Source organism: Polypterus senegalus, chromosome 1, assembly GCF_016835505.1.
Source record: "Polypterus senegalus isolate Bchr_013 chromosome 1, ASM1683550v1, whole genome shotgun sequence".
In the NCBI taxonomy this organism is placed as follows: Eukaryota; Metazoa; Chordata; class Cladistia; order Polypteriformes; family Polypteridae; genus Polypterus; species Polypterus senegalus.
The window spans coordinates 173350595-173494773 of NC_053154.1; the positions used below are offsets into that span (position 1 = coordinate 173350595).

The 144179-nt window shown below is 38.0% G+C and overlaps 2 protein-coding genes and 1 pseudogene across 2 annotated transcripts; 1 reads left to right on the forward strand and 2 right to left on the reverse strand.

The window, feature by feature from the left end:
- Positions 1–30357: 30357 nt before the first annotated feature.
- On the reverse strand, positions 30358–94371 carry anp32e (acidic (leucine-rich) nuclear phosphoprotein 32 family, member E). The gene is made up of 7 exons (XM_039763155.1): positions 94153–94371; positions 76411–76560; positions 53827–53949; positions 41166–41331; positions 38555–38676; positions 35596–35659; positions 30358–31360 (listed from the first exon to the last, which is right to left on the reverse strand). The coding sequence occupies exons 1-7, from the start codon at positions 94204–94206 to the stop codon at positions 31293–31295; spliced, it is 747 nt and encodes a 248-aa protein (XP_039619089.1). The 5' UTR covers positions 94207–94371; the 3' UTR covers positions 30358–31292.
- LOC120517340 lies at positions 62816–63882 on the forward strand (annotated as a pseudogene).
- A 16410-nt stretch (positions 94372–110781) lies between the features above and the next one.
- Positions 110782–112916, reverse strand: LOC120538329 (tigger transposable element-derived protein 1-like). The gene is made up of 2 exons (XM_039767831.1): positions 112585–112916; positions 110782–112093 (listed from the first exon to the last, which is right to left on the reverse strand). Exons 1-2 carry the CDS (start codon positions 112914–112916, stop codon positions 110782–110784), a joined length of 1644 nt encoding a protein of 547 aa, XP_039623765.1.
- Positions 112917–144179: the final 31263 nt, after the last annotated feature.

Below are 144179 nucleotides of genomic sequence, written 5' to 3' on the forward strand. Positions count from 1 at the left end.
GCTCAATTAATTCACCAGTTGGTGCTTCAAGTTCTTTAATCAGCTTTATAGAAGCAGATATCAAGCACCAACTCTCCAAGCTGCTATCCTTGATATAAAGAAGAAAATGGTGGATAAAGTTTTTAGGAAAATGGAAGGTACATTGAGTGGTCTTTGCTGACCTACCCATTCACTGCTTTTCTGGTGTGTCCAGAATATTTGTAGTAACTGCACACAGAAGTGTTTAGTATTTTTTAAAGGTGCATCTCTAAATTTTAAAATCGGTGGTGTCTTGGCATTGGTTAAATATGATAATTATACTATTAGTTGCTCATGTGGCTTTAACTTGACTAACCATGCCACATATTTCTGCTGTTTCACTCAAGCCCACCAAGACTAAACCAAAAAGATCACAGGAGAACAAGATTCACATATGTGTATGTTTCCCTTGCAGTTCCAAAACTACCCTCGTCAAGAAAATCCCCGACCACTCACTGACGTCACCCACCAGTACATCTGTATCATTGCTGGGATCATTTAAAAATAACTCAAGGAGAAATTGTTAATCGTCTCTGACAATGACTGAATGAAGTTTAGCTACTTAAAGCCAACCGGTAATTTCCTGCTCCCCTTTTTAAAGAGGGCTTTCCAGCCAGAGCCCCAACTCTTTGCCAGATTCTTGTGTTCTAGTTTTACATATCCAACTGACCATTGTAAAAGCATGGAGTTATGATTGGAGTAAACCTGGTGTAAATTAGACCATCTCTCAGAAAACACCACCTGTACTGGTGATAATTTTCATCAGGAGGGTCTAATAAACTTCTCAGGAAAATCAGTGGATGAGTGAGGAGTGAACAACATAGTACAGTCTGAGTAAATGCAAGTTTGGCTTGCAGCATGAATATGAATGAGATTTTGTATTTCTCAGTTATTGGTTCTACTCTTGTACAACACAGTAGGTACACTGGTTAACACTGCTCCCTTAAATGAGCCAGTGTTCATATACTAGATCTGGTAACTGACTATGTGAAGTTTGTATATTCTCTCCATGTCTGCATGGGTTTTTCTTAAGGTTCTCTAGATTTTCTCTCACATCCCAAAGGCACAGAGTGCATAATAGACTGATTGGAAACTAAGCTGAACCCACATAAATTAATGTTTGTGTATGTGTATGTGTGCAAGTGTCCAATGTCGGTTCTCACCTTGTGCTGGATGCGGTCAGGATATGCTTTGATACCTGGGAACCTAAACATGTCTCAGCTCGTACATAAATTGAATTTCATTGAAAATCTATGTGGAAGGCTGCTGACCCCTTTTAAACTATACTAAATTTGGGTGCTTGGGTTGTACTGTCAGTCAGTCATTACCCAACCCGCTATATCCTAACACAGGGTCACGGGGGTCTGCTGGAGCCAATCCCAGCCAACACAGGGCACAAGTCAGGAACAAACCCCAGGCAGGGTGCCAGCCCACCGTAGTGGGTTGTACTGCAATCCTTCAAATATACAACCTGAAATCTGTCTAATAAAACATTAAATTCAAAGATACTTTGGAGCTGCAGGATAGGTTTGTTTATTGTATATTGTATATTTCACAAGCATTAAAACTGTGGCACTGACACAGTTTTAGAAAAAAAACAACCTTGTTATTGTAAATCGGCAAATACTGTGTGGGAGTTACAGTACAGTCAACATAAAATGTCAATAGAGCTAGGAGATTATTGACTTACTTGTTGAGTTTTTTTATTTGAGGTTTCCGACTTATCAGGTACTTCTGTGGGCTTCTCAACTCCTGTTTTCGGTTTTTTGTATTTGGGTGCAGCTAAAGAAAGCCAAAGGGTCAATTTAGTGAAATAAAAGTGGCATTTTGCAAACTTTTTAATTAGAAAACAATTATGTATCCTACTTTCAGGCCAGAAGCAAATTTGGCAAATCAGGGATTAAGTTATTGAACTGAGCTGTAGCAGAAATCTAATGGTCACTTTCTGGTGAATTTTACATGTGCACCGTCTTATATGCCCTTTTCTAGTATAAGGTCATATTGTTTTCTTATTGTTATATTTTATAGAAAGAAAAAATAAGAGGCTTGCTGGACCTCAACCTAGTTAATACAATTTAGGGTGGTAATACCCTATCTTGGCTGCAGCAGGTGCAAGAAAGAAACCAAACCTGGACAGCATGCCAGTTTATCATAGGGCATTGCTTTAATGTACTGTAACATGAAACAACAGTGCAATAAAACATTCTCCATTCCATCCTCTGTTCTTTCATGTAATAATATGATTTTTGGAAACCAAAGTCTACCTTGACAGAACTATCATAGTCAGTGTGCCAGTCCAAAGAATTCAATTAATTTTTTATCACTTTTGTAAGAAATCATACAATGAGTACGGACTTTAATAAAATTAATAAATTAATAAAAAAAATGGCAAATATATATATATATATATATATATATATATATATATATATACATGCAAATTATTTTAGACACACAGTAAAACAGAATGGATCTCAATAATTAACATTAACAAACCATGAATATAAAGTCCATTCAAATTTTAATTGACATGTGGCCAGTTGATGAAGGAGAGAAAAGCAAAATCTACAGCAGCATTCCTGAGGAAAATAAATTCCTCCTCTTCTGGGGGCGGTGGGGTGGGCAAGTATACTGTTAATTATAACATTCAAAGCCCCTGCTATGATCGCTTGGGCCAACTGGCCATCCTTCTCCTCTTTGGCATTTAGCAATGGCTTGGACATATAAACTAATGCATTAAACTGGACTACTTACCTTAAACAAACACATCATTGATATGCAGGTAGAAAGTGTAGTGTGAAGAGAACACCCAAACAAACAAATACAGAACAATGCAACTTCCACAGACACATTAACCCAAAGTGAACCAAAAGCTGCACCCAGGTTACTCGTGTATTGGACATGCTGGAAAGCATATGGAGAGTTCTAAATTGTTGAATGGAGTTACCTATCAATAAGTCCACATATAAAACATGGAGGACCTTCCAATGTGAGTTGGTCTATGTAATTAGGAAATTAGTTGGGTGTCATTGGAATAACTCTCCTTGTAATGTCAAGGTTCAATGGAACAGTGAAACATAATGCTGTTGGTTTGATCCCACTTCCTCTCTCTCTCTTTCTCTCTCTCTCTCTTACATATATATATATATATATATATATATATATATATATATATATATATATATATATATATATATATATATATATATATATATTTAATGAAAAACATTATACTATAGCTTGGTGGTGGTAAAATAATGATGTGCATTTTATGCATTTTGAAAATATTCTAAAAAGGAAACTTCCAGGATGCTGCTGTGGTGGGTTGTACTAGCAGAACAACAATTTAGGCCCATGATTTACCACCAGTGATATTCCCATTTACTGTTATGCTCATGAGGCTTTCTTCCAGTCCAAAGTCTTATGATTACTTTAGACTGGTGTGCTACTTTTGGAGACTGTGCACAGTTAAAAACTGGGCAAGTTGTCTAAAGCTATGGTCTCAATTGTGTCAGTTCAGTTTCCCTGCATCCTGGACCAGTGAAAATGGAAATGATGGATATACAATTAGCTACAAAAGGGAATCGTCAGTCCCAACAGGAACAACAGATTAATGTTGGGTATGGTGCAGAAAATCTTTACTCTTAAGTTGGCAGTGCATATAATTTTCATTAATTCTGAAAAAGGTCCAGTCACTTCTCTAGATCAGATTACATGTATAGCTCTTCAGATATATCCATGCTTTTAGATGGCAAACTTAATTCTTGGCCAGCAGCTCAGTGGAAGACTGCTTGAGCTTAACTATTTGGCAATGATTATGGAAAATGGAAGATCAAAGTCAGCCAGGAGTCATCACTCTTTAAGTTGTATCTAATTTCCTTGGTTTTCTGTTAATCCTGGAAAAGCCTCAAAGTTGTCATTCCGAAACAATCATTTATCATTTACATTTAATCAATCATTATAAAACAGGGATTGCCCTTGCAGTTGCATAAAATCCTCCATGAAAAAAAGGAAAAAGAACCCTTGTTCCATTACACATAGAAATGTGGCCAAAATCTGTGCTTAGAAGAGAAAATATGTTACTAAAATTTCCAGCATAGGAAGATTGTTTCTTGATAGACCATCATTAAAGTCTGTGCCTTGGTGTATTGTCATTGTTTTAAACAGTTTGCTTGAATAAATGGACAGGACCAGCAGAAGAAATCAGAAGATGTCCATTAACCTTGGAAGTGATTCTGTGGTGGGATAGTAAGAGCACCATTGGTGATAGTATGAAGCCCAGCAAAAAAAAAAAAAAAGGACTTGCAGGACAGGAAGTAAGTATTGCCATGAAGAAAACTGAGAAAAGATTCAGTACGAAATAGAGGTCAGTGTTCTGCTTCTTTGAAATCATGGCAGAAACTGATCAATATGGGAAACTTACATGAAGTGCTCATAAACATAAACTACACACATGCTTAATGTTACCAGTTAACCTAACCTGCACCTGTGGGATCTGGGAGGATCTAGAATCTTCCACAAACTTTTTATGCATACTACTCATAAATGGGCAGTTAGTCAAATTCAAAGCTCCAGAAATAACCTTGTTAACCCCTGTGCCACCATTGTTGCCCATATGCTGAATATAAAATCTAAAAGCGAGTTATTTTGAGAGTAGAAGTCTCAGTATGTACATTGAATAAATGCTTGGCTTTTACATTTACACTTGCTGTTTTTGAATGTTCCAAACAAATTGCAATTTAGGTTCACATAAACAAATTACTTTGCATTAACACGGGTATAAAAGGTGTATTTCAATATGTTTAATGTACTGTATATGTTGAGATAAAAGACTAGACTAAGGGTGTACGCACACAGGCATGTTTGTTCTGTACTGTGCCCGAGCGTGATTGCCACCCCCCAAACCTCTCCCCACCACTCCCCAACTGAACTACACTCACACTGCGCTTAACATTCTGGGCCAGAGCACGCTTTTGCAACTTTGTGTGAAGCCAAAACAAGATCCAAACACGGAGTGACAACAAGCATGTCAAAATGATTTTATTTATTTTGTGGTTTATTTGAAGTCGTGTAGAGTGGGATAACATTCTACCCTCTTACAGATTTATTGAGGGTGCAGCACAGCATTTTGGTGTTAATTGTGCGGCACTTATGAGATTATTTTTATTATAACAAATGACGTTAACGGAGGAATTTTCAGATTTTCTTGTCAACTATAATTCATGCTCACCAGTAAGGTGAAAATAAAAACCTGTTTTTAACTCAAAATATATTGAATGAAATGAGAATTGCACTATCTGACTTGTTACATCGTTAACATCATGTCTGTTTTCCGTGCTTGGACAAGTTTAGTGATCAAACTGTTCCTGAATGTTACTGAACCATGCTCGGGCCCACCTCTTCCAAGTGAGCCAGGGCACTGTATGTTTGGCCCAGCACAGAGCAATCACACTAGTCAAATGAACTAGAAAAAAAGGGGGGGGGGCTTACATGCGGACAAACATGCTCAGAAACAGCTTTAATGTTTATGTAGAGTTCAATAGAGGATTAATGAAATTCAGGGTCATGATAGCTAAAGTCTACATGAACAGTCCGTGATAGGGTGCCAGTCAAGTGCAGGGCCCACTCATACACACGGAATCACCAATTAATACAGAAATCTTTGACATGATAGGAAACTCCTGAACCTGCAAGAAAATTCCCCACAGACACAGAAGTACATTCTTCGGTTAGTCGATGCACTGAATCTGTGAAGTAGCCTTGTTGACAGCCGAGCTACCAAGCAATGCTGGCAAAGTGAGTCATAGGCTGTCTGGAACGGGACACCTTTTATAACACATATTGTCAGGAATGCTAAATTGGGAAATAAGGGAACAATAACCAGAAATAACTATTCGGAAATAGTAGAATAAAAGAATGACACTCTGGGGCATTCAACAGTAGATAAAAGTCCTTAAGCCGATTGAGAGCAGCAGGAAGGAGTGCTGCTTTACTAATGGCACCTGCCTGCTGTTACAATCTGTAGCAATCAGGTATCTGGAGGGCTGCTTAGTCCTTTTATTATAGGTTGTGGTTTGGAACTTCAGGAGAACCTGGGGCCAGCAGGTGGAGCTCAAACAACACAACTCCAGAAGTTTTAATGGGCATTCCTATCATTGAAAGTGGTCAGGAAAACCAACCTGGAAACAGCACCCAGATAGTGTTCAAAGCCAAACCAAACATGTTCTAACAGACTTGGAGGTGGGAGTGGATGGAGTAGAAAGAGCTAATCTGATGGATGGAAGAGAGGTCAGTGTGATTGCAGAGAAAGCAAGGGAGGTAGGGAGGAGTGTGCTCCTACTGGGGAAGTCGACCAACCACAACAAAACAGAGACCAAAATTGCATCTAAGAAGGTGCAGAGAAGTTTTACTGTTAACCTAATCTTTTTGTTTGTATTTTTGTTAATAAAACACTCTTTAATTGTGAATCTTTCTCTTCAGCATCCACTGCAGTTCACTATAAATTTATATATCATGATTGTTTCCCTTTTACGTGAAAATATACTTAATAAACCGAACTGTGAGAACCTGAAACAGAGATGCTAACAATGATCATGCCATTTAATATTAAGGGCTTTAAATATGTAGATGTACATGGAATGCAAAAGTGTAAATGAATGATAATTTGAAAACAACTGCTAAAAATCAAACAAAGCTGGATTCTCTTAGATTTTCTGCATTTTCAAATGTGTTTATAGTTTGGTTTGGGTTATGATTTTCCCATTAGAATGTAATATTTGTTAGTACAATTGTCAAAATTACAACACTATTGTTTAAACTTCATTTATGTAAATGCTTACTTGTTGTTAATGTGTTTGAGCATTTATTTGACTAAATAAACGGTCAATACCCAGCCTCTGTCCTGCTAGTCCTTTCATGAGACACTGATAAAAAGAAGTATCACTCTTTCCTTTTGAACAACAACATATCAGCTTTAGTGTGCATTTATCTGACATAATGAAGAACTAATTTAAAGACAATCTGCTCTGTTCTTTTGAACTGTGCACAATTAGTGATCAACTTTGGGTTTTTATTACAATGTAGATTCCATTTTGTGCTTACCTTTGGCAGTCGCTGTTAAATCACTCAGCAAAAGAAGGAATGCCAGAGTTCTCCAAGGGATCATTTTTGTTCTGCCAGATGTGTTGCCTGAATCCTTATTCAGACTTAGAGATGGCAACACCGTTTAACTGGTTAGTGTTAAGACGTTAGTGGAAGGAGGAGGAGGAAGATGAAGCTACACAGGGAGGCACATGTATGTGCTGCTACTCCATGTGTTGTATGTGTGCATATGGGGGGTTATTCACAAAACATCAACACTGGAGTTCATGAGTGTTTATCCCCTTAAGAAGTGGGGGAAGAATGGGCAAAAGTTCATTAACAGCAGTCAGTGATGATTCCACTACTGTTTTCAACTAAAGTTTTCTAGGCAGTAGTTGTTCACCATCTCTTGTCAACAATCTACACATGCCTGTCAAAAAAAATCATACAAATGGTTAAGTGTGATTTTCAAAGAAGTATATCATTCAGAATAAAACATTATAATTTATTTATGGACATTAAATAAAATAAAACATGCTCAAGTTAACCACCACTTGGAGCGGTTACAAGTAAATCTAAAATTCCTCTTTCCTCTTTCTTGCTTACATTTCACATTTTCTTTATGAAGATCTTGGTTCTTCCTTTTTTTGAAAAGAGTAAAAGAACACAAATCATTAAAGCTCATGTTTTCACTTTCCATCTAAATGCAAAATGGTCAATAGCAAGGTCTGTTGAAACTTTTTAAACCTAAGGAAGCTACCAAGTGCAATCCCCCCACCGCAACCCAGTCCTCTATAACAGTCTGGAATAAATGGAATTTATTCAACATGAAAGGACTTGAGGACTTTAAATTTAGGACAACATTGTAAATTAATAATAATAAGTAGTAACAAAGCATAAGGCAAATGGAATAGATTTCTAAATTGGTGACAAATAGATAATTTCAACAATTAAATACAAACAGTGCTTAAGTTTGTTTTAAAATGCTTCTCTTGTGGCAAATATATTAAATTTAAAATCAAAATAAAATTTTGGGCATAATAAAGAAAAATTAAAACAATGTAAATTGGTAGAGAAATAATGATGTCTCATTTTTCCAAATGAACTTTTCCATGAGAGCTCATGGGCACAGTGGCCCATACTTATTAGCTCCAGTCTCTGATCTACTAATAATGACCTTGCATCAAAAGTATTTACTTGTGTCCAGAATTTAAAAAAAAAAACAATTTTCCAAGGTGTCATCCAGTACATCATTAAGTATTGAAGAATAACAAATGATCATGAATTAATAACAAGAATCTGTAGTAAACAAAATTAAGTAGCTAAAGTGAAAACCCATACCCAATTTCATCCAAGGACACAATTGTGACATTTTACTATACCAGGAGTAATACCAAAAACACCAAAAGGATAAATATAGTTTGCTAATTATAAAATTAGCTCACTCCGCTAGGAATAGTTAAAGAACAAAGAATCAGACAATACAAAACTGAAGCTGCACCTCTAGGCCTAACTGCTGCAGGTCTTTAACCCATCTATATTAGATGGTGCCCTTTTCTCGCCTCTCCAAAATCACTAAAACATTCTCCTTGATCAATTCTCAATTGTCTCTTTCTTTAAGACCTTGGCCTTTCCTTCTTACTAATGAGTCTTCACCCCAAACTTTCCTCCCAACTCCAGACGCTAATATGTTTTCTACTTGCAGAGATACCAAGCTTGGACTAACTCAAGAAGGACATAAACTTTCTACACTCAAAAACTCCATGGAGCTTTGAGACGACCAACTACTGTATATCTGAAAGCTTCCAATCAATGAAACTGATAACTAATTGCCCAAGATATAATAATTGGCCTCTTGTTAGTCCTCAGACTTAATATGGTCCCACTCTTGCCAGTTGGGTCCTGTGAAATTACATTTTAGATGTCGGCGAGAAATGACTGGCATTTTGTTGGAGCAGAAACGTCTGTCTGTCTGTCTAAAAATGTTGCCATTGCTTATTTTGCTAGAGATATTTACAGCACCAGGAACCAAAGTTCAAATGCCAAACTGATCAGCAGCAATGTAATGTTTGAACATTTTGTCGATAATTGCCTAGGCTTTTCTTAAAGTACTCAAGTTCCCTGTCAGATCTTAAAGAAGTACTCATTGATTCCTGCTTTATAGGTGATCCTTCCTCTGAAGTGGATTGACAAAGTAAATCAAAAGCTACATTCTATATATTTGTAAATATGCTCATGCTTGTGAGGAAAAGGACGCCACATACACACACAGCCACCCATATATTATGGGAGGAAAATAAATGGTGACTTTCTTTTTTTTATGAAAACATTACACATAAAACATAATGCAAAGATACACCCAGAAGAACAATATAATGGTATAATCCATTGTGTCAAAAGATTGAGAACAAAATCAAGTAAAGAACTAGCGAGCTGTTTTTCACTAACAAATTCTTAACCCTATTCTAATTCCTGAACCATTCATTGAACATATTCTAATTTATAATAATATAAAATCAAATTTTTCTATTGAGGTATGGCAGGAGGATTAGAATTCTTCCAGTTAACAAAAAAGACTGTTTGTGCATAAAAATAGCATTGATTTCTTCATAAACAAATGCCCAGTATTACTTCAGAGAGATAGAGGTTGGTGGAAGGTTAGGAAAATTAGACACATTTTTTGTAAAATCTGTAACTTGTATATAGAAAAAAAACATGTTGCTAAGAAACCAACAGGCTTTTCAATATTTTGCCTGATTTCTGCAGAGTTTTTCTTTCTTTCAAGTCTAGATGCTTACGAACTTCTCTCCTGTAATCCACCAGATATTCATTGGGGCTTCAGACAGTCAGAGCCATCAGGCTTACACCATCATTGAGACAATTGGACAATTTGAGCAATTCCATTGAAAAGGACATGAATAAGATAATTATAATCTGTGCATGAATTTAAAGGATTGCTACATATAAAACTGAAGTAGGCGGCATGGTGTTGCAGTGGGTAGTGCTGCTACCTCGCAGTTAGGAGACCTGGGTTCGCTTCCCGGGTCCTCCCTGTGTCTGCATGGGCTTCCTCCCACAGTCCAAAGACATGCAGGTTAGGTGCATTGGTGATCCTAAATTGTCCCTAGTGTATGTGTGTGTGTGCGCCCTGCCTGGGGTTGGTTTCCTGCCTTGTGCCCTGTGTTGGCTGGGATTGGCTCCAGCAGACCCCAGTCCCTGTGACCCAGTGTTTGGATTCAGTGGGTTGGAAAATGGATGGACAGTGATGCTGTTGATGTAGTTAGGATATAATGGATGGATGGAAACCTGAAGTATTTACAGTATCTTATTTAGGGAAAACTATTAAAATGGATGATTATGAGAAAATATCAATGCTTTCATAATGCTGCTGGCAGAAAAGAAAAACACAGGTTAACCGTCAACAATACTGATGCAGAAAACATTTCAAAGCAAGTGGTAACTGTCTATGTAGACATTGCCTCAATGAAAAAGTAAACAAAATTGCATATCTCCTCGGCCAGTCATAACTGGGATTTTGCCTAGTCAGGAAGTTTAGTGAACAGCATAGCAGAGTTCACATAGGAGAAATGTGAATTTTAATTTTGGAGACAATTATATTTATTCTTCTCAAACTCACCCTCATAATGTACTCATGTATTGCAAGTGTAAATCTTCAAACATTCATTAACAGTAATGTCAATATCAAAATGGACAAAATACTAATTTAGGTGTACTCTTGCTTGCCTCACACCCTCACATCAAGACTATGGTGGTGTAATAAACAGTTTAGGATTTTTCTAGTGGTGTGAGACACCACCAATAAAGGTGGGGAGTATCCAGATAATACATGAAAATTCAGGGTGAAAATTGAATAGAGTACAGTTTGTTACATATAAAACAGGGTGGTATCTTAAGGACACTTTATTTAACTTTAATGGTAGTTGTGGTTATTTCCCTTTTTTTTTTTTACTGCCCACTGCAGATTTTTGATGTGGTATGGTCTAAGCAGGTTACAATATACTTAAGTCCAACAGCCATTTAGTGTAGAGTTGGAAGTGCAAGATCTTACAAAGGCCAAACAACTGCTATAGGGACAATATTTACAAGAGAGTGGCCAACTTTTGTTCTAATAATAATAATAATAATAATAGAATTTATTTATATCGCGCTTTATATTTAACAATCTCAAAGTGCTACAAAATAAGAATAAAATTAACAAACAAGAATTCTATAGAAATAATTTAACAAAATCTCTTTCATACCAACAGGTATTTTAACTGTTCTTCTTTCTGATTACTAGAGCCACAGTTATTAAATAACCCAAACAGTTAAGAGCTTCTTTACCAAAGAGCAAAACTGTCCTGCTTATCATCTTTTGCATCACTCCAACATATCAACAATGTATTCTCTCAATCTGTGCTTTTCCAGAGGCACAAAAACAACAGCTTCAGAGTAATTGGAGGTGTCACTGTTATTTTAATTGAGTGTCATGCTTTTTAAATTGTACCTTGACTTATTTATTTTTTTTACCTAAAAATCAGACCATTCACCATATTTGGCCTAGTGAAATATCAAGGCTTCAAAAAATAAAAAAACTGTACATCATTTTGTAAAGCTTTCAGCATCAGCTAGGGAACTTGCCACTCTACATTTTCAGAAAGTGTTAGTGATTAGCACATTGTGATTTTAGATTTAAATTTTGCCAGATCTGTTAAGGAAACCAGTTTATTTGAGCCAAATTAATACTGAACTGAATATATTTAAATTAAATTATTTTAATTTGATAGGTTATTGAACCATCACTGGTTTCAGTCTCTGTAATAAGTTCAAAGGCTACAGGTTTTGTAATGGATTAATGGAGCTGATGAATTAAAAGAAGATTAAATTCAATGATTCTGAGCTGGCAGGTAATCTGTTGCTAATATATGACAGTTTTATTTAATGTAGTTACAGCTAACTGTATCCCTTATAGCAAAATCATATTTTCCACTTCATTGCAATATCTTACACTTAGCTTGTATTGAGAACCATACACCTATCATGTTACTTCAATAGCACTTTGAGAAATATTATTTACTTTTTTTTTAACCTGGGGAAGATTAGAGATTTTGATCTTTGTTTTACAGCTCAGTTATACAGTTAGCAAATAAATATACGAGGGGGAGTCAAGCTAAAGTTAGAAAATGGGATTTATTAGAAAATGGAACAAACCTTAACAAAACTCATAATGTCATTTCTCAGTTTAGTCTCTACCCTTCTTAATGCACTTGCACCACCTGCCTGGATTCCAGCAGAATAAAAGGTTTTGCCTTGTCCACACAACCACTCATCCACCCGAGATATTGTCGAACACTACATGCTGAGGAGTACTACAGCCACTAGTGCAAGTTACTGTGACTTGCTGGAGACCAATGTAAAGTCTGCTATTCGATCCAAGCAGCGGAGACTGCTATCTGAAGGAGTCCTTTTGCTGCAAGGCAATGGCCACCTACACACTGCTAAGAACACCAAGGCTTGTGTGGAGAAACTGAAATTTGAGCTATTACCACATCCTCCTTATTTGCCAGATTTGGTACCGTGTGATTTCCACCTTTTTGGACTGCTAAAAAACATCTGCGTGGTCGTCGATTCAAGACAGATGATGACGTGAAGAAAGCGGAGCACGAGTATTTGTGAGGAGAAGACAAAACCTTTTATTTTGCTGGAATCCAGGCACTTCCAGGTTGGTGAAGGCTGGAGACTGCATTCCATTTTATCATAAATCTCATTTTCTAACTTTAGTTTGACTCCCCCTCGTAAAACCAGATCAGCATGTAAAATGCAAAGCAACATTGGGAAGAAGATGTATACTTCTCTATACTATCATAAACATAGTTCTTTAAGTATAGTTAAACAGATTAAGAAAGGTAAAACACAGTTAAATAGTCACATGCACTCCTAAAACTAAAGGTGCCTAAAATAACAAGAGAGCCTTGTGAAAATGTGTTAAAACCTATCTTTATTTGTGTAAGATACAAAAGTCCAAGCTTATTGATTAGAGTCCATTTGGTATAACAGTTCAGTATCAAGATCTAGAAAGCAGCATATCAATCAATTTTTCTTCATCCACCAGTAGCTCTTTCTCCTTGCAGTGACCAAATCCTCTTTGTCTTATCTTACATTTTGCCTTTGAAGCTGTGTGAACCCATACAACCACAATAATTACATGAAAGAAATCTCCAAGCATTATTGGAAAATATGAAAATAGATAAAAACATTTTTTTATTTTCTTCTTGTTCCGTGATGGGTAAATCTGAAGTACTTTTCTAACAGGTCCATATTCATTACCTGCAATTTTAATTTCATTAATGTTGTAAGGAGTAGTCTGTGGCGCTGTGCTGATTTTAAATAAATAATCATGCTTTAAAAGGTTGTGAGCACGGGTCCGAACACCATCAGACAAACACCACTTCTTTATACAACACACTTTTATTTATAATAATAAAGTCCGCATAACACACAGTTCTCCCAGCGCCAATCACCCTCCACACAGGCCTTTCTCTCACTGTCCGTGGGCCGCCTTTCCTCTCTTCACGGGAGCTTTGTCCTGCTCCCACTCCCGACTCTAGCTCTCCGACTGTAGGAAGGCGGCCCCTTTTATTTCCACCGGGATGTGCTCCAGGTGTTTGATGCCGTTCTTCCGGCAGGACTTCCTGCTGTGGCGGAAGTGCTGCCCTTGCACCCAGAAGCACTCTGGGCGTCCCTGGAAGGTCCTTCCTCCACCTTCCCAGATGTGGCAGAAGTGTCGATCTCCCAGGCTCCGCAACACTCAGGTTGTCCCCTGGTGGTGGCCACGGGCCCCATTGGGTTTGAGCCTCCTTGTTCTGTTCTCATGGTCCCCTCCTCATCCAGGGCAGTTGCCCCCTCGTGGCCCGTGGGACGTATAGACCACCTCCCAATCCTTCCAGGTGTCCCGGCTGTAACAAGGTGCAGGTCTCCAATAGGGTGTGGGTGTATGAGAGTGCATTTCCCTCCATGGTTAAGTGGGGCGCAGGCTGATCATGCTGCACGCACGTGCATAGGAGAGTGGATTGGTTAGGTGCCTCATTGGAGCCATGGAGAGTACAGCTCCTCACATCTGCAGCCAATTAGGTAGTAAAGTTAAAAAGTGACTGCATGGGAACAAAGGGAGAGGGGACAGATGAGAAAAAATCAGAGCTGTGTAGGTGTGGGTGAGTGAGAGAGAGAGAGAGAACCAGGCAGATGGGAACAGAGCCCCAGGGAGTGGTCATCACCCAAGACAGGGCTCAGGATTACTCCTGTTGAGCGATTTAGGAGCAAGAGTGATCATCACACTCAGGAGTGTCCTCTTGCCAATAGGATGGAGTAGTTTCACTAGATGGAGCCTGGAAAGGCAGTGCTGAGTACAGAGCAGAGGAGAGTCTGGTGGCTCCTCATGGAATACCGTGGATCAGGCAGCAGGGACACAGGGACATGGGCCAGGATTGAAGGGTGTCTGTGCCTGTTGGTTGACATCTGTCCATGCTGCGAGGTCCAAGTAGGATAAGCTGGAAAGCACCAGGAAATGAGAGTTTTAAAGAGACTCCTCTGTTATTTCAACGGATTATTTTTTTGATTGTTGTTAACCACCACTAATTCACATTTTATTGGTTTATTTATTTATTGAATTTTCACGCTGCACAATTTTTGGGCCACTGTCTGTTCAGCTGTTTTTAATAAAAGCAGTAGAGCACTTTTTCACCAGTCCCTTGCTTTGTGTGAGTGTCCTCATTTACTCAGCTCATCCTGGTCATGACTATCAACAGTGTCAGGTTCAAGAGGTTCCCAAAATGGGAGTGTGAGCATGGAGCTGACCCACATCGTCAAAGGTAGCAGCGCATCTGTCAAAGAATGTTACGTTAAGTACATCTGTTTTTATGATTTCAAAAACTTCACACAATCATAAAATAGAAAGACAGATCAATGTAATGTTTACAAGGAAATCACATTAGGTTAAAGCAGTCGAAGGTCATTTAAGACCTGGTTGGGTATGAACATTTTCCAAGTTAAAACAAGTTAGAAAATATATGCATGGTGTAACATTCAGGTGTCTTCATTGACTAAGTTAATTGATCTGAAAGTTGAAGCATTTCCCATTTTTTCTAGTTGCTTTGTCCAAGAGTCAGTTATCACATTTTTTGTTAAATATTTTTGTAACAAATAGTCATATTCAAAAATATAGTAGCAAAAGAATTCATTTATGTGTGATAGTAGACTACATTAAATATGTGCTTTTTAACAGCACTTTACAAAATTAGGTAGCTTAAATAAACTTGTGCTGGCTCAACAGCTTTAATACACAGCAGACTTCAATTCAAGTAATTTAAAATTGACATTGATTGATGTAATTTATTGGTGGAGGATCTGTGATTAATTGTTACATTTTCTTAAACATAACATTTTGGAAAGTATACCCAATAATTACATAAAGAAAAAAAAATAACTATTAATACAAAATGACCAATGCTAGCATAAAGTCACTATCAGTATAGCCCTATAAGAGATGAAGAAGAACTAAAATAAGTTCTGCATCTAGCATTTGTTAAAAACCCTGTGATTTATTAAAATAATATTAATAACAAAGAACCTGCAAAGGAAATTATTTATTGTGTAATAGGAGTACCAAAAAGGACAATTGCCTTACAGATATTAATTCCTGTCTGAAGATGCAAGGACGCAAAAACAGCTTGTGTGCACTGAAAAACCCTTAAGCCCAACTCAGTCTGTTGCCTGTTTTGTAACTAACACTTTGTAGTCCTGCCCTATCCTTGCTATCCGTTCACTATAGAAAGTGAATACCACAGGGCAGCCTTTGATGCAGACCCTGCTCTCTGATCTCCTGCACACAGATAAACTACTCAGCAGTTCCCTTTCTAAACTGTGTGTGTTAATATTAATTAATGTGCGCTGCACCTTTCCCATGTAAGTAATTAGTTCAAACATTTAGTTGCAGTTTGATAACATCAGTTCTTTACTGTATAATAATTATCTACAGGTAATATTGGTTGCTTATTCAGTCCTATGTATGATTACATAATTTGCTTTCCTGAAATGCAACTTTTTTGTTGTACTTTTATGGTTAACCTACCTAAAGCAGCAGGAGAAGGGTGCTGTTATGTGAGTTGGTTCCATGTGCCCTCTCCTTAGCATTGTACTGGGGATCCAAGTGGCAGGCAAACAAATAAAAGAGGAAAATCTATAAAATATTCAAGTTTGTCATACAGAATGTTTCTCTGTATTAAGAGTGATGAGTTAGCTGATTTGTCAGTGCTTCTCAATGTTAGATTTTGAAATTTTAGAAATTTACATGGCACATTCTGTTCAAGACATCTCAATGAAAATGCAACTGGTATGAAAAATTTCAACGAAATCTTGACATGGCTATCACAGTAGGGTTCTTCTTGCATTATATGTGATTGCACCTAAAAACTGCCCAGAATTTAATGTTAATCTAAAAGTATTGGGGCTTTAACCTGCATCAGTGTTGCTCTCAATAAGATAATTGTTGATGATATCATATTGACATGGACACGTGATATGAGCCCATTCACTTTTTCTGACCAATAAGAAATGATGATGTTCATTAGGCAGGCAATCATAAAGGTGAAAGAATTCTATTGGTTCTGGAAGTGGATTTATTTTAGTTTTCCTTGTTTTTCTTCCATTGTTCTTAAAGGTTAATTCAATTTAAAATGATTGATCCTAATGTTTTCAAGTTTTGGATAAATAACTTTTCTAAATGTAAATTTTTTACACTATTCCTGGACAAAGTTTTAGCTCATAGAGTGAATAATCATATGTTATTTTAGTATTTCAGTTAACTTACACAGTTTCTGTGTGGTTCTCTGCACTACAAGCCTGCTAGGTAATACATTTGTACACTTACACAAATGTATGCTGATATGCAAAACCATAGAACTGTAAATCCCGGAGTTTAATTATATGAGTGCCAAATGCAGATTGCATGCTCTTAACATCCTGTTGTGTGTTTCACCTTTTTACTTTCTCGTATACTAAGCATAGGGATAGTATTGTAATCGTACAATAATTTGATGTCAAAATTTTGATGAATTTCGATGTTTTAGACCTCCTTGACTTTCTCCTAAAGTATTGGAATCCTCCAAAAATTCCGAGTCTGAAAAAAACATTTTTGGAATTATGTCTGTGTGGCTGTCTGTGTTTGTGTGTGTGTGTATGTAAACACGATAATTTGACTAAAATTTTGCATACAAGTATTAGGTACAAAATATAGATATCTGTTACCTTTTTGAGCTGTTTCCGCTAACGGGAATTGGTACTTTATCTGAACACATACTTTTATTCCTGCAGCTGCAGAGTCTGATTTATTCAACTTTATTTTTATAATAATTGTTCAATATATTATTAATTTGATAAGATTTGTTTTTGATGGTTCTTTAATGTACATAATATAAAAGTATAATCATTGTGGTCTACTCCTTAAATATCCATCCCCATATCTGAATATACGAGAAAGTCTAGGGGAGTCCACTTATGATTTTTTTGGTGTAGCTTTCAAATGCTTACCATGTTGGTGGACTCATATTTCAACAAATGTCTTCATACTGGAAGTTGGAATGAAACATCATGGATTAAAAATTAAAATATACCATCAGTGATCAAATGGCATTAATTCAAACCTTCACTTAATTGAATTACAAAATCAAAATGAATGGCATACAGCTTCTGGTGTATAATACACCTACAGACATCAGGGAGAAAATATGGTAATAGTACTGATAAAAGTATGTAGGCAATCAAATGAGACAGAAGATAAATGCAGTTCAAGCAAAATAATTAGAACGCTCAAAGATCTCACAAAACCAATACAAGCTGTCTCACTTTTTAAAAGAAGAAATTATCACAGATTGGCTGCTTTCTGAAGACTGGCAGTTAAAATCGTCAAAATCAACATACTGTACAGAGGGGGCCTGCTTCTTATGCTATGTTACATTTGAAGTGGGAATTTGGAATTTTCAAGTTCCTAGTTAGAATTTTCAACTGGAATGTCCCTTTAAGCCAACTCGGAAAGTCAGGGCTACTCTGTCAAGTTTGAGTTTGTCTGAATTCAGATTAAGATGTCAATCCAAAATGGTGACATACACTACAAACGTTAGTGAAAGCTGTAGTATTACACTGTTTATTAGCACTTCTGTCAATTTGTGTCTCATTAAATCGGTATTACACACAGTACTCTCCAACTTCTATCTGTGAGCATGTTGCTGTGATGTTTGGATGGCAAAATTCATTGTAATGTGTTGCTATCAACTGCTATTTATTTTGATCTAACAAGTACAACAAACATTTTTTTTGGGCACATCCATACTACTTTTCCAAATATTTTACTGGAAGGCATTCAACTCGGGTGTGTTGTCATTCCCAGCTCTGGCATCCGACCTAAAGTACATGGAACACAGCATTACTCTAGCACTGATATTTGATTGGCCAAGGAAGAGTAACATCCAACTTTAATTAGATTTTCAGTAGTGTTAGAAGTATGTGGTACTTTGTGACCAGCACTGTCAGTCTTAAGCATCAGGCAAGCCAAGTGGTAGACCCAACCATAAGTAGTAATTATTTTAATATCTCCTGCTCAGGATTTAGTTAAAGCCACCTGTACTAACTTTATATTATGTCTACTGGGATATTAACATGTTAGGTTTCTCTCACATAAAATCTTTTGCAGACCACTTATTTACACTATAATATTCATTACATTAAAATTACGTTAAGGGTAAAATGAATCTCTTTCTTGTAGTTGAAAAATTAGGCCAGGATTGTGGACTTTCATTTTTGATTTTCACCATTTTAAATGTATCATTTTTTATCCAAGTGGGCTACTTAATGAGTTACTGCAAGTTGGCCTAAAATGATTCTTCTGTTAACTTCATATTTAAAATTCACCTGTCCTCTATGCTGTTATTGTGTGTGCCACTGACTGCACTTGAGCAGGTTTTGAGGAGATGTGGTAATCACGTCTATACCTAAATGGAGCATAATCAGTCTGTATCATGTTAGACCTTAAATATCTGAAACAAATATTTGGCAATGTTCTTAACAGTTAGGGCAATAATCTCAATGTTGACATTTTTTCCCCAGGATTATCTCCCTTAAGGATAAATGTAACGAAAGCATAAGTGAAAATGAATAAGAAGCATATCAGATGAGCTGATTTGTCTTGTATATAACTTTCATGTATTCTTGGTACAAAAGAGAGATCATGTGTTGCACGTTGGTCAGATATTAAAGTAAGAATTTCACTGTAATCTTTACATAATGTAGTACTACAACACATACCATTTTGTGTGCCGTCGTCTTTCCTAGAAAACTCACAAATGTGGCTCAGGACAAACTGTGACTAGAGATGCAGGGCAGAGTAAAATATAAAATAAATTGCAAAAAAAAAAAAAATCACTTCCTACAAATGTGTAATTAAGAATTGTGTTCAAATTATTCCTTCCAAGCCTGTTAATAATAACAGAAAACTAGAAAATTATAAAGGACTACGTTGATGACTTAAAAAGTACAATTTGATTTCTTGTATCAAACTTTAATATACTACACAATATCACACATACAGGCCAGCTATACTCTAAAAGTGACAATTTTAGACAGTTCATGCCCTCTGATGGTTAAATAATGCAACAACACTTACTTATTTTTTTTTTCTAAATACTGTAGACTGTCCTTTCAGATTACCTACCTACCTATGCCTCAAAATCAGCTGCAAACCACAAAGAAAAAATATTTATAGTCAAGATTTTGCTTTTATAATGTACGGTTTCTGAATCATAAATTTATGTTTTTTTTTTTTTTTTACAAAACATAACACTGCGCGTGAAACCTCCCACCATTCAGTTTAAACACAGGGAGCTACATTTGAAATCCAAGATATGTAAATTCCAACCCCCTTCCTGTCTTGTGTGATCTTCTGCCTGTACCTCTAAAGTAAGTGACAATCTGAATTATTTTATTTTAGCAAATACTTTAATCTGAATTAAGAAAATTATGAATATTTTTCGCAGGTGGCACATTGTAGAATTACACTGTTCCATCCTCACGGCTCCAGGAACAATCATGGCTTGTGTGGTGTCCTCCCATAATCCAAAATTTGAAATTGACTACTGTTATTAAACTGGCCTAGTGTGAATGTGATCTGTGATGAGTTGTGTGAAATCCGGCTCAAATGGGTATGTCAGGAGCTCCTGCTATTTATGTTGAACAAACCTCTGTGTGGTCACAGGTACACCAAGTGCAGTAAAAGGGGAGCCCTGGCATCCCTTACCAGGGAACAAGCTAGCACCTTATCTGAAATCTAGAATTATTTATGACCTGAAACTTAAAAGGGGCTTTATGTGACGTGTCCATTGTATTTGTTGTTGAAAGGATATGTGTTTTACATAGGCCTTAGAGGCACTAGGTTTATTATTCACTTTGTAAGGCTGCTTCTGTTTTTACCTATCCCTGCATTATTAGTTTGTATTAATAAATGGGTTTTGTTCTCATATCTGGGTTCAGGAAAAGCTTGAGAGCTCTTCACAAATGGTGCCCCATTCCAGGCTGGTCCCTCCCTTATACCCAAAATGCTGTCAAGAAAAGCTACAGCTTCCAAAAAAGCCTAGAACTGGAGTGGACAGATGCATGGTTAACTTCCTTAGCATTATCTCCATGAAAAACAAGTCAAAAATGTTGAATTTTTTCAACAAGTAAAAAATATTATTAGAAGCAACAGAAACATGTAAATACATCATCAACCTAAATACAGTCCTAATAGCACTAACAGAATTTTAAAAGATATCTGAACTCAAAATTAATTTGAATAAAAGCTTTTCTTTTTGCAGTGAAATATCTAGCACACAACATTAGATTGAACGCCTTCCCTTTTATCATCGCAAATCAGTTTAAATCACAAGTAAATATAAAGGTCTTTTTCAACACAATTTTGCTGTGCGCATGGAAAAACTTAAATAAGATGTGCATAGATGCTCCATCTCACTTTAGTAGGGAGACTTAGCACTGTCAAGATGAATATCCCTCCTAATATTCTTTTTCTATTTCAAAGCATCCCCATATACATTAGTAAATCATTTCTTAAGAAATTTGATTCAATCATAACCTCATTTTTTTGGAATTTGAAACATCCACACATCCGAAGGGCAATCCTACAATGACCTAAAGCAGAAAGTGGCATAGCTCTACTTAACTTTCAGTTTTATTACTGGGCGGCAAACATACAAGCTATAAAAACTTGGATACTGGCACAAATAGATGAACACACACACAACCTTGTTCCACAATAGAAATAAAATCATGCAGTACTTCTTTAAATGCCTTGCTTTGTATCCCAGTAAATACAAGTTATTGCCAATATACTAACAACCTAATTGTCCTTCATTCACTCAGAATATGGAACCAATGTAGGAAGCACATCAAGACAGAGAAGCTTTTATCTGTGGCACCTCTACTTAATAATCACCTTTTTCCACACTCTGAAACTTACACTTTTTAATTTTTGGAAAACATGGCATTAAATCATTAAGAGATTTTTTTTTAATATGTCTTTAAATCCTACAAGCAATTACATTCCAAATTTAGCACATTATTTCCACTATTTCCAAATTATAAACTTTGCTAAACGAAATCTGTCCAGTTTTCCTCACCTCCCACCTATTTCTATTCCAGAAGTGATATTGATTAGTCTTGAAGACTCAGACAGCTTTTCAATAATATATAAAAGTATTTTAAAGTCCCATCTTTTCAAAGATCCCAATGTACTGAGAGAAAAGGATCTCTTACTCAACTCAAAAATGAATTAAATCTCAACTCCATATCCACAAAGCAAACAATTATTCATATTAAAATCTTATAACTGAGCACATCTATCTCATTTAAAATTGTCCAAAATGTTTCCAGTGCTGTATCATGCATCAGATTCACAATATCTGATGACTAATTCATACTGTCATCGCTATCACTCAATTCAAACAATGGTTCAGTTTCATTTCAATCTAAAACTGCTTTTATGGCTTTTTATAAAGCAAGAAACTGATAAAAAGTGTAGTCAATAGAGTGCAGGAGGTATTGGTCTTGGCAGTGAGTCAATGTCACATCTGTGCAGAAGGGGCTACTGAACTCAAAGACCCCACTGCAAGACAATTGCACTGTTCTAATGGCTTCTCTTTGTAATATATACACTTACAAAAACAGTCAAAGTAAATTAGGAGCAAAAGCTGCATCTTAAAGCAAGTTAAATATATTCTTTCTTTTGTACCATATTTCTCTTGTCTTAATATTGCTCCTTTGTTTATAGAAGGGGTATACGTATAGATAGGTTCAAACTATGAGCTGCATTTCTAAAAATAACACGTTACCAGGGAACATGTCCTCCCGATTGATACAACTGCCGTTGAAGATGGAATGCAGCCTCGTACTGAGCTGCTTGCTTTAATGTTAGTGAAGAAGGGACTAACCAAAATATGGAGTTGTTGTGCACTAGTCCATGGATCCCTATGGCTCAATAAATTGACAATCCGGCTACAACTAATAGGGGAGCTGGCTCCTCTGAGGTGGAAAGTTGGTGGAATTGAAGCTTGGTTTGCAGGAGAAATAATGCTTGTGACAGCATCTTGCCACAGTCCAAGGGATTAGAAAAAAGTGGGAAATTCAAAAGAAATGCAAGTAATGTGTTAAAAAAAGTTACCTTTTGAGAATTAGCATTTCATTATAGAGAATTGGCTAAAGGTAAAATTCTGTCATGTGACATCCATAATAATACAGATATGAATATAGGAACACTGCTGGCACGGTTAGCTGAACTGAGCAGGATTTGATAAAGGTGGAGGGTAGCAAAAGAAGACACTTATTCAAAATATTGATGTTTTAAAGCTCGCTAGAATTAAGATACATTTGATAAAATGTATATATGGCAAAAACATGCAAAGCAATTTAAAGGAAAAACAGAAAATACGAGTACCTAAAAAGTGCCTTTAAGCCTTGAGTAAACTATTCATGAATGGAGTACAAAAAAGAAATAAAAAAAGAAATGGTCATAGATATCTTTAAAGTATTATTCAATTAACATGTTTAAAGCATTCGCTGAAAAGGAAAACACATATTGTATACACAAAAATGACGAAATAAATGAGATTTTTTATCTGGGAGAGATAAACAGCAGTTTAGTATAATTTAAGAGATTTTGTTCTGGAGAAATGAAATGAATGCACCTAACTGAAGCAGAGTAGAATGAAACACATTACACCTTTTCATAAAAATATTTGGTGAACAACTGATGTATGTATTTTGCTCAAGTATTTTGTCAAACTGAATGAAAATGTTCATTCAACTGTTTAAAATGACAGATCTTACTAGATCAGTTATCTATTTTACTTCACTGGAGTGGCCATCTACGGTATATAATTTGAGACTGGGAACAGAGGGGATTGGATTTCCATCATTAGTGTTCTGTATCATATTATATACATATTCTATTACAATTTTAAGTGACTATGCCAATGACTTTTGGTTTGCTACACATACTTAATGATAGAGCTGGTGAAGAAAAATGTTAATTGATCCTGGGTGGGACAGCTGCAGTGTAAAAAATATTTTGAAAGAATACTGTAACTTGGCTAGTAGCAAGCAAAGCAAACCTCATGGCACATGAAATATCTGTGCAGAGATCAGTGGAAGGAGTTATTGGAGTTGAAAAAAAAAACAATCTGAAATGCCCATTGAGGTGATAAATGAGAGTACAAAGACTCTCATGGGTGACAGTTGCACAGGTCATAGAATGTAAAGTGTTCTTCTGCTGTTTATTTTTTTTTTAAGTCATCATGTACGTTGATACATCTCTGTAACTGAAATCAGACTGTTCATAGGCTGCGACGCATCTCTTTTCACTTCACCTAATGAACAATCATAGAAATCTACTGTGTAAGAATATGAAGCCATGAAAAATGTCATAAGTAAAGAAAAACTGTATCTACAAACCACTGGATTATACAAGGAATGCATAAAATAATCAGGCATAATTATTTAAAATTGTTAAAAGAGGGACTCAAGGGTGAGAGAACAACTGATTGCCCACAACAACAACATAAGTTTAACTGTAAACCAAAGAGTAATGGAACATCCTATAGGGAATCTGAGGGGGACAGAAAATATCTTTTTTTTCACAAACTGGAAATTATCTACTTAATGGAATATTAGGAGATGGGACTGAGGGGATCATCAGACAGTTCACAAACCACAAATATCAAGGGGCTGAATGTAACCAGAACTGAAAAATAGTTAATCAATATTGTGATTTGTGAGAGTAATTATGTTTATCATACATGTATGCAGCTGAACCAAGGACAATTCTTTCAGGTGGAAACCTTAAGTTATTAGTACAGGTGTATTGCTCTCAGATAGTGAAAAGAATGTGCTGCATTGGGATCTTAGAAGAGCACAGTGTAAATACAGCATATTCAAACAGCCCTGTTCTTAACTACCCACTCCTAGCATTTGTCACAAATAGCTCAGTAAGAATGCTAAACGAGTGGGTATTTAAGGCTTGTCAGGGAACCTCTAGCCAGGAGCCCATCTGCACAGTTGTGACATTGACTTTTTGCCAAGAACGATGCCTCCTCTACCAAATGGAACTTCATTTGTCAAAGACTACATTGCAAGACAATTACTCTATTCAAATGGCTGTTTTCATAGGTATAAAGATTATACTGCAATGTATATTAGGAGCAAAAGCTGCATTTCAGAGCAAGATAAAAAAAAAATATCTTTTCCTTTGTACCATATTTCTCATGCCTTAATATTTCCTCCATGGTTACTATAGAAATATAGATATATACACATACGTACACACACATTGTATATGTATATATATATACACATTCACCTAAAGGATTATTAGGAACACCATACTAATACGGTGTTTGACCCCCTTTCGCCTTCAGAACTGCCTTAATTCTACGTGGCATTGATTCAACAAGGTGCTGAAAGCATTCTTTAGAAATGTTGGCCCATATTGATAGGATAGCATCTTGCAGTTGATGGAGATTTGTGGGATGCACATCCAGGGCACGAAGCTCCCGTTCCACCACTTCCCAAAGATGCTCTATTGGGTTGAGATCTGGTGACTGTGGGGGCCATTTTAGTACAGTGAACTCATTGTCATGTTCAAGAAACTAGTTTGAAATGATTTGAGCTTTGTGACATGGTGCATTATCTTGCTGGAAGTAGCCATCAGAGGATGGGCACATGGTGGTCATTAAGGGATGGACATGGCCAGAAACAATGCTCAGGTAGCCTGTGGCAATTAAACGATGCCCAACTGGCACTAAGGGGCCTAAAGTGTGCCAAGAAAACATCCCCCACACCATTACACCACCACCAGCAGCCTGCACAGTGGTAACAAGGCATGATGGATCCATGTTCTCATTCTGTTTACGCCAAATTCTGACTCTACCATTTGAATGTCTCAACAGAAATCGAGACTCATCAGACCAGGCAACATTTTTCCAGTCTTCAACTGTCCAATTTTGGTGAGCTCGTGCAAATTGTAGCCTCTTTTTCCTATTTGTAGTGGAGATGAGTGGTGCCCGGTGGGGTCTTCTGCTGTTGTAGCCCATCCGCCTCAAGGTTGTGCGTGTTGTGGCTTCACAAATGCTTTGCTGCATACCTCGGTTGTAACGAGTGGTTATTTCAGTCAAAGTTGCTTTTCTATCAGCTTGAATCAGTCGGCCCATTCTCCTCTGACCTCTAGCATCAACAAGGCATTTTCGCCCACAGGACTGCCGCATACTGGATGTTTTTCCCTTTTCACACCATTCTTTGTAAACCCTAGAAATAGTTGTGCGTGAAAATCCCAGTAACTGAGCAGATTGTGAAATACTCAGACCGGCCCATCTGGCACCAACAACCATGCCACGCTCAAAATTGCTTAAATCACCTTTCTGTCCCATTCTGACATTCAGTTTGGAGTTCAAGAGATTGTCTTGACCAGGACCACACCCCTAAATGCACTGAAGCAACTGCCATGTGATTGGTTGATTAGATAATTGCATTAATGAGAAATTGAACAGGTGTTCCTAATAATCCTTTAGTGTATATATGTGTGTGTGTGTATATATATATATATACATACTAGGGGGTTTGGCCCCTGCTCACTTTGCTTGCCAATATCCCGGCCTGTGCTACGCGCCAGCCATTTTGCATCTCTGCTGCTTGTGTTGTGAAGAGGAGGGCTGATCGCACCCCAAAGAGATGCAGTCACTCCTCCAAAACCCCCTCTTAAACAGTGATACAATGGGAGACAAACAGTTTTTTTTTTTTTTTTAACCTCCTCTTTACTCGATCTGCATTTAAAAGCCTATACAGCAGCTGCTCTACTCTTTGTCATTTATTTCCGGCTCCAGGTGTGGTTAAATCTCTTGTCACAAGTCTTGTCTTCGCAAGTTCTTCATACTTTTTGGTTTATAATTTAAAAACGGAATAAGAATCTGAAAATCTAACAACATCACATTAAAGCTTGATATATGTTGAAAAGAATGATACCAAATATATATACGCAGGTTTTAAAATAAGCCTGATTTATAGTGTGACAAAAGAATGACACAAAAAGTCACATAAAATCGTTGCAGTTTTAGGTTTAGGATTTTATACATACAGTGGTGTGAAAAACTATTTGCCCCCTTCCTGATTTCTTATTCTTTTGCATGTTTGTCACACAAAATGTTTCTGATCATCAAACTCATTTAACCATTAGTCAAATATAACACAAGTAAACACAAAATGCAGTTTTTATTATTTAGGGAGAAAAAAAATCCAAACCTACATGGCCCTGTGTGAAAAAGTAATTGCCCCCTGAACCTAATAACTGGTTGGGCCTCCCTTAGCAGCAATAACTGCAATCAAGCATTTGCGATAACTTGCAATGAGTCTTTTACAGCGCTCTGGAGGAATTTTGGCCCACTCATCTTTGCAGAATTGTTGTAATTCAGCTTTATTTGAGGGTTTTCTAGCATGAACCGCCTTTTTAAGGTCATGCCATAGCATCTCAATTGGATTCAGGTCAGGACTTTGACTAGGCCACTCCAAAGTCTTCATTTTGTTTTTCTTCAGCCATTCAGAGGTGGATTTGCTGGTGTGTTTTGGGTCATTGTCCTGTTGCAGCACCCAAGATCGCTTCAGCTTGAGTTGACGAACAGATGGCCGGACATTCTCCTTCAGGATTTTTTTGGTAGACAGCAGAATTCATGGTTCCATCTATCACAGCAAGCCTTCCAGGTCCTGAAGCAGCAAAACAACCCCAGACCATCACACTACCACCACCATATTTTACTGTTGGTATGAGGTTCTTTTTCTGAAATGCTATGTTCCTTTTCCGCCAGATGTAACGGGACATTTGCCTTCCAAAAAGTTCAACTTTTGTCTCATCAGTCCACAAGGTATTTTCCCAAAAGTCTTGGCAATCATTGAGATGTTTCTTAGCAAAATTGAGACGAGCCCTAATGTTCTTTTTGCTTAACAGTGGTTTGCGTCTTGGAAATCTGCCATGCAGGCCGTTTTTGCCCAGTCTCTTTCTTATGGTGGAGTCGTGAACACTGACCTTAATTGAGGCAAGTGAGGCCTGCAGTTCTTTAGACGTTGTCCTGGGGTCTTTTGTGACCTCTCGGATGAGTCGGCTCTGCTCTTGGGGTAATTTTGGTCGGCCAGCCACTCCTGGGAAGGTTCACCACTGTTCCATGTTTTTGCCATTTGTGGATAATGGCTCTCACTTGGTTCGCTGGAGTCCCAAAGCTTTAGAAATGGCTTTATAACCTTTACCAGACTGATAGATCTCAATTACTTCTGTTCTCATTTGTTCCTGAATTTCTTTGGATCTTGGCATGATGTCTAGCTTTTGAGGTGCTTTTGGTCTACTTCTCTGTGTCAGGCAGCTCCTATTTAAGTGATTTCTTGATTGAAACAGGTGTGGCAGTAATCAGGCCTTTTTTAACAAGGGGGCAATTACTTTTTCACACAGGGCCATGTAGGTTTGGATTTTTTTTCTCCCTAAATAATAAAAACCATCATTTAAAAACTGCATTTTGTGTTTACTTGTGTTATATTTGACTAATGGTTAAATGTGTTTGATGATCAGAAACATTTTGTGTGACAAACATGCAAAAGACTAAGAAATCAGAAAGGGGGCAAATAGTTTTTCACACCACTGTATATTCATTGCATTCGTAGTCTGAGTCCTGACCTGATTGTATGGGTGGTTACCTACCAGGTAACGCATGTGGTTGGTCTGTCATTCGGTGAATATAATTATTCCAATTTACAGGCTGTCAAATAAACTAAACCAGACGTTGTGGCACAGCGTAAAGGGACTTCGTCTCTGACGCTGACATCCGATCCCCTCAAGAGGAACAGTGAAGTGTGTATGACTGATCAGCCCAAATAAGGGCGAAACACGTGTCACATACTCTTTGCATTATTTGACAGTAAACTATGCTATATATATACACATATATATATATATATCTCACTGTTTGATGAAGAACCGTATTTTTACACTGAAAAAATGAAAAACATCTGACTTTTAATTGAAACAAGTATATTCAAAGAACAACGAAGCCCAAATCAAGAAAAAAATATTTTTTAACAAAAACACATTTGCCACAATTGTTTGCACCCCTGCATGTAATACTTTGTACAACCTCCCTTTACCAATATAACAGCACCGAGACTTCTCATGTACCCTTTTATAAGGTTGGAGAACACAGAGCATGGCATCTGAGACAAATCTTCTTTACATAATCCTTCCAGATCATCCCTAACTGAAGAAATGGCATTTTCAGGCGAGTAGCTATTTTTGTTAACCCAGCCACAGGGGATGCACAAACCAGTGTTTCTTCGCCCGGACCCAAGCCCTGATAAATGGGGAGGGTTATGTCAGGAAGGGAATCCGGTGTAAACTTTTACCAAATAAATATGCGGACAATACAAATTTCCATACCGGATCGGTCAAGCCCTTGGTTAACAACGACCGCCACCAGTACTGTTAGCCAACAGGGTGCTGGTGGAAGTTGGGCTACTGTTGGCCGAAGGAGAAGAAGAGGGGGTGGGGGAACGTGTCCGGAGGCAGGAGGAGAGGATGGATGTGGTGAGACAGGACATGCAGGTAATGGGTGTAACAGAACAAGATGCAGAAGACAGAAAGATATGGAAGAAGATGATCCGCTGTGGCAACCCCGAACAGGAGCAGCCGAAAGAAGAAGAAAAAGCTATTTTGTTATAACTATTCCCTTCCGAGTTATGAAAGACAACACACTTCTCCCTCATTTGGACTGAGTGTTCTCTTTTCTTTGCCATGATGATGGTTGGCTAAGGAAATTTAGTTCTGTGTTTCCTCACATTTGTATCCCAGTTAATCAGGAAGTCACTTGATTTCAGATGGAAAGTTCCTATACACTCCAATAAACTTAACAATGTCAAATCTAAATGGGAAACATGCTTCAGTTACATTATTTCACATTAATTTACAAGGGTGCCAACAATTGTGGCACGTATTTTTGTTAAAAATTATTTATTTCTTAATGAGGGTTTTGTTTTTCTTTGAATTAAATTTAAATATACACATAAATATATGGACATGGACAGCAACAATACTGTTTATGATCTCAGTGTACCCATCTTTCGATGGCTCCTTCCAGCAGGAAAATGTGCCATGTCACAAAGTTCAAATCATCTTAAACTGATTTCTTGAACATGGCAATGAGTTCACTGTACTCACATTGTCTCCACAGTTGCTAGATCTCAATCCAATACAGCACCTTTAGGATGTGGTGGAATGGGAGATTTACATCATGGATATGCATCTGACAAATCTGCCGCAACTGTGTGATTCTAACATGTCAATATGGACCACAGCAATGCTTCCAGCACCTTGCTGAATCTATTCCACAAAGAACTGCAGCAGTTCTGAAGGGAAAAGAGGGTCCAAGCCGGTACTAGCAAGGTATACCTAATAAAGTGGCCAGTGAGTGAGTGTGCTATATATATATATATATATATATATATATATAGCCTATTATTTTAGATGCTGTTTCTGGGCAAAAGTATCATAACCTTAACTCTCCACAACCCTGAATTAGATTATGCAGTTTCAGAAAATGGAATGATACCAGATGAAAGTAACATTTTCTTTTTTGCAAGATACCCCAAACACAATATTTATTAAAGCCCCAACATTTATTTAAACTTTTCTTAGAAGCTTTCAAGAAATATAAATCACAAATTGTAAGAAACACACATATAATCACTAAATAAAAATTAAATCAAGTGGCAAACATTAACAATCTTCTGACCTATGTTTTTATTAAAAACTTCTAAAGAATAACAAAACCAAAAGCTCCAAATTTTTCAAAAAATACTGAAAGCAAAACTATATACATACATACTGCAATACAAACAATGAACTATACATGTTTCATTTCTTTTTAAAAATCCTATTAACTGCAATTTATTTTAAACACTTCCCATTAAAAAAGGGTCAACTACTCTGCCCATCTCATCCAAAAATGAAATAAAAGCACATTCTGGCTATAGTAACTATATGGTAGAAGGAAACACACTGGTTGACAATGATATGATCACAAATAAAATCCAAACAAGAACACTGTAGCCTGATTACCTCAAACATAAATAAGTGAATGATCTTTAATAAACAGAGGGCCACAGGCTGGGATGGCTTCGTGGGGTGGGGGAGGGATGAAAACAAACATGACACATTGAAACTTAAAACACTTTTTTTCTTTTACCAGTTAAGTAGAAATTTATAGCTGCTTAGTGGTGAAGGATGAGATGAGATATGTGGATATTTTGGACAACCAAGACAACGCCTGCCTTTTTTCTCAATAAAACACAATCCACAAAGTTATTATAAAATAACTTAAACAGGAAAACAAGATTGACTTGGAATGATTTTAAACTAGCCATTAATAGAAAAGATTATGCAGTGTTTGTCTGCAAATATGTACCAACACAAAAACAGTCATATATATGAAAAAGTTGAAAAAATGAGTTGTTCTATAATTCCTGTATATGGGGAATGAGGAACATTGTACACTTTTCTACTGATTAATCTGTAAGAGTTAATCATCTTCATCTCCATCATCTTCTGGATCTCGTTTCCTCTTTTCTCCATGAACTATGTCATCATCTAAACAAAGAAAAAAACAATAACATTAAATCACACAAAAATTATATTATATTATAAATGACATCAAAATTATCTGTTTTTCTCAGACAAATTATCTGGTTTGGAATTTAGTTTGTTCAGTATGCTTCAATGTATAATAGGAAAGATGGTTGAGGGTGGTAAAAGAATTAGAAGAAACTTTAAAAGTACAGTACTAGAATCAGAAGAACAGTTTAGAAGCTCACTGCTATACTCGCCACTTTATTTAAGTATAGTGCCTACCAAATGTAAACGTCTGTATTTTGCTTAAGACAACTGTTACTTGAATTGAAGCTAAATGTTACATTCAGATGAAAGAAAAATTAAACTATAGGGCCGTGAAAGCTAGGATTTTCATTGACAGAATGATACATATGCACAAAGGTACTTCAAACATACTGTAAAATACTGTGATAGATGTAAATTCATTTGTTTTTTTCAGTTCCTGCTATGTCCTCTATACTCATACTGTCCAGTGCTATTTCTCTATAATCTGTATTACCACACAATGTTTCACTGAACCCTCTGATCAATAACTAATTAGTTCTGCATCAGTCCTTATCTCTGCACCATCCAAGAATATGTATCAAATTTCTGTTGACTGACATTTCAGCTTGAGTTTTTAACTCATTGACAGCAACATGTAAACTGAATGATTTTTTTTTTTTGGTTATATTCTTGAATAAAAGGACACGTTTATTTGGACAAAAGTCTTCACACATTATACACTTCACGTCATTATTAGTTTAACATAAAAAAAGTTTCTCTTTTAGGTATGTGCTCAGCAGGTCTTGCTTCGCAATTCCTTTCATCCTACACTTTCACAGATTGTTGTAGACATGGAACACACATGAAATGTATGCATTCCAAATAACGATATCTCATTTACCCTATACAAATCCAGGCACCTCACCCAGATAAAAACACTTGCTCTCCGAGAATTTTGTGATGGACTCGGCTCCCTCACTGGGAGGATGGGATAGCAGGCTGCTAGCTGCTAGTGCAGATTGACACATTTGCAAAACAAAAGGCGCTGATTACAAGTTTTTTTTTGTAGGCTTTAGGGATTCTAGTGTTAACTGAAATATTCTGTATTATCTTGGAATACGCTAATTCAACAGTACCTATATAATGTTTGATATTTTTTTTTTTTATTGTTAGTATTGATGTTAATCAGAATTTTTAGTTACTGGAAAGAAAATATCAAAGAATAAATTTAGAATGTGCGCATGGTAAGATAAATAAGGTTATTCTTGACAATACCATCCTCAGCTAGGCCAATCAAGGGCATAAGAAAGAAGCTACAGTGAGTCACACCTGGTTGAAGTTTTAAGGTAGCAGACTATAGTCCTGGGGCAACTGAATTGCAATGCTGAACTGTATATCCCTAAAAGCTGGCAATGTACAAACAGACACAAGAGTAGCCGCATACGTGTAAAATGTGACTATTTTATACAGGAAAAGAACCCATGTTAAAAAAGATGTGCCCAAAAGTCTTCCCACAATAAAACAGATGGCAACGGCCATGCTGAGTAGAGAAAAAAAGATGTGGGGCCAACCGATGTGGTAACACCCAGAAAATAGTTAAACTGGTGATGAAAATAATGATGAGAGATGCTTCCTTGATAGCAGAGGGTAGGCAACAATAAAAATTTAAATCATGCATGATCACCAGGAATACTCCAAGCAGTTTTTTTTTTTTTAGCATAACCAGACGTGGGTAATCCTTATTTTCTATATTAAAAACTGTTACCTTTGGTATTTGAACAATTAAACTCTGTAGTCTTATTGTTCAGTAAACAAAAATGCTAAAATAAACAATATCCCCTTAATATGCATACTTTAACTAATAACATATGTAGAGAAAATATTTGTACATAATACACAAGGCATTAGAGAAAATAAAATATATTAATATATTATTTAATTTCTTCTATAATGTACTCATCTGAAACAAAGCTTATAAAAATATATATTCTCACAAATTACTTGAGTTAATTGTTACTGGCAGTTAAACACTGCTTAAATGTAAATATAAATATACACACAGGTTTTAATACTACTACTACAGATTTTTTTTTCCCCATTAATACATGTACTAATTTATGCAAGTTGTTTTCCCCTTCCCAGTGTAGCAGATAGACCAAGGGTACTCAATTACAGTCCTCGAGGTCCGTAGTGGCTACAGGTTTTTACTTTAACCAGTTTGTAATTAAAATCTAATTATTTGGTAATAAAGTAATATTTTTGGGCTGTTTTGGTTAACCTGCTTGTTACAATTCAGAACCATTAATTGCCTATTTTACTTTTAAACTGTTGTATTTAGGTTGTCATTGTTCTCAGTTTTCTTAACCAGTCATCAGTTAAAATAATGAGATACAAATGATAAAGTGACCATCATCTCTTCAGCTGACTTGCTTCCATTTAAAAATGTGCTCATGCACCATGAAGTATCTGTGTTAATTGAATGTTTTGAAATAAATGAGAGAGAGAGAGAGAGAGAGAGAGAGAAAGGAAGGACCACAAAACATATGGATAATATTTACAAAAAACATAACAGTTTTTGTCTTGGAAGAATGAAAGCACAAAAAGGCCAATTACAAAACTTGTTGCAATAAAAACCCGTAGTTGTCACAGACCTTCAAGAACTGTAACGGATTAAACATGACCAAGACATTCATAATTCTTGACATGCAATAATAAATATGGATTACCATTTAAGTCATGCAGTACTTGTTTCTTACCAGAATGTATACTGTATGACACACAAAAACAATAAACACAGTACAAACTTTAAAATAGGCCACAAATCTATCAAATGTTAAGATGTTTATCATGAAGATACAATGCTAAAATGCTTAACAAATGTACAAATAAAAAAGAGATTTTGCTGTTAAGCTAATAAGTCTATTGTTTTCTAAGCAGTAATTTCAATTTTTTTTTATCTCTTATTTTCTAATTAATAATGTAAGCTGATGTACTTAACACAAGCTTGCTTACCATTCAAACTATCTGTTAATAGGAATTTAACAGCCCAAAAAGAAAAAAAAGGTAGCTCAAGTACCATAATAACTCGTACAAGGAATTACCATTAAGTATAAAAAAAGGAGATTCCAAGAGATTTGATTTTTGTGATCTGACAGTTTACCATTCAACAATTGAGTCTTTTGTTGTAAAAATGGGCAGATTTAGATCAGAGGCTTATAGTGGGGCCACATAGGGGGTTTTATTTGTGTGTACATGTGTCCTGTTGAGTGATTGTTAAATGTAATTAACAACACTGGACATGCAGATTCCCATTTGGAAATTGTGGTCTGTATGGATGGAGGGGGACTTATGGGATTTGTAATTTGTTTTTGTAGATACTGTACAGTTAAAACCAGAAGAGAAGGATGTGGTGGGACTTTTCGATTGTTCTATTTTCCAGTGGACTCCACCAATAGCAGTAACTAAACTTTTTATTAACTGGGTTTTCATAGCAGAGAAGGATGGTGCACGGCTACCTAATTTAAGGTCTCCCAATCCAGTCCACCGATGCTTTTGAGAAGTGGTTCGCCTTCGAAAACTATTCTTCTGGACTCTGGTGGTAGGGCTGTGTTCACTATCCAAGTTCTGGGAAAGCAGTTTATTAAAAGTATTCTGCCACATCTTTCTCATTTATGTTCCCCAATCCAGTTTCATCACCTAAAGTAAAGACTTTTTCAGAACTGTAAATATCGTTGTATGGGGTTTGTTTGTGGTGTATGTTTGGTTCTTTTGACATTACTTTTGTTTACCACATTTATAAACATTTATTCTAGTTAATAAGGAATATTCATATTTGTTTATAGCATGTGTTTAATACATATGGGCATTTTCCTGGAATGTCGTTAATATTCAGGTGCCAGGGTGGAAATAATGTAGGGCTTAGGTGTTGGTTTGATTCTGTCCCTCATTTTAAAAGCGTAGTGGCTTCTTTGCTACGTAAATCTGGTGGCAACCTCCATGTTTTCTAGAAGTCTGGGGTTCGGTACAGGCTGATCAATTGGAGCATTACTAAATCACTATATAAAGGAAAAGAACCTCATCCCAAAGAAAATTTTAAAATCACATTAACTATTGCTGAACCCTGAAAATGGTTTAATCTTATGAGGTCATCAAATACTACTTAGGATTTGCTCTTGCAATAACTTCCACATTACCAATACTTTTTAAAGCTAAAGATTGGACTGATGTACCTTCATCTACATCCTCATCATCTTCCTCGTCCTCTTCAACATAGTCTTCATCATCTTCTTCATCCTAAACAAACCAAAAAAAAAAGTATTTTTCTGATAGAGTAAATAATTACAACAATATATTCTTATGATAAAATATATAAATTACATAAGTTTGTTATACCACATCTTTATCTGAAAACAGCATCAGATCGGGGGTTTGGGGGAGCATGAAGCTGACTGAGAGAATAAAACTGGAAAAAAAAATCAAAAAAAAAAAAAAACACGCTAACTTTTACAAGTACTATAAATTTACACTGGCTGTTACAGATGCAAATCAAATATACGTTTTATTGTAAACTATTAACAATAAGAGCAGCTCACTACTCAAAAAGGTAAATTTGGGAGGCAGCCTGTATTGAAACGGCGACCTCTTGATTAGGAGTCAGTTGTTCTTACTGCTGCACCACGCAAGCTGTCGTATCAATAGCCTACCCTAACCTGCTTTATTTTTCTTTTGTTATATTCCTGAATAAAAGCGCACTTGTTGTGTTATACTTGTACCTTTTGTGGAAGCGTTTATTTGATATTTGGACTTATACACTTCATGTCTACATTTTGTCAATTATTACTAAAACATGAAAAATGTTTCTGTTTTAGTGATGTGTTTACATAGATTATTGTAAACATGGAACACACAGGAAATGTATGTATTCCAAATGACAATATCATTTACCCTTTACAACTCCAGGCACTTCACTCCAACATAAACACTGAGCACTGAGAACCTTCTTTGCGAATTGAGCTGCAGTGGTGGGTGGGGAATGGGATAGCAGGCTCCTTGCGCTGATCGGCACATTTACAACACAAAAGATGCTGACAGAGGGGTGCGAAGTGTCAAAGGGGGAAGCTACGTATATTCATTCTTCCAAACTAAACCTGTCCCCCCAATTTTAGCTCAACTGGAAGCTTGGCCGAAATGTCACATATTGATTCATTACTCAACATTGTCTCCTAAGCGGGGTTAGGGTGGGGGTAGGGTGTTGTTGGTTAGGCAAGCATCAAATCTTATCAGTAAAGTATGCGCACTGAAACGCTAATACAAACAAACCTGTTCTTAAGACATAATACATACACTTATAGCAATGCTAGATATGAAAAATACACAACAGCAAAAAAAAAAACATTAAGTGCCCTGGGTAAGGTATTTGTTATGTGCACAAAATCTAAAGGAAATATTTAATAGAATAGTTTGGTAAAATAATGTACATTTCAAAATGAGAAGGTTGGGTGTAATTCAATACAGAAGAAAGGAAAATATTACGATTGGTAAACTTCATGATGTCAGGAGCATAGTGGGTATCTTAAGGACATTTCATAAGGAGAAGTTCATCATCACTTTCACCTAGTAACATTGCAGATAATAACAGGGAGCTTGTTAGCTATCTAAATTAACCTTTTCTTAAACAATCATCAACGTTAACTATTGCTCAGTGTAAGCAGATGTGAGGTTTGCTTGATTGGCATTTCACAAAATGACCAGGCATTCACAGGCAACTGGAATTCAGCAAAAAGGCAACCTTTCACATAAGCTGAAATGTCTTCTGGAGTAGTGATAGCATGAACAAGGCACTCCCAAAAAATGTCTGTCATGCATACATTTATCGGCCATAAAAATGTCTAGTAGATTAATTATAACAAAAGAGAAAAGCTATGAAACACTATTAAAACTGAAGGTATGTAACTGACACTGCAATTTCAAAATGTGGCATGACACGTGGCACTGGGGAAGAACACTGCACGCTAGCACAAAGGAGAGCTGTTCAAATGTGTATAAGTAGCAACGTACTGCACTGTAATATTAGAAGAGTAATAGGTAGGCGGTGACATACACAATTTGAGGTTTTACTGAATAAATGATTGGAAAACATATTGTAAAGATTAGCAACCATGTCCTAGAAGAGGCATCTTTTGCTAAAGTTTTAGCGGTTTACATCGTAAAGCCTCTTTAAAAACTCTTAAAGGGCTACAGAAACTTTATTCAGAGTACTTTTTGTTTTTCTGGTCACCATTCTTCAAAAAACACACAAAAGCAGTAGACAATGTGAAGAGAAGAGCGGCCAAGTGAGATCACTCATCAAAACATCTTCTTTAATCAAGGGTATATAGGAAATTTGTTCCTAAATTCTCAATGTTGATTCAGTAAGTTACAATGCTCTTTCATCCAGTAAGTTACAATGCTCTTTCATCCAGTTATATAATTATGTACCTGGGGACATGGTAAGAAATTATTCAAGGTTTCCTCATTCAATATTCCCCACACCCCCCTAAGGAACAGAAGGCTTTGAATCAGAAATTAACCATTGTGGGTATAATGCCAGCAATGACAGAGTATTAAGATAATGTACCATATTGGGGAGACTAACCTACTGTGACACTAACAGAACAGACAGGACATAGCTACCTGAAATGAAAGTGAGCCTTAATTGAATAAAACCCTTGTTTTTTCTGAAAATGTCTTGCGTTTTTACCATGCGATAATGGCATAACAGACCTGACTTTATGACACATCCAAGTCATCAACAACAGATGGCTACATCTGAACTGATAAATTGCTACTTATAAAGTAAATATGTTGCATTTAAAATTTGGTTACTATGTCTGCTTTTATTTTAGCATGAGAAAGAGAAAAGTTGGGAGCATGTGTTGAAAGTGTGTTGCTACACCCACCACACAATGAACCACCGGGAATGGGACCAGAGTGCAGTGGGTAACACCTTAGCACCACACTGGAGCAGTTTTTAACATTTTAAAACATGGTTATATATTATCTCAAAATAGATTTATTCAGTAAACAAAGGTAAAAAGTGTCCTATTCCCGATAAAGTAATGCAAGTTAAATAAAAAAAAATAAATAAAATAAAAAATAATTAAAAATATAATAACTCTCACAAGCTGTGATTTTTTTTGTGAGTTTTACCTGAAGTATTTCTGATTTCATGAGGTAAGAGAGACCAATTTCTTCTTCACCATCAGAAACATCCTCTTCCTCCTCTTCATCTTCTTCATAATCTCCAGTAGGGCCAGCACTACCATCTTCATCTGTATAGAAGAGCAGTAACAGTAACAGAAGTGTTTCCAAAATCCTAGTTAATGCCCCACAAAACTATTCACCACACTCAAATATGTAATAGCATTCTTACTCAAATGTGGACCACATATGCTCCTCTTTGATTATGGACTGCTAACAATCAACTATGTATCAAAAGGGTGGTTTGGTAAAATAGAGGGATCCCAAGAAACTGTCCTTGCTCCTCTATTATTCAACTTTATACTCACGTATAATGCAAATACAATACAGAGCAGGAAGAACTCTCTGTAGTAAAACATTAGTGAAACCAATGACATGGAGGTGAAATTCAAGGAGAACAAGGTTTCCCTGACTTCAATCTCTATCTAAGAAGTACAAGTTTAAAGTAGTCTAGGTGTAAGTAACAAGAGTATCTAGACAGAAATCTAGACAGGTTTCTTTTATTCTTCATTGCTTGCATACCAAAGGTTGAATGCATTTCAGGTTTCTTCAGTGTATTCTGAATACTTCTGCATATCTTCTTTTATGAAGTAGTATGCTGGTAGAGTAGCATGAGAACAGGGCATGTCAAAGAATTACCAATTAGTAAGACTGAGCTCTTGAGAGAAAATAGTTGAAAGAAGAATGTTTGTTAAGCTTTGGGCCATTATGAACCATCATATACCACCCACATGATACCTTTGTCAACCAGAGAAGCATCTTCAGTCAGTCATCATCCAACCCGCAATATCATAACACAGGGTCTGCTGAAGCCAATCCCAGCCAACACAGGACGCAAGGCAGGAACAAATCCCTGGGCAGGGTGCCAGCTCACCGCAGGGCAAACACCTTCAGTACAAAGCTAATTCAACCACAGTGCCTCAAGGAGCAATTCTGGCCTTTTTTAAGCAAATGTAATAAGATTTTGCAACATATACATGTATGCACTTCTATAAAAACAGCAACATAAATACTGTATGTGTTATACATTTGTTTTATTTTTATTTGGTATTTTGTAATATATTCCATATATTTCAACTTTCCTTTAGTGTGGTGAGAGAGAAAATATACAGTAGGATTTTAGAATTAGCCTATTTTCATTTTTACTTCGATTTAAAGGATAGCAACAAAATCATTACACAAATTTGTTTGCAACCTCATCACTCGTCTGAAATTTAGGTTTCACCATAACACTACCTGTACTTTCTATATTAGATTGTAAAAATTAAATAATTCTTAAATTAAGTTTTTGCCAGTGCAATTAACAGTATGTTAAGGAAACCGTTGCTATTTATTCTTTCAGTGTTGTGTGTTAATTAAGATCAAAGGCAAGAATTTTAACTCAGGATATTAAAACAGTTTTCACTACTAGCTAGCTATCCGATCTTCATTTTCTTCATTCAAGTAATATGTATAGATCAACCAGAAGGACTGTTAACATGCTCAAATCCATGATTACCAAGTCCTCATATTGATAGATTCCCATATCAATGGAGAAAAGAATTTGTATAACAAAAACATAGGAAGCAGTACCACTTTTCAGCAAATAATCACTTAAATATGTCTGGGAAGCTTTGTAATACTGGGTGCAAATATTATTTCTGGAATACCATATAAAATGGCCCTTCATCCCTTTTCATAATAAAGACCCAATGTAATCATCCCCCTTTCTATTTCAGAAAAGTCCTGAAACTTGTATAAATGGAAAGCAGAAACAGCTTATATATTACTGGACATTATTTTAGTTGGACTTATGTGAAAAATAAGACAATAACCACTCCAAGAAAGCAAGATATGCTAACAAATGAAATTAAATTCTGAATATAGAATGCACTAGAAATTAATTAATTAAAACTGTAGCTGACATGGAAGAGGCTATTACCAGCTATTACATAATATAGAGATTGCTCTCTTATAAACAACCTCTCTTCTTTGCATTTTTGTTAGTGTGATCATTGGCTTCTTGGTCTTTTCTGCACATTCTTTCCTAGTTGGGAATGTATTGAAAACACAGTCCGGGTAGATCTTGTAATTTCTTCATGATGAACTCAACAGTTCTCCTGCATTTTTTCAGGAAGAAAAATGTGATTTGAATGATGGACTGATTGTGGAATTGGCTAGAATAAAAACGTGCAGCCGTGGAAGATCCCAGGATTGAACATGAAAAAATACTTATCAATGGATTTTCTGAACCCATCTTTTCAATTGTCCACATTCTGAGTCAGTCATTATAACAACTAAGCAAGGAATAACCGAGACTGCCTGATGAAAACGTAAATTAAAATGGGAAGAATGTGCAAAACTCAAGAAAAAAAAAAAAATGCACAAAAACATGCTATTCCAATGACACCAAAAGGTATTTCTACAATGTTTCACAGACAGTTGGTCTGTAAAGGTCTTTCATGCATTCAAGTTTTAATTAAAATTAATAACTTAAAAGTTGTATATAATAATAAATAATTACTGTATTTAAAAAATACACAAAAGTAGGGCAAGAGAGTAAATATTTGAAATCACTCACTGCAATCAGCTTCTGCTTCAGAATCTGGTGCTTCATTATCTTCTTGGTCGAAACCATCCAAGTATATAATTTGAGGCAGCAATTTAAAGATAACTTCTCTGTAATCTGCAAGGTTTGCAATCTCACAATTGAAAAGGTCCAGGCTCTTGAGGTTGTTAAGATTTTTCTGAAAACATAAAATGACCTTGTTGAGATAATTAATTTAATTCATCCTGTATTCCTTTAGAAGCCCAAAATAATTTTTACTGAACTATCAACAAAAAAGGTCTAAAAATACAGTGGCTGAGGTTCTACATAACATTTAATCTGCTGAATCTGTTTTATACAATCAAATAAACTGTAAATATGGTGTTTTCTTAATATACTGTATGAATTCCATTAAAATATACAACTAAATTAAAATACAAATACAGTGTCTTATATATTTTCCATGTAACTTTGAGCTTGTTGAAATGCAGATGATGAAAAGTTCTTTTGCCCATTTTTCATGAACAGCTTCTTAGGAATTGCAAAAGCAGGTCTGCAGTTAGATAGATTTGGGTCTCCACAACCACAGCAATTTTATTTCTGGACAAATTAGCATTTTAAATGTGATGTTGTTTCTACTGGGTGTGCTCAATTTTGAGTTTGCCCAGAAACACACTTCTTTTTGAAGAAAGATGAAAACTGCATTACTACAATACTGGTTTTGCTTAGGAAGGACAAGGATAAATAAAAACTTTTCACAGTTTTAACACTAGAATTACCAGAGCCTACGAAAAAACTCGTAATTCCGTTCCACCTTAAATTGCTTCTTAAATCACTTCACACCTCTCCGCCAGCGTCCTTTGTCCTCTAAATGTGCTGATAAAGAGAAGCTAGGAGCAGCCGGCTATTCCATCCCCCCACCAGTTTAGAACGTGCACGAACTTCTCTCAGCTCATGCCTTGATTGAGTATCTGGGAGTGAAGTGGAGTTTTAGAGTGGAAATAATAGATCGTTATTTGGAACACACGCATTTCATGTCTGTACCGTTTCTACAGTAATCTGTGTAAACACATTGTTAAAACAGAAACGTTTTTTATATTCTACTAGTAGATGACAAAATGTTTGCATAAACTATATAATGTATGAAGCCTGAAGTCCAAATATCAAAGAAACATTTTCACAAAAGATACAAATATAACACAATTGCGCTTTTATTCAAAAATATAACTGCAGAAACAATATGTGAAAACAGCCGTGTCAGATGGGGTTGTATGGATTGATTCTGAACGTGACTGAGAAAATGAAAAGTGAATTAAAAAAAAAAAAGCTAACCTTTACAAGGATCATAAATTGCACCGGCTGTTACAGACTGAAATCAAATGTATGCTTTTACTCAAAAATAGTAAGACTAAGAGCAGTTTACTTCTCAAATCAGGCTGGCGCAGGATCGAAGTCGCGACCTTTTGATTCCCAGGCGGGAACTGATTCTATTGCACCACGGAGGCAGTTACAATAAAAGGGTGTCAATGTCGCATGTTAAGGCGGCTTTTTGTTTCTGCAGTTATATTTTTGAATAAAAGAGCAATTGTTGTGTTATATTTGTATCTTTTGTGAAAATGTTTCTTTGATATTTGGACTTCAGGCTTCATACATTATATAGTTTATGCCTACATTTTGTCATCTACTAGTAGAATATAAAAAACGTTTCTGTTTTAACAATGTGTTTACACAGATTACTGTAGAAACGGAACAGACATGAAATGCGTGTGTTCCAAATAACGATCTATTATTTCCACTCTAAAACTCCACTTCACTCCCAGATACTCAATCAAGGCATGAGCTGAGAGAAGTTCGTGCATGTTCTAAATTGGTGGGGGGATGGAATAGCCGGCTGCTCCTAGCTTCTCTTTATCAGCAAATTTAGAGGACAAAGGACACTGGCGGAGAGGTGTGAAGGATTTAAGCGATTTAAGGTGGGACGGAATTACGAGTTTTTTCGTAGGCTCTGGTAATTCTAGTGTTAACAGAATCTAACACAAAAATTAAAACAAAAATGCTTCATGTCTCATGTTAACTAGGATATTAAGCACTGAAATCTACATATATCATGTTAAACATTGCCTCCAAATGCTTAAGGAAATGCTATAGTTCGGCAGCATCTTAATCTACTTTTCTATATTATGTTAATAGATTTTCAGCAGATAAAAGTAATGAAATATAAAATAAATACCTACAGAGTTAAGTACCTTACTGAATACTAGTCTCCCTCAAGACAGACATATAACATGTATGTCTGTAGACAACCATGAGTGAATTTTGTTTAAAACTGGATGGGAACAATCGGCTCACTGAGTGCCACATTTCTAACTCAATCCAACACCTCATGAAGGCAGCACTTAAAAGTATTTGGTGATGATAGTTATATTCATGAAAATATTAACTACAAAACATGCAACTGAAGTAAACGATGTGTTACACTCTGTCAAAATGAATCCTGCTAGGAGACCTGATAATCAAGATTCACAAGAGATGCAGATTTTAATACCATTAGAAGATACGAACATGATGAGGCTACACAACATTCACTTTCTGACTGCACATCTAAACGAATAACTAAAGAAATGTATCATTACTGTCAAAGCACACAGAAACTCTCCCTGGTTTAAAGAAAACACTGGAGCTCTTAATTTTGAGTGTCGAAAACTGGACCGCAGATGGAGAGCAAGAAAGCTACATGTCTTTCAAATTGCATGGACAGAGAATGTTAAAAGATATAAAAAAAGCTCTCTTTAAAGCTTGCTCAGAATACTATTCTACAATAATATATAGCAATAATAAAATCCTCTGTAATGTACTGTTTAGAACAGTGGCTAAATTAACAAATGGAAATTCAGATTTACAGTGCAAAATACCAACAGATATTAGAAGTACAGACTTTACTAGCCAACCCGCGGCGTACCATATGCCGCATAATCAGGCCGGTTTTTTAATGGAGAAAATTAACATTTGAAAAATCGGTAATGTAATAAATCAGCAAGAAAAGCAACATTGTAACAATGCACGGGATGAACCAACACACAATCGTCCGTGACTGAAAACTGGCGGACCGCCCCAGATGTACCTGTGACTGACGTAGACGTTTCATTGCTCTATGTGGTCTTGGCTGTGTTTCTATATATAATCCACCAAGACACCAGACCACGGTAGTAGCGAGGTGGGAGGGGAGTGTGTACAATAATCAGGCCGGTTTTTTAATAATTTTTAAGCACAGGGAGAAAATTAACATTTGCAAAATCGGTAATGTAATAAATCAGCAAGAAAACCAACATTGTAACAATGTATGGAACGAACCAACACACAATTGTCCGTGCGGCGCTCAGCTGCGGAGGGTGAAACGGAAGGACAGAAGGACATGCACTTGCTCCCTCAGTTATGCTAGTCTGCCGATTTCTCGTCCAGTATGCACTGCCTGCTCATGTGCCCACCTCCAACTCGTCACTTGAGTCGTTGTCGTCTTTGTACAGTACAGATGCAGCTGTGACTCACGTAGACTTTTCATTGCTCTGTGCGGTTTTGCCTACCTTTCCATATATAATCCACCAAGACACCCGACCACGGTAGTAGCGAGGTGTGTACAAAGTGCAGGAGCATCCAAGAAGACGCATGTTTGTCGCGGATGCGAATTGTTGTATGTAGCGTGTAAAACAGTTTGCTATGGTGCACACGGTCGTGCGTCGTAACCGAAAACTCATTTTTTAAAGACTGCTAACTTCATTGTGTTTTAACACACGTTTACACGCTGCATATGGCGATTCACTTCCACGAGAAACGTGCCTCTATTAACAGTCAACGTGTGGGAGGGGTGTGTGTACAAAGGGTAGGGACGAAAACAGTGGGAGCATATGAATCGCACTTAGTGGGAATTCCATGGTTTGCAGCCCAAATGGGGTTCAACGGCTTACCCACGCCTAGACACACGCTCAATCTCATGCATAATTATTTATTGAATGCTAAACACTTCTGGAAAGACACGGTTGTCTAAAATGGGTTGGTGTGAGAATACAACAGTAAGTGAATGAAAAGATGGAACTCTGGAGAGAGCAAAATACAACACAATAGTGAACCCGCGGCATAACAAACGCCGCATAATTATTTATTGATGGTTGAACACTTCTGGAAAGACAAAGTTGTCTAAAAAGGGAGGGTTTGAGGATACAACAGAAAGTGAATGAAAAGATGTATCGCTAGAGAGAGCAACATATAATTGTCCGTGAGTGAAGAAGATGCTTGTTTGTCGCGGATGCGAATTGCTGTATGTAGCGTGTAAAACAGTTTGCCATGGTGCACAAGGTCATGCGTCGTAACCGAAAAGTCGGTTTTTAAAGACTGCTTACTTCATTGTGTTTTAACCTCAGTTGTAAAGGATTGTTTTAAGGATTCCATGGAATACCCCTCGCAAACTGTTTCACACGCTGCATATGGCGACTCACCTCCGTGAGAAACATGCCTCTGTGAACAGTCAAGGTGGCACGGAAGTACATGAGGCCTCCACGACAGATGAATATAAATGACGCTGTCCTTTCTGTGTCGTCACGTCTGAATTCGTGGGTGTGGCTCTGCGAGTTGTCGTCGTATCCAATGGTCTTGGAGTTGGTGGGTGTGGCTTCTCCCTGCGTGTGCCATAGGTGTCTTACTTGTTGGTGGCTTAGTGAATCACGTTTTCCATGGGTGTCTTGCCTTTCCATGGGTGTCTTGCCTTAGTGAATTATGAGAAAATTAAAAATATAAGATCCTAGATCTCAGCATCACAGTACAAATCAAATACTAGCTTAGCAGACCCTGTCTCACATTGCATTCAGCACTTTGGTAATTTTAATCCTAGTCTTAACTTTAATTTCTAAAATGAAGCCCACTACTTGTTCCCTAGATCCAGTGCCAACAAAACAAGTAAAAAGTGCAATGGATGTTCTTGCAGCGCCTATTCTAACCATTATCAATAGTTCATTACTGCATTGCACAGTACCTGATGCACTAAAAGTGTTAGTCATTAAACCATTACTTAAAAAGTCAGACCTAGACCCACACAAAATAAATAATTATAGGCCTATTTCAAATTTACCCTTTCTCTCTAAAATACTATAAAAAGTACAAGTAGTCCCCGGGTTACGGACATCCGACCTACAACTTCCGAACGGGGCCGCAGCTGCGACGCATGCGCCTCAGTAACTGTCGCTCCTTCATCTTCGGCCTGGGGACGCTGGAAGCAGTGGCTGGACGGAGGCTGGAGGAGGGGCGATTTTCGCTACTCCCACAGTGTAATGTCCCTTAGGCGGCTCCAGGTTTCACTGCCTGCCCACAGAGAACAAACAAGGTGCAGTGTAGTGTAGTGACCCTCAGACGGCAAATGGTTTCACTAAAACACAGCAGCTTCACTGCCTGCCCACCACACACAGCTGCCCAATTCGTTCTCGGTGGGCAGCAGGTAATGCTGCAAGTGGTGACCTGGTTGTAGCTGATCGGAGGCCAATGAAGATGAACGGGATGGCGAGGGGTAGTACTGTGGTGTGCTTCGGCTGGCTGTCTATTGAATGGGGGCGATTCACTACCCGCACCGTGTTTGTTCTCGGTGGGTGGACGCTGCAGGCAGCATACTGTAGTAGAGGTGACTGTGAGGTGGGCTGGAGATGAACCGCCCGTCGATGCCCCCATTCATTCTCAATAGCAAGCCTGCTTGTACTGTTACGCACATAGCAGGAAGTTGTCTATTGTCAGTACATCAGACGTGTTGACAACTGGTGCCTACCTGCTGTGATAGCGTGTACAGTGCTGTGCAGAAGAGCTCATCTTAATCTTTTGTCTTCACCCTTCAACAACGTCTCTGAAACACAAATCTGATGCAAGTGCTGGTGATACAGTAAAGAAGAGAAAAACCATCACCATTGAAAATAAAGTAGAAATAACAGAAAGGTCAGAGAGAGGTGAAACTCCATCATTCATTGGCAGAGCACTTGGTTACAGTTGGTCAACAATAGCATTTATTAAATTTATGTACCTGTTCCGACATACAAATTCAACTTAAGTACAAACCTACAGTCCCTATCTTGTACGTAACCCTGGGACTGCCTGTAGTAACCAATCAGCTTCAGTCACACCTTACACATTACAATTTATTTGAGAAATTCCAGTCTGGATTCCGCACTGGTCATAGTACAGAAACTGCACTAACATGGGTTGTAAACGACTTTCAAATATCCTCTGTTGAAAGAAACTCCACTTATTATTATGTTGTTAGACTTAAGTGCAGCATTTGACACTACTGACCATTCTATTTTGCTGCACAGGCTAGAAAATGATGCTGGGCTTACAGGCAATGTGCTCGCTTGGTTTAGTTCTTATTTATCAAATCGATTCCAATATGTACAGAAATGTGCTGACAGTACTCCATCATTATACACAGAAGTGAGATATTGCGTCCCGCTGGGCTCAGTAGTGGGACCTTTACTATTTTCAATTTACATGCTTCCACTGGGATCTATCATTAGGAAACATAACATTAATATTCACTCGTATGCAGATGACACCCAGTTATACCTTTCATTTAGATCAAATGAAGTTTCTTCGATGTTGTCTTTAATTAGTTGTGTTAGTGAATTAAAGGAATGGATGGATGAGAATTACTTGTCTTTAAACGCAGATAAAACAGATGTTAATTGTTGGAGGGAATGACGCTGATTACAACAATATTCTGTCATCATTTAACTCAGTTGGAATCCCCATTAATTTTACTGAATCAGCACGCAATCTAGGAGTTATGTTTGACTCCAGCATGTTATTTAAAGCGCATATTACAAAGTTGTCCAAATCATTTTTCTTCCATCTTAAAAATGTTGGGAAATTAAGGAGCTATCTAAATAAAAAGGATTCTGAGAAATTAATTCATGCATTTATTTCTAGTAGGATTGACTACTGCAATGTGGTGTTCATTGGATGTTCAAACTGTTCTTTATACAGTCTCCGGTTAATCCAAAATGCTGCGGCAAGAATTATTACAAGAACAAGAAAATACGAATACATAACTCCAGTTCTTAAATCCTTACTCTGGCTCCCGGTTAAGTTTAGGGCAGATTTCAAAATCTTCCTTTTAACATATAAAGCATTAAATGGCCAAGGTCCGGCTTATTTGTCTGAACTTATCATGACTTACAAACCAGAGCGCACATTAACATCTCAAGATGCTTAGGATTCCAAAGATTAATAAAACAACAGTGGGAGGTCGAGCTTTTAGTTACAGGGCCCCTAAACTGTGGAATGGTCTGCCTGCTACTATAAGAGGTGCCCTTTCGGTCTCAGCTTTTAAATTCCGGCTGAAGACTCACTACTTCAGTTTAGCATATCCTGACTAGAGCTGCTGATTAACTGTACAGACTGCATCTCTGTTGTTAGTCATTAGCACTAAAACATAAGCAACTTGATAGTTATAATTGGATACTAACCCTCACCCATTCTGTTTCTCTTCTCGATACTCAAATGTGGCACTTGGTGCCACGGCACACCTGCCAAGTTGTTTTGCCAGCCTAAGGTAAAGTCATCCCTGATGGAGGATCGCAGGAATCATGGGAAAGAGGGGTCCTTTCATCGGTTTAGCGCTATTTCAGCTATGGAATGGCCAAATGGAGGAGGCCGCTTGATGGATGTGATATCATCTACTGTTAAATTCTACTCCATAGTTCTAAATTATTTTTATACTGTATTTAGGATTTGTTCTGTTCTGTGTATTATACTGTATTATATTGACACCCTTCTTTTTGACAACCACTGCACGCCCAACCTACCTGGAAAGGGGTCTCTCTTTGAACTGCCTTTCCCAAGGTTTCTTCCATTTTTTCCCTACAAGGGTTTTTTGGGAGTTTTTTTTGTCTTCTTAGAGAGTCAAGGCTGGGGGGCTGTCAAGAGGCAGGGCCTGTTAAAGCCCATTGCGGCACTTCTTGTGCGATTTTGGGCTATACAAAAAATAAATTGTATTGTATTGTAATTAATATGCAAATATGCCATGACAAAATAACCACAGCATTTTAACAAGCTTTATTCACAAAGCAGCACTGACTTCCACCGTGAAGAAGTGCTTTGAGAAGCTGGTCAAAAGACCAAGCTTTCTGGACCCACTCCAGTATGCTTACCATCCGAATCACTCCACTGATGATGCCATCTCCTATACCTTGCACGCTTTACTGTTTCACCTGAACATTAGGGATATGTATGTCGGAATGCTGTTTGTTGATTTCAGCTCAGTATTCAACATAATCATTCCTCATCAGTTGGTGAGAAAACTCTCTCTGCTGGGCCTTGACACTCCTCTGTGTAATTGGATTCTTTACTTTTTGATATAGAGGTCAGTGTCACTGTGCATTGTTAGAACAACATCTAATACCATCAGGCTGAGCACAGAAACCTCCTCAAGGCTGCATGCTAAGCCCAATATTGTTCACTCTGCTCACACACGACTGCACCGCCAAGTCCAAGACCAAAGTCATTGTCAAGTTTGCGGATGATACAACCACGGTGTGTCTCATCAGCAATGATGATGACATATCCTATAGAGAGAAGGTGGAACATCTGGAGAGGTGGTGTGTTGAAAATAATATCTCTCTAAATATCAGTAAGACAAAAGAGATGCTTGTTGATTTCAGAAGAACATTGGCTGACTATTCACCACTGCTCATCAATGACTCTGCACTGGAAGTAGCAGAGTCAGTAGCAACAAGCTTCTTGAGGTGTATATTTCTGATGACCTCAAACCAGAACTGTTGTCAAGAAGGGACAATAACGCCTCTTTTTCTTTTTTAAACTTTTATTGACTTTATTTTAAGGCATGTAAAACATTCCATATATTCAAGTCAAACTTAACAAAATTAAATTCAATTCATCCCCCACCAATGAGAAAGAGAAAGGCCAACAGCCAGAGTAAAAATTTTGAGAGTAGTATAGAGGGAAAGGAGTCTTATTCCCTAATGTAAGTGTTTAATCTAAAACATTATCGATTAGATCCTGCCAGGTTTTAAAAAACGTTTTGAGCAGATCCTCCAAGAGAGAATTCCCCCCCCAATTTCAAATAGTATACAACAATAGTTACCCACTGACTTAACAGAGGTGGGTTAGGATTCCTCCAGATGATCAAGATAAGTCCATGTGCCAATAGTGAAATAAAGGCAATTACAGCTCATTTGTCCTTCTCCACTTTAAGTCCATCTGGGAGTACGCTATTAATTAATTAGGAGTGATCATGACACCAAGGCATTTAAAATTTTTGTCCAGAATGATGCTAATTTGGTACATGCCCAAAACATGTGGCCCAGTGAAGCTGGAGCTTGACTGCAAAGTTTGCAGGTTGCATCTTGCCCTGGAAGCATTTTGGATAATTTTAAATGAGATAGATGTGTGCTTGTATTGTTGCTCTGGTTTTGGTAATGTTATGTTGTTTATTAAATATATAGTATATTGTATTGCCAATGCACTGGAGACTGTAAAGAACAAAATATCGTTCAATCATGTATGTTAATGAATGACAATAAAATTGAGTTGAGTTGACAATGTTTATCATAGTACATTGTGCTGCGCAATTGTGGCATTACTTCATTCAGTTGTGAACACCTTTGGGAAAAAAAGCAGACAGTAAGCATGTGCCAGAAAAGACGGTGCGACCTATGACTTTCAGACTCTGGTAGCACTTTATTCTGAATGCAGAAAAAAAAATAAACCAATAAAAAGGTTTTGATTTGCAAAATGTGTAGGTCTGACCTCATATGGTATGAGAGCACAAAGGAGATGCACAAACATTTCAATAGGAAACATACTTTTAAAGGCTCTGTGGAGGACGACTTTGCCATCATCCCAGTAAGGTAAATTTTATTTCAGCGTTATGTGATACAGATATATGAATGAAATGTTTGCTAGGCATAATGTCATGACTTTTAGTTTGAGGTGAGGAATAATTCGAGTCATAGTCCAGTCCTCTTCAATACCAAAAAATACTAGCATATGTAAAAGAATTTCATGATAGGCAACTAAAAAAAAATTTCTAACCATTAAAAAGTAAGCATTCAGATTTTCATTTGCCATACTTGGGAGATTTTAAATTATGGTGCTGCATTACATGATTGCAAACACATGCAACGTTATTATGTGTGTGTGTGTGTGTGTGTGTGTGTGCGAGTTTACCAAAAAAAAAAAAAAAACACAAGAGTCTGTCTCCTTTCTTGATCTAGGAGTAACCGCAGCTAAAGCATTTTAAACTGTGCTCTGTGATTTTTCATGAAAAGCCAGCAGCACATTACATAACTGGTTTTAGAGCACAGTCAACTTGATTACTGTAATTGCTGCATTTCGTCACCTGGAAACTGAAGGGGATGGCACATTACATGAGTTCAGAACTTTTCCACACAGTTTGAAATTTTGAAATACTGCAAGCTTGTCAGATTCTGACAGCGAATTAACATGCTGATTGACAGGACCAGTGGCTATATGAATGCTTTCCAGGTAAGCTGAATTCATCTGTAATCACTGCCTTTTCCTTTTTTCATTCTGTTTTATGACAGAAAAAACAAGAGTCTCTCTTCTGTTTATGCAGTGGAAAAGACCTAATCTTTTTTATCAACTAATAGTATTAAATATAAGAGAAACTGAATAACTTATTAAAAGTGACATATTTGTTATCATCATCATTTTCTTTTCATTATTCCTGATGAAGTTTGGGGTAGCAACTTGCCAAGTTGGGTTGTCCAGGCCTCCCTTTACCTAGATACTTTCTCCAAATCTCTCTTACGAATATTCAAAACACTCTTAGGACAACTGAGTGATGTAATTCTTCCAGTATGTTCTGGGTCTCCCCCAAATGGGCTGTCTATTACATCTCCCATAGTAGATATCAACATGGTATCTTAACTACATTCCAAAATCACCTCAGCTGGCTCCTGCTTGTACATGGTGTGTTCTGGTGTTTCTTTTCTTTTTTAACTCACTACTAGTATTCAATGTAGCAAGATTTTCTGTTTTCTCCTAAGAGGTTTGTACTTTAACACATATTTTAAACTATATAAAAACTTTGCTATCCATTAATAAAAAGTGAGCTTTTCAGTCTCAATGCAGACCTTAAATCATATAGAATATTAGGGGTGTTTTCTTAGCTATTTTGGAGCATATAGGAGGTTAATAATCTATGTTAAAACTTCTTTTGACACTGTCAGCAGGTAAGCTCCAAAGGATAAATCTAAGGTACAGGTCAAATTCAGTTACAACGAAATATTTTACAGTCCAGACAGTTTCCCCATAAGACAGTCTATACAAAATTGTTACTACAAAATACATTCAGCAGATACTTTCATTACAACGAAGTGCCCAAAAGACCTTGAAATGCCTGAATGAATCATCCATAGAGCTCTGTTCTGTGGTCGCAGCTCAGTTGTACACAGCGATCCCCGATTAGAAACATTACAATTTTTTCTCTTTCTTTGAACTTTCCTTGTATTGTTGTCACCCTTCTATAGAAATGACAGACATGAAAAAATGACAACGGTTCACATTAGAAAGAAAAAAAACTTGACATTTTTCGGCTCTTGATTCCGGCAAAAAGAAAAAAAAAAAAAAAAAAAGACGTTACCAGTGAATTTAGAATTTCGCCATTGACATTGTCAACTTTCTTGAAAGACGGAGCAAAAACAGGAGAAAAATATTGGGTTGCAAACCTTGGGCCTCAGTGCAAATGTATGCGAACTGCCGCATTTTAAGACATCAAAAAATCAGTTATTCCTCTCATTATTCCCTGCGAGGATAAAGCAAACCAGCGAGCGGGGATGACTCAAGACATTTTGGGAAACTGGCTGCGAAAACTTGACAAGGATATTGTGATGCGTGAGTCACTGTCTTGCACCCTAAAACATGAGTCTGAGTCTCAGTACTTAGCAATACCAGCTTTATTCAGCTTGAAACAGGAACAGCATGGTTATTTACTGTAGCGGGATCTACCACTCTCCTACACACAGACACAGTAGTCAGGCAGGGTCATGGCCAGGTTAGTGGCCAAGTCATACAATTCCCTGCATTTATAATGTTCCTTACATCACCCATCGATGAGACCGCAACCACGAACGGCTCGGATTTGCCACTGCGGCGCTCCCATAAGAATTCTGAAACATCACAATATGAAGAAGAAGAAAAGGAAGATTCTGCTTCTGATTTATAACTGTGCTGCTCACAGCATGCTTCTACATTTCGATAATGTTCGAGTTGAGTTCCTCCCACCCAGTTACATGGCAGTGCTTCAGCCATTTGATTTGGGCATCATCTGCACCCTGAAAATGTATTATCGAAAAGGAAAAGCAGAGAAAAATTCTCATCTGCATAACTTGTAGAAAGGAGGAGATGAAAATTAACATAAAAAAAGCTATTGAAATGATTACAAAATGCCTGGATGCAAGTTAAAGAAAGAATTATAGCAACAAATACAGAATCTCATTACTACGAAATTTTCATTACAACAAAATATTTTTTAAGTCCCTGGGACTTCATTGGAACGGAATTTGACCTGTATTTGAATCTCATCCTGTGTTCATAGGTAAATGCAAAAATAATGCTTACATGACTACTCTGACATCTTCACCAAACCATATACCATAAAGGGGAAAAAAAGCACTCAGCTCACCAAAGCTTCCACTGTACTCAAATCCTTGATCTTGTTTCCACTTAGATTCAATTCAGTCAAGTTAGGACACTTTTCGGCTAGAGTCTCCAATCCTCCTGAAATGTTATTGTCACTCAGCTCCAACTGATAAAAAGAAATCAAGAAATGTTTACATTAATATGTAAATATTTTACTTAAAGCTTCAAATGGAAAACAGAAAATATCTACAAAACAATTACCAAAAAGACCGTTACTGATTAGGCCAACAGAATGCCACATACGATGAGAAAGATATGAATAAAATATATGCATCAGTTTTATTTTTTTTTTAAACTAATTTTTCTGTACATATTGTCAATTGCAGGTTTATAAAATTAGCTGACCATCATACTTGTGTTTTAAAGTACTCAAATTCTTATCTCGTCTTTCAAGGATAATTCTCTAATTTACATATTTGCACTATTTAATGGTCATGATCATGGTCTTAGCTGAGAGCTTTACTCCAACTATAAAGACAAAACCTGATCAGATATAAATTGTGTTGGGTTGCATGATTTGGTCCAAATATGTCAAACGAGATGTGAACTGCAATTGATAAGACATTTAAACATACATCTTATTGTGTGGTTTAGTTACCAAGGCAAATGCAGAAAAAGGCAAAATAAATCACATAAAAAGGACACTAAATATTTTTCAACTTGATTTAAAAAATGTAAAAATCAGTAAATTACAAAAAAGGTACTTTCAATAAATTCTTTTCAAAATTTACATAATATGGTAAAAAAAGGGATAAAAAAGGTTTATTGATATTAAAGATATCTTGTGCAGGTTCAGCTTTGGTTCAAATTTAAAACATACTCTTCTCAAATTCAAAACAATAGTTTTTTCCATCAAACATGAGATTTGTTTGAATGAAAAGAAAAGAGTAATTGATAACACAACTGAAAATGATATAGATGATTGAAAATAATGCAATTATTGTACCAAGATCTGCACGTTAAAGTTAACGATAAAAAAGAAAGACATGGAAGGGATTATACATAATGATGTAAAGTAAAATAAAATTAAAAACAACAGATTATTAAAAAGTACACAACTGATGTTGAATGTGTGAGAGGCTTTATGCCTACTGTTGCTTCCCACAATAGATCAACACTGATCCACTTAGTTATTGACGAAGCTCCACAAGGAATAATTAAAACTATGTACAGAAGAAGACAAGATGTTTTTCAAATTCTGCTCATCACTTCTCTTCCTATTAAACTCACAATGCAGTCAACCTTACCAGCATAAGATACCCTTTTCTTACCTGAACACACATACAGTATTTAATTACACTGCATACTGACAAGACCAGTGAGTAAACGAGGAGTTGTTTGTTTTTAGTATATTTTTTGTAGAGCTTCTCTAGAATTTTAATTTCACCTTGAGATGACATTAAAGTATATCTCTTTGTTCACCATATTAAATATATACAGTAAATGTGAAAAAAAAAAAAAAAAAAGTAATCTGTTAAAATCATGTTATCTGAACAGTTGGGGATTTTTGTTTAAGACTGAATAGAACATAAGATTGGTAAGATTGGTTTGAACAGAAGACAAATAAATGATGTGACTGGCGATTAAAAAAGTATTGCACCTGGGTAGTGTCTTAAACTGCTGAAACTCAGGAAAGCATCGATCTACATAAAGACACCTGCAGGTTTCCAGTACCAATACATTCTGTGTGTTCTTCCCCTTCTGCTGCTGAGCTCTGACCAAGGTTGCTTTTGAAAATTGTTGATCTAAGACATAAAAACATCACCATAAAAACACTAAATGTACAAGTTCCAGTTTCATACCTAATTTTTACCATGTAACTAGCTTCATTATAGTATTTCTACTTCAGATTTACTAAAAATACAAAGCAGTTTTTACTATGATATTCCTGGGTTAAAGTAGAAATTAAATTTTTACACCAGTATAACACACATACACACACACAGTGCTCTCTGTATAATTTTGCCTAAAAGTTTCTTTATTGCATAAAGGTAATCATGGTCCACACAGAGCAAACAAAGCATTTATGGGATGAATGGACTTGCATACTTTGCTCCACTTGAGAATCTAAATGCTCATGTGCACAAAGTTGTGACTGCACATCAACTATATGTGGCCAAAAAAAAGACTATTTCTATAAAGTCGTCATCATCAGAAACCTGCATCTTCAGTGTCTGCTGTAAATGTGGCATTTGATAACCTAAGGATCATCCAGCATACTGAGGATTCACCAATTAAAACAAAGCACTCATTAGATCCTACCCTGTCAGCTTTGACATGTGAAAGTGACAATTTTAAAATCAAGTCATATACAATGTTGCATTTGGAGAAATATTTCAGACAAATGAAATAAATAAATAGCAAAAACATATTCAGTGACACAATTATTTCTTATTTAATAATAAACTTGAAAATCTGTCATTCAGACTTAAAAGGAGATTGTAGAATAAATACCAGAAACACATAATCAACACAACACTATGCCACTCTGTAAACTGATTAACTGTACTGTAGGCATATACAGTGGAACCTCAAATTTTTTGAATGACTCTCACCTTAAACAAATCGGTGCCAGAACCACTTGCTCTGCAGGCTGAAACGTACAGCGGGAGATGCGAGTTATGCCGAAGTCTCTGCTCAGTGCGGACTCCTATTTGAATTTACAGTGCCTTTTCTCGATTTTCTTTGCGTTTTGTTGTTTTTTTACATAATTATTAATTAAGCCACCATGTGGCTGAAGAAGAATAGTAATAGCAGAAACGTGAAAAGCAAAGTTGTTAGAACCACGATAGATGTGAAAAAAGATATATCCAATCATGAAAATGACATTTGTGTCTTGGAATTACTATGTAGCTCTGTATGACGAAATCAATGATCTATACTACACTTCAAAAAAAGAGACAGTCGAGGGAGCAAATGTTGCACAAGGAGTGAAAGTTCTTACTAAACAAATATCAAAGATGATTGAAGAAGTGGAAAAACAGCTGGTGATGCTTTTTCACAAATTTTAGTCTTGGAAAAACTGAGGTGGATACTTGATGACATGTTAAAGAAAAGCCCTGGTATGAGTGCGGATACGATGTGTTCAAAGCTAGTGCAGGGTGGTTTAAGAAATGTAAGTGTAGAAGTGGCATACATAGCGTAGTTAGGCATGGGGAGGCTGTGAGCTCGAAACAAGAAGCTGCTGAGAAATGTGGAAGAATTTAGTGACAATTGTCACACGTGTGCATGGGAGGCAGCTAAAGGGCTTGAATAAGGACAGTTCCGAGACATACCGGGATGTGGCAGAGTGCATCAACTCTTTTTCTCCCTTGCCTGCAGACCATTCACGGGAGATTCCACCTGGTCCTCTTGACATCACTTCCAGGACCGAGCCAATGGAAGGAGACTTTGCCGGCTCCAGCCCCTATGATGTCACGTCTGGGCTTGCACCAATGGCAGAAGACCTACATGACCTCGACCACTCTGACTTCACTTCCTGTCTCCCCCTTTAGAAGCCTCCACCTTTTCCCTTTTCCCTCAGTTCTGTTTTGGACTTGGTTTTGTACATATCAGTGCTGTATTAATTGAAAGCAACTTTGCAGCCAGGAAACCAAATTATACGGGTGGCTACCCCAAACCTTTATATGACCGTGTCTCGACTTTGTAACACAATGCAAAGGCCGAGGCTTTTTCTTCCCCAACAAGTGCTCAACTGTGATGAAGCTGGCCAATTCTGGAATAAAATTCCAAGGAGGCCCTAAACCACTCGGAAGAAAAAAGCTTTGCCAAGACACAAGCCAATGAAGGACAGGTGGACTCTTTTGCTATGTGGAAATGCAACTGGGGACTTCAAGGTCAAGGCAGTGCTTGTGTACCACCTGAGGTAACCTGAGGGTGTTTAATAAAAATGACGTGAGGAAAAGTAAATTGTCTGTTATGTGGAGGGATAATAGTAAAGCTTAGGTAACCAGGACTTATTATTAGTGGATCCATGAAGTCTTTGCCCTAAGTGTGATAAAATATTTTCAAGAAAAAAAAAATGCCTATAAAATGCCTTATTGTGATGGACAATGCTCCTGCTCATCCTCCAGGCTTGAAGGACGAGTTGGTGGAGGACTTTGATTTAATCACAGTGAAGTTCCCCTAACATGACGTCTCTACAGGTATTTCAGCCCATGGACCAGCAGGTTACTGCTAAGTTTAAGATACTCTACACCAAAGCACTGTTTCAAAGGTATTTTGAAGAGAGTATGAAACAGAATTAAACACTCTGAGAATTCTGGAAAAATCACTTAAAAATCCTCCTTTACTTGAGTATCACTGTCAAAGCCTGGGGGCAAGTGACTTACAGGATCATGAACTCAGCCTGGAGGAAAGTATGGCCAGATTGTTCAGCAGACAGAGACATTGGGGGGCTTTGTGGCTGAGTCTGTTGCTGTTGTCGATGATATTGTGCCTCTGGACAAAAGCATGGGCTTGGAAGTTGACAATGTTGATATGGAAGAGTTACTGGGAGGACCACAAGAATAAGCTCACCATAGAGGAACTGGAACAACTTCATAAAGGAGGAGAAAAAAGACAGTGGTGAAAGAACTGTCTTCAGAGACAGAGTAAGTTCCTATTTCTTTGATTAACAAAATGTGTGTGAAATGGGGTAAGGTGGCAAGTTTTGTGGAAAGATATCACTCTGACAAAACTGTAGCAAACCACAACATAAACCTTTTCCGTGACAATGTCATGTCTCATTTCAGAAACATTTTAAATGCAGGAAAAAACAAATCTTATTGGACAGGGCATAAGTAAGACAGGGGCCCAGTGAGTCTCAAGCAGATTCAAGTAGTGCTAAGGGAGAGAAAAGCAAAAGAGGGAAAAAAAAAAAAAACACACAACTGGGGGATGGTTGCCAGATGTTTTTATGGAAAAGTTAAGTAAAGTTTTTGTCCATATTTTATCTTTTTGTTGTGTTTATTCTTTTTGAGTAAGATCTTACACATTTTCATTGTTTTTGTATATGATTTTATGCATGAAATACTGTTATAAAGGTTTAAATAAGCAATCTCCTGGAGTTAAGGTATGGATTAATCCATTTTACATTCATTCTTTTGGGAAAATGGTTTCTTCTGAATAGCCTTAAGGAACGAATTATGTTTGACAACTGACGTTCCACTGATGTATGTTTTGGCATCTTTGATAACTACACCATAATCCTGTGCTATTGACCGATTCTGAAAATGTTTGTGTCCCCCTGGTGTAGTTTCTTCTAAACAGATCCTATATTCAACTTGAGCTCAGTGTATACCTTGAGCAAACTTCACACACAGTCACACACTACTTCTGTGATATCAGAGTGCTTTAGAAGTTATCCCAGAAGCTCTTACCTTTTAATTACCATTAGGTTTTATTGCAATATTTGTTTGTTCACAAGAATTAAACGCTTTGAAATCACTTCAAATATTTTTTTCTGGCATCTCCTAACTCACAGTATGATAAAACCCCATATATGACACCATTTGACAAGTTTTCATGTCTAGTTAGGCAAAACATTGAGCTTTTTGGGGCTTCCTATATTTTTGGCCCATTACACTTGAACAACCCTTGTTTTGAGGCAATTTTTGGACGATATTCTGTACAGGAAATTACACCATTATCATAAAGAGTAAATCAATAAGTATCTTTAACAAAAATGATCAGAAAAGAAGGACAGGATCATATATTTACATGTCCTTACATTTACTCCATTTCACAAAACATCGAAAAAAAGGGGATCGATAATATACAGTGCATCTGGAAAGTATTCACAGCGCATCACTTTTTCCACATTTTGTTATGTTTTGTTATGTTATAGACTTATTCCACCACATTGCTGCAGTAATCCAGGCCAAAGGAGCCCCAACTAAATATTGCGTGCTGTACATGCTCATAGTTTTCATGCTCATACCTTTCAGTTGGCCAACATTTCTAAAAATCCTTTTTTTGCATTGGTCTTAATTGATATTCTAATTTTCCGAGATACTGAATTTGGGACTTTCATTAGTTGTCAGTTATAATCATGAAAATTAAAAGAAAAACACATTTGAAATACATCAGTCAGTTCACTTTTTGAATGAAATTACTGAAATAAATCAACTTTGTCATGATATTCTAATTTTATGACCAGCACCTGTATGTTTGGTATCATTCTTTTCAGAATTTATTGGACTTTAATGTGATGTTGTTATATATTCAGATTCTTATTCCGTTTTTACATTATAAACTAAAAAATATCAAGAACTCACGTCCCGCAAGACAAGACTTTGTGCCAAGTGATTTAACCACGCCCGGGGCCAGAAGTAAAAGACAAAGAGTAGATGACAAAGACGGCTGCTGTACAGGCTTTTAAATGTTCGAAGTGCTGCATGAGATGCAGATCACGCGGCACAGCAGCAAGCCAGCAGCTGACCGAGCAAAGAAAAAAAAAAAAAAAAACACTATTTGTTTACCATTGTATCACCGTTTAAGAGAGGGATTCGGAGGAGCGTCCGTGTCTCCTTGGGGTGCATTCAGCCCCCCTCTTCACAACACGAGCATGAGAGACGCAAAGTGGCTGGCGTGTAGCACAGGCCAGGGGGGTTGGCAAGCGAAGCAAGCAGGGGGTAAGCCCCCTAGTATTAAATAAAATGGCACCCTGTCCAAAAATTGTTCCTGCCTTGTGTCAGTTTTTTGCTTAAATAGTCGCCAGTTTCCCTGTGACCCTACCCTGAATTAGTGAGTTAAATAAATGAATGGAAAATTGCAAAGGTTTGTGGATTTGTTAAAATGCATTACATATTAAGATTAAGCTTTTACTTACATAGTTAAAGGGATTTGCTCTTAACACAAATCTTGTGTAAATACTCATATTTTCTCTTTAAATAAGATCAAAGTAAATAAAATAGGTAAAGGTTATTTTAAGGACAAAAAAATGTTAGATGTTTGGGCCAAGTTTTCATGTTTGAGTTGAAAAAAATAATCTTTAATGTTTTTAATTTTTCACCATTTCAATAAATGGGAAATTGCATTCATCACATCACCTACTGGTTTGTGTGAAGAAGTTTAAACTGTGAACTGGTGTGTTAAACTGTTCTTTACACATTATTGTTGAACTGATCAACTGATTTCTGTAGAAAGATAGCACTTATATTACACGAATATTTGGAAGAGCCGACTAGTTAGACACACTCAGACATTAATACAGATATAGAATTAACAGACTAAAGTATTTGCCAACATCACTGCATCCATCCATTACTTTTATATTAAACAGTAATAAATTAAAAAAAAAACTGGTTAAAATCAAAGAAATTTCTAGAAAAGTTTTAAAAAAGAATAAGCAGTCTGCTCCCTATTATGTTCATATTATTTGAGAAAAATCTTAATTATAACCCTTTGAAGACTGACCAGGGCCTATTAAATGTTTAGTATTTGGTTTACACCAAGACATTTTCTCAGTGTTCTTATAAGAAAATATTTGAATTTCAAATGACATAGTTATATAAAACTAGCAAAATACCCATGCTTCGCAGCTATGAAAAAGTTATGAAAAAGAAAAGGAAACATTTTAAAAATAACGTAACATGATTGTCAATGTAATTGTTTTGTCACGGTTATGACCGTTGCTGTCATCAAGGATTTTTTTTATTATTATTTCTTTCAATCAGGTTCGTATTTGGAGGATGTGTTGTGTTCAAGTTACATTCCGTGTTTGTCAACCGTTGTAAAGATAACAGGTTTCATTCATCGAAGTGTTCACTACCCAAATCGCTACTTGTGACTCTAAGATGTTTAACAGGCATTCCTGGTATTAAGTTGTGGAATTGCCTGCAAGTATTTAGCGGCAGCGTGTCTATGAACTTGTGGATTTGCCTGCGAGTATTTAGCGGCAGTGTCACAAAGTTGTTTCCATCTAGCTGCATCAGAAAATGTACCACGACGTCCGACATGCCTCTTTTTTTACTGTTGTCTCACGGCTTGGATTGCTGCTGTCATAATCGGTTTGAGTTTCATGGTTTGTTTCAATTACGTTAGTATTTGCAGGACTTGTGTTGAAGTGACATTCGGCATCTGTCAAGCGTTGTAAGCATATAACTGCCTTCATCAATAACTTTGCATCGTAATAAACGTACAATAAAACAGTGGCGAAGCCGTGGATTAAATAAAAAGTCTGAATACTGTGGCGAAGCAAAGAAGGGAATGAAGAGACCGGAGTGACGGACGGCCTTATATGGGCAGGCAGTCAATTACGTGGGAGGCGTGGTAATGGGGGACGCAACGCCACCCGACACGGCAACTGAACTGCAGGCTATGGACGTATACATGAACATAAATAGGATTCAATTATGACCGTTACGCGTAGAATTTCGAAATGTAACCTGCTTAACTAAGTAACCTGTAAGGAATGAGCCTGCCAAATTTCAGCCTTCTACCTACATGGAAAGTTGGAGAATTAGTGATGAGTCAGTCAGTGAGGGCTTTGCCTTTTATTAGTATAGATAGAGAGAGACAGCGCACGATTTTGTTTACTAAATGTGTCTAATTCTATTTTAGGTTTGCAGGAGGATAAAGACCATCTTAGTAGCACTAAACATAAACTAGGATGAATGCTGAAAGAGTCCATCACAGGGTCTTCTCAAGCACATACCCACACAGACTCATTTATAACTGGTTATTTAATAGCTCCAAGTATGTGATTAATACTCGCTCCATAACCTCTTTATCATTAATACACATTTGTCTGGTACGTATTCATTGTAATAAATTAGTATACCGGGTTCCTTCAGAATACATGATGCTCCACAAACTTTTGAACTGTATAACATCAGTTTTAAATGGAAAAAATGAATGGCTAAAATTCACCACAAACTCCTTTGTCATTCAAGGTCATACACTGTGCAACTGGTATCGGCCGGTAGCCTAATGAGGAAATGATGCTGACAAAAACCCTCACTTGGTTTCAAGAGAGTGATTGACACACCTTTGACAGAAGGGGGGATTATATCTACACTGGCAATGCTAAGGGCAAGATATCAGCTTTAAAAACAGAGTCTCGGAATTAAGTGTCTTCTTTTCGTATCACCACAAGCACCAGTAATACTACGGCAATTAAATCCATTGAATTTATACATAAGGGGAGTGGTTTCCTAATCAATATAGCTGACTGAATCATCTGTGTGTAAGACGGCTGTGAGATCTTAACCTGCTGTCAAGATGGAGAGCCAGATCCCATGCAGAATCTATAGGACTTGGTCAACCAAACTCCATGGAAACAATGTTGCTGTTCAGAGGATTGGGAGTACATTATAGATGCTGTCTTGGTAATCTGGCTACATTTGGGAGAATAGCATTGGTAACCTTGTCAAGATTTTTCATGGCTCCAGGGGAAAGCTACTACTTGGATACAGTTTGGCATCCTCTTAGTCAGATCATTGCATCCATTTCTATAGGACCCAAAACCAAGTAGAGAACTAGAGTGCATTTGCACCAGACTTAAAAGAGCTAAATGAGAATGTGGAGTATGAAGAGTGTGAATCTGAATTTAATATTCAAGATGAGGATAACAGAACAAACTGGTGCAGATACTGCAAAAGATGAGGAGGTGGTTATGACTTCAGTAGAACTTATTGTTCCCTTTTATAGTAGTGACAAGGGACTAGATGACTACAAAGGCTAACTATCTGCCAATTGCTCCAGAAGTTAAAGATCTGAAGGAAAATCATTATGAGCCTCCCCCATACAGTACTGTCCAGAATGTACCATGTGAGGATTCATTCTCCCATTGGTACAGGAGGTGAAAACAAACAGAGGCAACCACCCTCAGAGGGAAAGGCCCCCAAAAAGAAGGTAAGCACAACAACCACTGCAAGGGGTGCCCAGTGATGAGATACATCCTTTGCTGGAAGTGAAGAGAGACAGCAAGTCTAGGAAGTAGCAAGATGGATGACCAAAGGCATCAAAAGATGGTGCTATTTCTGAGCTTTATGAAGGATATCCTTTTGCTTCTCATTTTCTCTTACTCCAGTCTGAGATTGTGTTGACATACTAACAAACTGCAGGAGTTCAGGTGCCCATTTTACAACAAATATAAAAGCAATGAGCCAGGGAGGAAAAAATAATCTCGGAATGGCAACAAACAGGACCTTTGGCCTAATATGTGAACTCCATTTATGACTACATTACAGCCTTTTCTTCAGACTCTGGTTTATTATTTTTGTACTTTGAAAACCATGATTGAATTATTACCACTCTCACAATAACTTTTAGAGGTACAGCTGTACAGAACACAAACCTTTATCCTTTGTGCCTTGCTTATTTGCTGAACTGTAATATTTAAGATGAAAGAAGCCAGAATTATAACATTACTTCAAGGTTACCAAGAAATCTGTTTTACATATTCCAGCAATTAATTATTTTATACTGTTTAATTAGGTGAAGGTATATTGTTAAGAGCACCTGGTGTGGGTATTTGCAATATTCCCACAGGAGTTAGCAACTGCGAAGAATCTTCACAAGAAAGTAGTGTGGTAAGCAGGCACCTGTTTTGGTGACTGGAACAGGTGTAGCTCACATCTAAAGACAATGATTTGGCAAAGCAGACTTCTGTCTTGCAACTAGTATAGGTACCAACCCTGAACTGGATATGCTAGGGGCAAAACTTATTATTTTAACGATAACTATAGCCAGCTCATTATCTTAAGATAAAATGAAAGCCTCTATTCCTTTGCAGTGGCTATGGACAACACTATGTTTAAAAAGCAAATAATCTCACCACTCATTCAATTGACAGTGGACAGTTACTGTATTTAATCATACCATGATGTTCTCAAAACATGCAGAAATCAGGTATTTTATTTATTCTAGAATGTCATAAAATAATGATAAAACCCTTTATTTTTATTTTAAAAGCACAACACAGGGTGTTAACACTTTATTGAATTAAAACATGCAGGATCTTTACTCAGGCAAAATAACCACAAAACCATGCCATAATTCAAGTACTGCAAGCTAATTCAATTCAACAGCTCAATCCCCTTTAAATCACATTTCAGTGTCATGCTCAGCAGGATTTTCTGCAAATAGTTTCTATAACAATTTTTTACCAAAATACATGTACTTGGGATGCCTTGTGCACACAACAACATACCTGGCATGTGGATTATATGACATATGTAAATTGGGATGATTCTGATTACCATATATACTCGTGGATAAGTTCTGCGGATAAGTCGGAACTTGATTTTATAGTATAATTTCCGGTATTTTATAATGTTGGTTGTATAAGACAAATGCGTAAAACTCACGTTATGGTACACAGGATTTATAATATGCAAACACCCACCTGAGACAGTACCCATGGAGTACACTGCCTTTTTTTTCTATGCGGGTGTGGTAATGTGCTGTATCAGCGCATGCTCCTAACCTCTCTCTCTCTATTGTGTCTACGTGACCACAAGTTAAACACCCGAACTATTCCGAAACAATGTTTGCATTGATTTGTGTTTTTTGTATCTCACACCCGCATACACCTTTATCGTAAAAGCATCCCTTTCTACAATACAGTGTTCGATCAGAACAAAATATGAAGCTGGTTTAAAATTAAACGTCATTGAAGTAGTGAAAGAAATTGGTAACTATGATGCTGCAACAAAACTCAATGCATCAGAGAAACTGATGTGAGATTGGAGGAGGCAAGAAGATGTAAATCTATACTAATAAAAGGCAAAGCCCTCACTGACTGACTGACTCACTCACTGACTCATCACTAATTCTCCAACTTCCCGTGTAGGTAGAAGGCTGAAATTTGGCAGGCTCATTCCTTACAGCTTCCTTACAAAAGTTGGGCAGGTTTCATTTCGAAATTCTACGCATAATGGTCATAACTGGAAGGTATTTTTCTCCATTTACTGTAATGGATTTGAGCTTGAAAGCCGTGGGGGCGGAGTTTCGTGTGACATCATCACGCCGCCCACGTAATCACGTGAACTGACTGTCAACCCACTATGTAGAAAACCAGGAAGAGCTCCAAAATGCGCTGAAGAAAACATGCATTATATAAAATTGAGAAGGCAGCGAAACAATAAGAAGCGAGCGAGTGACATATACTACCATATTCATCAGTGCAGCTACTTCGGAAACAAAGCAAGGTATAAACCTAAACTTTAAATAAAGTTAATAGACAGGCTGCCGCTGGCGTTTTTCATGCCCACGGGTAATGCGGGATACAAGTTTAATGAGAGGATGTAGGATATAAATGAGAGTTTTGATCACTTTGTAAATAAGTTAAAATTGCAGGTGAAGGGGTGTGCTTATGCAAATTCCGAGAGACTGTGTTTGTGGGGGATTGACAGTTAAGGCGGGTGGAGGAGTCACATCATCATATCCCCTCCCATTTACCTCATTTCGCTCTGAGCTGAGCTCCTTGGCTAACGCCGTGTTCCGAAGCAACTTCGTCACACTGCCACCTAAAGTCAAAACTTAAATATATAAAGTCAGCGTCGGAATATATTGTCACGCTTGGGTCACAGATTTGCACAGAGACACAGGAGGTCATAGAAACAAGAAGGATTTTTATTCAAACACTGCAAACACATGAGCTTAAACATGCTCCATGACAAGTCAGAGATGACAGTTCCGCTAGGAGCAGAGAGAGAGAGCGATAAAAGCAAGCAAACAATCAATTTTCAACTGACAGGCGCTGCACAAGGCTTTTAAGTTAGCGGAGTATCGTGCGAGGTTTGCATTACGTTATAGCGCAAGTGAGAAAGTAAGGAGCAATGTGAGGGTAGTCTGTGTTTCAGGGGTTGTGGTTTTCCCAGAGGCGTCTGTATCTTCTTGGGGTGCGATCAGCCCTCCAGCTCACACCCTTCCCCTCATCTTTAAACACATTTCCGTGAATCAAGCGACTCTCTGTACCAGGTTCATTTAGTCTTGATAATACGTCTGCGTTGACGTGTTCAGAACCTGGTCGATGTTTTACTGTGAAACGGTAAAAGTTGTAAGCCCAGAAACCATCTCATGAGGCGAGAGTTTGTATCTTTCTGTCGGTATGACCATTAAAGTGGAGCATGATCAGTTACCAAAGTGAAGTTTCGTCCCCACACGTAATAGCGAAGCCCTCCAGTTCACAATATAAAGTAAGCATGGAATATATAAAGTCAAAACTTCAATATATAAAGTCATCGTCGGAATATACAAAGTCAGTGCTGCAATATCCATCCATTTCCCAACCGTTGAATTCGACCACAGGGTCACGGGGGTCTGCTGGAGCCAATCCCAGCCAACACTGAGTGCAAGGCAGGAACCAATCCTGGGCAGGGCAAATGCATCATTTTCAAAACATTAACCGAACAGTGTTTTTTTAATTTATTTTTCTGAATACGTTTTTGTTAACTTACTTTAGTTCAGAGTCGTTTCAATCAATATATTTTGACTTTGAGTTTATATATATTCAGGAATGAGTTTATATACTCCGATGTTGACTATGTATAATCAGGAATGACTTTATATATACCGATGCTGACTTTATGTATTCAAGTTTTGACTTTATATATTCCGACAGTGACTTTATATATTCGGGAATGACTTTATATATTCAAGTTTTGACTTTATATATTCTGGCCTTGACTTTATATATTCAGAAAATCAATGTATTTGCCTGTTTCGCACCCCATAGTCTATGTGTGTGTGTGTGTGTGTGTGTATACATATATATACACACCCGGGCCATTAATAACAATAATATACAACTCTCGTTCATATCCTGCGTCCTCTCATTAAACTTGTATCCCGCATCACCCGTGGGCATGCACGCCAGCGGCAGCCTGTCTATGAACTTAATTTAAATTTTATGTTTACACCGTGCTTTGTTTCCGAAGTAGCAGCACTCATGAATATGGTTGTATATATGTCATTCGCTCGCTTCCTATTGTTTCGCTGCCTTCTCAATTATATAATGCATGTTTTCTTCAGCGTGTTTTGGAGCTCTTCCTGGTTTTCTACGTACTGCGTTAAAAGTCAGTTCACGTGATTACGTGGGAGGCGTGATGATGTCACACGAAACTCCGCCCCACAGCTTTCCCGCTCAACTCCATTACAGTAAATGGAGAAAACACGCTTCCAGTTATGACCATTACATGTAGAATTTCGAAATGAAACCTGCTCAACCTTTGTAAGGAAGCTGTAAGGAATGAGCCTGCCAAATTTCAGCCTTCTACCTACACGGGAAGTTGGAGAATTAGTGATGAGTCAGTGAGTGAGTGAGTGAGTGAGTCAGTCAGTGAGGGCTTTGCCTTTTATTAGTATAGATGACAACAACACTCATGTCAATGACAAAACAATTACATTAACAATCATGTTACGTTATTTTTAAAATTTTTCCTTTTCTTTTTCTTTTATACACTACTTCTCCGCTGCAAAGCACGGGTATTCTGCTAGTAAATAAATAAAACAAAGCGTTGCATTTTTAAGTATAAGTCAGGGTCTGATTTTATGATCCATTTTTCGTGTTTCAAGACCCAACTTATACGTGAGTATATACGTTAATATCTTGATATTGTTTGTTGTTGTTCAATGAGGGCCCCCAAACTCACTATTTTTTTTTTTCCTCCATTAAACCCGAGATAATTTTTTTTCTTGTTCTTCACTACAAACATGGGACAATTAACAGATAAAAACTAGATGGAATGTTCATTTATGGCTTAAATTAAATAAAATTGATGAATGCTGAATGGACAAGGTTTGGATTATTATTATTATTACTTACATTGTAGTGCATCACTTTTTACCTCACCCCACCAATGTTTATAACACCCATGCATGACACTCTTCAGCATATACACACAATAAAGCCACATATTTGAAGAGATGAGTTACCAGTTACTAACTTAAAAATAAACAAGGAAAATAAATATTTCTAAACTATACATTGAAAAGGAAAAAAAAAATCGAAAATTTGGCTCTGGATTTCACAATCAAGTACCGTAGATCCCGGAATACAGGCCGACCCGGTATATTAGCCGAACCCCTTCTCTACCTACTAAATTACATGTATTTGCCGATGACCGGTATTTAAGCCGACCCCCTTCTCCAAGCAAAATTTTCTAAATTTCCTTAAAAGTGTCTCTTCGGGTATATTTATAATGTTTATCGGCGAGAATTTGTGACTGCCGGCATTTTTTTATATATAATATAATGTGCATAATTTACCAAAACACCAATAATTTTTCTAATGTACTAACCAAAAAGTTATAAAAAGTGCCAAGCCTACTTGATTAAGCTAGGAGCATGGCGGCACCCATGGTCAGCGCTCAGGGCTCTCCTTTTCAGTGCACTTTTTTTTATTGTTTTTGTACTTTTTTTGTCCTTGTTTGTGCACGATCGGTTTGGCGAACATCCGCTACACCATTCAGAACCTTATAGACATCGGTGTCCAGAGCCAGACATCTGTTTCGAGTGTTTTTCATCACACGCACAACATCCCAGACAACATAGCGAGACCAGCGGGCTCTCCGTGGATTGTTGTCAGGTCTAGGAGACGACACAGACGGAGTAGGGAAAGAAAGCAGAAGCGGGGTCGCAGATCCGGCGTTATGCTAAAGCTAAAAACAACCATACAAGCCCTATACAGAACTTTTTCTGCACCGAAGGAGCTGCTTTTAATCTCATTGTAGATGCGTATAGTGACAATAAAAGGCATTCTATTCTAGAAACAATTTCATACTGTACTCGCCATTTAATTTGACATCTTTGGGCTGTAGTAAGGGAGGAGATATTTCCACACAATGTCCATCTTTATTTCGATTGCGATCGCTTACTTTTACCTTCTCTTTCTTCCTTAGCAATTATGTGTCTTGCTTGCATGGTCTTAATGAATTATATATATAGGTAAATCACTGCAATGACGGAAATGACATCCACAAACACATGTATCTGGGCTCCGACTGACGCTACTAACGCTCTCGGTTGTTTGTTTACAATCACGCAATCGGATACACGTGACCGCATCCGTTTCGTAACGCAAGATGTTGATAGTAAATCAAAACAAAAAATTTCATTTTAAACTTCCCGATAATTTATTATAAATTTTATTAATAAAATCAACAACTAAAACACTTTTTTGAATAAATTCTTTATTTAATTTAAAGTACCGGCATGCACAGTTACTTCTTCATCTGAAAGATGGCTCTGTGGTTTCGTCATTATTTACTTCCGTATTCATCGGCAAAACCAGCATTGCGCTGGAAATCTTGAATCTGAAATGATACTCGTTGTATAAACCGACCCCCAAACTCCAAGCCAAAAATCTAGGACGAAATTTTCGGCTTATATAACGGGATTTACGGTATGTTTGATACTATTGCCATATTGCTTATTCAGAGAAAAAACAAATTTATCTAAACATTAAACACTCCTAAAACAGTAACTCAATAATGAGTAGGTATAAAAAAACATGTGACAAAAGTAAAACTCCAGAAAAAAAAGAAAGGAATGAGAGATTTAAAATCATGAAAGTGCAACTTCTACAGTCGGCAGTGTAAAGTACTTCATGTTTTTCATTAAAAGTATAATCAGAATTCACTTTATTGGCCAGGTACACTAATGTCTATTAGAAATTTGTCTGGACAGTATTGGCGCAACATACATTGATAACAGAAAATGCAAAAGATAAAAGAAGATAAAATATGATGCAGCATATAAGGACAATACAAAAAAATAAAAATGATAGTTGGATTAAAATGTCCAAGCAGTCTAGTGTGCAGGTATACATTGATACTAAGTTCATTGATACGAAGCTCAGACTTGCACATGGAAAAAAAACTGTTCAGGTGATGTATTGTTTTAGTTTTCACTGCAAAAAGACTTTTGTCAGAGGGAAGTCTTTGGAACAGGTGATGCCCTGGGGGTGTCCGATCAGCAATGACCTTTGCCAGGGGTGTGGAAATCCAACGCCCGACTCGTGCGACACGGGTAAATTGACCGTCGGACAAGCGTGTTTTTCTGGTTTCAGTTGTCCATGCACAAGTGCAATTTTCTGGAGAAAAAAAGAATTACGTGCACTGTGTAGGGCACATTTTTACCACTACTTTCAAATGTTAAATATTTGGGTATGTAATTCGTGTGGAAACAGTCTACTTAGGCATGTTCTTCATGTCTCAAATTGGTCTTCAATATTGTTTACAAAATGACGGCTGATTTTTAAAAAGGGAAGCACTCTTACGGTCTTACATAAGTATTTTACCCTACTATTTACACGCTTGGAGATGCAGTCATTTTTTAATGCCGACATTACAATGTAATTTGATGATTTTTCAATATAAATCTCTAACTTTTATATATTATTGATAAAATTCATTGTTTCTACATAAAAATGTGGTAATTTTACTTACAATGCAAATGTTTTCACCACATAAAGCTTGTTAGGCAGTTAATCTTTAATGAAATTTGCCATTTTGCATAGGTTGTGATATATTGAGGAGTTGAGAAATTTATTGCGTGACATCAATTTTAATGAGCTGTCTATAGATCATTTTTGATTAGAGAATTTTTCATATAAAACAAGTTGGTTTTGCGCTGTCAGTTTATTAAAAATAATGAAGAAAACATTCTAACAGTTTACAAATGTTATGAAATACTGTATGCATAAAAATCTTCACTTAGACGCGATTATTTTTTCCCCCCGACAACATCGGTAATATTTACGTCATAGGAAATGTACCACCTTGCAGAATTTCGAATATGTCATTAGGAATTACCTGCGTAGCCCATAATGCACTACGATAAGCACATTTTTCTCGCTATATGCGTGTTGCTGAAACTGAAGCAAGTAGCATCGCGGATGAGAAATGAATCTTTTCTTGATTAAAACTGGCACAACAGGCCCTGAAAAACCTGACAAGAAAGACAAACAAAAGCTGAAAGGGACGGTGAGTATAATTAAAAACGAAAAACGGTCTTTTCAATCGTAATGGCTCAAAGAGTTTCCATGGGTAAATGCAAGCAACACTGACTCCGTTTTTTGCCAAATTTGCCGTCAGTATCAGTACCAGGAACCATGCAGTTCAGCTTAAGCAGAAATGAACAGCATTCAGCCCATGCTGTCTGAGATGGTAAAGATTCTTGGGGGAGAAGATGTTGTAAGACAAAAGCTGAAGAACATGGCAGAAAATGAATCAGGACAGTGTTCTGTTATGTAACTGTAATATGTGAAACAGAACTAGTGTAGCTATAATGAAGGCATTGTTTATTAGTGAGTTAAAATGATAAGGGAATCTATACTAATAAAAGGCAAAGCCCTCACTGAATGACTGATTGACTGACTCACTCATCACTAATTCTCCAACTTCCCGTGTAAGTAGAAGGCTGAAATTTGGCAGGCTCATTCCTTACAGGTTACTTACAAAAGTTAAGCAGGTTTCATTTCGAAATTCTACGCGTAATGGTCATAACTGAATCCTACTTACGTACATATATACGTCCATAGCCTGCAGCGTTGCATCCCCCATCACCACGCCTCCCATGTAGTTGGCTGTCTGTCTATATTGCGTCCCCCATCTCCACGCCTCCCACGTAATTGACAGCCTGCCCATATAAGGCCGTCCGTCACTCCGGTCTCTTCATTCCCTTCTTTGCTTCGCCACGGTATTCATGTCTCCCGGCTGATAACTGCAGCCTTTTTATTTAATCCACGGCTTCTCCGCCGTTTTATTGTTCGTTTATTATGATGCGAAGTTATCGTTGAAGGCGGTTGTATGCTTACAACGCTTGACAGATGCCAAATGTCACTTCAACACAAGTCCTGCAAATACTAACATAATTGAAACAAACCATGAAACTCAAACCGATTATGACAGCAGCAATCCAAGCTGTGGAACAACAGTAAAAAGGAGGCGTGTCAGACGTTGTGGTACATTTTCTGATGCAGCTATATGGAAACAACTTTGCGACACTGCCGCCAAATACTCGCAGAAAAATCCACAAGTTAATCGACACGCTGTCACTAAATACTCGCAGGCAAATCCACAAGTTCATAAAGACGATTTCGCTAAATACTCACAGGCAATTCCACATCTTAATACAAGGAATGCCTGTTAAACATCTTAGATTCACGAGTAGCGATTTGGGAAGTGAACACTTCGATGAATGAAACCTGTTATCTTTACAACGGTTGACAAACACGGAATGTAACTTGAACACATGTCCTCCAAATACAAACCTGATTGAAAGAAATAATGATAATCAAATCCTCGATGACAGCGACACTCATAACATTGACAAAACAACTACATTGACAATCATGTTACGTTACGTTTCCTTTTCTTTTTCATAACTTATTTAACACACTACTTCTTCGCTGTGAAGCGCAGGTATTTTGCTAGTCTTTTATATAATGTTCTAGAGCAAGGTGGCAAAATACTACTCCCTGAAAGAATTTTTTCAGTTTTAAAATGGAAGGCAGTTTTGGTATGAATAAAAGAGATCAGAAAAAATAAACTATTTTTCACTTTTGTTATTTGTTTATGGGCAAGTGAATTTAACTGGTGGACAATTGGATTTTCTAAGTTTACTTGTCCGTGGAAAAGTAGAAAAAAATTTGATTTCCACACCCCTGTTTGCAGCCCTCTTCTTTACCTTGGACTCATATAGCACTACAATGTGCAGTAAGTTATAGCCTATGAGCCTTTCATAGGCTTTGATGATGTGTTGCATATTGGCCTTAGCCCAAACAAAGGCAGCAACTAACTAGACAGTTACAGAGGAAGTCAGAATGGACTCGATGGTAGCTGTGTAGAACTGGACCAATAAAGTTTGAGGGAGATTGAATTTAATCAGCTGATGCAAAAAAAAATTCTCTGATGGGCTTTCTTAATGATGTATGTGATGTTATTGTTCTTATGGTTTTGGGACAGCAAAGTGCTCAGTATCTTAAATGATTCTGTCATCCCAACAATTGAGACATTTATAGGAAGTGATAGGACAGCATGTAGCTGTTTCCTGAAATCTATGATCATCTCCAGAGTTTTTTAAATGTTAATGTCCAAATTATTATGGCTGCACCACAATGTTAAGATTTTCTACCTCTTCTCTGTATATGGACTTATCATAGTTTGAAATGAGGCTTTAGTGTTATGTCATCCACAAATTTATGAAGTTCGACAGACGCACTGCCAGAGGTACAGTTATTTGTATAACAAAAAAATAATGGGGAAAAGGAAAAATCCCTGCCCTGCACCAGTACTAAGAGTTAATGGGTCAGATGTGTGCCCAACCGCACGTACTGCTTTCAATCTGTAAGAAAGTCTGTGATCCAAAGGCAGATTGAACTAGGCAGGTTGAACTGCACGAGTTTCTTATCTAGGAGCTATGGGATTTGACTGTACCGAAAGCAGAGCTGAAGTCCACAAACAAGATCATCACATATGTTTATTTGTTTTTAAATAAAGCTCAGACTTAAATTTACTGTATCATCCATATACCGATTGATTCTTTATGCAAACAGAAATGGGTAGGATTCTTGAGGTAATTCAGAATAAGGTGTTCAAAGGTCTTCATTGCAAGGTTATTATAGTTAACAAAAACTAAAATCAAAACTGAAACTATTATTAAAAGAACATTTTCGTTAACTGAAATAAAATAAATTTATTAAAATATTTTTTGTTTTTGTTTTTGAATGAATATTCTTGCTGTTGTTAATCTTTAACTCTTGTAAGTTTTAACTCTAAAACAAAGTCATCCAACACGAGCCACCCACACATATTCATCCAGTGAACGCTGGCTGGTGACAGAAGGCAGGTGTTCACACAGCATTTGCGGTGACAGAGAAAGCTGAACGTGGGTGCATAAAACGTGTGGAATATAATGTGACTTATGTGCCACCTTTCTTTGCACTTGTTGTATATCAAGATGTAATTAAAACCACTGAAATCAGAATGTGCTGGTCAATAAAATATTTACCACATGGACAGAAAAATCATGAGTAACGTTTCAGTTTATTTCTCAGGTCACTGCTTTTTGTTGACAGCAATTCACCTGCCACTTTGCACAGGAAAAATTGTTTTTACTTTCTCATATATGAAGTATAGAGAAAGTATAGTAATCATGAAAACATTCGACCCGGATATATTGATGAATCTTGACGTTATAGACCTCCCAGAGTCCAAAACAGTTTTTTGGAATTGTGTCTATATGCGCACATGTGTGTATGTAAACATGATAAATCAAAAAAGCAACTAGATAGATGGATGAAATTCGGTAATTTGGTTGTTACACCACAATTGTAGATCTGTATTAACTTTTGGGCCAAATCCATCACCCAGAAGTGGTACTTTTACCTGAACACATTCTCGTTTTATTTATTCATTCATGCAGCCAAGTCCGATTTATTCAATTTTACTTTTATAATAATTGTTCAATATATTATTAATTTGATTTGTTGTTGATGGTTCCTTAACGCACATAATATGAAAATATCATCGTCTTGCGGTTTACTCCTGAAATATCTATCAACAGATCTGAGTATACAAGAAAGTCTAGGGGTGACCACCCCCCACTTTCAAAAATAAAACGGCACTGATCTACAGACTATGTCATCATACAAGATCAGCATATTATTGCTGACAAATCACTTTTGGTTTAAAAACATCGTTTAACAATGAAGCGATACAAACAAAAGGTAGGTAGGTGAAGAGAGTCTACCAAGTGATGAAAAACTAAACTTTGTAATGGGTTTTTGTATTTATTAATTTATCTTTTTTAGCTCATATTCACAACTCAAAATACCTGATATTGTGAAAGTAATCCATTAGCAGAATTAGATTTTAAAATATGTTCCCCTTTTTCAATGTTTTTCTCTCTCTCTCAAAATAGACAGATAGTTGAAATATCATATCCTTTTTGTTCTTAACATCAGCCTTGTACATATTGCATACCAGGGATTTTTCCTGCCTTACATCCAAATCTGCTGCGGTAGACTCCAGGTTTCCTGCGATCCTACTCTGAATAAACAGGTTTAAATAATGTATATATTGTTCTTAATCTCGGATGTTGTCTCTGTTGTTGTATGCCTGTCCATACTCCTATTACCTGCTCTTGCTCTGTTCATTATGGTTTAACTGTCCTTTATGTTGGGCTATTCAAGTCTCACTGCCCCTAACCTTGACACTACATGCTTGTTTTTCTTTTGTTTCCCTCAATACAGCTAGGTGGGGTCTGCACACTGATTCAAGTCTAAGAGCCTTGTTCTTCCTAAGCCCCTGTGTTTTTTTCATGAGAATATATTTAAAAAATTATAAAATTGTGTAAAATTGTTCATATTCAGTATTTAGTTTTGATTATGCTTGTTTTTATAAATAAACCATGTAGTGTAGTAAGCTTCCACTAACATTAAACTTGGATCCTGTCTGAGTGTGACACAAAACTAAACTCCTTAGGAGTTGCCATAATTACTAAAACTAAAACTGAAACTAACAGAAATAATATAAAAAGGCAAAACTATAATAACCTTGCTTCATTGCCACAGGGGTTAAAGTTACTGGTCTGCAGTCATTCAATAAGAATACATATAAACATACTTGCTTACCTTTCTAAGTTTACTGAAAGTGGGCAGCTTTGCCAATGAAGTTAGGCCTATATTTATCATGCTAAGGAACTGTAAATCTTTAAAATCCTCTGTGAGACCTTCAACCTCTCCATCACTAGAACGACAGTTATCAACCACTAAATCTGACACCTAAAAAAAAAAAAAAATTCAGTTTTGAAATAAAGCAATAAAATCAATGAAATCCCATTTTCTTACATCTTCAAGCATGATTCCTTAAACCTGGCAGAAAGAAACAAAATACAAAATACACTTTTGGAGAGCTCTAAAAATGCATCCCCAAATTAGACAATTTTTCCTTTGATTTTGCAATTTCCTTACTATTTGAACAGATGTTTGAAACTCCCTTTATAGAATTTTAAGTACAGAGCTGCCACCATCATAGCCATGAATCTTGAATCTTGCACTACAATCTTAATATTTAAAACTGAAAAATATCAGAAAAGTTCTTATTAAATTAACCCTACTACAGCAATAATGGAAACCACATTAATGCATTTGTAGTCCTAAGGATCAGATGGTCTAAAATTATTATTAAACTACACTTATTTTAATGTTAAGGTGGAATACCAGAACCGTATATGATGCAAAATGGCTTTCTAAAAGGTATCTGAAACACATGGTAAAAATCACCCAAAGCAGAGATTTACAGGTTGCAATAATCTTTATTTATGAAAAGAGAAAAAAAGAAAAGAATCATACCAGACTTGATAGTTAAAATGATTAATAGACAACACTGAAATGGTCTGATGGTTACTGTTTGCATCTTTCATATGCAATAAAACACTTGTAGATTATAGGATTTTGAGTTATGGTAAATCCATTCATCAATTTGCTATAACAATTATCCTCATCAAGCTTGCCGGGAACTGGCGCCTAATTGAGATAGCTTTTGTGGCAAGGCAGTTTACAAATGCAAATATGGCGTCAATAAAGTTTTAAAGCATACTTGTGCACAAATTCATATACACTAAAGTTGATCCACAGTACCCAAGAAAAACCTATATAACCACAGAAAGAACATGCAAATTCCACAAGCATAACAAGAAACCAGGGTTTTGGAACAGTGAAGTAGAAATGTAAATGACTGTGCCAACAAGCTACCCAATTATGGGGACTAGGGATGTCATGATACCAGCATTTTTGTATTTGGTACCAATACCAGTAAAAATTTATGATAATTGATATCTTTCGATGCTAAAATAGACATCCTATTCAATGGCTTTTTATTAAAGCACCTTCACTTATTGAAGTGAACAATGAAGGGCCTTTGTCTGTAATAAAAGTATAAAACACAAATACTAACAGTAAAAACAGCTTTAAAATTCTGGTATATCCATCAAATTGATACCCAAGTATCACTTAGGTAAACTGGGATTGGCATTCATAAACACTAAAATACAAAGCAAGGCTTGAATTTTATTGTGTGGCAGAGATGGGAATCTCCACCATGCAACAATAAATGGGGTTTATAATCTTCAGGTGGATTTCAACATAGTGTTTATAAAGAATGATGTCATGAACTATCTTTATTTATCTTAGTATGAGCACATTTTAAATATTCCTGGCATTTTCTGTTAAGTAACTGAAAATTACTTCCTAAAATCCATACTTCTTCTTTCGGCTGCTCCAGTTAGGGGTTGCCACAGCGGATCATCTGTCCGCATATGGATTTGGCAAAATTTTATACCAGATGCCCTTCTTGACGTAACCCTCCCCATTTACGTACTGCTGAATTAGTGAATTACAACATAACTCCAGATATTTTCCTTTAAAAATATTGCTAAATTACCGGATTAGTCAAATTGATTCAAATACGAAATGTTTGCAACTCATGGGATTTAAATTTTCAATATCGGTCCTTTTTTTAACATTTCTTCCAATTATAAAGCTTACTGTGTGAAGTCACACTTTTCATTTGCAAATTAATCTTTTATTTCAGAAATGTTGTTAAACAGCCTTTGTTTTGTTGTTTTCAAGGTTTCTTAAGCGAGTGAGACGACTTTGTTATTTCTTATGCCTGTGTATAAATCCTGAATTTGAGAATTACTTGGGACGTCGTTATTTGTACTCATATTTATAACCGTGTGACAGTACTACATTCTTCAATGTACCATTCAAACATGTACTTCCACCTACAGGTTATATTAAAGAATGGTAGTTTGCCTTCAAAAGCCAAATTTTTAGTGTTTGCTGATTTGTATTTGGCAATGAAGTATGCAGTTTTGCTTATCCTGAGAACTGTGTGTTTCATCAATTACATGTCTCTGTTAACAGAGTACATGGTGGAATTTTATAAAAAAAAAAAATTGTCAAATAAGTTAGCTCCACTATTACGAGTAATCTTTACAGAAGCCACAGACAACAAAATTCTACCTCAATCTTTTCGCCAAGAATTAAATTACCGTCTTTCCAAATAAAAATAAGGACTTATTACAATGTGCATCATACAGACCAATTTTACTTCAGAATAATGATGTTAAGATACTCTCCAGAGTTCTAGCTAGAAGGAATTCTTCCTGTAATATCAAAAGATCAAGCCGGATTTATTAAAGGCAGACACTTAACTTCTAATCTTTGGTGCTTGTTTAATGTAATATACTCACCCCTAAAATCTAGCACACCAGAGATCTTATCTTTAGACGCACAAAAAGCATTTGACATGGTTGAATGGGACTACCTATTCACCACATTGCACAAATTTGGGTTTGGCTGAATATATGTGCATGGTTGTTTAAAGATTTGCTGTTGGCTCTCTTCTCTTATTCTTGGATGGGAGTTGAATTCTGTTTTGTTAAGTTCAATTTGATTGTATATAATGTCATATTCTTTGTTGTATTCTTTGTAAACTTTAATCATATGGAATGCTACAAAATAAAATAAGTTATTAAAAAAAAAAAAAACACACACACATAAATCATACAGTTAACATCTTTTAATAGGGAGAAGTGCCTTGTTCTTCGAAGCATTGAAACACTAAATAAATTTGAATTTGGTATTAACATATGGAGCTGCTCCTGTTATCATCAGGGTAGACTCGCCAAACAGCCACTTAGTCTGAATTTTGCACCAATGTTTACTTGCTACAAATGTTTTTAGCATTGCCATTTCTCCCACATGCCGCAAGTGCAACTGTGGATGTGTGTAATTATAATAACAACATTTTATTTATATATCATCTTTCCCATGTTCAAGGTGCTTAAAGTCATAGTTCTACCCGACGCTGAACTGTATATACTGTTTAGGAAAATAGACAGCAGCACAGACTGATGGACCTTTGCAGAAGTACTCATTAAAAATATACAAAGAAGATCAGTGACACAAAGAGTGATTATAAAGAGTTGTACAAAAACCATATAGAGTACACCCCTAAAATTCATGGGGGTTACGTACCTAGAGCACCTGCGAATTGTGAAAAACCGCAAATTTTGGATGTGGTTAAAAAATGCCTATTTTCATAGTTTAAACCCTAAATATGCCCCCAAAACACTTTAATTTAAATTTCAAACTCAGCTTAACACATTACCTAAAAATAAAGAATGTAAAGGTAAACCTGTATACTGTCCTACTTGGAGTATCCACCCTTTTTGGAGTCTCTGGAGGGTGTGCTAGAGGGCGTACCTTCTGGGGACTCCCTCGTACTGCTGGGAGACTTGCTCACGTGGGCAATGACAGTGAGACCTGCAAGGGCTTGAGTGGGAGGAACGGCCCCCCGGATCTGGACCCGAGCGGTGTTTTGTTATTGGACTTCTGTGCTCGTCACGGATTGTCCGTAACGAATACCATGTTCAAGCATAAGGGTGTTCATATGTGCACTTGGCACCAGGACACCCTAGACCTCCGTTCGATGATCGACTTTGTAGTCATGTCGTCGGACTTGCGGCCATATGTCTTGGACACTCGGGTAAAGAGAGGGGTGAAGCTGTCAACTGATCACCACCTGGTGGTGAGTTGGCTTCGATGGTGGGGGAAGATGCTGGTCAGGCCCAAACGTGTTGCGAGGATCTGCTGGGAACGGCTGGCAGAGTCCCCTGTCAGAAGTAGCTTCAACTCCCACCTCGCAGAACTTCAACCACGTCCGAGGGAGGTGGGGACATTGAGTCCGAATGGGCCATGTTCCGTGCCTCTATTGTTGAGGCGGCTGACCGGAGCTGTGGCCATAAGGTGGTCGGTGCCTGTCGTGGCGACAATCCCCGAACCCGTTGGTGGACACCAGCGGTGAGGGATGCCGTCAAGCTGAAGGAGTCCTATAGGACCTTTTTGTCCTGTGGGCAGCTGATAGGTACTGGCAGGGCAAGCGGAATGCGGCTTTGGTGGTTGCTGAGGCAAAAACTCGGGCATGGGAGGAGTTTGGAGAGGCCATGGAGAACGACTTTCGGACGGCTTCAAGGAGATTCTGGCCCACCGTCCGGCGTCTCAGGAGGGGGAAGCAGTGCAGTTTCAACACCGTATATGGTGGGGATGGTGCACTGCTGACCTTGACTTGGGACATTGTGGGTCGGTGGGGGGAGTACTTCGAAGACCTCCTCAATCCCATTAACATGCCTTCCAATGAGGAAGCAGAGCCTAGGGACTCTGAGGTGGGCTCTCCCATCTCTGGGACCGAGGTGGTCAAAAAACTCCTTGGTGGCAGGGCCCTGGGGGTGGATGAGATCGCCCGAGTTCCTTAAGGCTCTGGATGTTGTAGGACTGTCTTGGTTGACACGTCTCTGCAACATCGCATGGACATCGGGACAGTGCCTCTGGATTGGCAGACCGGGTGGTGGTCCCCCCAGAGGGTGTGTTCCAACTACAGAGGGATCACACTCCTCAGCCTCCCTGGAAAAGTCTATTCGGGGGTTCTGGAGAGGATGGTCCGTCAGATAGTCGAACCTCGGATTCAGGAGGAACAGTGGTTTTCATCCTGGTCGCGGAACAGTGGACCAGCTCTACACCCTTAGAAGAATCCTGGAGGGTGCATGGGAGTTTGCCCAACCAGTCTACATGTGTTTTGTGGACTTGGAAAAGGCGTTCAGCGTGTCCCTCGGGAATCCTGTGGGGGTGCTCGGGAGTATGGGGTACCGGACCCCTGATAAGAGCTGTTCGGTCCCTGTACAACCGGTGTCAGAGCTTGGTCCGCATTGCCAGCAGTAAGTCGAGTCCGTTTCCAGTGAGAGTTGGACTCCACCAGGGATGCCCTTTGTCACCAATTCTGTTCATAACTTTTATGGACAGAATTTCTGGGCGCAGCCAGGGTGTTGAAGGGGTCCGGTTTGGTGGACTCAGGATTGGGTCACTGCTTTTTGAAGATGATGTTGTGCTGTTTGCCGTGATCTTCAGCTCTCTCTGGAACGGTTCGCAGCGGAGTGTGAAGCGGCTGGGATGAGAATCAGCACCTCCAAATCCGAGACCATGGTCTTCAGCTGGAAAAGGGTGGAGTGCCCTTTCAGGGTTGGGGAGAGCTCTTGCCCCATGTGGAGGAGTTCAAGTATCTCGGGGTCTTGCTCACAAGCGAGGGAAGACTGGACCGTGAGATCGACAGGCGGATCAGTGCGGCATCCGCAGTGATGTGGGCTCTGCATCAGTCTGTCGTGGTGAAAAAAGAGCCGAGCCTTAAGGCAAAGCTGTCAATTTACCAGTCGATCTACGTTCCTGCCCTCAACTATGGCCATGAGCTATGGGTAGTGTCCGAAAGAACGAGATTGCGAATACAAGCGGCTGAAATGAGTTTCCTCCGCAGGGTGTCTGGGCTTTCCCTTAAAGATAGGGTGAGCAGCTCAGTCATCCGGGAGGGGCTCAGAGTAGAGCCGCTACTCCTCTGCATTGAGAGGAGTCAGATGAGGTGGCACGGGCATCTGATCAGGATGCCTCCTGGACGCCTCCCTGGTGAGGTGTTCCGGGCACGTCCAACGGGAGGAGGCCCCAGGGAAGACCCAGGACACGCTGGGTCTCCCGGCTGGCCTGGGAACGCCTTGGTATTCTCCCGGAAGAGCTGGAAGAAGTGGCCGGGGAGAGGTAAGTCTGGGCCTCTCTGCTTAAGCTGCTGCCCCCGCGATCCGACCCATGATAAGCGGAAGAGAATGGATGGATGGATGGATAGTTCATGCCAGTAGATGGTGCTGTTTGTTTCATGAATAATTCCAATAGGTTTCGTTTCTCTTGATTTATCTTCTTGTTGATTAATGTACGTTTGGTGCAATTTTATAATATCAGAGCTCGGAAAAATACACCGATTATTTTCCAGGATATATACACTGCTCACAAAAATTAAAGGAACACTTTAAAGAAACACATTAGATACATCAGATCTCAATATGAAGTTGGATATCTATACAAATAACAACAGGGCAATGTCTTAGGAACAAAAGGATGCCAAGTCTTTTAATGGAAATAAAAGTTTTCTGCCTACAGAGGGCTCAATTGTGTAGACACCCTAAAATCAGAGTGAAATGAAGATGTGGCAAGCTAGTCCATTTTTTCAAAAACTTAATTTCTGCTACTCAAAATGCTTTTCAGTATCTTGTGTGGCCCCCACGAGCTTGTATGCATGCTTGACAACGTCGGGGCATGCTCCTAATGAGACGACGGATGGTGTCTTGTGGCATTTCCTCCCAGATCTGTATGAGGGCATCCCTGAGCTGTTGTACAGTCTGAGGAGCAACCTGGCGGCGCCTAATGGACCGAAACATAATGTCCCACAGATGTTCTATTGGGTTTAAGTCAGGGGATCGTGAAGGCCATTCAATTGTTTCAATTCCTTCATCCTCCAGGTACTGCCTGCATACTCTTGCCACATGAGGCGGGCATTGTCGTGCATTAGGAGGAAACCAGGACCTACTGCACCAGCGTAGGGTCTGACAATGGGTCCAAGGATTTCATCCTGATACCTAATGGCAGTCAAGGTGTCTTTGTCTAGCTTGTAGAAGTCTGTGCGTCCCTCCATGGATATGCCTCCCCAGACCATCACTGACCCACCACCAAACTGGTCATGCCGAATGATGTTACAGACAGCATAACATTCTCCATGGCTTCTGCAGACCCTTCAACGTCTGTCACATGTGCTCAGGGTGAACCTGCTCTCATCTGTGAAAAACACAGGGTGCCATTGGTGGACCTGACAATTCTGGTATTAATTGGTAAATGCCGATCGAGCTCCACTGCCCTGGGTTGTGAGCACAGGGCCCACTAGAGGACGTTGGGCCCTCAGACCACCCTCAAGAAGTCTGTTTCTGATTGTTTGGTTAGAGACATTCACACCAGTGGCCTGCTGGAGGTCATTTTGTAGAGCTCTGGAAATGCTCATCCTGTTTGTCCTTGTCCAAAGGAGCAGATACCAGACCTGCTGATGGGTTAAGGACCTTCTATGGTCCTGTCCAGCTCTCCTAGACTAACTGCCTGTCTCCTGGAATCTCCTCCATGCCCTTGAGACAGTGCTGGGAGACACTGCAAACCTTCTGGCAATGACACACATTGATGTGCCATCCTGGAGAAGTTGTATTTCCTGTGCAACCTCTGTAGGGTCCAGGTTTCGCCTCATGCTACCAGTAGTTACACTGACCATAGCGAAATGCAAAACTAGTGAAAAAAACAGTCAGAAAAGATGAGGAGGGAAAAATGTCAGTGGCTTCCACCTGTTAAACCATTCCTGTTTTGGGGGCCATCTCATTGTTGCCCCTCCAGTGCACCTGTTGTTAATTTCATTAACAGCAAAGCAGCTGAAACTGATTAACAACCCCCTGTTCTACTTAACTGACCAAATCAATATCCCAGAAGTTTCATTGACTTGATGCTATACTCTGATTAAAAAGTGTTCCTTTAATTTTTTTGAGCAGTATATATCAGAGTGGAATTCACTTCAATACATAATAGTGGCGACGAGGAGTGGATCTCAGGGAGTAATCCGGCGACTTACTGCAAAAGAATCAGAACTTAAATTCGGAAAAATAAATAAAATATATATACGGAATGGCATTATTAGGCCACATTGAGGAGTTTGACATTTCAAATCCGGCCTCATGGGATTCGTATGCAGAGAGACTGAACTTTTTTCTAGAAGCTAACAAAGTAACAGACACTGCCCAGAAGCGTGCAGTGCTGCCGTGTGTGATTGGAGGTAAAACGTTTGAAATTGTTAGGTCGCTCATCTCCCCTGCTAAACCCGGTGACAGGTCGTATCAGGAAATTGTAACATTGTTAAAAAATCATTTTGCACCCACCCCTTCAGAAACAGTTCAGCGATTTCATTTTAATAGGAGGAACCAAAAACCCAGATGAAAGTATTGCAGAACTTCGAAGGCTGTCAGAAAACTGCAATTTTGGTAACAGTTTGGATTCCTTGCTGAGAGACAGACTTGTATGCAGGGTCAGAGATGAGGCTCTTCAGAGGCGGCTCTTAGCAAAATTAAATTTAACCTTTGCCTTAGCTCAGGAAGAAAAACTTGCATATGAGGCTGCATCAGTACATTCAAAAGAAATACAGGAATCATCTATTAAATTGTGCACATCAGACACCCATCAGTTGCAAAATAAAAACTCAAAAGCGAAGTCTTATTTCTTACACTCAGACATTTTGGACCCCGCTCAAGGAAATTGCAGTAGTTGTGTGGGGGAATCTGCAGAGAGTATGTCGCCAGGGGGCTTATCCAGTGAAAGGCAAGCCAGCAAGTGCAAGTTCATCTCACAAATTAGAACAAAGAGGCAGTGCAGCGGCAGAGAGTTTTGAAGATGGATGTGATACAAGTGTCTATTCTACAGAAATCATTAACAGTGTGGGAGATTGTACAAGCAGACACAAGACATATACTCTTGTCACATTACAAGGAGTACCATGCAGGATGGAAGTGGACTCAGAATGTGAGTATTCCTTAATCTCAGAGGAGACCTACCACACATTATGGCCAAGGAATGCCCCTCCTATTGTACCCAGTGATATTCAACTTGTGGATTATAACAAACAAAATGTTACTGTGTTGGGTGCCTGCTCAGTCAAGGTACATTATAGGAAGGACAGCGGTGATTATAAGGCATTACAGGAGCACCCATATCAGATTCCATCCATCAATCAGATACTTACTACATTAGCAAAAGGAAGAGTTTTTGCAAAACTAGACCTGGCACAAGCATATCAACAATTACCAGTGGATGATGCAGCTGCAGATGCACAGACCATAATTACTCACAAAGGTGCATTCAGAGTTACTCGTCTGCAGTATGGGGTTTGTATTGCTCCAGGGATTTTTCAGAAATTGATGGATGACCTCCTTTCAGGCTTTCCGGGAATGGTTCCTTATTTTGATGATATTTTAATTGGAGCAGAGACTGTGCAAGCCTTAGTTGAAAAGTTGTATTTAGTACTACAACAATTTGCAGATGTAGGCTTGAGGCTAAAAAGGACAAATGTGTGTTTGGTGTACCAAGTGTAGAATTCCTAGGGTTCAGAGTTGATGCTGAAGGAATTCATCCAACTACCACAAAAGTTAAAGCGATCCATAATAATAAATATTATTAATAAACAATAATAATAATAAACAGGAGCTGCAAGCATTTCTGGGACTGCTAAACTTTTATCATTCATTTCTAAAAGATAAGGCCACTGTGGCAGAGCCACTTCACAGACTGTTGGATAAAAATACCGTTTGGAAATAGTCCGACACCCATGAGATAGCTTTCAATGAAGTAAAAGAGTTGCTATCGTCAGACAGTATTTTATTGTATTATGACTTGGAGAAACCACTTAATCTCACCTGTGATGCTTCCACCTATGGAGTAGGAGCTGTTCTGAGTCACACAGTAAGTGGTGGTCATTAAGCTCCAATTGCATATTACTCGAGGACTATGACCAATACAGAAAGAAATTATTAACAAATTGATAAAGCAGTACTGGGTATCATTGTAGGAGTTAAAAAAATTTCATGAATACCTATATGGTAGGAGTTTTACAATCATCACAGACCACAAACCATTATTGGGGCTGTTTAAAGGAAATGGGTCATTACTGTTAAATGCATGTGACTATGAACTTCAGTATCACCCAGGAAAAGAAATTAATAATGCGGATGCATTAAGCCGTTTACCCCTCAGGACCCTAGAATCGGAAGTTCTTATGCTAGAATCTATCTCCAGACCCCCTTTGCAGGCATCTGATATTGCATGCATGACGACAGCAGATCCAGTGTTAGCCCGTGTACTGAACTGGGTGTGGAAGGAGTGGCCGAAGGAAAAATTACAGCAGATCCAGTGTTAGCCCGTGTACTGAACTGGGTGTGGAAGGAGTGGCCGAAGGAAAAATTAGGGGAGGACTTCAAGCCATTTGAAAGGCGTCAGCATTAGCTGTCTTCATACAGGGGATGTCTTCTTTGGGGAAACAGAGTAATAATTCCACAGAAGGCACAAACTTTAGTGCTCGCTGCTCTACATGAAGGTCATCCTGGTATGGTAAATATGAAGGCTCTTGCCAGAAGTTGTGTGGTGGCCTAAAATGGATGAACAAATAGAACATTGGGTAGCTAGCTGTACTTCATGTCAAACTACACGGCATGCTCCAGCCAAAACTGTTAGTCAGCCATGGGAGGTAGCCAAGAACCCATGGTCTCGACTGCACATTGATTTTGCGGGACCTTATCAAGGAAAAAACTTTTTTTCTCATTGTTGATTCCTTCTCAAAGTGGTTAGAGGTCAGCCCTATTTTTGCTGCAACAACAACTGCGGTCATTCAAATATTGAGAAAGTTGTTTGCCACACATGGACTTCCAGATACAATTGTGTCTGATAATGGTGCACAGTTTACTTCGGATGAGTTCCAGGAATTCTTGAGGCGTAATCTCATAAATCATATCAAGACAGCTCCATTTCACCCATCGTCAAACAGCCAAGCTGAACGGATGGTGCAAACTACTAAAGATGCACTTAAAAGAATTGTGGTCGGGGACTGGCATCTTAGACTGTCAAAGTTCCTGCTGCAACAGCATGTAACTTCTTGTTCCAGTACAGGATATAGTCCAGCAGAACTATTGATGAACAGGAAACTTAAAACATGCTTAGATCGTCTCCACCCAGATCTAGTGTCAGATTTGCAAAGAAAGAAGGAGGCGAGGTTTTGTAAAGTTACACACAGTCCAACAAGGCACTTTAAAGCAGGGGATAGTGTGTTTGCAAGAAATTATGCAACAGGGATGCCAGCAATGGTAGTGAGAGCTATGGGGTCAGTATCTTACGAGGTTAAGACAGATGATGGTCGAATATTTATGAGACACATCGACCAACTTAGAGGGCGAGTAATTAACTCAATGCCTCAGGAGACTGAGAGCCACTTGGAAAATCATGAGGAACACAATACCACACAGCCAGCTATGTCCCAACAATCAGCTGATGATAATTCCATGACACCTGATCAGATTCAGGAGGAGCCCACTGAAGTTACCCCAAATGAGGGCCTGTCAGATGTTGAACTTGAGCGTCCTAAAAGAATAACTCGCCAGCCAACCTATCTAAAGGATTATGTTATATAGGGGGGAGGAATGTGATATATTGCCTAGTATTAGTTCATGCCAGTAGATGGTGCTGTTTGTTTCATGAATAATTCCAATAGGTTTTGTTTCTCTTGTTTTATCTTCTTGTTGATTAATGTACGTTTGGCGCAATTTTATAATATGCAGAGTTCAAAAAAATAAACCGATTATTTCCCAGGATATATATATCAGAGTGGAATTCACTTCAATACATAATATCTACTGCCTAGCATTTTCCTGGCCAATACCCAATCTCTGGACAACAAACTAGACGATCTCCGTGGTAGACTTCGTTTTCAACAAGATCTGCGTGACTTGTGTTTCCTCTCTCACAGAAACATGGCTCACTGCCTGCACACCGGATTCGGCTTTCCTGCCAGTCGGTTTCTCTATCCACTGCGCTGATCGGTCTGTCTCCTCCGGGGAAAAAGAGAGGTGGCAGGGATGCTTCCTCAACACATGGTGTACGGATGTGGAAGTCATTTCACAAAGCTGTTCACCGGACCTGGACTGTCTGATCATCAAGTGCAGGCTGCTTCACCTGCCTAGGGAGTTTACAGCTGTACACATGGCGGCTGTTTACATGCCCGTGCAAGCAAACACCAGCAACGCACTTAAGGAATTGTACGGCCTCATTACGGACTGTGAAAACACACACACCAAAGGTCTAGTTATCATCGTCAGGGACTTAAACAGACCTCAAGCTTGCTTTGTTGATCACCAATACTACCAACATGTCTCCTGTCTTACCAGGAGTGTTAACTCATTGGACCACTGCTGCACTGCACACAAAAATGCATGTCGCTCGCTCCTGCGGCTGAACCTCAGGCAGACAAACCACCGCTCTGTGCTGCGCTGCTCCTCCCTGTTTACAAGCAGCAGATGAAGCTCGCAGAGCAGGTCTTGTGAGAGGTGCTCTGCTGGACCACGGAAGCGGAGGAGAAACTTAGGGACTGCTTTGAATCTGTGGATTGGGATGTTTTCAAAGAGTCCTCTGAAAATCTGGACGAGTATGCCGCAGTTGGTCGCAGGCTTCATCGGGAAATGTGTAGATGACTGCGTACCCACAAAGTCTGTACGCATATTTCCCATCCAGAAGCCCTGGATGTGTGCTGAAGTATGCCAGCGGATCCATGAGTGCAGCAGTGCGTTTCACTCCGGAGATACACAGGTATACAAAAAGAGCAGGTATGATCTCCGAAAAGCCATTAAATATGCAAAGCACCAGTACGCCCACAAACTGGACTCTCAGTTTAGCAGCACAGCAGACTCTCATTGGATGTGGCAGGGTATTCAGCTGATCACAGACTACAAAACCCGGACACACACTGCCACAGCTACCGCCACTTCACTCCCGAATGAGTTGAATGTGTTATTCGCTCACTTCCAGCTCGCTAACACAGACAGGCCCGTGAAACCCCCTGCAGCGCCGCAAGACTCCAGCCCAAGGCTCTCCAAGGATGACGTGAGGAAGACTTTTTCACAACTCATCATCCGCAAAGCACCCGGCCCCGACGGAGTCTCAGGTCACGTTTTAAAACACGTTGCGACCAGCTATCTGCTGTCTTTATGGATATTTTTAACATATCTCTGAGAATTTCATCAGTCTCCACCTGCTTCAAGCACACAGAAATCATCCCTGTCCCAAAGAAAAATAAAGTAGACTGCCCTAATGATTACCACCCAGTAGGACTTCCTCCCATAGCCATGAAGTGCTTTGAGAGGCTGGTGCTAGAGCACATCAAGGATACCGTCCCCGACAGTCCGGACACCCTCCAGTTAGCCTACCATTGCAACAGGTCAACGGTGGATGCCATCTCCATAACACTTCACACCACCCTGTCTCATCTGGAGAACAAGAACTGTTATGCCAGGCTGCTGTTTGAGGACTACAGCTCTGCATTTAACACCATCATTCCATCCCAGCTCATTGTTAAACTCCTGGATCTGGCTGGGGCTTAGGTCTTCACTGTGCAACTGGGTACTGGATTTCCTAACTGGCAAATCTCAGCAAGTGCATATTGGAGGAAAAACCTCCTCCACCTCCACCATCAACACTGGCATCCCGCACTACACACTGTCTCAGGAAAGTGAACAGTATACAGGAAAGTGAACAGTATCAGGCGGGACCCCAGCCACCCTGCACTGTCACTTTTCACCCTCTTCCCATTGGGGAAGCGACTAAAGTCCATTCGGATGCGCACCTCCAGGTTCAGGAACAATTTCTACCCAACTGCAATCAGACTCAGAACAATCAGTAATCTTGTGTCACCTCCACTGCTACCTGCACATGCACTTCTGCCACCGCCTCCATTTATTTCTAGGATTCTGGTTTTATTTATTTACTTATTATAGTCATTTATTTATTGTGGTTTTTTTTTCTATGTTCACTGTCTGCAGGGGCACATGCAAGCAAGCATTTCATTGTACATGGTACTTGTACACATGACAATAAAGAATTGAAACAATGACACTCCAAGTTATTGTCTAACCCGGATTAATACACAGGAATAAGCAAGACCAAAGCCTGACTGCTCACATAAGAAACCTTGAAAACAGCACAAGAAAAGGCTGTTTTACAAGTGTCCTGAAATAATGCATTAGCATAAAATTGACTTGTTTGATTACATACAGGAAGCATTAAAGTTTGGTCAAATGTGAAAAAAATATCGATTTGGAAAATGAAAGCATCAAGAACTTATGATATGTGAAATTTGAATTAACTTGACTCACTGAGCAAATATTCTTTACTGGGTTTTTTTAACCAGCTAATGATCAAATATTAATCACACAAAGGCAAATGCTACAAATTTAGCAAAGCAACAAACCAGATTTTAAAGATATGTTGTAAAAACAGCTATAAAGATTTTTTTTAAACGGAAATACCATGCAAGACTACTATAATACTGCTTATATTTTTACATTTAGCACTGATTTTTAAGTAGCATTTTTCAGTTACTAGCAATATATCATGCTTTCTGAACTCTATGCTGGTATCCCCCAATTTGCTCTTACAATGGCAAAGTCGTCATTCCATCATACATTAAAATTCAAGCCAAGTATTTTAATATTAATAAATGCCAATACTCATTTTTTTTTTAATTATAGTTGGGCAACTACTTGATGGTTATGCCACCATTTTAAAGCTGTTGTTACCGTTAGTATTTTTCTGTTACAGAATATATAAAGGCACAATATTGTTTACTTGAAATGACAATGACACTTGTTTTAAAAAAATCTCTATGTTGAATACATGTTAACATTTAAAATGTAATGTTAATTATCGTTGCCTTAATGCAGTGCTCAGTTTTAAACTACTTTAAAATAGTCCATGTGGTATCATAAGCAAGCAAATGAACACTTCCTTTATTTCACAGGAATTGAAATATGTAAATTCTATTACAACTTTATACTACTCTAACATACCAGTTCATATACCTATGAATCCTGGCTAGATAAATAAAAGACTCACATGTTAATTGTGAGTTGTAAATTCTCAATGAGGCACTGAAGTTAATATTTCAGAAGGAAATACAATGATTTCATTTCTGAACTATTTAATTCCACTGCAAAACCTTAAGTCACTACACAGCTTAATAGGATGTATAGTCTTGTTAAAATGTATATCACATGACATAACTTAAAGTCCTTGGGTAAGTCAGACTTGCTGACTGAAACTGCTGGTCTCATTGCCGGACCATGTCAATTTACGAGACTCAAATCACTGGACAAGTCAAATGTAGCGACTGTTTGCTGACCTCCAAGCACAGTCATGTTCAACCCTTTTTGTGATAGCCAATAACCTGTTGCATAACAGAGCCTTTGTTGTACAAAGGGTTAACAGATACAAAGAATTCAGCTGCAAATTTTGCCCTTTTCTCCTTTTATCTATTCTGCTGTGGTATGTAAAACATGAGACCTCAGACATGCTAGCATCTCTTCTGTTTGTGATGTCCAAAACGACCATGTTCCTTATACCTCATTGCAACATTATATATTCATTATATTTCCATATTATACTTTTCATTGGTCATCAGCTCTAGTGCACACAGAACCTTCCCCTGTGACTAAAAACAACATCAAAACTGTTTGATTTTGTCAGAATGAGTGGCAGACTAGCTGGAGTGGGTTGCTTGGTATTTCACATTACACAACCACAAATGAAGTGCTAAGGTTATGTAAATGAAGGCTACAACTGAAAACTGCTGGATAAAATTGTGCAGTGTGACATGGCCTTAAATGTAAAGGGTTGTGAAAGAAGAAATAACAAATTCACAAATTAAATATGAGAAGCAGACAATGAAAGTGTGTTGCCATATACATTTTGATAAAATAGGAACAGAAGTGTTCCAAAACTGACAATCTTCAGCCCCTTTAACTTCAGATTGATGCACAGATGTGAAACATTTGACAACTTATTAAAAGTTAAATAAAACATGAATTCAGCAGTAGATACTAACAAAAATGTGTCAATCATGGGTAGTTTTATTCAATTAAAAGTTCTCTTATTTATAACTTTATGCTGATGAAATAAGTGCAACAAGCTGTGAAAACAGAACAAAATACTTACAATTTACTGGTAAATACAGATTGTAAACTTAAGATCAGGCACTCTAGTTACTGTCTTTAAAAAGAATTAAAATGTGTTCTTCTCAGATAACTTTAAACCATTTGAAAACTTCAGTCCCTATATGATTTTGAAAATGTATACCTACTGTATTTTTTAAAATGTTAAAATAAGATTCACCAATTAACTGCAAATCATGAATTTAAGATCTGACACGCATACACTTACACTTAAAAAATTGTTAAAAGGATATGTAATTCTTATTGTGTAATGAAAATGGACGACTAGCATTTCATAATTACGGCACTTTAATTTTAAGTGCATACCTGCTACTTCAGAAGAGACGCTTAAACACCAGTACTGTATGTAGAAATCGGGCGTCTCGGAATGAGCACAACGCCAAATAGTAAAGAACGATAGGTTTTCTCCCTAAAGATTACGTCGATTTTCGCTTTTTTGATTACGCAGACTGTCGAATTATATAAAAGATTACGTTTTTAAAAAATTCTAAATAATTAAGCTCGCAAAAATACAAAGGGTTTAAAAAAACTAACAAGTTCTATTACACACTTTCTTGACGAATTTGTGCAAAATTATAGCTTTGCCGTAACGGAGCTGGAAAAAGCGAATGTTAAACGGATGGCGTGCTTAAGGCTAACTACCTCGGCGGTTTCGGCATTAGCAGCCGTGGTTATCCAAGAACAGTAGACATCCTTTCCACACATTCCATTAACCCACACTCGGTTTACGCCACATAACACGCGGTGTCATGAAAAGGTATTCACTGTAGTTGCCGTCAAGTGGTCAGATAAACAAAAACGGCCAAAGTAAGGTCACTGCCCTGACCGTCAGAGCAACACTTGCCAGCCGATCGCTCACCCAAAACTGAATCAAAATGCATAGATCACATAAAGCACATGGACAATCTGACTTTCACTACACCCGCACGAACAAACAAGTCCATTATCCGACCCACCGAATACTGTACTATACATCCGGGGTGTTCAATAGCCCTACTTACTGCTCTGTTACGTAATATACCCTCCCACATCCCTCCACGCTTATTTTCTTGCGGCAGCAGACGGTTAACGCAGTCGTCACACGATTTCAAAGGCTGAGTCTCCTTGAGATATTATGTCGGCTACCACTGATTTTTTCTCTCCCAACATAAACATGTAATATGCTATTAATAGAAAAAAAGCGACCTGCAAAATATGGGGACTGGGACGACTTGCAACAACGGGAAGTCTACCAAAACAACCACGCTACAAAATTGCAATAAGTTCATGCAGGCTTAGTAGGATCCATCAATGATACAACGCGGCCGTTTTATATATATCTTTATAAATAAAATACAAACACACTGAAATATTACAGGAGATTGCGCTTACATTGGCTTAGAATCGCAAACACCGCATGGCATGAATTCTTCAGACAAGCACAGAATGAAACAATCTGGAGTTCAGCAAAACCGAAGTAAAGCAAGGTGGTGCTTCTTTTAAAAGTGTTTGCTTTTCAGCCAGACTCCACTTTACACTAATGGGGAAAACAGTTTTAAGATTTTTCATCTGCAATACGTCCTTCACAGAGACCATGTGCTCTCGATTTACAATTCAACTACCGGTAACTCGCATTTTCCACGATTAAAGGTGTAAGGAGACAACTGCATACCTCTGAAGGATTCCTGTTTCTTAATTCCAAACTGATTCTCTTCTTCATCTCCATATCGAACCACTAAAGATAAATTCTAAAAAAATATGACAAATAGGACACTTTACCACAAATAAAGGCCCTCCAAAGGAAAAAAAAAACTAAATAATGTCAACAAACAGCTTATCTAGTTCCAATGGCTGCTTGTGCTTGACTGAACCTCCATCATACGTACAGCCAGCCCCCTTGGAAAAAACCCCGCCCACCACTATGAATGATTGGTCTAAAAAAAGCTTGTTCCTATTATTACTGGTTATTGAGTCCGTCAATTGTTGTTATTTAACGTAATCGCTGTAAATAGCGCACACAATTGGTGGAAATTGCGCGCGCAGTAAAATAAGATTGGTCCGCGTTCATGTCGATGTGCTAACTTCAAACCATTCTCCGCCTATTCTTCGTTGTCATTGGCGTCTTTATTCAATTGGAATCCAGGACTTCAGAATTTGAAATAATAGGTTGCTGGAAGTAGCATAAATTGTTGACAACTCTAAGAACATTTCTTTATTCCATTTCTTTAATAATGATTACCACTGAGTTTATAGTTGTCTTAGCACTTGTTACTTTAGGTTTTTAAATATTGAAAATGTGCTTGTTGCAAGTTTTGAGCATTGTTTTAGGATATTTATATTTTTTGTACTTGATAGCTTAAGTAACTAAAGCATTGCACACACACTGAACCGGTTTAGAATCCACTGTCATCCTAATACACAAACCTTTGAAATGTGGGAGAAAAACAAAACCACATTCAAACAGGGATTAGGCCAGAATTCATCTGAGCACTTGCTACACTATAGTTTTTTGTTCCTTTTTAAGTCTGCATTTTACAAAATTATTAAAATATGTATTAAAATAACAGTACTTGACAACCAATTTTAAAAGACAGAAACATAAATCTACTAAAGAATTAAAGCAACTAAAGCTTGAATAAAACTTTTTAACAAACTCAGTGGCCAAGACAACAGGATACAATTACTAAAAGGTAATTTGGATGATTATGTATTTTATGCAAATTATTTATATTTGTGTAATCAATTAATGCAACACTTTCATCCATTTTTTCTATAAAAAGTACAGTACATACACAAGAGAACATCACAAATCATAGAGAGGTGATTTGAAAACACTAATCTTGCTTTCTTTGGTCATTGAATTTTGAATGTACTTGCACTAGTAATTTGTTCTGTTCCAGAGCACTTTTGTCCGCATGTACCACAAGTCTAGTTATTTTGACTAGTGTGATTGCTCCCTGATAAGCCAACTGTACCATGCCGTGATCCGCTTGGAAGAAGTTGGCCCGGGCACAGATCAGTAGGATTTGTGAAGAAGGTGATCATTAAACGTGCCTAAGCATAGAACACATACATGACGTCAATGATGTGACGTCATTTCATTCAATATAATTTGTGTTAAAAGAGGTTTTTATTCTTGCCTTACTGATGAGCGTGAATTGCAGTTGGCAAGATAAGTTGCAAATTCCTCCCTTAACATCATTTGCCTCTGTAAAAATCTTCTTGTATGTGCAGTATGATTGACAGCAAAACGCTGCGCTGCACACACAAATCTGTAAGAGGGTAGAGCTGTTATCCTGCCCTACATGACTCCGAAAAAAAAACACAAAATAAGGAAAATCATGTTGACATGCATGTTGTCGCTCCGTGTTTGGAAATTGTTTTGGCTTTACACAAAGATGCATGGTGATGACGAAAGTGTGTTTGGGCTCAGAACGTTGAAGCACAGTGTGAGTACAGGCCAGTAGGGGAGTAGGGAGAGGGAACAATCATGCTTGGTCACAATATTGAAATAAAGTGTCTAGGGCAGTGCCAGTGGATATCATATGACGAACAACAATGCAGGGAACAGAGGAACAAGGCATGTAAATGGAAATTACAATCAGGAGATAGTAAAATCGATATTTATGAAATGTTACTGGAAATGATTGCTCCAAGGGAATGCAAGTAGGAACAGAACATTCTTTTGGGCCAATAGACAGCAGCTGTGAGTTTATTTATTTTCTGTGGTGTCATAGCTACAAAAAGTAGTTTGTACCTTTTTAATGTGATCTTTATTTATTTTATTGAATTTTATTTATCTTGGCCTCAGTACTACAAGAATACTTGGAGCTCTTGGCATTGTTCTAATCAAGACAGGTCCATGAGTTCCAGAGAAAATACTTTCCTTGATGTTCCCAGAAACAGTACCTGGTTACAGCTTGAAAGTTCTTTCTTAACATTTTTTTTACTGAGCTTGGAGTAGGAATGTGAGATGAGGAAAGGGTCTGAATAGTAGAAAGGATTAGAACTTGAGACTAAGGTGAGGTAAGGGAGGTGTTTAAGTGAGAGGCAGAAAGATCATTTCATTTGTGGTGGGAAGTGGACCAGCAGGAGCAAATTTACATTTAAATTAATAGCAAATAATTAAATAAGTTTTGAAATTATATATTTGGTATAAGCAAAATATAAAAAATGACTTACCTGGCCTTAATCAATTACAAAATTTGAAGACACACCTCCACTTGTCTTGACTGGATTAAAATAAATATAATGAGGAGTGAAAACAAAATGAAAATATTTATGGTTCGTCCTTCCTCCAGTTCTAGGAATAGAACTGAAAGAGTGAGATCTCAGCAAAGAATTGAATTATTACTAGAGGGGCAGTTTTTATAAATTAACATCCCTTTCACACCAGTAACCCCAACTAATTTTGAATCATTATGATTAATTGCTATTGAATGTGTTTCAGGTTACAATTTAAAGGTGGTTTCTGACTGTAATTTGTGATTACTGTTTGGATTTAGTCACTCCAAGGCTTGATTTTCTAGTTTTGGCTTCACCAATATCTCGATTTATGGTTCATCTTCTGATCCATTAAGCTTTCTGCCCTTGTGGCAGCTAGTGGTAGGCAGGTGTATTACATAGGACTCTTGAGAATCTGTGTCCCTAATGACTGCAGCATCAGAAGAGTATAATCTGAATTTTGACATCCCTATTTGCATTTTTTTTTACTTTCTGTGGAGTTAGATTATTTTATGTAATCCTCTGTCGTAGGTTTGCCATGACTATTTTTACCTTGGGCTTTTTGTCTAATTAATTATTGTGTTTTCTAATTGTGGATTTGTGTTTGGCCTTTTTTGTTTATTATCTATGTATTTTGAAGTTTTTCTGTTATTGTCAGTGTGCCTACATTTGCTTAATTATTATTGTATTGGAGTTAATCAGTTAATTTTGCATTAATTATGTTAGTAAAGAACAATTAAATTCTTTCTTGAGGATCACATTATTTTCTTGTAGATCTTGTAACATCATACAACCCTCAATATACAGTACAGTAAAACCTTGATTATCCATCACTCAAATAACCATCAGTTTCTGTTAACAATAAGGGCGAAAGAAAACAAATATTGTGCATGTCAGCTCCTACTTATTACTGTACTACTTAACTGTGAGCTATGCACATTGGAACATCTCTCTGTTGTGCTAGCATGTAGTGTTCTTCTCCAGCACCACGTCATATCACATGTTGAAATCACAGTGTCAGTTACGTGCCTTCAGTTTTAATAGCATTTCATAGCTTTTCTCTTTTGTTATAATTAATCTACTATACTGTACATTGTTATGGTCGATAAACGTAAGCATTTGGTGCTGTAATTGTCACACAAAATGTAAATTATTAAATGTTTACGAAACAGCAAAAGTACTTAAAATATTTCTTCAATTTCTGGAACAGGGAGAAGAATAGCAAGTGTGATGCCGACAAAATTAAAAAATGTGTTGAAAATGGAAACCACTGATGGTAATGTTATTCTGTATTAATGTTAATGTTCCTCTGAATTGTAATTTTCTTTTTAAGTTTTGTTAAATTATGTTTTGTTAATGTATTGTCACATGCAGGCAGCTCATTTCTTATTATTTTTATTATTTATTTATTTATTATTTATAAATATATAAATATATATATAAATATAAATATTTATTATTTTTTCATTTCTGTGGGGTAGCAGAAAGGGTGGAATGCTTTAAGTGATGAGACTGGGTGAAGGGCTTCTGTTTTGTAAAGTGCAGACATGCCTCTTAGGAGATTATTGCCAGGAGAAGTTAGGAGAACAAGGAAGGTGCAACGGAAAGAAGTTTTTGAGTAGGGAGTTAGGAGATAATAAGCAGGAGTTTTTGCGTTCTAGGGAAAGACAGAACATAAGTAGCAGGAGATAAACTGATTGGTAGGGAAAGCTTTCCTTTTTTGTTTTGGAGGTGTGCTTTATAACCTAGATAACAGAGTATAACAGAGGGCACCATTTGTTACGGAACAAAGACTCCAAGTAAAACCTGGAAAACTTCAGTACCTTTGACTTGTGCTTATTATGCTGGTCGTTATAATATTATATGAATTAATTAATTTTGTTAATACTATATTATATTTTGTTAATATAGTTTTGTTTTGTAAATAAGTAGAACTATTCACTAAACTAATCTACTGTACATCATTTTTAAAGTAGCTGTTCTGTTATCCATCTTTTCTCTAATCTATCATGACCTCAGTCCTCATGCATGATGGATAATCAAGGTTTTACTGTATTTTATCATTTTGAAAGTGGAGTCACTAAGGCACCATCTTATATTTTTGTTTTTTCTTGTGGATACCAGAATCTTACCTAGCTGCAACCATGTTGCTTATGATGATGGTGTTTGTTACTAATCACATGAGCTTACTGTATGTATGACTTCATCACACATTCCCTATACACAATGGTGTCACAGCATGGACTTTATCATTGTTTAGGATTCTCTGAGAAATCAAAATAAACCTCAAAAAATGAAGAACCACCTAATAAAATAATTAATTAAACCACATAATAAAATCAAACCACAATAGATCCCTAATAGTTTGCACTTTTTACTTCTTCAAAACATAATGTCATCAGTAAAAAGCATGTACCAGGGGTACTGGTCTTTTATTCCATAACCAGATCAAAGAGGAAAGACTTAAAGAAGATTCCTGGTGCAGACCTAATCTCACTCTGGGGCTTTGTCTGCTTTTAACCCAGTCATGTTGCCTTTCCATTTTTCATTATTTTTGATTGCCTCCTTTACTTCTTTCCTCCTTATTCTTGGTACTAGCCCTTCCATTGGGACATCATCTCCAATTACTACCCTTGGACTTTCTTTATTCAAGTTTTTCAAAGTACCACTTTCATTTTAATCCTATCATGCTCATTTAAGACAATACCTTGCTCACGTTTAATATGTTTTACCTGACTAAAATCCTTTCCAGCCATGTTCCTAGTCTTCACTATTCTAAAAATCATTCTCACTCCCTCTTCTGTCTCCAATTTTTAATACACCTCCTCCAAAGTTTGTGCCTTGGGTCTTGCCACTGCCTTTCTTGCTTCTTTGATTGTGTTCCTATACATTTCTCTATCTTCCTCCTTCCCTAATTGGTAACTTTTCTTTTTTGCTTTTGTCTTAGCCTTTATCACATCCTCTCTGTTCCTCCACCATGCTTCTTTGACCTAAGGTGGGCTCCCTCATGTCATCCTGCCTAACACATTTTCACCTGCTCTTAATACAACTTTGCAATTCTCTCACCATTTTTCCTCACTCTTAAACAACTGCATTTCCTTTAAAACATTCTCCTTAAACCTGTTCTTAATCCCCTCCTCTTTTAATCTCTACCAATTTATCTATATTGCTGCTTGCTCTGGTTTTATCCTCCTGCTGATTCTGATCCCCCAGTCCATTGCCACAACTTCCTGTTGATTGTCACAATTTCCCCATTTATGAAATTATTTAGCCAAGTGTTTAAATTTTGTATGCATGTTGTTGGTGAACTTTGTCAAATCAGCACTCTTCATTGATCTACGTAGTTCATTTATAATGTTCACTTTTGTGTTGTTGTGGAGCATTAATTGGTGTTCCACCCCAGCATTCTACGTGTCTTCCCCTTCAGTGAGGGTGCCAGATGCAGTGTGAGAACTGAAGGTGTAAGACATGCTTTCCAAGCTATCTCTTTTGACTCTTTATAATTTTGATTTACTTAGTGCATTTTAACTTTTTTATATGAAAGACACAATGTTACTATCTGTAACAGTTTGTTTCATGTATGTATAGTTATTTTATGCTTAAAGTTATTACAGCATTTGGAAGGTCTGTGCACATGGCTTTTGCTTCACAGAATCTTGGAGTCTATAGCATACTGAAATTGTATAGTCTCAGTTTTCTGCGTTTCCTTATTTTAATATTGTGCTCCCTTAATGTAAAATATTTTTTTTTTTATTTATTTTTTTTCGGCAGTAGTAAAACAGAGAGAGGAACTGATTCCCTTTGTGACGCCCCTGTGTTTTTTTCTCAAGTTTAAGGTAAGTCTATGTTATCACTGAATATTTTTAAATTAGGTGAATTTATTTTTTGAACATGCATTTAAATAGTTATAGTTATTTGTGTAAATGAAAACTAAAGGGGGGTATAAGACAGAGAGAGGAATTGATTCCCTTTGTGACACTCCTGTTTTGTTTTTTTTTTGTTTTTTTTTTGCTTGTTTAAGAATAAATAATTAGAGCGAACAGACTGTTGTATGCCTTTTCTTTCAACCCACATGACACACAACACGAAGGGCAAAGCAGGAAAAGGCTGGATACACTTACAATTGTTTCTGTTTCAGTTGAGATCTCCTACATATTAAAAAGTCTATTTAGCTTTCAATTCCTCCAGTATTGTAAGTCACAATCTGTTTTACTTTCTTTTTTAAAAAATATGTTAACTGTTACCAAATCAGGTGCCATGGCAAAATCTACTATCTTCTCCCCTTCCCTACTCCCCACCATCCATTTACCATGTCAATCATCTCTCTACTCTTTCCAACATGCCCTTTTAGATCACCACTAATGATCACTTTTTCTCCACCTTGTACTGCTTCATGCTCTTTATTTATTTGTCATTGTCAATTTATTTATAGAGCACATTTAAAACAACATCAGCAATGATGTAGCCAAGTATAAAATAAAAATAAAAGGATAAAATATATTAGAAAAATAGCACAAACAACAGTAAATTGAAACAAAACAGCTCAATTGAAGATGCATTCTTAATGTAGTAATGTAAAAAATTCCACAGATGAGGTGAGGCTGCAAAATTCCTGTCATCTTTAGTTTTATACTTAGTACAAGGGAATAAAAGAGACAACTGGCCAGTAGACCTAGGCTCTCTGGATGGCTGGCATAAAACACACAATTCAGATAAATAGTTGGGAGCATACCCATGTAATGATTTAAAAACCAGCTGCAACATTTTAAAATCAACTCTAAAACTAATAGGGAGCCAGTGCAAAGAAGCTAAAATTGGAGATACAGAGGTAAACTTTCTTGCCCTAACCAAAAAATGAGCAGCAGCATTCTGAACCAACTACAAGCTGTGTGTCAGGGATTTGCTGATCCCAGAATTAAACAAACTGCAGTAATCTAGCAGAGAAACAATAAAAGCATAAGTAACTTCTCAATATCCCAAGATTGTAAAAAAAAGGCTTAACCTTGGCTAAAAGACAAAGCTGGAAAAAGCAACTTTGACCACAGAATTAATATGTTTCTCAAAAGAGAGGTTACTGTCAGAAATATTCTAAACTTGAGATTTAGAGTGCCAAGCAGTTTAAAACCAATTTGAGCTTTTGCTGCAGAACCAACTAACAGCACTTCTGTTTTATTGTTATTGAGATTAAGAAAATTATCAGGCATCTAGGATTTTAGTTCTTCAAGACAGCTGTGCAACCAATTCACTGAAGAGTTGCACACAGGAATATACATCTGTGTGTCATCAAAATAACAATGTAAAGAAACATTAAACTTCCTAAAAATATCTCCTATATGATGAGGATAAATAGATAATAAAATGCAAAAGTCCTAGGGTAGAGCAGGTCAGTAGCTCTGGTGCTGTTGAGTGACTGGGATTCATCAGAATCTTAGAAGCGAATCGTTGGCATGATGCTTTGTAACTTTACGAAAATACTGTTTTGGCACAATAAACCAATCAGGGCCTATCTAGGAGCTTTGCTCACAAATTCTAGAAATTTTTTTAGGAATAATCAGCGTTTCACTTGGCAGAGCTTAAGGCACATTTTTTCATAGACTGATGAAATTCAAAAATAAAAACAAAAATCAAGAATTTAAAATAAAAAATGAAAATCAAGCAATGTAATATGACAATAATCTATAGAAGTTGTGCACTAGAAAGGAATACCTTATTAACAGGTTATATGGAAACAGCTTTTTGAATACTCGGATCACAGTGATGCATTGAATATTAATTTACACTCATGCCTGCCTACCTCAATCCCTACATATAAATTCTAATGTAATATAAATAAATCTCAGTGAAATCATTTTTATTAAAGTACATAAAAACAGCTGAAGTCCTCATTTAAATAAAGTGCAGTTGCATGGTAAGAAATTGGATTTAAAACATCACTTGTTACTTTAATTTGAAAATCTGCAATTTCACCTTAAAAAAGCTCTGCCTGATATTTGTATGAAATGTTAATATCTGCCTAATGGATATAATGAGGTTATTAGAAATAAACTTGATGCATTAGGATTAAAAGTCAAGATGGAGGTAAAGAATTTAGGGGTAACTGTTGACTGTGACCTGAATTTTAAATTGCATATTAATCAGATCACTAGGACAGCATTTTTTCACTTAAGAAATATAGCAAGTTAGACCTCTTATATCATTGAAAGATGCTGAGAAATTAGTTCACGCTTTTGTTTTCAGTTGACTAGATTACTGTAACGCACTCCTCTTAGGACTACCCAAAAAAGACATAAATGACTGCAACTAGTGCAGAATGCAGCTGATAGAATCCTAACTAGGAAAAGAAAATCCGAGCACATTTCTCCAGTTTTGATGTCACTACACTGGTTACCTGTGTCATTCAGAATTGACTTTAAAATACTGCTTATGGTTTACAAAGCCTTAAATAATCTCACTCCATCTTATATATCGGAGTGTCTGACATCTTAGATTCCAAATCTTAACCTTAGATCTTCAAATGAGTATCTGCTTAGAATTCCAAGAGCTAAACTTAAAAGAAGTGGTGAGGCAGCCTATGTCCATATATTCAGTCTGTTTTTGCTTTTACCTTTTCGCCATTATCACATTGAATTTTGATTCCTTGTTTGGGATTACATTGTTACAACGCAAAATATAACTGCCTGTGAGTGAATATGGTTTCTTTCTCTCTGCACGAACTGTGTCTGACAATAGAACTCACACAAATGAGAATTGATTGAGCTGTGTGCATGGTTGTAAATGTTTTAGATGTGGGCAGGACTTTTCCAAATCTCTTTGCATAAAGTCTTGTCTCGCGGGGCTTGAAATTTTCTCTTGCAGGATTTCACTTTCACCAAACAACCAATCTGTTAATTCTCGCGCATATGCCTCTTCATTGGGAAGAAACACTACTTTTCCCTGTTGGCAACATGAATTAAGCAATCTACAAGTCTCTGACTTAAAGTTTAAATCCGAGCAACATTTTTGATCTCTTTTCGCTGTTCCGTTATTTGACCAAGTAATAATTTCCATTTGTTTGCGCTAATGCGATTTTTACTATCATTTTTTGAGACTTTTGAATTTTCGTACTTCCATTACTTCCATCTCTAACCTGCTCTACATGTGAATCGCGCCAATGTTTTTGAATTCTGTACTACATTTTACGCTGTCATCTACTCTTTGTCTTTTATTTCCGGCCCCGGGCGTGGTTAAATCGCTTGGCACAAAGTCTCGTCTCGCGGGACATGAAACTGTCTCTCTTCAAAAGATCACGTCTCGTCGCAGGATAAAAAGTCTCGTCTCCCAAGATTTTTTTATTATAATAGAATAATAGAAAGACATTTTACTATTAGTCTTTTTTAGCACTCTGTGATCAAGTGAGGAATGACTTGAAATTCAAAAATAAATATTGGGGTTCCGACCAGGGGCCTCGTGTATAACGCCGTGCCTAGAACTCGCACTATAACATGACGTAAGCACAAAAGCGGAAATGTGCTTACGCACAGAAGAATCCAGATGCAGGAATCTGTGCGTACTCCAACTTCCACGTTCTTCCGCTATATAAATCCCGATCAGCGTGAAAACTAACGCTTCGTGCACGCTTTATGTACCGCCCTAACTCCTCTCAGAATTACGCCTCTTTGAATATGCAAATCAATATAAATCACCCTTAAGCTCAGGTGAAAAGACAATGGGAAAAGCACGGGGGAAAATATAACGATTTCAGCGAATACCAAGTGGAGGCAAAGGAAAAATATACTATTTGTTTAATTAAACCGTGGTATAATCAACAAAAGGAAGTTGATTGAGTGACATAGCGTGTTGGAGAAACTTGAAAGCTCAGATATCAGTCGCCGTGAAAAGGCGAGTAGCCTACCGTCTGAGTGTCATATGAAAGCTTTTTAGGGTACAGAGAAAAAAAAGGCACAGTGGGGAAAAAAAGCACGAAATGACAACTTCAATCTCGAAATTTCCACTTTAATCACGTAGTTTATTTTGTCATTAAAGTAGAACATCATAAACGTCATCTTAAAATCATTTACTTAACCAGTTTCACAAATCACATCGTAATTAAAGTAGCACGTTAAATGCTTTGTTTTGTATTTGATCTTCTATGTGATCTATGTGTGTGAATCACTACTTGCTTCTTAAACCGGCTCTCTTCCTCCGACTGTACACAGAATCCATTACATTCGTGATATTACAGCTCTCTGAATAACTAAAATACTGAGATGTATACGTGATATCTTTAAGAGTTAAAGCACGTTATTAAACATGGGTTTTACAGCGCAGCGATTGTACCGACCATCGATGAAATTATTTATTGCAGCAGTATCAGGGGCGGCTCTAGGTTTGTGGTGGCACTGGGCAGAAAAAGAATCGGTGGCTAATTAAGCCGCCAATGTCAGTGAGGTAGCTTATGCACGGCGGATTGCCACGTCCGTTGCAGACACTAGCGGCCTCGTGCTCATGACACAAGCATTTAACTTTTGTCGAAATTTGCCGCTGCATTTTTAGCTGTGTCGTTATTTTCTCTTTCTGTTTTATATTCAATATGTATTGGCGTGGCCGCCCATGCAGATCTTGCTTTTCTTTCTCCAAGTACCCAATTGCCACACAATCAGCTCTGTAATAGATGTTAAGCCATCTGTAAACTTAGAGCGCTGATTCTTTAAAAAGTTTAAGGAACATTGAAATATCTTCGTAGTACATGTTTAATTATTCTATCCTTCACGCCAGTCCCAGTGAAGAATGTAGATTATTTAAATGAAGTTAAAGTTTTACCTGTATAATATAATAAACATGTTTTGCTGCATTTCATCTTAAAAATGATATTGTCATCATATGTAAATACGCGCTTTATAAAGTGGCGCAGGTTGTGTAACATTATAACTGTAGTGCAAGTTTACAGTGAGGTAATTGTACTTATAAGTACAAACAGTTCTACAAGGAGCAGTGATTGAGTGTGTTTATAGTTCTTGGGATAAAACTGTTTCTGAACCACGAGGTCCGTACAGGAAAGGCTTTAAAACGTTTTGCCGTGGCTGAGGTAGCGTGTGCCTGATGCTGTATACCGATAATTCTCTTTCCGAACAGCTGCTGCTGTGATTCACACTCAGATGCAGTGATATAAATACTCCGAGTGCTGCAGTGAGAGTAATATGGAAAAAGATGATCCACAGTGGCAACTACTAACGGGAGCAGCTGAAAGAAGAAGGTGCAGTGAGAGTAACAACGCTAAAGCAGTTATGGTATTTGGAATACTATGGCTGTTCACTGGACCATTATATTGTTACAAGTTAATTACAATCAGATGCGTTACAATAATAAACAATATGCAGTTAGTTTCAGTGTATTTATAAAGCCGCATCAGGAAAATAATGAGTAACCACACAGGAACAGTAGCACTGCTTTGACGCTGGGTGTCGCCAGTGTGCAAAACCGAGCGGAGAACTTGCGTACGACAAGGTATGAGGTACCGTGGAAAAGTGCGTGGCTTTACGCCAAGTGTAGGTTTTATACATCGCGATTTGAACGTGGAAAAGTTCTTACGCAACATTTCTGTGCGTACGCACCATTTATACATGAGGCCCCAGGTTATCACATTTAATAATGGTCCCAGCAACAATAGAAATAGCACTCAGTAGCACAAAACAAACAAAAAAAACAGTGCAGTGTTTCTTTTGAGTGGTCAGGTAAGGGGTAGAGCTCCATGCTGCATTATGTCTACGATGCATGTGTGACACTGCCCACCTCAGCCCAGCCTCCAGGGGGTGGGAAGACCTGGTTGAGAGATCATGGATCCTTGAATAGGCATCAACATTGCCATGGAAGGCTCTCTGTCTGTGTTTAACAGTAAACCTGAAGATCTAGAGGCTTAGGAAGCAGCAGGTAACCCGAGAATTGGAGTCCCTTTATGTGCATAACCACTTGAATGGGAGCATTGTCTTTCAGCTGGGTGACTTCCCACTTGTTTGCAAGGGCCTCCCTTTCAATCATCACATATCTTGTCTTCCAATCCAGCAGTTTCTGATTCAGGTACACTATAGGGTGTAGAACTCCTTAGATGACTTGGATTACCACGGTTCCGAGGCGTTAGTCTGGAGGAAAGGTAGAGAAATGTTAGAGGATAGTAATACAGAACCATAACCCTTTCTCCTGAACAGAACTCATGAAGGAACCACTGTTATAGGGTCTATCTTGCGAACACTGTACCTTCTGTAGGTGCTCTGTGACCAAGGGCCATAGTCTTGTGAAGTGGTTGCATAAGACTGTGATGTAATCGATTATGTTACAGGAATGGGGTTGTACCCCATAGAGAAGTTCAAACATGGAGAAACCTATTGAGGCCTGCAGGACTTCCTGGTATGCAAACAAAACAAAGGGCTTTGAGCTGGACCAGTCTGTCTTTTTTTTTTTTTTTTTGAAAAATCAATATCTACTATCAAGTTACACATGAAAACATTTACTTTCTTTGTTATCCAGTCACCCATTGTGCAGCTAGTAATAGAAATACATAACAAAATAGATGTATTCCTTAGTGATTACCAAGATTATTTATATTATCTAATTTGATAAGCAACATACTTTAGAATTCCCACCTCGTTGAATGATTGTAATAATTGTTCTATAAAATGCTCCTCTTCTGATTGGAATAATATATATGCATTGTGAAATCCTGAGAGATGGTCTATGAGGATATGTAAAAAAAAAAAAAAAACTCCGGGAGCTCCAGTTTCCTCCCACAGTCCAAAGACATGCAGGTTAGGTTCATGGTGATCCTAAATTGTTCCTAGTGTGTGCTTGGTGTGTGTGTGTGTGTGTGCCCTGTGGTGGGCTAGCACTGTGCCCGGGGTTTGTTCCTGCCTTGCGCCCTATGTTGGCTAGGATTGGCTCCAGCAGACCCCTGTGACCCTGTGTTAGGATATAGCGGGTTGGACAATGACTGACTGACTCTGTGTATGTATATATACTAATAAAAGGCAAAGCCCTCACTGACTCACTCACTCATCACTAATTCTCCAACTTCCCATGTAGGTAGAAGGCTGAAATTTGTCAGGCTCATTCCTTACTGCTTACTTACAAAAGTTGGGCAGGTTTCATTTCGAAATTCTACACGTAATGGTCATAACTGCAACGTATTTTCGTCCATATACAGTAATCCCTCCTCGATCGGGGTTGTGTTCCAGACCCCCACGATAGGTGAAAATCTGCGAAGTAGAAACCATATGTTTGTATGGTTATTTTTATATATTTTAAGCCCTTATAAACTCTCCCACACTGTTTATAAATATTCCCCGCACAGTTATACAGCATAATCCCTTTGTATTCTCTTAGATATTAGGTAAAATTCATTGAAATTATGTATATAAACACACTGTTTATATACAGTAAAACCTAAATATTATTTTAAAGATATCGAGTGTCTCCGATATCACATATGTTACAGCCATTACGATAGACAGGCCACCAACAATAAATACGTGCAATGCAAGAAAAATAGTATACAGGAAATGTGTGTACAGTGACACTAAACGTACGTACATGTACTAAGTACTGTAAGTAGAAAATTAATTATGGTTACTCACCAACAATGACACGATGACTTGTCCGATAACAATCAATAATTTTACTGCACAACAAAAGAGAGCGTTACAGCCCTTCTAAAGGAGCCACTTCAGGCAAATGTGAAGCACTGCCGTTGTTCTTCTTCTGGCAGTCTTCAATCCAAATCCCTAAAGCAGATTCCATCCAGACTACTGCCTTATTACATTCACTTACAACTCGTTTTGCACCCTGGTTAAAAGGACACTGCGGCTGTAGATCTTATATTCCTTTCCTACTTTTTAAATAAAAAGAATCGTAGCCTCATTGATGCCATAATGGCGTCCAACAGTGGTGTAGCTTTTCCTTTCCTTCAGCATATCCAAAACGTTTACCTTTTCGGCAATCGTTAACATCTTCCGTTGGCCCCTGAAGCAGCAGCCGGAGCAGATCATTTTGGAGCCATAATGAAGGGCTTGACTATGCACAAAGATAAACACAAAAGAGTACAAAAGTTAACTCTTTACACAGTGAAACACGTTGATGCTGAATGAGCAAGACGAGACTTCCTGGTTAACACTGCATTCAGCACACAGGAACTTAACTGCGTGCTCTGATTGGTTAGCTTCTCAGTCCGGAGAACTTAACTGCGTGCTCTGATTGGTTAGCTTCTCAGTCATACGCCAATAGCGTCCCTTGTATGAAATCAACTGGGCAAACCAACTGAGGAAGCATGTACAGGAAGTAAAAAGATACATTGTCCGCAGAACCCACGAAGCAGCGAAAAATCTGCGCTATATATTTAGTTATGCTTACATATAAAATCCACGATAGAGTGAAGCTGTGAAAGTCGAAGTGTGATATAGCGGGGGATTACTGTACTGTAATAGACTGCAGCTCAATAGCCATGGGAGGTGGAGTTTCGTATTAAAGCATTTAACCAATCACATTTCAGCCATCATTTGTTGCCAGGCAGAGAGGCTTTCACAATCTGTTGTGCAGGCACTCTAACACAGAATAAATGTCGATTAACCTGTTGCTTCAACCAATCAGATTTTGAGTTAGTGTCAGTAGGGCCCTCTAGCAGGCGTACGGCAACGTCACCATATTCAGACCCATTGATTGGATAGAAGCCGATTTAACGAACTCTACGCAGCCACTGAACACACCGCAAATGCTCCGAGTGAAAGATCGTCGCGCGCACTACGACCAACTCCATGGCAGGATTCTGGACAATATTATTTGCCAGACACAGACCAGATTTCAAGACCACGAAAACCTGATGTTTGTCACGCTCCTTGAGCCCCAGAAGTTTCGGGAATACAAGAAAAATGTCATGCATGCAGCCTTCTCCAGTTTAACACAAGAGCCACTGAGTGCTTTTTGATCTGTCTCGGCTAAAAACAGAATTGACTGTAATGTATGCCATGGATGATTTTGCAGGAAAATCTACCACTGATCTCCTTGACTTCCTTCATCAGAAAAATCTGAATGAGAGAATGGGGCAGCTGTTCACATTGGTATATTTGGCAGTGAGCATTCCCGTGTACACTGCTTCTGTCGAGCGGACATTTTCAGCCCTAAAGCGAATTCAAACTTATGCCAGAAATACCATAGGGCGGGTTCGCCTTTCAGCATTAGCTTCGAATGTGATAGAAAGGGACGTTTTGATGGAACTGAAGCGCACGGATAATCCTTACGACAGAGTAATTGAACTGTTTTTGAGGAAAAAGAGGAGGATGGATTTTGTTTACAAATAATCCAAATTTTTGATGAGTAAAATGTTGCGATTTTCCTAAATAATATTGCAAGTTTATGAGTTATTATTGATGTTTTTTTATGTGTGTCGCGGCTGTAGCTGCAGTAGAAAGGAACTTGTTCACCCCTGCTTTGTCTATTCAATAAAGGCATTTATTGTGGCTACAGGAGTTATCTGTCTGCGATGCAACAGCTCTTTATACTGTATTTCTGCATATTGAGATGGTTTTTATAACCATAAATTAGTTTTTGAAGGGCTGGTTGATTCAGACAGAGCACTACTTAAGGCCTAGGTGTGAAATGCATGGTCCACCACTGATATGTATGTGTGTATATATGTAGATATGTGTATATATATATGTGTAGATATATATGTATATGTATATATATGTTTATATATGTGTGTGTGTATGTATATATATGTATGTGTGTTATGTATGTATATATGTATATATATGTGGATGTATGTGTGTGTGTGTGTATATATATATATATATATATATATACAGTGGAACCTCTAGATACAAGTTTAATTCGTTCCAGCACTGAGCTTGTATAGCGAATTTCTTGTATCTAGAACAAAACTTCCCCATTGAAAATAATGGAAATCCAGTTAATCCGTTCCGCACCCCTAAAAATATCAACATAAAAATACATTTTCCTAACAAATAACACTGAAAAATAATATATACTGTAGTTTACCTTTAATTTAAGTAATTAAAGTTTACCTTTAATAAATAACACTGGTAAATAAAACGGGTTACTGTGGGGAAGGAGAGTCCCCCTCTGATTCAGGAAGGCTCTCTCTTCTTGGGAATTTTACCCCACTGGAAGCAGGTTCTGGGTCAGAATCACTTAACTTTCTTTTAGTTGCAGGTTGCTTTACCAAAAACTTATCTAATGACACTTGCTTCTGTCTTCTTTTTAAGATGCTCCTAAAATGCGACACTACACTGTCATTACACAAGTTCATGGTGCGCCCACACACTGCTTTATTAGGGTGATTTTCTTCAAAGAAAGTTTTTACTTCTTCCCACTTTGCCAACACTTCTTTAATCTTACTGGAAGAGAGGGCCTCATCCCCTGCTCCCTCCTCCCCTAGCAGCTCTTCTACCACCTCTTGCTGCTGCTCCTTGTGAAGTTCCTTAAGTTCGTCCGTTGTAAGTTCTTCACTATGCTCCTCCACTAACTCATCCAGATCAGCACCATCCACATCCAGACCCATACTTTTCCCCAGAGATACACTTTTTTTGACTAGCTGCACTGTTTTGTCCACAGGTTGAGGATCGAAACCAAAGTTAGGAACACTCTGAGGCCACAGTTTTTTCCATGCCGAACTCAGGGTCCTCACTGAGACTTCTTCCCAGGCCTTATCAATATGGCTTAAACAATTTAAGATGTTGAAGTGATCCTTCCAAAATTCTCTGAAGGTCAGGCTTGTATTTTCGGTCACTTCAAAACACCTTTGAAACAAGGCCTTCGTGTACAGCTTTTTAAAGTTGGAAATTACTTGCTGGTCCATGGGCTGGAGAAGTGGAGTGGTGCTGGGAGGAAGAAACTTGACTTTGATGAACTGAAATTCCTCCAGCAAATCGTCTTCAAGCTCTGGAGGATGTGCAGGAGCATTATCAAGGACGAGCAAAACCTTGAGTGGCAACTTATTTTTGTGAAGATATTTCTTCACTGAGGGGCCAAAAACTTCATTGACCCACTCGATGAAAAATTGCCGTGTTACCCAGGCATTGCTATTGCCCCGCCACATCACATTCAGTTGTTTTTTCTGCACCTTCCCCCTCTTGAAAACTCGTGGATTTTCTGAGTGGTAGACAAGCAACGGCTTGATTTTACAGTCTCCACTTGTGTTGGCGCAGAACAAGAGGGTAAGCCTATCTTTCATTGGCTTGTGGCCAGGCAAAGATTTCTCCTCTTGCGTGATGTAGGTCCTCTTAGGCATTTTCTTCCAAAAAAGACCTGTTTCATCACAATTAAACACTTGCTGGGGAATAAACCCCTCACTAGTAATAAATTGTTGGAACTCTTGCCCAAATTTATCAGCAGCAGCTGTATCAGAGCTGAATGGTGCAGTGAGAGAAATATGGAAAAAGATGATCCGCTGTGGCAACTCCTAACGGGAGGAGCTGAAAGAAGAAGAAAAAGGAGAAGTGAGAGTAACAACGCTAAAACAGTTATGGCATTTGGAATACTATGGCTGTTCCCTGGACCATTATATTGTTACGAGTTAATTACAATCAGATGCATTACACTAATAAACAATATGCGGTTAGTTTCTGTGCATTTATAAAGCCGCGTCATGAAAATAATGAGTAATCACACAAGAACAGTATCATTGCTTTGACGCTGGGTGCCGCCAGTTTGCAAAACCGAGCGGAGAACTTGCGTACGTCAAGGCATGAGGTACCGTGGAAAAGTGCGTGGCTTTCGCGCCAAGTGTAGGTTTTATACATTGCGATTTGAACGTGGAAAAGTTCTTACGCAACATTTCTGTGCGTACGCACCGTTTATACATGAGGCCCCTGGTGTTTTTCGGAGAAGGTCCAAGTACAGCTTCTTAGCCTTAACGCAAGTGATAGCTTCTGAAACCAAATCGCCTTTTAACTGCTTCTCGTTAATCCACACCAACAACAGCTTCTCAACATCTTCTAGGAGTTTTGGACGGAGCTTGGAAGTCACGGTAACTCCTTTGTCCACATCAAGTTTCTTAATTTCTTCCTTCTTCTTCAGAATAGTACAGATCGTCGATGTCGAACGGCTGTAAGTCTTTGCCAGTTCCGTCACTCTTACATCACGCTCATGTTTATCTATTATTTCTTTCTTAATTTCAACGGCCATGGCATCCTTTTTTTTCTTTGAGGCAACAATCTTCTTGAGAGGCATCGTGGAATACTGTAATTATTTTGACGTTAAATGCGGGCAGCGTCAGCTTGGGTGAATCCCCAAGTCGAGGCGGATCGGAAATCGTATCTGGAGGTTCCACTGTATGTATATATGTATGTGTATACTGTGTGTATGTATATATATATATATATATATATATATATATATATATATATATATATATATATATATATATATATATATATATATATACTTGTGTATATGTGTTGTGAAAAGAAAGACACACAATCATAAAGGTTTGGGGTTTCCGGCCCCGTATACTGTAAAGAAATAAAAAAGTAGAGAGAGAGAGGTATGCTGGGAAGGAGCCGAGATGGATATTGGGATTGCTGACGTCATCAGGAGGAAGCGAGTTGGGCAGAGTCATGGCGGCGGTGCGTCTTTCTTTCTGCAGGAAATAGAGAGAAAGGTTAGTACCCCGCCATTCCCTTCTGGCATACGACTTTACAACACTGTTTAGGTCTGTATGCGGCCCCCTAATAGCACATGCATGACAGTGTATATGTGTATATGTATATATGTATATATGTATGTATATATATCTATGTTTATATGTGTGTGTATGTATATACTGTATATATATATGACAGCAAGACTCATAACAGTAACAAAACAATTACATTGACAATCATGTTACGATATTTTTAAAATGCTTCTTTTTCTTTATCATTACTTTTTTAACACACTACTTCTCCGCTGCGAAGCGCAGGTATTTTGCTAGTATTTTATATTAATCATTTTTATATGAATAGTTTTTGGTTGTGGAACGAGTCATCTGAGTTTCCATTATTTCTTATGAGGAAATTCACATTGATATTCTGTACGAGTGCTTTGGACTGCGAGCACATTTCCGGAACGAATTATGCTCGCAAACCAAGGTTCCACTGTAATTAGCTGTAATTGTTGCAGATTGATACGTTTTTATGTTGCCTGAAGAAGGGGCCTGTGTTGCCTTGAAAGCTTGCATATTGTAATATTTTTAGTTAGGCAATAAAAGGTGTCATTTTGCTTGCCTTTTCTCTACAATGATGATTCTTCAAAACTTTTAAGGAACACTGAAATATCTTCATAGTACGTGTTTAATTATTCTATCCATCTGTCCTTCCAGTGTCGCGCCAGCCTCAGCAAATATACAGCACGCAAGGCAGGAACAATACCTGAACTTGCTAGCGCTGCAAAACCGTGTCCTCACATGTTTAATTATTAACAATACAGATTATTTAAATGAAGTTAAAGTTTTATCTGTATAATATAATCAACATAGTTTGCTGCATTTCATCTTAAAAATGATATTGTCATCATATGTAAATACGCGCTTTATAAAGTGGCGCAGGTTGTGTAATATTATAACTATGGTGCAAGTTTACAGTGGGGTAATTGTACTTATAAATACAAACCGTTCTACAAGGAGCAATTGATTGAGTGCATTAATGGCGCTTTTCCACTGCATAGTACGGCACAGCACGATTCAGTACAGCTCACCTTGGTTCGGCTCAGTTCGGCTCGATTTGCGTTTCGACTGCAGTTTAGTACCGCTTTAGAGTGGGCGGGATTATTCCCGTGTCGTTATCCTTGCGCCGCCTCTACTGCCGTGACACCGTGGAACTTTTACAACAACACGCAAACAACGACAACACTTTAGCTCGACGACGCGCAAGGGTAAGCATCTAAAAAAAGCACATCACTAGCTAACTTTTATCACTGTTGCAAAGCATAAAATGAACTTAACTGCCAGTGTAACATTTTGCAAAAAAGTCGCCGCAAAAGACCATCTGTTTGGACATTTAACCGTGCTTCAGAGTGGTGGGATGTGATTGTTCCCGGTTTGACAAACACTCAGTGGCTGGAGAACTTTAATGTCTGAAGAAACATTCATCCACTTATGCAAAAAACTGCGTCCAGCAATGGAGAGACGGGACACAAACTTCCGTGTGTGTGTACCTTTAAAGAAAAGAATAGCCAGTGACGCAGTAATGACGATTTTCTCCGGCCAATCAGTGACCAGCAGAGTTTACACGTCACGTTTTGGTAACGGTTCGGCGCGCTTGGAAACTCGGCTGAGGTGGTACTAAAAAAAGGACCAGGTACCAGGTACTGTTCCCAGTGGAAAACCCCCCAAAAGTGAGCTAAACTGAAGCGTGTCATGCCGTACTATGCAGTGGAAAAGCGCCTTTATAGTTCTTGGGATGAAACTGTTTCTGAAACGTGAGGTCCGTACAGGAAAGGCTTTGTAATGTTTTGCAGTGGCTTTTGCAGCATGTGCTTGATGCTGTATACCGATAATTCTCTTTCTGATCAGCTGCTGCTGTGATTCCCAACTCAGATACAGTGATATAAATACTCTGAGTAGTGCAGTGAGAGTAATATGGAAAAAGATGATCCGCTGTGGCAACCCTTAAAGGGAGCAGCTGAAAGAAGAAAAAGAAAAAGAAGAAGGTGCATTGAGAGTAACAACGCTAAAGCAGTTATGGTATTTAGAATACTATGGCTATTCCCTGGGCCATTATATTGTTACAGGTAATCTACAATCAGATGCATCACACTAATAAACAATATGTGGTATGTATTTATAAAGCAGCATCATATATGTGGTTCTAAGAAATAAAGGGTAACCATACAGGAACAGTAGCACTGCTTTGACGCTGGGTGCCGCCAGTCTGCAAAACCGAGCGGAGAACTTGCATACGACAAGGTATGAGGTACCGTGGAAAAGTGAGTGGCTTTACGCCAGGTGTAGGTTTTATACATCGCGATTTGAACGTGGAAACGTTCTTACGCAACATTCCTGTGTGTATGCACCGTTTATGCATGAGGCCCCTGGTCTCCCGGTCACCGCTGTCACCGAAAACCGGGGCACAAATTGACGGTAATACCCCACCAGCCTGAGAAAGGCTTGGATCTGCCACTTGGTTCGTGGACCGGGCCATTTCAAAATGGCATCTACTTTGGAGCACTGTTGCTTCACGCTACCCTGACCCACCAGGTAGCCTAAATATTTGGCTTCGCTCAATCCAACAAAACATTTCTTCAGATTAATCCGAAGTCCAGCCTCACCAAGTGTCCGCAATACTGCTTTTACTTGCTGTAGGTGTTACGTCCATGTGCTGGAATAGATGACCACATCATCCAGGTAGACAGCACTATATGAGTTATGGGGCCTTAGCACTTTGTCCACCAGACGCTGGAAAGTTGCTGGAGCCCCGTGTAACCCAAATGGAAGGACAAAATACTGTCAGTGTCCGCTAGGGGTACTAAACGCAGTCTTAACCTTTGCGGAGTCCGTTAAAGGAACCTGCCAGTACCGTTTGTCATGTCCAGCATGGTCAAATACTGAGCTTGTCCTAGCCTCTCAAGGAGGTCGTCCACTCATGGCATTGGATAAGAATCAAATTGGGAGACTTGATTAAGTCGACAGAAGTCGTTGCAAAACCTCCAACACCCTTCAGGCTTACTAACCAAGATGATAGGACTGGACCAGGATCTATGACTTTCGTCTATTACTCCTAGTTCAAGCATGTTCTTGATCTCAAGCTCCACTTCAGCTCTTTTTGCCTCAGGAATACGATACGGACGTTCTCGGACTACAACCCCGGGCTCTGCCACAATGTCGTGCTCAATCAGAGAGGTCCTTCCGGGGTTTTCACACACTACCTCCAGGACAGACAGGATAACTGTTTCCAGCTCCAGTCGCTGTCTGGGACTTAAATTCGCACTGAAGTTAAGGCTACTCATGTGAGCAAAGAGTGAGCAGGGCTGACCGGAGGAGGGATCGGGATCCCTATCCTTCCACAGTTTCAGCAGATTTACATGATTAACCTGCTCCCTTGGCCGATGATTGGGTTGACTCGCCAATTAGTCAATGAGTCTTTTCCTCTCCTTAACTTCGTATGGACCTTGCCAATGGGCTAGTAACTTAGAGTGGGAAGTAGGTACTCGGACCATGACCCGATATCCTGGGTGGAACTTCCGGAGAGAAGTGTCTCGGTCATAATATTGGATCAGTGCTGCTTGAGCCTCTTCCATGTGACTTTTAAGGAGGGACCGAATTTTACCAAATCTATCGCATAATTGCATGATATGCTCCAATATGTTTGTTTGAAGGGCCTCTTCTTCCCATCCTTCTTTTAAAATGTCTAATATGCCCTGTGGTTGTCGCCTATACAATAATTCAAAAGGAGAGAACCCCATGGAGGCTTGGGGGACTTCCCGATAGGCAAAAAGGACAAGGGGGAGGAACTGATCCCAATTCCTTCCAGCCTCGATGACCACCTTACGAAGCATTTGCTTGAGAGTCAGCTTAAATCCCTCTACCAGACCGTCGGTTTGAGGATGATACACTGCGGTCTTTAGATGCTTTATTTTAAGTAACTTGGCAGTCTGCTTGAATGTCTCCAAAGTAAAAGGCATCCCTTGGTCCATTAGGACTTCCTTAGGGATTCAGGATGCAGACTCACGCAAAGACTCCTACCAATTCCCGTGTGACGGCTTTAGAAGTAGCTGAGTGTAATGGAACAGCTTTGGGGTATTTGGTAGCATAATCCATGAGGACTAAAATGTACTTGTGTCCCCGGGCTGAGGGTTCTAGGGGTCCAACTAAATCGACCCCGATTCTATGAAATGGGACATCAATTAGGGGAACAGGAACGAGAGGAGCACAGTCCTTCCTAGGGATTTGTCGCAATTGACACTCCAGACAGGAAGTGCAAAAAAGATTTTCTTGGTGCCCAAATGGCCACCTAGGATGTGGGCGTGTGCTAACTCATAGACCTGCCGCCAGAAGGTCCGCAGGATTAGCAGTAGCCTCCGTTCCTGTCCATCATGCTCTGCTACGTGATACTGAAGGTCATTTACCAAAACAAAGTGAGGACCCTGTGGCATCGACTGATGATTGTGCTGGCTGTTGACCAGGACCACTGCCTTTTTGGCAAACTTAAGGGAATCATCATTCCACTGCTGCCTTTTAAAAGGCCTCTCTAAATTGAAACTGCAAAATGTAGTGAGGGTCCAGGCCAACCTCAAGGTGCGTGGTTTCCTCCCGTTCCATCTCGATGCAGGTGGATGACGTATTGGCACACGATGGTCCAGGAGTTGGCACATCACTCAGGGGGGCTGCTTCGTCTCCCTCTGCTGGCTGGTTACTCAGCGTGGAGGCAGCTTGAGACGGCTCATCCCCGTCTATAACTAGGCTTAAGTTAAAACCAGGAGTGGTATGTGTCTCATTGCTTTTAATTTTAGACCAGTCCCATCCCAGTATCACCGGATGTGGTGGATTTGGGAGGACTGTAATGGTTAATTTCTGTACCGATCCTCCACAACTGATGACACAGGTGGCGGACCTGTAGCAGTGGATTTCTCTGTGGACACAAGTTATACCAGTCTTAACATTCGAACAATCGAATAAGGTTCTGGTCTTGTACCTGTTTACGATCACCACACCTGTGTGTGGGACCACCAAGGGGTTAGTCAGAGCACACCAACCCCTCCTCCCCCTTCACCTTCATTCCTCCTCATTCCCAAGATGTTTGCACGCCTGCAACTCCGGTGACGTTGGTACAAGCTCCGGGTTGTCGTCTAGATTTTGGGACATACTCTGGCTGAGCTCAACTCATGGACAGTTCTGATCTTTCAGATTGTGAGGCCGTCTGATGTATCTCCAGGAGCTATATGAGCTCTTTTATGTTAGTAAACTCTATACCCTAGACCAGCTGGGTGAAATCATGGGGCAGAGCTTTTAAGAGCAGGTAGCAGGGCACCTGCTCTATTACTTGGTTATGCTTGTTCTCATGTGGCTGTAACCATTGCCCTACCATTGCCCATAAGGACCAGACTTGTTTGTGGGTCGGCCGCTTTGGGTCCAACCTCCAGTTTCTGACTTTACACAACTGCCTCCCCACTCCAGAGCAGTCCAATTCTGTGAGCCCCTCCCGCACACGCCCTGGCCTGCCTAAGTTACCCAGCTAAGCGTGCTAGTGGAGTCCGTACCGGGTCTCTCTGAACCATGGGACTCCCTCCCCACCTGAAAACTCGGACGTGATACGCTCCCACCTGGGTATGTTGCAGGTCCTGTCCCCTTCTCTTCCAGGACCCTTCCATCCTGACAATGTCCATCCACAAGTCATAGCAAGGATTGTGGCAGCCACCCGTACAATTGTTATCCTGGCTGCAAAACTGTAAAAATGTTACACAGCACTGATGCGCAGAAAACCCAGTCCAAAACAGAACTGAGGGAATAGGGAAAAGGTGGAGGCTTTTAAAGGGGAAGACAGGAAGTGAGGTTAAAAGGGTCGGGCTCATAAGGGTCTTTAGCCATAGGCTCGAGCCCAGATGTGACATCACAGGGGCCTGGAACCGGCCAGGTCTTCTTCTTCCATAGGCTCGGACCCGGAAGTGACGTCAAGAGAGCCAGGTGGAATCTCCCGTGAATGGTCTGCAGGAAAGAGAGAAAAAGAGTCAGTTCACTCTGCCACATCCTGGTCTGATTCAGAATTGCCCTTACTCAAGCCCTTTAACTGCCTCCCATGCACACATGTGTGACAGGGCACACTAAAGTATATAACTGTGGGGCTTGTGTTTTGTGTTTTAGGATTAAAAGTTAAGACGGAAGTAAAAAACTTAGGGGTAACTGTCGACTGTAACCTGAATTTTAAATCGCATATTCATCAGACCACTAGGACAGCATTTTTTCACTTAAGAAACATAGCAAAAGTTAGACCTCTTATATCATTGAAAGATGCTGAGAAATTAATTCACGCTTTTGTTTTCAGTCGACTAGATTACTGTAACACACTCCTCTCAGGACTACCCAAAAAAGACATAAATCATCTGCAACAAGTGCAGAATGCAGCTGCTAAAATCCTAACTAGGAAAAAAAAATCTGAGTACATTTCTCCAGTTTTGATGTCACTACACTGGTTACCTGTGTCTTTCAGAATTGACTGTAAAATTCTGCTTATGGTTTATAAAGCCTTAAATAATCTCGCTCCATCTTATATATCGGAATGTCTGACACCCTATATCCCAAATCGTAACCTTAGATCCTCAAATGAGTGTCTCCTTACAATTCCAAAAGCTAAACTTAAAAGAAGTGGTGAGGCGGCCTTCTGCTGTTATGCACCTAAAATCTGGAATAGCCTGGCAATAGGAATGCATCAGGCTAATACAGCAGAGCACTTTAAAACACTGCTGAAAATACATTACTTTAACATGGCCTTCTCCTAACTTCACTTTAACTTAATCTGGATGCTCTGCATGTTCAATTCATCATAATAACTATTCATAGTGGCTCTAAAATCCATACTAACCCCTACTCTCTCTTCTGTTTCTTTTTCCGTTTTTTTTTGAAAGCCAGAAGTCTATGTGACCATCATCATCAAATCCTTCCGTGAGAACCTTAAATACAAATAGGAATGTTTCATTTATGTTAGGTAGATTGCCCAGAGGGGACTGGGCGGTCTCATGGTCTGGAATCCCTGCAGATTTTATTTTTTTTCTCCAGCCGTCTGGAGTTTTTTTTATTGTTTTTTCTGTCCACCCTGGCCATTGGACCTTACTTATACTATGTTAATTAATGTTGACTTATTTTATTTTCTTACTGTGTCTTTTATTTTTCTATTCTTCATTTTGTAAAGCACTTTGAGCTACATAGTTTGTATGAAAATGTGCTATATAAATAAATGTTGTTGTTGTGTTAAATTAGCATTTGCTTTAGAATGTCCTATTCTCAGAGGAACTGTTAACTCTTTTTAGTTTCTTTTTTTCTGTTGTCCTGTGCTTCATGATTATGTTCACAGCCCTATCTGAGACATGAAAACCAAAAGCTGACCTACTTAATTCTGACTTTTTATTACCTGAAAGATGTTTTTGATATACAAGTAATAATGGTTTAATCATTGAGTATATGTCTTGCACTTGTATATTCATGATAGACTCATGGTCACTGAAATCATTGAGTTCTTCATTATCTAGGTCATTTTTAAATTCATCCAATAGCCTAATTGCTTTTGTTGCCTCATTGTGTAAATCTGGTGCTTACTCAAAAATAAAATTTAAGTGGTACTTTGCTTATACAAATTTATAGCTAGCTTGTAGTATTCTATGAGGGCGGCCTCTTCAGGAGATGCCAGCTAATCCAACACCTTAAGCCCAGGGTCGCTGAACTGGAGGAAGAATTGGCTTTCCTATATTAAAGTAGAGAACTGGTGACCTGGCCCAGGTGTCCTTTAGAGAGATACTGTGCGCCCCTAAAGTGGCACGGAATGAGATTCCAGACCAAATGGATAGAGATATGTGGGTCATGGTCACAAGGTAAAGTGTGCACACTGGCTACATTAATCCCAGAAATGGGTTTGTCAAAACATTTTCAGATGGTGGTGGTAGGCAGGCATGAGGAACTCCAAAAGGCCACCTCAAAGCCAGTTCCCAGAAAAAGAGAGATAGTGGTAGATGAGGAGTCAATCTTATTAGGGGGACTGAAGTGCAAATTTGCTCCAGAGGCAGAGTCTTGCAAAGTGTGTTGCACCGGGTGCACAGGTGGGAGACCTCCCTGGAAGTACTGATAGGCCTTTGGCCAGAGTGGGGATGGATCCAGTTGTTATTGTCAATGTTGGAATAAATTACTTACATAAGGGTAGTCTCAGTTCTGTGATGAAAATGTATAGAGTTAGGTGCCAGGCTGAGGAGCAGAACTGACAAGGTGCAACATACATACATATATGTAAAATAAAAGGTTTGCTCAGTAATTTTCCAAAAAGAGAATGACTTCTACATTTTGAGATGTAATGGTAGAAGTTTCTATTTTTATAAAAAGAAAAAAAGTCAGGAATGTGACTAGCTGTGGCTAAAACCTAATCCACACTGCCCCTGAATGTTATCCAATAAAGACTGTGTTGAAAGCATCAATGGAGAAACAGAAATATTGTTATATGTAATTTTTGAAAGCAGATGTTTATTCAGTTCCCAGAAATCAATGTAAATTCTAGCCTATGATGAGATAACATTTGCTGTGAGTGATCAATTGTTACCACTGTCTGTTTTAGTTGTCTGAGGAAGAGGACGAAGAGTAAAATACTGAAGTGATATATGCTGGTGCTCCTAGTAATCACACTGTCAATTGGCTTTAAACATGGCATTTAGTTTCTCTAGGATCCTCGTGAATAATGTGAAGATAATCACTGACAGAAACAATTGGTTTGTTTTCATCTCTTAAGTTAGCATATAATTGGGCTTTCCTTCACTCTGAAAGTAATATCAAAGCCATCACCACAAACAGAACATTTTTTTAAATTTCTGTATTAAGTCTGTGGAAAAGCAGCCCCCGGGCACAGACAGGCATATGATAAATGTCCAACACACACACGTTTTATTTACACAGAAGAGTGCCACAATGCCTGTATAAGCCAAACTCAGTCCCTTCTTTCTTTCTTTCTTTCTTTCTTTCTTTCTTTCTTTCTTTCTTTCTTTCTTTCTTTCTTTCTTTCTTTCTTTCTTTCTCTCTCTCCAAATCCTTCTGCTGCTTCTGCTCCTCTCCCAACAAGCTCCGTCTTCCTACTCCCAACTCTGGCTCCTCTACTGGAATGAGGCGCCCATTTTATGCAGTACCCGGCTGTGCTCCAGGTGCTCGGTGACGATCTTCCAGCGGCACTTCCTTGTGTGGCGGAAGTGCTGCATGAGCACCCGGAAGCACTCTGGGTGTCCCTGGAATTACTTCAGGCATGCACCCCCAAATGGTGGAGGTGTTGCCCTCCAGGATTCCACAATCGTGGCCACAGGCCCCAACAGGGATATGTTTCCCATCTCTGTTCCGGTGGCCCCCAAGCAGACCAGGGCGGCTGCCCTCTCATGGCCCAGGGAAGGTATTGTCCTTCTCGTGGACCGTCCAAGAATCCCGGCTGGTTATGTTCCCCAGCCTTCTGTCACAAGTCCTTTATATTGTATTGTATTGTATTTTTTTTTTATATGTTATAATTATGTTACAATAAGTATTAGGTGTTGATTTGCTCAACCAACTGCAAGGATAAACTGTAATTCTGTCTACATATTAAACAAATTATCAAATATTTTGTCAACCGCCCAGAGACTTGAGAGTATGTGACCTGCCATGAGAACTTTTGTGCATGGATTAAATTACTGTATACTAACCCAGAAGCTTCAGTTTGTATCAACAAAATTTGCTCATACTACTTTAAACTAGAACGTGGCACTAGACAAGGATGCCCCTTGTCACTGCTGCTGTTTGCAATTGCCATTGAACCACTGGCAATACATTGTCGAAATACTGATCAGATAAAGGGGATTAGCAGAGAAGGACTGGAACAGAAAATCTCATTATATGCAGATGATATGGTACTGTATATTTCGGACCCAGAAAATTCTGTGCCTGCAGTCTTAGCAGCACTCACAGAATACAGGCGATAAGAACCTGGACACAAATAGAAGAACATACACAGGCTTGGTCCACAATAGAAGTAAAATCCTGCAGAACTTCTTTATATTCCTTGCTCTGTGCTCCAATAAACACACATTATCGGCAATATACAAATAACCCAATTGTGCTCCACTCACTTAGAATCTGGAACCAATGTAGAAAGCATTTTAAGACGGAGAAGCTTCTATCTGTGGCACTTCTGCAAGAGAACCACCTCTTTCAACCTTCACAAACATATGCAGTTTTTAATATCTGGAAAAAATTTGGAATTAATTTGATTAGAGATCTTTATATAGACAACGTCTTTGCATCCTATGAACAATTACATTCCAAATTTAACATTCCAGCTACACATTTCTTTCACTATCTTCAAATCAGGAACTTTGTTAAACAGAACCTTCTAGATTTTCCTCATCTTGCACCCTCATCCATGCTGGAAAAAATATTGCTCAATCTCAAGGACTTAGACTCCATGTCTACAATATACAGTATAAAATCATTTTACAATCCCTCCCTTTCAAAGATCCAAGAGGACACTGGGAAAAAGATCTCTCAATTAATATATCAGAAAAGGAGTGGAAAGTAGCAATGCATAGAATTCACTCGAGCTCCATATGCACAAAGCATACAATTATGCAACTTAAAATTATATATCGAGCACATCTGTCTCGACTAAAACTCACAAAAATGTTTCCAGGGCATGATCCAACCTGCGAACGTTGCAACCAAGTCCCAGCCTCACTGGGTCACATGTTCTGGGCCTGCACCAAATTAATATTATTCTGGACAAAAATTTTTAATTACCTTTCAGATAGCCTTGGACTCACAATCCCTCCTAACCCATTAACATCTGTGTTTGGGGTTCTTCCAGAGGGGCTTAAAGTGTAGAAAGACAAACAAATTGTGATTGCATTCACACTTTTGGCACGCAGACTTATTCTGATAAACTGGAAGAACCCAAACTCTCCTCTTTTAAGTCAGTGGGAAACTGATGTGTTATACTATTTGAAATTGGAAAAAATCAAATACTCAGTTAGAGGATCCGTACAGACTTTTTTCAAAACATGGCAGGATCTAATCAGTAATATTTTAAAATAAGCTCATAAAGCACAGAGAATTTATTAATTTAGGTATGTTTGCAAGCCTTAAATTTCACGCTGTTTGGCTTGCTCTCTCTCTCAGGGGTGGGGATCGATCTGTTCTTAACTCAATTTTTCTTTTTGTAAAAACATGATTGCTTTGTATGGATTGTAATAAAATTTAAAAAAAAAAAAAAAAAGGATTAAACTTTAAAGGGTAGATGGAAACCACTGCTTTTATTGTAATTAATACTGAAGTCTCATCATCTTTAATTTGCATACTTTGCACAGACCACAAATTTAGCTTCTTCCAAATAAATTATATGACCAATTATTGCTGGAATATTAAGCTCCATAAAATTTAGTAGTTATCTAACTAATCAAATTACAGTTGTCTCTAAATGTCTTTATTTGCAATGCAGCACGCATCAGACATGCCTGCTACTGATTAGTTTAACATATTTCTGTTTTTAAAATAACTTTTCATTTAATACTACATATTGATGCTTCTGAACATCCATTAAACTATTTCACCATACTGTTTGGTTAGCAATAATGTGCATTGTGCATCTTCATTAGCTGTTTCTGAAATCATGATCAGGTATGTTTATGTCACTTGAGCTTTCTAGTGTTTTCAAGTGCCCTCTACTGGTGAAAGTAGGTAAAGGACATTACAAAGAAAACATGAGTAGCATCTCACAGTACTCTGCAGGATTTCTAAAATCGCAGTATACTGTAACTTGTCAAGTATATATCCATCCATCCATCCTTCTGTCTATTAATTATATATAAATTATTGCATAGTGGAACTCTTTATTTTACTGCAGAATATCTTGTGTTTTAGTCAATGTTATTTTGTATTTTACTTTAACTTGTTTGTGCTCTGCCATAGATGGAAAAATGAAGGAAAAAGTAATTTTGGTAAAAAAAAGTAATCCCAGGCCAAAGATCTAGCAGTTCATCTGGTCCTCAGCATGGGTAATGCCTGCCTGCTTTTTAGTGTAAACCTTCCCTTCAGCAAAAATAAGCTGGTACTGTAAATAGATAAATAAAAGGATTGGGAGATGAGACATAGTCAAAAAATAATCACGCAGAGTCAGAACTGGGAGATAAAATTGCACTGTAACCAAAGTCAGAAATAAAACCCTAAATAAAAAATGAAAGTTTACCCAAACTTCTATTGCCAGGAATCTGCAAAGAAAATTACACAATCTCAAATGCCCCAGAAATGACCAGTGCTAACCATATATATATATATATATATATATATATATATATATATATATATATATATATATATATATATATATATATATATATATATATATATATATATATATTTGTGATCAATTTGATACAAAAAATAGGAAGACAATAACAAACTGATAAAAAGACATTTTTTGAAAATAAATACCTCCACCTGATCTGGCTTGACTCGAAATGGAGTGTTTGATAGCAGGCCTTTTACTGCTCCATAAAATGAAGCTGATGGCTGATCTGACCTGGTACCAAAGGTGAGGAAAGAGGAAGCATTGAGCTAACAAAATTATGACAAGGAACATTATTAATTTTTATGATTACTGAATGGGTCTGAAAGGAAAGAGAGGTAATTCCAAGAGAGTATTGACTTTTACATCATTAAACAAGGTGTGGAAATTTGACCACACAATATCAGTAATGGAGCGTGTTATGGTGATTCCTAAATATCTGGAAGAGGTAACAACAGGAATGAAAGAAGGAAAAGAGAGAGATTGACAAGCACAGTGTACTGGGAGCAGAGCAGATTTGCTCCAGTTAATTTCATAGCCTGATAAGGATGTGCAAAATAATGTTAATATCTGAGGAATGTCAAAAGGAGTGTTTCCTAAAAACAGAAGAATGTCATCAGCATATAAGGATACATTATGGACTGTATTTTATACCAAATAAGTGTATAGGTATCTAATGCACATAGAGTGACAGTGAAGCTCCAACAAGATAATAAAAAGCAGCAGAGATAACACACAACCCTGCCTAGCTCCCCTTTCATCTGCATCTTTTCACATTAAAACTGATTAAGTTATTTTTTGTGTTACAATTACTTAGTATGTTTTTCTTAATTTTTCACTTAAGCTGGCACTTAAGTCTTCATAGTGCCTCAAGAATGATTTAAGATATGAAGAAGTAGGGGACATGACGGCGAAGATGGTAGAGATGAGAATGCCGCCCGTATGCATGTGCTGCCCGACCGCCCTGCTGAGGCCACCGCTGCGAGTTGATTCTACAATAAAATAAAAATAAAAAGAGTAATAATTCCAAAACTCGTTGTTTTAATATAAAGCTGTAGTACAGAGTTTCAACGTAGTATATGTGTACCAATTTTAGGCTAAAGGTTATTTGATTTTTGACCTTCACCTTCCTGGGTTGAATTTTGACCTTGGAGGTCAATTATTACTCAAAAAGCAGATAGTAGATGTCATGTAGTATATGTGTACCTAATTTCAGGTCAATAGGTCAAACAGTTTGCAAGCTACAGGTGATTTAAAATAATGGACAGCCACGGTAGCGTATTATATTAGAAGATTTTCCAAGATTGTCAATATTCCTGTGTGCCAAATAGGCTAAATTGGATGCAAATGCAATGGTCAGGGCTCAAATATGCCCCTTAATAGCCAGCCACACATAAGTTGGATCCCTAGACAGAGCCTAAATTCAAAATTACTCAAATTTAGCCATGGTTTGCTAAATAAAATCTGCATCTGGACTTGGAGGACAGAAAGGGGCGAAAAAGTTCAAGATTTACAAACACCAGTGATTGAACAAAGAGGACAAAGAAAAAAATGCATTCATCGTGTGGTGTCACAATAAAAACAAACTCAATTCAAGGTCACTCATGCTAGATCCAAGTTTTTGTTATGCCTAACATGAGGTAAGGTAAAAGGAAAGGGATGGAGGTGACCTCAAACTTTTGTTAACTGAAACATCTTTTTGCCAGAAATACGAGGTCTAAATCAAAAAATAAATCCTAATTGCTAACCACACAACCACTATGAGAATATTTGTTTATATCCTTAAACTTGGCCGACAAGGAAATGCATGATGCTGACGTTTTATCCTGTTGTGATATTAATGTCAGTGCTCTGCACTTCCAAATGATGCTGCATGCATGAAAAACAAGATTTCCTTAAGAAAAGACTCAAATAATGTATAATCATCTGAAAACACTATCTTAGCTAAGAAATAATTGTTAGAATTGGATTTTGCAACCCAAAAAACTATATTATGATATCAAATATTAAAGAATGAAGTGCAAAAAAATTGATAATGAAATCATACATTAGAGAAACATTAAAAAATGCTTAAAGCATAGTGAAAATTCCAGTAACAAAGTTGTGTAGTTGACAACCACTAACTATATTATCAACACACTTCCAATTTTCCTTTGCAAACTAGTGCAACACCAGCCTTGGCACAACATTGAAATTTTAGAGGTTTATCTGAATTGTTTTTTAGAGGGCAGACCCAAAATGTGCACGATCCATGAAAAACGTGTTAGCAACTCGTGACACCAACCCTACAGCTGATAGCAGAGTTACTCACTCAGCCAAAGAGACAGTGGCTATATAGTGGCTACTACAGAAGATGCCCTGAATCACTTAATTTAGAGTATTAAAATATTGCTTATTCTTTTTAAAAGAGTGAAGACTCCCTAAAGCATTCTATAAATATGGTAGATTTTTTTGAATATCAACTGCTGGCAAATTAAACCAATAAATTAAGACTTTTCAGAATCACAGACAAGAAATAGAACGGAGTTTAATACCAAAATAAGCATTTAAAAAATCGAGTAACAAAGATCAAAGCAAATCCAAAACACTCAGTAAAAAATGAAACAAAGTAAAGTTCCTGATCCTAATCTTCAGGGGCCTCATGCATAATGCCGTGGATAGAAGTCACGTTAAAACACAGCATATGGACAAAAGTGGAAATAAGCGTACACACAAAAAATTCAGATGCACAAAACCGTGCCGAAGCCAACTTCCACACACTTCAGCTCCATAAATCCCGGTGAGCGTGAAAAGTAACACATGTGAACACTCCTGCAGTCCCACCCTGACTCCTCCCAGAATTTTGCATATTTTAATTAAAGGGAGTTGGTCTCGTCCGTTACGTGAGATGGACGTCTGAAGCGGAACTCCGTTAGCAGCTGCTTTATTTTTTATCATTTCTTATTATCCCGAGGTATCCTGTATTTACCCAACCCAAGGAGTTTCTTCTACAGTATGTAAATATGAGTAACAAGAAAGGCGGTCAGAAAGAAATGGAAAAGAAACCTAAAACTACACCCAAGTCTAGACAGACGCCAAGCCCAAGTGCAAGGTACAGCCTTTCAGAGACTGACCTGGAACAGGTAGGCGAAAGCACAGACTTCCCAGGATCCCGCTCCACTGCAACATCTCCAGTCGAGAGCAAAAATGGGAGTGAAGGTGCAAGTGATGCAGGTCACAATAGCTCGCCGATTCCAGAACATCACTTGAAACTAGAAATGGCCTTGCAGTCCGCGCATTCATCTACTCTTCGCGAGCTGGAAGCATCGGCTGTAGCGGGTGTTGCCACTACATCCGTGGAGCACGAAAGCCGAAACGATTTGTCCGAACTGAAGGAAATGATTGCAACATTGGCCACGGCCACAGCCACGAGTGAGCTCAAGAAAGGCATTCAGAAAAATATAAAGAAATAAATTAATGGCTTGCTCAAGACAAACGAGAAGCTGCGGCTGGAGCTGCAAGAGATGTGACAAGAATATAAAGACTTGGAAAAACGTATATATAATCATTTTGATGCAGTCTTTAAAGATATGCTGCGAAAAATTGAGGAACACATTCAGGAAAATGTGTCTAAACTGAGAGAACTTGCCGATCACCTGGAAGACATTAAGCAGACATTCACGACTTGAATTGAAATAGCAGATCATTTGGCATATAACGCCGGTGGAGAAGCTACAGCTGGGAATTCTGAATGCAAAAAACTCGGAAACAGACTTGCGGCTCTGGAAGATGGATGCAGAAGGAATTATATTAAAATCGAAGGTCTACCTGAGAATCGTGAAAGTCCAAACCCAGTGAAATTCGTAGCTGAACTATTCTCAAAAATAATTGGAGAAGACTGTGGCAGCTTATCACATACGTGGATCAAATACCTCTAATCCTAGGTCTTTAATTGTCCGCTTCGAGATTTACAGTTTACAATTTAAGCTTAATGTGATGGCACTTCTCATGCACAAACAAGGGATTATATTTGGAAATAACCACATTCGTATTTTCCCTGATTTTTCACCCTCAACAGCTGCTGAACATGCAGCATTTTACAACATTAAACAGTGGTTATGGAAAGCCAATATCAGATACAGCCTCTTCTATCCTGTCAAACTGAAAGTGGAAATTCAAGACAAATATCACATCTTCTCCTCCATGGAGGAAGCAGAAAAGGAATTAAGAAAGCTGATCACGACGCTTTTTTGAAATACTATAGTAAGCCACATCCTGTCATGGTATGGCAAGAAGATATTACCCACTGTCCGATCTGCTTGCAACAATGCGGGTACCATAATTATACATCCTTTTCTCTTCTCTGACACTTTTTGTTTATTTTTTAATTAAAATTTTCGGCGTGTGTGTGGAAGAAATTAAAGTAGGTTTTTTTTTTTTTTTTAACTATTCTAAAGGAGACTGTTTAACATCATACCCTTGGTTTATTCTTATTGTTATTATTGCATTAGGGCTTACTATGCTTATCCAGGGCCACGTTTTAATACCACTCCTTGGGTTTACTGTCTTAATTTTTCAAGACTGCTGAAGATTATATTTTATGCTTATAGTATTTATACTTTATCGGCAATAGATATCTCTACTTTTTAATCCTTAAAAGCTGCTGCTGGGGGGCTTGTTTTCATTTGGACGTGTTCTTTCTCTAGGTATGTCAGAGGACTGGAACTTTGTGAAGTGGGATCCAGCCTCACATGGGGAGGCAAAATGGGGGATGGGGTGATAATGGGGGGGGGGTAGTTAGAAAGAGAGCAAACTATATCTAATGTATCCTTTTTATCCTTATAATGATAACTACCAATGTAACAATAGGCTGCATGGCAATAACTCGTGGGAAAATTGGAAATTAAGGTTAACGCTGTCTCACTTCCAGTTAAGACTACAAAATGACATCAAAAATTCAGAATCAATGTCTCCATGATGGGACAGTTAACTTTGTGAGCTGGAATGTTAAAGGCCTGAATCACGAATTAAAGAGAAAGAAAGTATTCTCTCACCTAACAGGTTTAAACGCTAAAATAGTATTTTTACAGGAAACCCACTTACTAAGCAAGGATCAATTCTGGCTGCAAAAAGATTGAACTGGCCAAAAGTTCCATTCCAGCTTTACAAAGAAAACTAGAGGTGTGGGAATTCTCATACATAGAACAGTCTCATTTGTGGTATCAGATGTAGTATCTGATCCTGAAGGGAGATATGTGATTGTCATGGGCAATTTATTTAACTGTAAAGTGATTTTGATAAATGTTTATGCACCCAATGTCGATGATAGGGAATCCATGCAAAATGTATTTGCATCCATTCCCAATGTGAACACTCATAAAATTATAATGGCTGGGGACTTTAATTGTGTTTTAAATCCACTCTTAGATAGGACTCCTGTCACAGGGGGGTGACATCTAACACTGCAAAGACAATTACACAGTTTTTAACTGACCACAACCTATCAGACCCTGGAAATTTCTAAACCCAACTCAAGAACATATTCCTTCTACTCACTAGTGCATTGCTACTGAAGAATTGATTATTTCTTTATAGATAATAATTTCTTGCCTACGATTAAATCTTGCAAGTACGACGCTATTGTTATTTCCGACTATGCCCCTCTGATCTTGGAGCTAAAATCATTATGCCCCACACATTCATCTCACGGATGGCATCTTAACCCACTTCTATTAGCAGACGAGAACTATACAGAATTTATATCCAAACAAATTAGTTTCTTTCTAGAGACAAATACATCCTCAGAGGTCTCTGCAGGAATACTCTGGGAAACTCTAAAGGCCTTCTTAAGAGGACAGATTATTTCATATCTTTCCCACAGAAATAAATTAGAAACCAATAAGGTATCAGAGCTAACCAGCCAAATTACACGAATAGATGAAGAACATGCCAGGTGTCCAAGTGAGGCTCTTCATAGGAAAAGGCAGGCTCTGCATTCAGAGCTCAACCTCTTAACAACCAAAGAAACTCGAAAAACTCATTTTTAAATAATGACATAATTACTATGAACATGGAGAGAAAGCTAATAAGCTCTTAGCTCAACAAATCCACAAGCAAGAAGTTTGCAATGCAATCCCAGCAATCACCAACACGAAAGGAGACCATAAAAATATAATCCACACATTCAAAGACTACTACAAATCCTTATATTCTAAAGAGTTTAAAGAAGACAACACACAACCTAATGCATTCTGGATACATTACAGATACTATAAATAGATACTTTTAGTGCAGAGGAACTGGATAAACCTTGGCTATCAGAATTACTAGATGCTATAAAGTCACTTCAAAGAGGGAAAGCAGCAGGCCCTGATCGCTACCCTGTAGAATTTTATAAGAAATTCTCCCCTCCGCTAGCTCCCCTCTTGTTAGCAACATTTACAGAAGCTAGAGACAATCAAATTCTACCTCAAACTTTTCGCCAAGCATTAATCACCGTCTTTCCTAAACAAAATAAGGACTTATTACAATGTGCATCATACAGACCAATTTCACTTCTGAATAATGATGTTAAGATACTCTCCAAAGTCCTAGCTAGAAGGATGGAAAAAGTGCTGCCTTTTGGTAATATCACAAAATCAAACTGGATTTTAGCTTCCAATCTTCGACGCCTGTTTAATGTAATATATTCACCAGCAAAGTCAAACACCCCAGAGATATTATTATCATTGGATGCAGAAAAAGCATTTGACATGATTGAATGGAACTACCTTTTCACTACATTAGAGAAATTTGGGTTTGGCCCAAACATTTGTGCATGGATCAAACTACTGTATACCAATCCAGAAGCTGTATGTATTAACAACATTTGTTCGGGCTACTTTAAACTAGACCGTGGTACCAGACAAGGATTCCCCTTATCACCACTGCTATTTGCAATAATCACTGAACCACAGGCAGTTCACTGTTGAAATGCTAATGAGATAAAGGGGATTATCAGAGAAGGACTTGAACAGAAAAATTCTATATATGCAGATGATATGGTACTGTATATATCAGACCCACAAAATACTGTGCCTGCAGTCTTAACAGCACTTACTGTAGAATTTCCAAAGATCTCTGGTCTCAGAATTAATTTGAATAAAAGTGTGCTCTTTCCAGTGAAATCTCAAGCATAAAATATCAGATTGTACACCTTCCCTTTTATCATTGCAGATCAGTTTAAATACCTAGGGGTAAATATCACAAGTAAACATAAAGCTCTTTATCAACAAAATTCTGCTGTCTGTATGGAAAAAAATTAAGCAAGACTTGCATAGATGGTCAACCCTTCATCTCACTCTAGCTGGAAGAATTAATGTTGTTAAGATGAATATCCTTCCTAAGCTTCTCTTTTTATTTCAAAACATTCCAATATACATCAATAAATCATTTTTAAGCAATTAGATTCAACCATAACCTCATTTATTTGAAACTCAAAACATCCATGTATCCAAAGAGTGACCCTACAAAGACCTAAGACAGAAGGTGGCATGACTCTACCTAACTTTCAGTTTTATTACTGGGCAGCAAACATACAAGCTATAAAAACCTGGGGCCTCATTTATAACGCTGTGCGTAAAATTCGCACTATAACATGGCGTAAGCACAAAAGCCGAAATGTGCTTCTGCACAGAAAAATCCAGATGCAGGAATCTGTGCGTATTCCAACTTCCACGTTCTTCCGCTACATAAATCTCGGTCAGCATGAATGGTAACGCTTGTGCATTCGCTTTATGTCCCGCGCCAACTCCTCCCAGAATTATTCCTCTTTGAATATGCAAATCAATATAAATCGCCCTTAAGCTCAGCCTTCTGTGAAAAGACAATGGGAAAAGCACGGGAGAAAATACCAAGTGGAGGCAAAGGAAAAACATACTATTTGTTTAATTAAACCATGGTATAATCAACAAAAGGAAGTTGATCGAGTGACATAGCATATTGGAGAAACTTGAAAGCTCACGTTCACAAAGTCACACAGTGCCTGAAATAAAAAAGAAGTCACATATCAAAGTCGCCGTGAAAAGGCGAGTCATAGCTCACCGTCTGAGTGTCATATGAAAGCTTATTAGGGCACAGAGAAAAAAAAGGCACACAGTGGGGAAAAAGCACGAAATGTCAACTTCAATCTTGAAATTTCCACTTTAATCATGTAGTTTATTTTATCATTAAAGCAGAACATCCTAAACTTCATCTTAAAATTGTTTAATTAACCAAGTTTCCAAATCACATCGTAATTAAAGTAGCACGTTAAATGCTTTGTTTTGTATGTGATCTGCTATGTGCTCTATGTGTGTGAATCACTACTTGCTTCTTAAACCAGCTCTCTTCCTCCAACTGGACATAGAATCCATTACATTTGTGATATTACAGCTCTCTGAATAACTAAAATACTGAGATGTATATGTGATATCATTTTCATGATGATAGGAGATAAAGCACGTTATTAAACATGGGTTTCACGGCGCAGTGATTGTGCGCGACCTTTGATGAAATTATTTATTACTCGGGGGCGACTCTAGGCTTGTGGCGGCCCAGGGCAGAGAAAGAATCGGTTGCCCCTTTGCCCGCCAATGTCAATATGGTATCTTATGCACGGCGTATGCCCACATCCGTTGTGGACACTGCATAGCCGCCTCGTGCTCATGACACAAGCGTTTAACTTTTATCGAAATTTGCAGCTGCATTTTTAGCTGTGTCGATATTTTCTCTTTCTGTTTTACAGTATATTCAATATATTGGCATGGCCGCCCCTACAGTCCTTGCTTTTCTTTCTCCAAGTAACCGATCGCCACACAATCAGCTCTGTAATAGACGTTAAGCCATCTGTAAGCTTAGAGTGCCGATTCTTCAAAACGTTTAAGGAACATTGAAATATCTTCGTAGTGCATGTTTAATTATTCTATCCTTCACACCAGTCCCAGTGAAGAATATACAGTAGAATATTTAAATGAAGTTAAAGTTTTTTCTGTATAATATAATAAACATATTTTGTTGCATTTCATCTTAAAAATGAAATCATCATCATATGTAAATACGCGCTTTATAAAGTGGCGCAGGTTGTGTAATATTATAGCTGTAGTGGAAGTTTACAGTGGGGTGATTGTACTTATAAGTACAAACAGTTCTACAAGGAGCCATTGATTGAGTGCATTTAAATTTCTTAGGATGAAACTGTTTCTGAACCGCGAGGTCTGTACAGGAAAGGCTTTGAAAGTATAAAAAAAGAAAGCAAAGATCGCAGTAGCACAAACAAATAGAAAATATTACTCAAGAAAGGGAAAATAATCACCACGGACCAAGTGTCATTGAAAAAAAAGCAGGACAAAGCGAGGTCAGAAATAAAAGACAGAGTATAAAACAAAGTAAAACATCATAAAGAGGTTAAAGAACAAGAGGACCAAACACATGCAGAACAGGTTAGAGATCATGAAAACTGGAATTTAAAAGACTCAAAAAAAAAACATAGGCATGAAACACATGCAGAGCAAGATACAGAATATGAAAGCAGAAAAAAAAAATGACAGTATCAAAACAAAGAAAGTAAACATCACATTAGTGCAAAAAAGCAAAATTATTATTCAGAGAAATAAAGAAAAGGTGCATAGAGAGCAAATATATGGACATAGGTGATATGTCAGAAGTATGCAAATATTGTAAGGCTTTGAAGTTTAAGTACTATGCCACCTGCCATCTACCCTTACCTTGTTTTGGAATCGGTCTGTCATTTAACTATGTACCTGTCTAACTTTGGTTTTGCATAATAGTCACTTCACTATTGCACCTTAACACTTAATTCTACTTTATTCACATAATTGTACTTATTTATTATGTTCTACTATACTGTTATGTTTCAATCTATGACTTTTAGTTAATCTAACTGGTATTCTAACTTTGCACAGCGGATCAGGATGCATTTCAATGCGTGTTGTCCTGTATAACTATGCATGTGACAAATAAAGAATCTTAAATCTTGACAATTTCAAAAATGAAGTTTAACGCACATGCATTTATTGGTTACTTTGTAAAAAAATTATTAACTCCTGATGATGTAAATTGTTTTGTCTGTGCTGAAATTCAAAAAAAAGAAACCTATCCTGAATTATGGTACAAAGTCATTAAACACATGTCTCACTGGCCTCATTAAAAAAATTCAGCATATTGGGACTCGAAAGATTCCAAATATTGTTTTTACAGAAGTTCTGAAATAAAAGTGAAACTAATGAAATAGCAACAATTCAAAGAAAAAAAATCTTAAAAGTGTGTATCTGGAAAACCAAACATGGGGGTTGGCGAGCGAAGCAAGCAGGGGGCAAAGCCCCTTAGTTTTATAAAATAACAATAAAAACAACAATAATAATCTGATAAAAACAATAAAAAATATACAAATTGTAAGCATAAGTACAAGACACGATAGTGCAAATGGTTCATAAAGTGGCTCAGGTTGTGCAATACTACAACTATAGTGCAAGTTTACAATGAGGTAATTGTACTTATAAGTACAAACAGTTCTACAAGGAGCACTTGATGGACTGATTGAGTGTGTTTATAGCTCTTGGGATGAAGCTGTTTCTTAACCTTGAGGTTCGTGCAGTAAAAGTCTCTGAAGCGTTTGCCGAATAGGAGAAGTTCAAATAGATTGTGTGCATGGCTGAGGCAGCATGTGGTATAAATGTTCTCCAGGGTAGAAGCTGTATCCTGATAATCCTCTGCGCTTACAACCCGCCATAGAGCTTTTAGATCAGCTACTGTACAGCTGTGATTCCACACTCAGATAAAATGGCTTGAAATACTCTGAGTGGTGCACTGAGAGTAATAACGCTAAAGCAGCTATGGTATTTGAAATAATTTGGCCATACCATGGATCATGGACCATGTGAACACTAGGTGGCACTGTTGCCCCCTAAACTGACAAACACGTAGGACACTAAGTAAAAGCACTAAGAAGTTGTTTTTATTCTTTTCCTTCCTTAAACAGTGGCTCCCAGCATCACAGCCACAGTAAACAGGCAAGTAATATTCACCAAGCACAATATTCTCTCTCTATTTCTCCTCCACACCTACCAGCAAGCTTCGTCCACCACCATCCGACTCTGGATCCTTTGCTGGATTCACAGCAGTACTTTATATTTTCTTTGACCTGGAAGTGCTTCTGCTCTTCCTCCCACATGACCTGCCAGCACTTCCAGGTCACATGGATAATTCCAGGTCTTTAATCAGCCGGAAATACTTTGGGGCTAGTACTTCTGGGCTATAAGGGAAGCATCACTCCACAGGTCCTTTCACAGCATCCCCTGGCGGCACCCACGGCACCCAACAGGGCTGAGAAACTGAACTCAGCCCTGTGGGAATCTGGAGCACCTCTACACTCCAGGGGAGTTGCCATCTAGCATTTTGGGGAAGGCAGTGTAATAAAGGAGCTGTCTTCCCCCATTCTTCCAATTTAGGGGTGCCCCGGAAGGGCTGAGCTGCTGGCCATCTCTCACAACCATTATATTGTTACAGGCTGATTACAATCAGATGCCTTAAATTTATAAAAGATATGCGGTTAATTTCAGTGTATTTGCTAAAGCCATTTCAGGGATGTGAATCTAAAAAAGAAACAGAAACCACACAGGAACAGTAGCACTGCTTTGACGCAGGGTGCCACCATTTTGCAAAACTGAGCAGAAAACATGTGTACACAAGGCAGGGAACCGGTATGAGAATGCGCATGGCTTTACGCCAAGTTTTTTAAGTTTAAGAGCATGGAAACTGGTGTACATAACATTTTTTGTGTGTGCGCACCATTTATACATGAGGCCTCAGGTCTTTCACTAAACAACTAAGGCCCCAATGGCTGCTAACATTAAGAATTTATATGGCTTTTTAGTATTAAAATACTAACAATGACAGTGGCAAATTACAATGCCAGAAAAGTACAAATATTATAACTTGGCCCTCATGTTTCGAATAAAACTTCTGAAAGAATGATTAAGTAAAAGCTGTAGTTAATGATTATTGACGAAAAGAATATTAGTTAAAAAAATAATCAAAAAACTACAAGCAAAAGATACTTAGGTGAAAACCTGTGCTCTGCACATATATGACAATACTTGGTATACAGCTGAGACCATCACAATTAATAATCCACTAAAAGTAACTATGGATGAACAATAAACTGAGGATGTAGCTCAGATTGAAGAATGCTTTGAAGAGGAAAAGTCAGAGAGTTGGGGTCAAAACAATGATAGCAAACAGGAAAAAAAAATAAAAATAGAACAGTCACAGGCACAGAAAACAACAACAGTAAATCAAATAACAAAACAAAAATAAAACAAATCATTAAGATAAGTTTAAAAAAATGAGTATGGGAATCCTCTGCTGAGGCTGAAGAACATCCTTTCAAACAGGCAGTGATGCCAAAGAAACCACAAAAAGTACAAATAACTTAGAAATCACAAAATGGAAAAGGGTGAGAAAACTAAAAGCCAAAAAAGATCAAATTGTCATTTTATACTGTATTTGGCTGAAACCTTTACTTAAGGTGACTTACAGAAGTAGGATATGTTGTATTACAATCTGTCCCATACTTTGTACTGTTCATGCAAAAGCAGGTTGAGTTAAAAATAGTGAGTAGGAGGGAGGTCCTTATATTTAAAAGGTCACTTTGTGCAACCCTTCAATGTAACACTACAGTACACAAAAAGAAGGAAATTAGCTCTTGATCAGGTACTGAACTAATGCAAAGTGACTGCTTAAATATATTAAGAAAAGTACACCAGATAAGGCCTCAAGTAACTACAGAGTGATGACAAAGGAGGTGGAGGAAAATGATATAAACATGGCATCTTTGTTAATAAATAAGCTGTGTTACCCAGGAAATATCTTAATACAATGTGCCTTGGTTATAGTACTGTTAATTAAATGTATCAGAAGAACTAACTGCATAATTTTTCTGTACACAATATTAGTTATTTTTTATCCGTGGTTAATATTATTAGTTTACTGGAGCTCCTTACTCTTGAATGTGCTGTCCAATAGTCCAACTGTCCATTAGTAAAAACATTCGTGCTGTAGATCAATTCTTGGTTTTCCTAGTGAATAGTCATTGGAAAGTACAATTTTACATGAAACTGTATTTTTAAATATATTTTCATGCTGTTGAACGTCCAATAAATTAGGTTCCTCAATCAGAATTAAATGTAATGATTTGATTTCTAATTACTGTTACATAGTTGTGGAGGGTTTAGCAGTATACACTGAATTGAGGTTTACTTTAACTTATTATATATGTAATAGACTTTTATAGACTGTATCTTTACTGTATGGGTGCTGCAATAAACTAAAAGTTTTAAACATTGTACAGAAGTGGAACCAAATTACTGGTGGTATTCTGTTTAGTTAGCGTTTTGTTTCTCCTCGCCTTAATTTATTACTTTCATTCAACACATTAGTCAAACGGTAGAGGGGTTGGATGTTCTGAGCATCGCGATAAAATAACATTCAATCAAGGAGCGGGAGGAAGCTCCTATGAAACTTTGACTACCATGATAAAATAACATTCAGCTGATGAGCATTGTCGGGATCAACGGATGTTGCCAATCATTGTTGGTACTCTAAATAGAAACTAAAAGAGGTGTTGGTAGCGGCCCATTAAAAAGCACTGCAGTGTCCATCTCCTCTATGTTCTGTTCATGAGGGACTCCTACACGGAGCTGTGCAAGCATTTAAACTTATGCTTGTGTTTTATATAAGACTTTAAGTGGGCCAGTATGCTGTACTGTTACTTCCCTGTTTCTGCTTTGAAAACCGGCACATAGCAGCACATCACTGTCTGACCTCCAAGGGGACACCCCAATTCACAATATTGCTTGTATTTCACCACCAAGATCTCCTCTTTGTCCCTCACCCTGTCCTTCAAAATATATTTATAAAAGAGCATTCAACAGTTCAATGGGAACAACGGCACCCTGTTCCATCCTATTAAATTTGTACTGCTGAAAATTGAATCAACCTTTAAAGTTAAGTTTACTAGTAAGTTTTTTTATGTTATTTATCATATTTTCCAGATTTAGACCTTTTCTTTCCATTTATTCCATTTTTACTTTTGGATATCATTTTGGAATTGATATTTAGAGGTCTTTAAATTTCTCTTTATAATATTTTCAGTATTTAATTAAGCTATTATCTTTATTAAATCTCTCAACTGTTTTCTAGTTCAGTTAATTAATTCATTTATATCCTTGTCCTTGAATGTGTAGTTACCCTTCCCAGACCTTAATGCTTTGACATTGTGATACCTAGGATGATGCAGCTTTCACACTCCTCTTGAACCTGGGCATCGTTTGTCATGAAACTAAGATGGACTGGATAATGAGTGTATATAAATATGCAAGGGTTGGTTTATCAAAAGCATGCAGTGCTTTTTATTTAGACAAACTGTTCAAAATAAATCAAATTGCAAAAATGCAGTGCCAGTCTTTCATTAAAAAAATAATTAAAAAAATAAATAAATGGGGGTAACATGGTGGTGTGAGTGGTTAAAATGCTGATTAGTGACTTGTTTTTTGGAGATTGGAAATTCTCCTAGCAGCAATCCAGTGTTTTTCACCTGGACAGATACCACACAAAGATCAGGAGTACAATCATCATAAAATAATATGCTACCTCATGTTTAACCTTATTATACAGTATATTGAAAGTGCCCAGAATGTCTCTTTTATGTTGTGCCACTTTGTTTATTAACAAATCTTTATTGAGTAACACTCTCTTTATCAGTGAGTTAATAGAATACTCTAAACTGAATCAACTGTCCTTTTAGTAGTATGTTTAATTACAGAATACTTTGTTATAATGGCAATATGAACTAATTCCAGACATTAATCTTATTACTTGTCTCTAAACTGTTTTCAGATCATCCAGCTTCTTAATACAAATGACCCTAATAGAAGACACTGTTAATTCATAAGACATAATGCCTAGCTGTGTATAGAGCAGGTATTATCCACCAGTTTATCTTAAAATAGTCAAGCAGAAAACAATATATAGTTTACAGGTACATAGTATTCTTTTTTATGTTCTTGTTAATAACAATAAAAAAACAAACAAAAATTAACTTGATAAATAAAGGTCCTTGTAAATCCATGGAACAGCACCACTTTTCTGCATGATTCTGTTAAATTGTGGAAGAAGAATCAAATTGCACCACCTTATTAATTTGTGCCTCCAGGCATATATTCTAGTACACAAGAACATTAAACCATTAAAAAAAGAAACTTTCTTCTAACTAACATTAGGCATTTGCATTATATAAATGAATATGTAATGAACATATGTAATGTAAAATTTATATAGGGCTATTCTCTATAATAAAAGTGGATTTATTCAGATTGCACCCCTAAAGAATGGTTTATAAAAAGATGGACTGTATGGTTTGTTGGGCTTAGTTCATCATCAGATGTAATCGTTGCATTTGCAAAAGTCTATGCCATTAAATGTGTATTTTTAGTAATTAAAATAAATATCCATTACATCAATGGTTACTATGCATATTTTAAGAAACATTAAACCTTGAAACTTAATTAAAATGGCATTCATTACCCTTATAGTCCACTAGAAGGAGACATTGCACACAATAAAAATGTGAACCTCAAGATTAAAGTCTTGAATCTGTCCTTGACATATTTAAATTTAAACTGATTTTATTCTTTATTATTGTACATTATTTACAACATAAGTCATTTACAATCAGTTCTGTGAAATCTTTCTGTTTTCAGTATTCTCAGAAACTTTTCCTATCTTTCTAGCTCATTAATAACATTGCTAGCTGGTGTATTTGACCCTCTCAACAGAGGCAGTACAGCTGTATTTCTTTATCCACTTTGAACCAGTCCTAAATTTTTTATCCTAACCTATATGTCACACAAAAAATCTAATTCAATGCTGTTTCTGAGTCTATGCTCCCATGCTGTGGAACAAATTTTTTGTAATCATCTAAATCAGTGGTTCCCAAGTACAGGCTCATTATGGCTACTGGTTTTATTCCAAACAGTTTCACAATGAGTGAGTCATTTTGCTTTTCACTGATCTCTTTGTTTTATTTTGCTGATCTCTTTTTGTCTTCGTCTTCTTTTATACTGCATTTAGAAAAGCACAGTAATGTGAGATTTACATTTATAAGAAATTTAAGAAGATTAGTAATTTTTGCTATAGCTTTCAATGCATTACTTTGTTATTTTCTTTTTAATAGCCATTTTTTCAGTGGAGTTTGCTCCCTTAATTGTCTCCTAATGATAACATTTAATGACTATCAGAGTAGACATTGTAAGACTTTTGAGGGTGCTGTTGCCCCGTTAAACCCAACAGACAAACGCTTGACACAGTGTAAAAACCACCAAGAAGATCTTTAATGATTTTCATTATTAAAACAGTGCCCCAAAGCACCTCTGCCACCATAAACAGGCAAAACACCAATAATCAGCATACAAATCTCTCCTCCACTCCTCCCACCAAGCTCTGTCCTTCTCCCTCCCAACTCCGGCTCACCTGGTGAGTATCCACCAGTCCTTTAAATAGTCTTTGACCCGGAAGTGCTTCTGTCCTCCTGCGCACATGAGTCGTCAACACTTCTGGGTCAGATTGGGACTTGTGGGTTTCTTCAGCCCGGAAGTACTGCCGTGGTTCCATCCCTGTGACTTGGGAGTACTTCCGGGCTATACAGAAAGTACAGATTCTCAAGCCTCCCTGCATCGTCTTCTGGCGGTACCCATGGCACCGTGCTCTGCGGGAATCTAGGGTGCCGCTATGATGCAGGGGCGTCTCCACCTGGCGTTCTGGGGGAGGCAGTATCCCTCTGTTACTGTTTTCCCCCATCTTTCTCCTTTCTGGGCGTCCCGGCTGGGTTGAGCAGCCGGCCGTCCACCACAACATTTAGGCAATCGATGCCTTGCAAAGCAAAATAAAAATCATGATGATGAAAAAATACTGACATGCACAGAGCCACTGTTGGACAGTGTCACTCAAATGGAGGACAGGGACACTTGATGGGGATGGATTGGTTACAAATTAGTGCTTTGTTTTATTTCTGTCCTTTTCAAAACAAACCGTTGGAAATTTGGATATAACTTCAGGGGCATTATAATATTTACAGCCTTGGCAAAAAATATTAGGCAATGATTGCCAATTATTTAAGATTATCAGAAAAGATTTTACACCCCCTCTGCTGTGAATATGCTTTATTTTATTAATATTGCTCATCTTAACAAAACAAAAGAGCAAAACACAGAATTGTCATCTAGTTACATGAAATGCCAAATGCAGTTTCTTTTAAACGTAAAAGCTCATGTTTACTTCACAGCACATCAAATCAAAGACTTTTTTTCTTCTTAAAGTGCCTATTGTCAGTCAAATAGTTAGGAAGCCAGTAAAGATTATCATTTGCTACCATAGATCATCATTATTTTATGTACAGTAGACTTTTGGCAAGGAAAAATAATGTTTTTATCATCTGGAACCCAGAAGTACAAGGTAAAATGTTTGTTTATGTACTATGTGCATAAAGATCTCACAGCAGCAAAAAGAAAACAAAAATAATAATGCATTTCAGCTTTCTAGGTGCTGTTATCTTTTGGGATTTATAGATGCATTGTCCTTTTGAAGGCCATGTTTTAATAGATTGTAATGAGTTCATCTTAGTTAATTGTGATTTATTTCTCTATCAGCATAGGAAGATCAGAAGGCCTTTCTTGTCCTCATAGGTTTATGTGTTTGGATTTCACCAAACTGAGCTTGGAAAACTTTGTTAAGCAGTTTCTGTTGACACAATGTGACAAAACACAAAATCAGAATCAAACTCTTAAAATATGCATTAGGCATTGCTTGGGCATGATTCTTTGGATAGATGTATGCAAAATAATATTCTTTTAGCTTTGAGAGAGTTCCAGAATTCGACTGTCTGGTACTGGCAAATCTGAAATCTTAACCCAAAATTGGTCAGTCTTTTTTTATGTTAGTTTGTAATTTGTTATAAAACCATGGAAAGAATGTTGAAGAGGTAGAAAATCACACTAAGTGAATGAATTAAGTGCTACTCTTTTTTAGAAATCTTCTGTGGAAATGCTGAGAAGAAAATGCTATTAGATTTAATCTGAATCCTGTCATCTTTTGAGCTTCCAATGTAGAATAGAGGAGAAAATTTCAAGAACTGGGTGCTTTTAAAATGATAGACTAATGTATGCATTTTCAATCTTTTTGAAAATGCAACCCACACCACACCATGTGTACTTTGGAATCGAGCCCCCCACCACCCCTCTATCACACAAAAAATACATTGGGATGCACACATCATAATAATATAGGCTATCCACAATATGTGGCTGTGCTTGTTTCTGACACACCATCTTATGAATTTGGGGTTCAATGCTGAACTCAGCTAATCTTAAATTGTCCTCCACTGTTAGTAAATGTGTGCAGA

Bases quoted from the DNA above. Each gene is read 5' to 3' on its own strand.
- LOC120538329 (XM_039767831.1), bottom strand. From the start codon at position 112,916: ATGCCTCTCAAGAAGATTGTTGCCTCAAAGAAAAAAAAGGATGCCATG. The intron at 112,094-112,584 runs GTACTTGGACCT...TGCACCATTCAG, and splicing joins TGCGTTAAGGCTAAGAAGCT to CTCTGATACAGCTGCTGCTG.
- anp32e (XM_039763155.1), bottom strand. From the start codon at position 94,206: ATGGAGATGAAGAAGAGAATCAGTTTGGAATTAAGAAACAGGAATCCT. The intron at 53,950-76,410 runs GTAAGCAAGTAT...TCTTTTTATCAG, and splicing joins CTTTCAGTAAACTTAGAAAG to TTGGAGCTGAGTGACAATAA. The intron at 38,677-41,165 runs GTGAGTGATTTC...TCTTCTATACAG, and splicing joins TGAAGCAGAAGCTGATTGCA to ATGAAGATGGTAGTGCTGGC.